We start from the raw sequence: 144,179 nt of genomic DNA on the forward strand, positions 1-144,179 counted from the left end.
GTGGGTATTGTCTGCTTGCCTGCCTTGAGTTATAACTATCCCATAGTCTCAGAGCTGGCCATGGTGGCCAGTGTATTACTGCATCTAAGCGGTACACATACACACACACACACACACTCACACACACACACACACACACACACTGCCTGGAACAGCCCTCCTTCAGCTCCCACAGGTCCCATGGTGTGCACAGAAATGGCGTTTCCAGTCTAGCACTTGGTCCCTTACAGCCTACTGTTGTGGGGTCAAGGGTCATGGAGCCAGAACCCAGACCAGAGCAACCTCCCATAGCTACAATGCCTTTGCTAAGTGGTCACCAGGAACTGTCCTTACCCAAGCAGAACAGAGCTGGCTGCTGCTGGTCCCAGCCCCCACCCCCATCCACCTCATGGGGCTGAACAGAGTCCAGCATCTGGTTGTACATTAAAGGACAACAGGCCAGTTCCTAGGGCAGTGGGGACAGTAGGGAACTACAGCTTGGAAAGCTGCCAGCTCTAGGGGCCACAGTAACAGGCACGGCCTCATCCAGGTTTAATGGGCTGGTGATTACCAACAGGCAGCATTGTCCAGTGGCCCAGACTTAGACACAGGGTGTGCTAGGCCAGTTCTGCTGTCTGGGAGCTGGGTATCGTTGGGTGAAGGCCTCTAACTTCTCAGACCTTCCTTTAACCATCTATGAGGCAGGAGAGCAAGACAATAAATTAAGGGGATATAGGGAACACTGTGACGTATTTCATTCTAAGACCTGAAAAAATAACTGGTTTTAGCTGGGAGAGAGGTGGTGTAATCCTAGTACTTGGGAGGTAGAGGTGGGAGGATCAGGAGTTCAGGGTCATCTTGGAGCAACATAGTGAGACCCTACCTCAACAAAACAAAGAACCATCGCAGACAGCAGTTGGCTTTGAGCTGAGCATGGTAGTGCATACCTGGCGCCCCTGTACTGGAAAGCTGAGGCCGGAAGATGATGAGTTCTAGGACAGCATGAACTCCACAGGGAGATTCTGAAAGAGAAAATGGTTTTAGTGTGCTTGCTTGCTCCTTCTGTTCTCCTGTAGTTATTTCAATCTACGCCTGAGCTTTCCCAGCTCTGACTGCCTGGGACACTGTTAGCTCACCACCAGACCTCTCTGCGGCTGCTCTCTTCAAACCCTTCCTTCCTGTCTTCCTCGTGTGTGTGTGTGTGTGTGTGTGTGTGTGTGTGTGTATACGCACGCACACTTGTGCTTATACTCATGAAGGTTATGTGTTTGTGAAGGCCAGAGGTTGAGGAAAGGTATCATCCTCAACTAGCCCCCTACACCTTTTTTGAGACAGGACTTCCCACTAACACTGAAGATAACCAATTAGGCTAGACTGGCTGGTCTGTAAGCTCCCAGGATGCCCCTGTCTCCAACTCCACAGCTCTGGGATTACTACCATGCTGGGCTTTTCACGTGGATGCCTGGGATCAGACTCAGGTCCTCAAGCTCGTGTGACAAGTGGTGTATGGGACACCTCTCCAGTCCCCACACTCTTCGTCCTTCCATACCACTTCATGCTTGTCCTTGGAGCCTCCCTACCTCTTGCTCCATCCTGGCACACCCAGCCCTGAAGCTGTCAGCCCTCAAGTGACTGCCATGTCACAGCCATTGTGTCCTAGAATGCTGTCTTTGTTAGGGTTTCTGTTGCTGTGAAGAGACACCATGACCATGGAAACTCTTTTTTTTTTTTTAAGTTTTTTTTCGAGACAGGGTTTCTCTGTGGTTTTGGAGCCTGTCCTGGAACTAGCTCTTGTAGACCAGGCTGGTCTCGAACTCACAAAGATCCGCCTGCCTCTGCCTCCCAAGTGCTGGGATTAAAGGCGTGCGCCACCACCGCCCGGCTCTTTTTTTTTTAATTTATTTATTTATTAAAGATTTCTGTCTCTTCCCCGCCACTGCCTCCCATTTCCCTCCCCCTCCCCCAATCAAGTCCCCCTCCCTCGTCAGCCCAAATAGTGATCAGGGTTCCCTGCCCTGTGGGAAGTCCAAGGACCACCTACCTCCATCCAGGTCTAGTAAGGTGAGCATCCAAACTGCCTAGGCTCCCACAAAGCCAGTATGTGCAGTAGGATCAAAAACCCATTGCCATTGTTCTTGAGTTACAGGCCTATCTCACTCATGGAAACTCTTATAAAGGAAAACACTCAATGGGGGTGGCTTACAGTTCAGAGGTTTAGTCCATTACTGTCATGGTTGGAAGCATGGCAGCATTCAGGCAGGCATGGTGCTGAGAGTTCTACATCTTGACTCACAGGCAGCAGGAAGTGGTCTAAGACACTGGGTGGTATCTTGAGCATATATGAGACCTCACAGCCTGCTTCAACAGTGACACACTTCCTCCACTAAGACCATGCCTACTCCAACAAAGCCACTCCCACCACTCCGTTTGGGGGCCATTTTCTTTCAAACCACCACATGGTTTTGCCATAACAGAGAGCTGGACAGGAGGAACACAGACCCAAATCCACTCATTACCACTAATGCAACAATTGCTCAAAGCTCTCAGTCTCCCCACTGAACCATGTTCTTGCCACTGTTACTCTCCTAATAACTGGCCGTGTCAGGAGAAAAACTATTTTCCCTTTTAGCTCTTAGTTTGGGTGGATCCCATAACATAAAAGAGATCAACAAGTAAAGAATGAAGAAGTGGCACCCTGGTTAGTTATCCAAGATCCACAGGAGCTACCCAGAGAACTGAGTAAAACTCATTGCCTCTAAAACCAAGAAGGAGCAGCATACGGCATATGGGAACTTCTGGGGTTGGAGATGGCTCAGAGTGGGGAGTCACCCAGGAAAAGTATAGAAGTAGACTTGCTAGCAGAATTAAATGGGAACTTCCTCTGATAAGACTTAATCACCCTTTCCTGTCCACTGATGTTCTCACCCATGTGGCTTTGTTTCTAGACTCAAATGTTTTTTATAAAAGACTTCCTCTGTGGGCTAGCCCTATGCCTGAAGTTTGCTTGATAGTCCTTATTCCATGGGTTGTATCTAGGTGATGTAATCTGCTATACTCTACTGTGGGCACTACCCTGGAGGCACACATATCCATGGTCAATCATTTTCATAGATGCTGAGGTTCACTGGAGTGCAGGCTTGGGGTTCTTACAGGCTTGCAGCAAACCAGAGATAGTTCTTGTCTGTTGTACCTGTGCCTAGAGCCATCTACCTCTTGTTCTTCCCTTAGGACCCTGTTATGGTTTTAAGTAAATGCTGAAGGTCCTGAGTGGCAGCAGTGGGTAGCAGGCCATGAGAATATGCTGCAGGCCCCCAAAAGGCGACAGACAGCGGGTCCTGAGACCATGGCAGGCCATGAAGGCAGCCCGGTCCTAGGCAGGAAGCTATGTGGCAGGTGACAGACAGACTGAGACGAATAGGCACACCATACAGAGTGAAGTTGAATACTTAGTGGGTTATGGAAGGGAAGAGGAGGAGGGGAAAGAGGCAGAGAAAGAAAGAGAGAGACAGAGAGACACAGAGAGAGACAGAGAGGGGGAAAGGGGAGAAGTTGGGAGAAGGGAGAGATAGAAGCTGCCTCGTCGAGAGGGGGAAAGAACTCAGGCTGGAAGCTGAAGATCAGCTTGCCTCAGCAGACAGGGGAGGAAGTGGGTGTGACTTGTCTCTTAAAGGGACGGAGCAGACCATTACAGACCCCACTGCTTCCAGAAGTCTCTCTGACTCAGCCCGCCTACTCCCTTCACCTACAGGGGCACAGCAAGTGCACTAAAACTTAGGGATCAGAATTGAAGGCAAAGTAAAGTAAGGCTCACTTGAAGTTCTCCAGACATAACTGAGTATGCTGGTGCATACCTGTGATCCCAGCCCTTCAAAGGCTGAGGCAGGAGGATTGTGCTTTTGTAGGCAAGACTAGGCTAGGCTATAAGACCTTACATCAAAACACCAAAAAGGAAAAAGGAAAGAAAGAAAGAAAGAAAGAAAGGAAGAAAGAAAGAAAGAAAGGAAGGAAGGATAAAAGCTGGATGTGATGGCTCACTCTTGCAATCCCAGCATTCAGGAAGCTACGGCAGGAGGATTGCTCTGAGCCTGAGGACAGTCTGGCCTGCTGAGAAATACCTTAGCCTTCCTTCCTTCTCTTACATCCTCACTGAAGACAATTGCTCACAGACAATGCCATAGGCCACTATGATCTGATCTGATCTGATCTGATTGTGGTGACTATGAGGACTGACTGTTGTGTCTGTGATGACTGTGATGACTGTGATGACTGTGATCCTGTGATGACTGTGATGACTGTGATGACTGTGATGACTGTGATGACTGTGGTGACTGTGATGACTGTGATGACTGATGACTGTGATGACTGTGGTGACTGTGATGACTGTGATGACTGATGACTGTGATGACTGTGATGACTGTGATCCTGTGATGACTGTGATGACTGTGATGACTGTGATCCTGTGATGACTGTGATCCTGTGATGACTGTGATGACTGTGATGACTGTGATGACTGTGATCCTGTGATGACTGTAATGACTGTGATCCTGTGATGACTGTGATGACTGTGATGACTGTGATGACTGTGATGACTGTGGTGACTGTGAAGACTGTGATGACTGTGATGACTGTGATGTCTGTGATGACTGTGATGACTGTGATGACTGTGATCCTGTGATGACTGTAATGACTGTGATCCTGTGATGACTGTGATGACTGTGATGACTGTGATCCTGTGATGACTGTGATGACTGTGATGACTGTGATGTCTGTGATGACTGTGATGACTGTGATGACTGTGATGACTGTGGTGACTGTGAAGACTGTGATGACTGTGATGACTGTGATGACTGTGATCCTGTGATGACTGTGGTGACTGTGATGACTGTGATGACTGTGATGACTGTGATCCTGTGATGACTGTGATCCTGTGATGACTGTGATGACTGTGATGACTGTGATCCTGTGATGACTGTGATCCTGTGATGACTGTGATGACTGTGATGACTGTGATGGCTGTGGTGACTGTGAAGACTGTGATGACTGTGATGACTGTGATGGCTGTGATCCTGTGATGACTGTGATGTCTGTGATGACTGTGGTGACTGTGATGACTCTGATCCTGTTATGCCTGTGGTGACTGTGATGACTGTGATGACTCTGATCCTGTTATGCCTGTGGTGACTGTGATGACTGTAGTGGCTGTGGTTGCTGTGATGGCTGTGACAGCTGTGGTGACTATGATGGTTGTAATGGCTGTGATTATGATCTTGGGATATGCTGGTGATGACTTTGTTGACTCTGAAGGCTCTGGTGATGGCATTGACTGTGATTTGAGTACTGCTATGATGATGGCAGTGGTGACTAAGATGAGGGTAAAGGCTTTGACGACCATGAAGGCTATGAAGATGGTAATGGTTAGGATGACAGTATGCACTGTGGTGATGGTAATGACTATGATGACAATCATTACTCTGGTGACCATTTTGCTCTGATGCTAGTGATGATTAAGGGTTGTGTTTATGTCATGAGTGAAAGGAGGTGAATGGATGGCATCCAGCCGTGGAAATGTGACCTCCCTCTAGTGGCACACCCAAGGGCAAACACTCACAAGCTAAGACCCTCAGGTGGATTCCCCCTGATAAGGGACCTGATAGAGAGAAAGGGAGGATGGTAGCTGTGGCTCAAAGTTAGAGCACTTTCCTAGTCCTCACCACACCTTGGGTTTTATTCACAACACATAAAATAAAATAAAAAAGAAATGGAGATTATACAGTGTACCTCAAAGTGAGGAGTCACTAACACCATCCCTAGCTTTAAGACCATCTGCATAACAAGGACTCAAACTTCTGCTTTATTTTTTCCTTGCCATGTCATAGGTAAGTTTCTCTGTGTTTGATGTAAGCATACTTTTCCACTTGTTTTTTTTCTACTTTTTTTTTTAAACGGGCCAGCTAGTGATAGACATCTTAGTACTTAATAAAAACAACCATCTGGTTAGTTACTTTTCTAGGTGCTGTGAAAAAAATACCTGATGAAAGCAATTTAAAGAGGGGTTTGCCTGGACCCACAGTTTGAGGATACAGACTATCAAGTTGGAGAAGGCACGGTAAAAGGAATGTGAAATGTTTGATCACACTGTATCTATAGCTCCTAGGAGCAAAAATAGATGAATGCTGATGTTCAGCCTGCTTTCTTCTTTTTACACAGCCTATGCCTCCAGCTCATAGAATGGTGGCATTCATGTTTAGGATGGGTCTTTCCAACCCAGCTTACTCAATCCAGTACCTTCTTCACAGACATGCCCAGAAGTATGTTGCCCAGGTAACTGGGGATCCTGTCCAGTCAACAGCCAATATTAAGCGTCACCCCATGCCTAGCTATTGTTGACATCCTTTTGAACATGTGGCGTAGATGGATTGTTCTCTCTCAATTCATTCTCCCTTCATCCAGAGTATCGAAAGTATGACTTTCAGAGCTGTAGAGCACCGTATAGAATGAACACTATCTCTCAGCCTCTTCTTGCAGCTCGCCTACTAAGGCAATCCAATTCTACCGAGCAGAAATCAGATGCATGTACATAATATCTGGGATGGCTCCATAAACCAGAGGGGTCAAATGCTCTTCAGTCCTCTCTTCTTTCTGATGCCTGCATGGCTGGGGCCACAATCGTTGGAGAGCAAGCAGCCACCTTGGATCAAGAGGTAGTCTGCACAGTGCAGGACAAATGTTAAAGGTTGTTTTCTAAGGACAAATTATGTTCCTTCAGTATAATAAAAGAGAGGGTTATTTTTACAGCGGGCCGAGGGAGCCGATGCTAATCAAGACAATGTTTCTATCCCTAGGAAACTTACGCAGATGTCACGATGACTGATAATCAGGCAGGGGTGTTCTGGAAAGACACAGAGCATTTAGCCTAGATGACCGGCACGTGATAGATGTTGTTGTCTACTCAATGCATTGGTGCTTCAGGAGGTAGAGGCAGGGCGGTTTTGAGCTCAAAGCCCAGTGAGTTCCAGGATAGCCGGAGCTACAAATTGAGACCTTGTCTTGAAGACAGTTTCTGGAGGAAATGTTCCATACAGATAGGTGAAACGATTGGGCCAGAGATTGAGGAAGGCATGAAAGCGTTGTCTTGTCTTGCCCAGGCTGTTGGCAGGTGTTGGTACTGTTCACCCTTCCTCGGGAGTTCGGTAAGTGAGGGGCTATCGGTCCTGAGAAGGTGCACGTGCAGTTAAGGAGCCTCAAGCTTGAGAATGACAGGCAGGTGTGATCTTTAGAAAGCTAGATGCAGCTGTGCTGTGCAGAACCCACTGGAGTGGATCAAGTCAGAAGCAGGCAGACCAGCTGGGTACCTACCGGGGAAGATTAGAATCAGATAAGGCACACTGACCTTGTTTAGTTGGAAGCGTGTGTGTAAATCGCAATTTTGAGGAAAAGCCAGCTTCATGTTATTTCTGGCTTTTTGAGCTAAAAGAACATACAATTGGGAATGAAATTGAATATTGGTCAAATATGAGAAAGGGAATCAGGAGATACGGAGCTGTCTCTTGGAAAATCTGCTCTTTCCTTCTGCTTATTCTAATTGCTCACCTAGTTACGCCTGCACTCTTGCAACTTGGTTTCTTGAGAGCTCAGAAATCATCAACTCCCAACACTACCACTATAAAGTAGTGTGGCACAGGGTTGGGATAAACAGTCAACTTCACCTGAGACAGAGAACCTCTGAGCAGCAGCAGCTGAGAGGAAGGACAGGGTATCTGGGTGGATCCGATTGCACTAGTCTCACCTAGTCCTTGCTGCGCCTCTGCGCTGTCAAGAGCGCAGCCGCACTAGGGCGTGCAGTTAGGTGTTTCAGGAGAACACTGTGCAGCTAGGACTAAAAGCAGTAGCTACCAGCACAGACCGGCGAGAAAGTCCAGCCTTTTGACCATTTGCATTTAGACTTCAGCAGCGTCGCAGAAGCTGGCCAGTTCGAGGTCACAATTTTATTTTTAAAGGCGGGTGACCGCGTGGGTGCACGGGAGAAGGAACTTGCAAAGTGGTTTGGTTTTTAAATAAAAGAGTGAACTGCAAAACCAGGCATCAGCAGAAAACGCGAGGTCAAGAGAGCAGACACGCCCCCAAGACACACCTCCAACGAAACACCAGCGCTGGACTCCCACGTCTGGAGCGCGCAAACTCGTGGTGGGGTCAGTGGCGTGTAGTTTGTGTGTGAGAGAGCAGATGCTCAGGTCGGGGACACAGATTTCCTTCGTTACCAGAAGGCACGAGAAGTCAAAGAGATGCACTGATCAGGGGTGCGTGCTATAAGGGGGCGCACGGCGCACAGTGCGGGGGCACGCGGATGCTCTCTAGCGCCATCGATGGGATTGGGGGAACACACGGATCCCAGTTATGGATGTTCCCTAGTCCCATCCCCAGACCCAGCCACGGGAACACAAGGGTCGGGGGCACAGATTTTTCTCTAACCCCAGGGTTGGGGTCCTGAGAGGCGTGTGAACCCAAGTTAGGAGGCGTAGTGCATCCGCGTACGGATCACCCCTAGTCTTGGCCGTTGGTGAGCAAAGTCACAAGGGTACTTGGCACGCGAATACCGACCCGGCTTCAGCTCTCGGGCCGCTGTCCCCGGGACGCGCGCACCAGGGGCGCGCGGGACCGGGATGGGCGGGCCGGGTGCGGGCGCGCGCTCCTGGGGGCGCGACGCTGCCAATCGCAGACAAAGGCCGCCCAGCAGATCATGTGGTGCGGCGGGAGGAAGTGCGGCTTGTTTTCCCGGCTGGGCTCTGGAGCGGCGGGTGCGGCGCGATGCACGGGTACCCGGGAGCGGACGGCTGCGAGCCCCGATGAAGCCCGAGCGGCCCCAGCCCGATGGAGGCGCCTCCGTGGGAGCCGGTGCGCAACGATTCGCTGCCACCCACGCTGAGCCCGGCCGTGCCGCCCTATGTGAAGCTTGGCCTGACTGCGGTCTACACTGCCTTCTACGCTCTCCTCTTCGTGTTCATCTACGCGCAGCTCTGGCTGGTGCTGCGCTACCGCCACAAACGACTCAGCTACCAGAGCGTCTTCCTCTTCCTCTGCCTCTTCTGGGCCTCGCTGCGTACTGTGCTCTTCTCCTTTTACTTCCGAGACTTCGTGGCGGCCAACTCGTTCAGCCCTTTCGTCTTCTGGCTGCTCTACTGCTTCCCCGTGTGTCTGCAGTTCTTCACCCTCACGCTTATGAACTTATACTTCACCCAGGTGAGTCCCGAGAGAGTCGCTCATCTGCTGGGGTCGTCTTCCATCCTTCAGGCGGGGACAGGTGGAGAGGGTGGTGGCTTGGCGCGGGTCCTGGGACCATCCTATCGTCAGACCTTACTTGAAGGTGACCCCACTCTATTCTGAAAGTAGGGAGGACTCACCGGGTACTGGGAGTCTTCCGTGCACATCGTATTCGGTGCTGATGCAAGGGGTGCCTGAACTCTAGTTTCCCTTGTCGCCCTTGCTCGTCTTTAGACACCCCTTAGTCTGGTAGGCCAATTGAGTCTTGACCCCACTTTGGGGCCAGACACGGCCTATTGGGAGTAATGGTGGGGCGGGCTTGGTTTTGATGAGATGTTTTGAACCTTTGGGATTAGGAGCCCTGCTGTACTGTGAATTAGTAACTCATTCCACAGGATTGCTTCACCAGGGCCGTCTGGTGGCACGCCCAGCTCCCCAGCTGCAGGAGGTTTTTGGCTTGCTGTCTGAGCTCAGCGGAGAAGCCCCAAGAAATAAGTCATAAAATTGAACCTGGGCTCTTTTTACAGGCTCACCAGCTTCGTTTTATGAGACCTGGAGATAATAAGCTAAAGGATTGCACGAGGGCTCCTGTGGCTGTGTCTTTACTTAGTGAAAACACAGTGATTGCAGGAGGCTTTACAAATACCAAGCCAAGTACTTCTCCAAGGTTTTATTGACACTGCAGCGTTATCCTTGCCTTCTCCAGTTCCCTTTAGCTTTCCAGGCACTAAAATGCCCATTTTCACAAAGGCCCTGTCCAGGGGGCAAGCTCTAACTGTGTCACCTGGTGGGAGTGATTTAAGTATCTTCTTCGTGGCAGAGGCCCGTGCAAGCAGGCATTCTGTGCCTTTGAACAGTTGCTCTGTTTTTAAAATGTTTTGATGAAAAGAAACGTGTGCTTGTTGGGGTGCAGGTCAGGGGTGCAATGAATAAGGGGTCTGACTAGCCGGGGCAGAGTTGTCCTGGTATCGTAGAAACTGCTGACTGAAAATATGGAAGAAATAGTTTTGCCTAACAAACGAGATGTGTTGGTGCACACCTGAAATCCTGGTACTTGTTGAGTGGAGGCAGTTGGGTCAGGGGTTCTAGGCCAGCCTCAGCTACATAGTAAGTTTGGGGCCACCCTGAAGTATCTGAGCCCGTGTAGGGAGTCTGAAGGAAACTAAAGGGGAGAGGAGGAAAGATACCGGACATGTCAGGTGTGGTGGTTCGTACCTGTAATCTTAGAACCTGGGTAACTAAGCCAGGAAGATTGCTATGAGTTCTAGCTTAGCCCGAGCAACAGCATGAGACCCTGCTTCCCCTCCTCCAATCAGATGGAATATTTAACGGAGTATGTATGTTTATATAGTGCTATTTAATTTTATATATATATATACATATATATATATATATATGGTCTCTGCTTGGAGCCTTCTTTTTTTGTTGAAAAAAAAAGATTTATTTATTATGTATACAATGGTCTGCCTGCATGTGTCCCTGTAGACAGAAGTTGGCACCAGATCTTATTACCGGTGGTTGTGAGCCACCATATGATTGCTGGGAATTGAACTCAGGACCTCTGGAAGAGCAGTCAATGCTCTTAACCACTGAGCCATCTCTCCAGCCCCTTGAAGCCTTCTTAGTGGTCCTGTGGGTCAGCATATTTTCTAGTCCAGGAGTAATGGGTGTGGCTCTTCTGGTGTTGCCTTTAAACTCTAGAACTAGTCCAGGCCATCGGCTTCATGACACACAGGTTTTGTAATTGAGTAGAAATGGGTGGTTCCTGCAAGATGCAAATGTGACGTACGGCAGTGTCATTTGGAAAACTGTGTCTCAGATGGAGATCTTATCTCTGGTCCCTTCTGAGTGTGCTGCCCTGTCTCTCCGGCAGTCACATGCCAAGCCTGCTCTTAGAGCCAGATTAGGGCCCGGCCGGTGCATTTTCTGCACCATCTGCTGGTTGTTGAGTAAATGCTGAGCAAGAGGAAAAGTGACCAGGCAGACAGAGCCACTTGTCAGGAGGCTCCAAGTCACCGTCCTTGTTTTCTTTATGTCCCCCAGGTGGGAGGACACAGTAGCAAGGGGGCGTTTGTCTGAGGGCTCAGGGTAGGAGAAGACAGCACCACAGTGAGGACGTTCCTAGCTTCCTGACAAGATTTTCTGGTCCTTCTGGAGAGTTAGGAAGCTGACTCTTGGACTCCAGCCTGCTGTGCCATCTCTTGTTCTCTGACATGGGTTCTCAGTCACTACAAGTGCCTGGAATGTGGCTCTCCAAGGATCCCTGTGCTTGAGCTCATTTCAGACCACGTAAATCCAACTGTGGGGGAGAAGTTGTGTGCTGGCTGGGCCCAGTGTGTGGGTCTATGGTCTCAGCTCTTCAGAGGTGGAAACAGGAGGATTACTGAAAGTTCAAGGCCAGGGTAGACTACAGAATGAGTCTTATCTCAGTCCACCTAAAAATAGTCAAATCCAGTTGAGGCGATAAGGTCTGTACACACACACACACACACACACACACACGCACGCACGCACACACGCACGCACACGCACATGCATCATGACTTGAGTGAGGGCTGGAAGACTCACACAATGCGATGCCTTCATCCCCAGGGATGGGGGTCCTGAGGCAGGGGACCGGATAGGAGAGAGCTAGAAGGCCCAGGGGTTGGAAATGATCAAGAAAGGAGTCTGGGAGGTAGAGGGAGCTGCCTTCTGGTTGTCACATCCTTAGGCCTGGCACGCTCATGTCACTTACAACCCATGAACTGTTCCTCCTCCCAAGACTCAGAAAGAGGCGGCATTACCACGAAGTCAGCGTCCTGTGTGGAGTGCCCCCACCCCTGGAATGCCCCGCGGTATTTTTGTTTTACACAAAGAGCGGTTTGGAGAAGGGCGTGTCTGCTCTCAGCCTGTTGCTGCCCTTTGAGGAGCAATACCTTGCCTGGTAGCTCAACCTGTCTGCCCTGGTCCTGTTCTCGCTCTGCCCCTGTGGGTGACTGCTTTGCGAGGTGGGTCTCTGCTTCATTCCGGCCCACTTTCTGCTTCTTTTGCATGAAGCCGTAGTGGTGGTAGGATCCCCTGCACTGCTTAGTTACACAGACGTTGGGCTGGCGGTCGGATCCCCCATCTGGGCCCTTTTGCCTTGCCAGACAGAAATGTACCCCCATCCTGCGCGCATGCGCAGAAAACTGAGCCAGGCGCTAGACCCTGGCAGGGTGAGCTCTTCCAGAACTCTCTTAGAAGTCCACTTTCCGTTGCTATTTATACCCATTGGGCCCACCCAGTCTCAGATCAATGGGTGCCTGTTGAGGCTACTCAGGGACTCGGAGGAAGGGGCTCTCATGCCACTGGGCTCGTGAGACTCTCCATCTCAGCCACACCTTCTGAGGTAGCCAGGAAGATGGAGGCTGGCTTGGCCTGCTAACCGGAAGAAAGCTATGTGCAGTGTGAGTGTGTGTGCTATCCCTAAATGTCTGAACTCTATTCGGATAGACCTGTTGTTCCCAGTGATGGGTCCTTGCACCAGCTCCAGGGGCCGGCTGAGGTACACACAGCTTGCCGGGGCAGGACCAGACAAGCTCGGAAGCCTTGGACCAGGAGTCTGACGAGCTCCACATCAGATCACGCTCTTAATGGTTAGGGCCTGATAAGACTGTGACCATGAAAGTCCCTGTGTGGGGGCATTGTGTTGTCCCCCTCCCTGGGCTATAGGGCAGATGGTCCAAAGTAAAAGGTCTCTCAGCTTCTGCACAGGGCAGGTCTATCTGTAGAGCAGAGGGTCATGAGGTGGTTGGGGCTCTGCTTGCTTTGTGTCCCAGACACCTTCCTAGGAATTTCCAGTCCAGGACTCCAATTTTGGAGGCTCCTGGGGTTGGTTGGATGAAGTGGGTACAGGCTTCTCTTGGACCCTCTGTGGTCTGAGGAGAGGAATGGAGGAGTGAGCTCTCTGTGGGGAGAGGTGGCGTGGCGAGTGGACATTGACTTGGGAAGTAGGAGCCACCAGAAAATGGAGTCTGTGGACTATGTCACCATGCCACCAGGAGAACGGGGTAGTGGATTTTGGACAGAGTGCGTTCTTACTGTGACTTCTAGCAGTCAGTTCAGTCAGAATTTATCTGTCAAATACCTGTTGTGTGTCAGGCCTCTGGGAGCTGGGAGGGAGAAGCTTCTAGGCCTCTTGGTGATTATGAAATGGTCTAAAGCTTGGGAAACAGACAAGACAGATCTTGCTTACTCCAGGTATCTCATGTCAGAGCTGGGACTATGCCTAGCCTGGGCTATGCACCCCACATGGTCCAGGTGCCTTGGCCCTTGTGCTCACACCCCAGGCTCTCGGTCAGCTAGAGCTGTGTGTATTTCTAGGTGTGCATTTGTGCGTCTGCCTGTGTGACCACAGGTGCAGAGGTTTTGCCCACCCTGTACTCAGTTGCGCCTGTGCTCTGCTTACCTGTCAGGGTCTGTGTGCATCTGTGAGAAGTTGTTTATGCATGCATGCTTGTGTGTCTTTGTGTACAAATACTTGCATATACATGTACCTGTGTCTCCGTGTGCCTGCATGTGAACCCTATGTGTGTCAGCACACAAGTTTGTGTATATGCCTGTGTGGGGGCAGCTGTGTAGATCTGTGAAAACTCGCCCATGTGCGCATGCTTGTCTTTGTCTTGTGTGTACACTTCTGTGCATGTCTGTATGTGAACACCTATGTCCCCATCAGTATGCATGCTTATGTGTGTTTTTGAGTACATGCTTGCTAAAAATGCTCGTGTGTTTCTCTATGTTTGTGTGCTCCTCTGCATGTTTGCATGTGCTAGTGCTGGGATGCCAGTGTGTGTGTGTCAGTGTGCATGTCTGTCTGTGTTTGTCTGTGTGTCTGTGCTCATAGAGAGCCTGCAGTACCTCCTGGGTAGAACCTTCTATTTGAGCAGGACAGGCTCCTCTGCTGCCCCTTCAGCAATTTTTTTGTTTGCTTGTTTTGTTTTGAGACAGGATCTCCCCAGGTTGTCAAGGTTGGCCTTGAACAGGCAATACAGCCCAGGCAGGCCTTGAACTCTTGACCCAGGCTCCTGAGTAGCTGAGATGTCTAGTTTGGGTTACCAGATATGAATTTACCATCTTGTTTTCCTCTCTTTTCCCAAACTTCCTTTGCGTGCTTGGCACTCTGGGAACAGGAAGACAGCTCTGTAGCAGCAGTTCTAGTCCTCTGACCCTGGCTCTGTATCAGCGGTTCTAGTCCTAAGACATCGGCTCTGTTCAGTGGTTCTAGTCCTCTGACCTCGGCTCTGTAGCAGTGGTTCCAGTCCTCTGACCCCGGCTCTGTTCAGTGGTTCTAGTCCTCTGACCCCAGCTCTGTAGCAGTGGTTCCAGTCCTCTGACCCCGGCTCTGTTCAGTGGTTCTAGTCCTCTGACCTCGGCTCTGTAGCAGTGGTTCCAGTCCTCTGACCCCGGCTCTGTTCAGTGGTTCTAGTCCTCTGACCCCGGCTCTGTTCAGTGGTTCTAGTCCTCTGACCTCGGCTCTGTTCAGTGGTTCTAGTCCTCTGACCCCGGCTCTGTGTAGCAGTGATTCCAGTCCTCTGACCTCAGCTCTGTGTAGCAGTGGTTCCAGTCCTCTGACCTCAGCTCTGTGTAGCAGTGATTCCAGTCCTCTGACCTCAGCTCTGTGTAGCAGTGATTCCAGTCCTCTGACCTCAGCTCTGTGTAGCAGTGGTTCCAGTCCTCTGACCTCGGCTCTGTGAAGCAGTGATTCCAGTCCTCTGACCTCGGCTCTGTGTAGCAGTGATTCCAGTCCTCTGACCCTGGCTCTGTAGCAGTGGTTCCAGTCCTCTGACCTCAGCCCCAGCAGAGGCTTGGCTGAGGAGACTGCACAGCAGTAGTTAGGAGCTCCCAGTGCTGGTCCCTTCCATCTCAGTCCCTGCCTTTGCATGGTCACACAAAGAGACATCAGGGCAGAGCCCTGTCTTAAGTTGGTGTCATTGTGTGGATGAGCTCAGTGACCCATACCAGGGTGCATCTGCCCGCCCTCACTATCCTCAGGCTCACCTCGGAGGCCCCATCCCTGTCCCTAGCCTGTTAGATGTTCCTCCTGCTAGCTGCTCAGCACTGAGCCCAGCATGGGCAGGGAGTGTGCGAAGGGCTGAGCAGGCACGCAGTGCCCGTGCAACACTCTGCAGAACCTCCTCTCCAGGGTGTCTGGGGTTTGGGGAATATCCGATCTGTGTCCACTTCCTTCAGCCCTTCCTGGTCACCTTGGATTTCCTTGTGAGGAGGAAGCCACTTCCAGATAGGAAGCCCTACCAATCTTGAACTCCAGGTAGCCAGGGCTCCTAAGACAGAAAAACAGCTGCACCAGCGACTGACTTAAGCAGAACCTATGGGGGCTTCAGGGGTTCAGAGATTCTAGTTCATTCTTCAGCTGAGGTCTTTACCTGGGAGGGATGAGTGAAGCCTAGTAGTGTCTTCGCCAAGATATCCAGTCCTCAGACTTCATGTGGAAGATGGGGAGAAAGGAAGGGGTGTCAGGTACTGGCCAGGACCTCAGGCCTGTGAGCCACATGTGGCCTCTGTCACATAGCCCTCTTCCCCTTCCTTCTATTTTCAAATCATCCTTTATAAAGGTAAAAACCATCCTTAGCACACAGATTTTAAAAATAGCCTTCGGGATGGACTTGGTCTGTGGACTGTAGTTTGCTAGCCCCGGGGTTAGGACAAACCTGTTTGTTTTCCTGGCTCTCACACCTAAAGTCTGTGGGGTTTGTTGGAGCAAGTCCTGCAGGCAAGTCGCAAGCCTTGGCTTTGCTCAGGAGAGTATCACTCATTCAGCGCCCAAGTTTTTACTACCTCTTTCCCAGGAGGGCCACACTTCCAACATACAGACAGATCTTTGGGGGCAAATCATATCCAACCCATGGCTTCCATTAAACAGTCACCCCTTCCTCTTCACGGCAGCCTCAGGCTGTCCTTTCTGTCTGGACATTACACATCATTACACAGCAAAGGAGTCATACAGCGTGTGACCCTCTTTGTCCAGCTTCTCACACTTAGTCTGTTACGTATTTGTTGTTCATTTCCCAGTGCTGGGAATTGAACCGAGGGCCTCCCAGATGCCATATAAGCACTCCCTTTAAGCTATATCCTTAGTTCTCTTTACTTTTTATTTTGAGGCACTAAGTTGCCTGAGCTGTCTTGAACTCATTCTGTAGATCCAGGCAGGCTAACTTGTGTGTCATCTTCCCAAGTAGCGAGGATGACAGGCCTGTACCACTAGGCAAAACTGCCTTTCTACTTGGAACCAGCCATCCTTGGTGCCCTCCCTTGTTCCTGACACGATATGGACTTATCCCTTTCCTCCTGGTTGCTGTCCTTTAAAGTCCTACTCAGAAGCTGGGCCTGCTGGCCCAGGCCTATCAGTCCTGCCACACAAGAGACTGAGGCAGGAGGCTCAATATTTTAAAGCCTACCTGGGCTGCAGAATGAGTTCAAGGCCAGCCCGGGCAGCTTGGAAAGTCGTTGTCTTCAAATAAAATAGAAAAGGAGGTTGGGGATATAGCTCAGTGGAATAGCACTTGCTTTGGTATGCTTAAAGCCCCAAGTTCCATCCCTAGTGCGAGAGGTGGGGGAGAAAAAAAGCCTCAGCCAGGCTGCTTCCTCTTCAGGAGTTCCCATAGCTATTCCTTCTTTGTAGAACACGAGGAACTCCATCCAACACCACATGACCCGCAAGGTCACGGGTTTCTGGGAAAGTCTATAAACCTCCGCATTTGCCTTATTTCCAAAGCAGAAAGCTACTCCGTGGGGGAAACCTGGGCATTTTTGGTGCTAATTTGTTTCGTAGCTTTTGCATAATTTACTTTCCAGGACGGAATCCTGTGGTAAGATACAGTGTGTCGCTGCTGTGTGCTGACCAGATGACCCTCCTTTTTGGAGCCCTTGGGCTTGACTAACTAGTTCCGCCAGTCACTTGGTTAATCTCCTTTGGATCATGTGGCAGTTGAGGAGTCCCGGCTACTGGACTAAAGGTTCAGTGATCGTGGCTCACTGTGAGAATATGATCATAGCACTACAGCCCGGTCACTCCTGGGACTGAGAAGAGAGCTCATGAGGGAGGCTGTCTTCGGATGTTAGTCTGTATGCCGAAGCAGGTGGACGGTGCTTCCCCGGTCAGCTTGGAACGGGCAGTAACAGGAGGACAGGGCGGTGTGTAGCTCAGACTGAAGCGGTCCTTGAGTCAGGGAGGTCACCTCTGCCTCTTCACTGGACAGGTGGAAGCAGAGCCCATGAGGCATGTCTCCTTAGAATGAGGCTGCACTGATGGTCGTGGGCACCTGAGGACAGAGGGTACAGATATCTCTGGGACAGCACCCAGATGAACGTCTTTCCACCTCAGTTGTATGGCAGATGCTGAGCCCGTCTGAGCCTGGGACTGGGCTGACTCTGGATCCAGCTTGCAGCAGGACAAGAACAGGGAGAAGCATTTGGCGTGCCCTTGGGTTCAACTTGGAGAACTTTCCATAGGAGGGTAGCCTTGACCTCACTGTGTAGCCCAAACTCATCACCTTCCCACCTCAGACTCCCTAAGACTGGAATTACAGACATGTACCACCACGTCTAGCTTCTAGCTGCCCTTCTTAAGTGACAGGATGAGTTTGTCCTGGGGGACCATGCGTACAGTGTCGCCTCTATAAGCCCAGCTCTGTTGCCATGGACACAGGCTAGGTGTGGGGCTGCAGACCCTCTCTGGTCCCAAAGCTGTATCTCTCACCCGGAAGGAAAACTAACAAAGAATGCAGAAGCACACTCTCACTTTACTGTCTTGCACTGCTGACCTCAACTGCAGATCCCCTAGGGCGACTCCGAATTCTCCTGGGAATCCTGTAGGAAGGGCCACACTCTGCATCTGATTTCAGGGACCCTGACCATCTGTGGTCCTGCTCGGTGAAGTAGGACACTCAGGGCCCGTGGACACACACCATGAGGCAATGGGATGATGCTGGTGCTGGCAGGCAAGGGAAGAAGGAAGAAGACCAGGGCCTCGGGGGGTTATGTAATTTCCCCAGTGTATCAGGAAGTGGGCAGTGCAGCGTGGCCGTGAGTAGGTGCTCACATGCCGCTGAGTCCCTCACCTGGTTGAGTAAGAGAGCTCCTTTTATGGTCGAGAAAGCATCCAGGCTAGTCTTTGGGCATTTAGAATCGAGGTTTGAAGACAAGCCAGGTGATCCTGAATCCTAGTAGCCATGTGGGCGCCACAGGACTCCATAGCGTCTATCAATAGACAGGTGTTTGGCATTTCACTCACTGAGGCCTCAGGAATGCACCGGGCAGGTGCTGTTACCCATCCTATTTTATGGGTGCCAGAGGAGTAGTGAGGTCAGGCACCTATCCCAGATGCACAGCTGATAATTGGTGAAGCTATTGCGGTTCAAGCCTGGGTTCAGCTCAAGCCTCCCCACTCTTCCCTTTGTTCCTCTGCTTGAGATGGATGTGTACAGGTGGCCTGCGAAGGCACGGTGGTGACTGTGGCGCTAGGTGAAGATGCAGGAACTAGAGAGCCGTTCCACTGAGTGTTGTCGTGGGTGGACACACCAGCTGTAGAAGACTGCGGGAGGGACAGAGACATTCATAAGAAATACAGCCGGCTGGTGGTGGCTCAGACCTTTAATTCCAGCACTCAGAGAGGCTGAGGCAGGCGGATCTCTGTGAGTTCCAGGCCAGCTTGGTCTACAGAGTGAGTTCTAGGACAGCCAGAGATACACAGAGAAACCCTGTCTCAAAAAAACAAAACAAAAAGAAGAAGAAAAAAGAAACACACACTGGTGTGTGACAGCCCCATCGTTTCTTCTGCATACGTACATATACACAGTAAAAGTATAAACCAGCCTGAGTCGAAAACAGTAGCCTCAGGGAAGGAATCACCCTGGCAGGGAACAGAACCAAGCAGGGCTTAACTGGCAATGGTGGCAATTTTATTTATTAAAAACAAAGTGTGGAGCTGAAGAGGTGGCTCAGTCAGTCAAGTGCTTGCTGTACAAACATGAGGGCTTTATTTCTGATACTCAGCATCCACATTAAAAACAAGCAAACAAATAAGCCAGGCATACATAGTAACATATGCCCGTAATCCCAGCACTGGGGAGACAGAGACAGGAGGATCCCTGGAATTGCCTGCATAACCAGCCTAGCTTAACTGGACATTGCCAAATTTAGTGAGAGATACTGTCTCAAAAAGTAAGTTGGACACTGGTTTAGGAAGACTTGTGATGCTGACCTCTGGGGCGTACACACTCACGTTCTCTCTCTCTTCCTCTCTCCTACTTGGGACAGACATACAAAGTGTTACTATTGGAAGTGAATGCTGGGCATATGAATTACTCTCTGTGCGTGTGTGCATACGGAATGTTTTGAAATAAGATGTTTAAGTGGCTGGGGATATGGTGTAGCATATGTACGAACTCTTGTATAACATATGTATGAACCAAGAAAAAACGATGTATGGGCCTTAGAGATGATGGTGCGGGCCTGCCATTCCAGCTACCTTGGAGGCTCAGCAGCGGGGGGTCTGGAGTTCACAGCCTGTCTGGTCTTCAGAGTAAGTTCAAGGCCTCCCTCAGCACCTTACTGAGACGCTATCACAAAATAAAAAGGGAGAGGGATGTAAGGGATATGTAATTCAGCAGGAAAGATGCAAGCCTGTCTTCTTAACATTGCCAGACCAGCCCACATACATACATTTACAAACCTACGTGTGCACAGCTAACTTCTCAGCTACTTCTAAGGGCTCCCCAGTGCCTTCAGCCCACAAGGCAGGACCATGGCTTGCAGAGGGTAAGGGGATAGTGCTATGGCCCCAAGTCTATCTTTTCACGGTATTGGGTACAAACTCTTAAGAAGATTATATTTTGGAAGGATTTTGAAGGTTTCTGTAGAAGAATTCTTTTTTTTTTTTTTTTTTTTTTTTTTTTTTTTTTTGTGGGAGTGGGTGATTTGCAGGTAGGATCTCAATATACAGCCCCAGGCTAGGCTCAAACTCGAAATGATCTTTCTGCCTCAGCCTGCCAAATGCTGACGTTACAGGTACGTACCCACACCCTGAAAACAAAGGAGGAATTCCAAATCAAGTATAAGTTAGGAAATGTCATGGAGCTCTTGGAACATAGTGGGAACGGCTGTGTCTCTGGGGTCAGCAGGTTTGCAAAGGACACTGCCACACATGGGAAGGTAGGTGATGTGGGCTGTTTCTACCAGGACCAACTATTAGTGAACGAGAATGCCAATGCCAGCGTGAAGTAGTGGTTGAAAACACGGGTTATGGGGAGTTCAGAGGGTGTGAGCCGATCTGTGACATCAACAGCCTGAGATTTATTAGGGGAGAGAGGCAGAGGTCAGCCACTTCTCAAAAGAACTGCGTCACACGCAGGGGCCTGTCATCTGGAAGGGTGTGGCGAAGGGCCTGGGGTTCCTGGGGGGTCTTGAGGTTAATTATAGTTGAGGGTAGTGAAGAAGCCGGTTCAGGGAACCATGCAGGACCGCCACATTCCTGTCATCTGTCAGCTGCAGCCTTTTAAGGCTGAAACTCAGATGTGCAGCCTTCACCATAGAGAACAAGTCACTGAGTGCCACCTAAGACCTGTGTGACACCCTGCCTGGACCCGCTAGGACAGACAGACACTGAGAGGACTTATTACTGTCTTTTCCGCGCCTTCCCCTTCCTCTTATTGGAGATTGAACCCGAGTTCTTTTGAATGTGAGGCAAGCTTGCTATCACTGAACTATGAACCCCGCCCCTTTTTGCTTTTCATTTTCAGACAAGTCCTCACTCAGTTGACCAGGCTGACCCTGGACTCAACTCTGTACCCCAGGCAGACCTTGAACTTAGATCCTATCTCAGCCTCCTATGTGGCCTGCATCATAGTGCCCAGCTCCAGGTAGAACTTAAAGAAGTAGAGGAACTGGGTATGGTGGTTGTGGGGCTGTCAGCTCTGTGCCTGAGAGACAGAAGAAGGGGCTTGAGCCTTTCAGGACAGCCTGTGCTAACTGACACCCCCTCCCCACAATAACAAAAGGCTGATGAAGTGAAGTTAAAACTAAAAGGAATTTACAGGCCCCTTTGTCTTGGAAAAGGCCCAAGAGACAGGCCTGTAAGACCTGAGGTGACAGGCCTATGGTGTCTCTGATGAGATTGGTATCCTCCTCCTTCAGGCCATTCCTGCTGTGTCTGTGGGGGAATCCCCTGAAAGCCCTGTCTCAGTGTTGGGAGGGGAAGGAGGAAATGCCCAGTTCCTGACCCAGCTTCTCAGGGTGTCTGGGAGCCTATCTTGGTCAGTGTTCTGCTGTGAAGAAACACATGACCAATGTAGGTGGAAGTTTCTGTCCTGGCTGCCTGCTCCTAAAGAACCACTCAGAGTCTTAATATTAATTATCAATGCTCAGCCAATAGCTTAGACTTGTTACTATCTAACTCTTTTTTTTTTTTTTTTTTTTTGATTTTTCGAGACAGGGTTTCTCCGTAGCTTTTGGTTCCTGTCCTGGAACTAGCTCTTGTAGACCAGGCTGGCCTCGAACTCACAGAGATCCGCCTGCCTCTGCCTCCCGAGTGCTGGGATTAAAGGCGTGCGCCACCACCGCCCAGCTTACTATCTAACTCTTAAATTTAAATTAACCCACATTTCTTATCTGCCCTCTGCCACATGGCTCATGTCTTGTTACCTCATTTTCTATACATCCTGATTCCTTTCCATCTCTGGCATCTCCTCTGACTCCGCCCTTTTCCTTCCCAGCATTCTTAGTTTGGCTTTCCCACTTAACTTTTTCCTGTTCAGCTATTGGCCATTCAGCTTCTTTGTTAAACCAGTCTCAGTGACAAATCTTCACAGTGGACAAAAGGATTATTCCACAGCAGACCAAGGCGACTCTTATAAAAGAAAGTATTTAATTGGGTGCTGGCTTTCAGTTCAGAGGTTTGTCCATTATCGTCATGGTAGGAAGCATGGCAACACACAGGCAGACATAGTGCTGAGGAAAGTAGCTAGGAATTCTACATCCTGATCCTCAGGTAGCAGGAAGAGAGAGAGTTCAAAGCCCAATCACACACTTCCATTAACAAGGCCACACCTCCTAATCCTTCTAATCCTTTCAAAACAGTTCCACTTCCTGGTGACTAAGTATCCAAATATATGAATCTACGAGGCTACTCTTTTTAAATAATTTTTATTATATTTTTTACTATGTAAAACAATTTTTAACTTGAAATATATTTCGATCATATTCTTCCACTTCCCCAAGTCCTTCCAGATTCTTTCCCCATCTCTACCCACCCAATTTGAAGTCCTTTCTCAAAAAACAAAACCCCCCAAAACCAAGAAAACAAAATAAGCCACCACCCAAAAAGAAGCAAAATGAAACGCCAAACTGCAACCAATTAAAAGCATACAAAAAACAGTGGCATCCATTATATGCTGGTCAACTACTTCTGAGCATGAGACCTGTCCTGCAGTGTTGATATGCCCAGTGTCAATCCAATAGAGAAAACTGATTTTCCCTGTCCCAGCAGGTGTAAGTGACAATTCAGTTGTTAACCTTTACCATAGAGACTAGATCTTCCTTCCTTCCTTCCTTCCTTCCTTCCTTCCTCCTTCCTTCCTTCCTTCCTTCAAAAAAATACAACAAAGTAAAATATAATAAGATAAAGCAAGAACTATCAAAAACAAAAACTATGACATCAAAGCTGGACAACACAGACCAAGAGAAGGCATAACAACCAGAGACCCACTTGTCTGCACACTCAGGAATCCCATAAAAACACTTCACTGGAAGCAGTAATATATACCAGACCCATGCTAACTCAGCTCTCTGAGTTCAGATGAACTCCTGTTGATTCCGAGGGCCTTGTTTTCTTGGTGTCCTCCATCCCCTCTGGCTCCTACTCTCTGCCTCTTCCACATGGTTTCCTGAGCTCTGAGGGGAGGGATTTGATGGAGACATTTCATTTAGGCTGAGTGTGCCAAGGTCTCTCACTTTCTTCGTAATGTCTGGCTTTGAGTTTCTGTATTTGTTCCCATCTGCTGCAGGAGGAAGCTTCTCTGATGATGGCTGAACAAGGCATTGATCTCTGAGTATAGCAGAATCATTAGGAATCGTTTTATCACTACATTCTTTTTTTTTTTTTTTTAGACTAGATTTTTGGTTTTACCTTAGTCCCTGGGCTGTCTAGTTTCAGGTAGTGTCAGGGTATGGGTTCCATCTCATGGAGTAGGCCTTTAAGGTCAAATGAGTGATTGTATGATTAGTGGTAGCTTTGTGCCAGCATTACCCTATTTGCAGACAGTGCACCATTGATGATAAAGCGTTTGTGGCTGGCTTGGTGTTTACATTTCTCTTTGGATGTGTGCGGAGGACTTCACTATGACAGAGACCCTGGAACGGAGGGAATGAATGCTCTGTGCTGGTCCCAGCTGGACATCTATGTGTTCAGTGAGTTGTGTGGGTGTTGTCTTCAGCAACGGGGCCTTGCTGTTAGTTGTGGAGAGCAATCAATCACAAACTATAATCTTGGTGACAGCCTGAGTTGTTTGGGGATCCCAATGGGGCTCCTTTGGCCAACAGCTCCATTAGATGTAACCCAGTCCTGGTACTGGAAGCTTTTTGGTGACAGGAGATGGCCAGCTGGACTCTGTTTCCTTGTGGGGGCCGCCCTTACTCAGACCACCCCAGGCTATGGCCTGGCTACTCCATCCTTTCGCTGGGTCTCCTGCCTCTGTCCTGCTCAGATCTTCAGTCTTAAAATTTTAACCAGGGCCAACTCACACCCTCAAATAACCTCTGCCTGACATGTCACCTGAATCCATTTTTAAAGAGTGCTTATGTCCAGATTTGACTCAGGGCTCCCACTTCCCTCTGCCTGGGGTTCTGGGTACGCACTTCCTTCTCCAGCCTTCCCCAGCTGCCAGACCCGGTGGCCACAGTCACAGTGCCTCACCTCTCCGCACACATGACAACCCTCCTAGTCCCACAGTTCCCCAGACTGACCTTGACTGTTGAATAGGCCGGTCTGACTCCTCTCTGTTCCTCTTAGCTCTTTGCAAAACAAAACAACAGCTTAACTAGGGGATAATTCACAGCCCGCAATTCCCCTACTTAAAAGGGCACTGCATTCAGAGTGGTACAGCTATCACTACAATCACCTGTCACCCCAAAAGGAAGTCCCTTTCTCCCCACCTAACTGCCCAGACAGCCATCCATCTACAGCATGGCTCTGATTTGCCCATCTTTGCTTCTGCCGAGAGCAGTTCTCCTTGGAACCCTTCTATGGTTTTAACCTCCCAGGCCAGGGCCAGGCTGGTGTCTCACAGCCCCTGATCCAGCCTTCCTGCTGTGCCAGGACTCCAGGAGGCTCCCAGGCTCACACTTCCACCTCTGCTCCTCTGTGTCCTCCCAGTTCCCATCTACCCCACACCTCCCTGTAATTCTACCTTCTGCCTATCTACATCCTGTCAAATCCCACGAACCCACAAATCCAAGCGCCCCCCTTCTCTATCCTCATATCTTTTAGCTCCTCACGCCTTCCATGTCTGCTCACACTCCCCACATCTCAACTTCACCCTCCCCATACTCCCCCCCTTCTCTCTCCTCACCTCCCTTCCTTTCTTCATCTCTCCTCACATTTTACCTTTTCTCATCTCCTTCACTTTTGTACACTGGCATCTTGATGCTGCCCCACACCTCCCTACAACCTCATCCCTCTCTCACCTCCTCAGACCGTCCTGTACCCTACCTCTCCACCCCTCCCTCACCTCCTCAGACTTTCCTCTACCCCACCTCTCCACCCCTCCCTCACCTCCTCAGACTTTCCTCTACCCCACCTCTCCACCCCTCCCTCACCTCCTCAGACTGTCCTGTACCCCACCTCTCCACCCTTCCCTCCCCTCCTCAGACCCCTCTGTACCCCATCTCTTCACACCTCCCTACCCCTGCCTTTGATCATCCCCTCTTTTATCTGACACCTCCCTTGGTCTTTCACCTCCCCGCACCTCTCAGATCTCCTCACACTCCCTGTCAGCCCACCCTGTCAGCCCGCCTGCTTCCCTTCAGACTTCCCCACCTCACACTTCCCTGCTTGTCCTCAGACCCTTGCACCTCCTGTCTCCTCACTTCCCCTCAGACCTTCCTGGGTCTCACATCCCTCCACACCTCATTACCCATCCTCATGCCTGATTCAATGTCTTTCTTCCTCTCACCCTTTCCTACACCCTCCATCTTCTCTTCCCTCTTCTTTCTTCGCTGGTGTTTGTTTAGTGTATGCCTGTTTGTCTTCAGGTCAGGAACCAGCTTCCTTTCCACAGTTCTTCAGAGGTCAGCCAAGTGCCTGCTGCCTACTCTGGCAGTCCTTTGAGGGGCCCATTAGAATTGTTTCCTTAATCTCTTGTTGAGTTCACCCCTTAAGCAGTCAGGTGGTGGGGTCTCCTTCCTGCACCTTTTGTGGCTCTGACTTTGTATCCATCAGGATATATGTGCTGTCAACAGCTCTGTAAACTGCAGGAGTGATTCATCTTTGCCTCTCCACCAAGGAGCTTCTTGTATTCCCAGCTGAGCTCCTGGAGTCAGTGCAGGCTCACAGAGATGGGTAGTGGGATAAGAGGCTCCAAGGACCAAGACTTCATGTGAGGCTGGTTTCCATCAATCTTTAATGAAGGCCTGCAGACAGAATGGGTGCACAGGACAGCCTGGAATTATTACCGCTTTACAACTTAGCGCAGAGTGTATGTCTTAATTAATGAGGACAAAATTATGTTCAAAATCTTTATATTTGCATTGATATATCAGTATGCTATCTATCAAATATCCGTTCTCATGTCACTAATATCTCAGTTTCAGTCATCAGTCATTTCTGTAAACTTTAGGGAACTTAAGTTTTAGGACTAGGGAAGAGTTCTGAGCACAGTCTGAGGAGCCTGGCTGCATTCAGAGGAGATGCCGTAGCCACACTTGCAAAGTGGGTGGGGCTTTTGTTTTGATTTTGATTTGTTGGCTTGGGAGGATCACGGTGGTGTCCTTCTATCATCTGGGATGACTTCTTCCCTTCAGGCAGGGAGGAGACCTTAGTGGTGAGTTAGGGTTGGTAGCTTAGCGTCATCTTTGATAGCAGCAGGTGAGAGGAGTGACTTTCCTATTTAGTGTATTCCTTGGATTCATGTCCAGGGGCTAAAACTTGGATACATTTTAAATGTGCTCTTCCTAATTAATACTATTTTTTATTTTTATTTTTTTGGTTTTTCGAGACAGGATTTTGCTGTAGTTTTAGATCCTGTCCTGGAACTAGCTCTTGTAGACCAGGCTGGCCTCCAACTCAGAGATCCACCTGCCTCTGCCTCCCGAGTGCTGGGATTAAAGGCGTGCACCACCACTGCCTGGCTGCTCTTCCTAATTGTTGTTGCCATTCTCGTTGGTGTTGTTACTGATTCTCAGGCTGCCATGAACACGCCATCTCTACCACAGGGCAGTGTTCCTCAGCATCTGTTCTCTGAGCAGCCATTAGGAAGACTGAGTGAAGAAATCAGTTTGGAAAACTGACGTACAGCATGTTTCTCTTAGAGACTGACATTATAACAGTTTTTTTTTTAAAGTATCTGAGAACTCCTGTAGGGAACAGGTATTTTCTGGGGCCCCAAGACAGGTCAGTGGGTAAAGATACCTGCTGCCAAGACTGATGGTCTGGGTTTGATCCCTGGGACCCCCGTGACAGACTCAAAGATGCTCTTTGACCTCCACCTGCGTGCACGGCACATCTGTGCCCATATTCATGCATACACAAATGATTTAAGAAGATAAGTATGTTTTCTAATGTTTCTGCATGTATTTGCTCACATGACCATATTCTCAGTTTCCAATACTGTTTATTATTGATTACCCGTTTTGTTGGAACAGTGTAAAGGTTTTGCCTCAGAGCTAATCCTCACACATGGGTTGCCGTGCTGAAGCAGGTGAATGTTTCCAAGATGTGTGTGCTGGAAATGGGAACCCTGCCCTTTGTGTGGGGCTGGGAAAGGATTTTCATGGGTCTTGGCTAGGGTCGTTGGGTCTCCTCCGAGTTCATTCATTGTGTCCTTCACTGAAAGTGGGCAGGCAGAGCTGCAGGGCCAGGGACTTCTAGAAGCAAAAAAAGCATTTCCTTATTTGTAAGGTACATAGTTGGTGGGGCTGTTTTGACCAAGGGATTGTGGGGACTATTTTGTGTCTCTTGAGTGAGGACACCATTCTGCACATTCCAGAGAAAGCAGACACAGCATCGGCCAAGGCGGGGAGTGAGCTGGGATCCCACAGGAGCCCTGGGCCTCCATTCATAGTCTTTCCCATGTCTTCGTGTGACCGAGGCCACACCTGCGGCACTGCTGAGGGCAGAGATGATGGTGGCCCAGTCTGAGACTGAGTCCGCAGCTTGTAAGTCTGTGCTCCCGCCAGCTGCAGTTAGAGACTCTTTTAGTAGGTCTGCATATCTGGACACATTTTCTTTGGTGGGACTGTAAGCCATCGAAGGCAGGGCTGGTCTTGGCCTTCTCTTTGCTGACAGCATCATGCATGGGATAGGACCACTCACATGTGTCCAGGCTGGCAGTGTAGCTCCCAGGGGCACCATGGGTAGGGATGGTTAGTCTCACGGTAAAGCCACTGAGCGTTAGGGACTTGTAGATAGTGAGTTAAAGAAAGCTACAGACGTTGAACGAGCCTGACTGTAGCACAACATTAAACAAAGTGATGTATTTTTAAGATAAGATAAAGCACCTTTTTTGTATGTGACAAGAGTCTTGCCTTGGCTGGCTCTAAATTTTTGAATTTCCTGAGTTTGGGGATGGTGGTCAAATACCACCGTGCCTGCTTTAAAAACACCCCTTAAAAGTCTTTTCTGTCTTTTCTTCATTGGCTACTTTAACGAAGTCCCCCCCCCCTTTTTTTTGTTTTGACTTATTTTGTTTTGGTTTGGTTTTCTGCAGTCCTGGGAACTGAGCCCAAGACCTTGTTCATGTTAGGCAAGCCCTTGACTGAGCTCAGGTATTCATTAGTATGCATCCTCGGTCCTTACTTTACATTTCAAGACAAGGTTTCACTGAGCTGCTGAAGCTGACCTTAAACTCACTTTGTAGCCTGGGCAGTCCTGGAACCTGGTGCCCTCTTCACCTCAGCCTTTTGAGAACTGCTTCTCAGTGTCAGGGAAAGTGCCTGGTACCTGGCTGTAAAGGAAAGGGACTTTAAGTGATGGTGACATCTTGTTGCTAAACACTTTAATGCCCCAATCTTCCATGTTTTTCTGTCATTGCAGGTGATTTTCAAAGCCAAGTCAAAATATTCTCCAGAATTACTCAAGTATCGGTAAGTACCTCAGAACGTTGCTTCTCAGACAAAAGGTCAAAGTGTACAGAGTGGGTACACTTACCCTCTGTAAACACCAGACAGCCCTGCAGTGGTCCTGTTTGCCTAATGGAGTGCTCTCCTTGTTCATGAGAGCTGGCACATTGCTGGGTTTGCTGGAGTCCTGTGGAACAGTGTACACACACACACACACACACACACATACACACATACACACACACACCAGGCTGGAGTCCTGTGGAACAGTGTGTACACACACACACACACGCACACACACACACACATACACACCAGGTTTGTATTGCACTCTCTGTCCTTCTTCCTCAGCCTTCTTCCTGCTGGCTTTGCAGATTGTACTATCATGCTTGCTTCAAACACTATTTAATACAACATAGCTTTCGGTCAACTGCTCACCCAGCATGCATGAAGTCTTGAGTTCAACTCCCAGTACTGTAAAAAACCAGATGTGGTGCACACCTATGATCTCTGGACTCTGGAGGAGGAAGCAGAAAGATTAGAAGTCCAAAGTCATCTCAGCTAGATACCAAGTTTCAGACTGTTCTGATTTATTCTAGAAGCCCGGGAGAAGGCTGTGGTCTGAGGGACTCCTCTAGTGACACGCTCAGTTTAAGGGAAAAGGTGATCACATATGTTCTTCCTGATGGTCCGTGTCCTTCCCTGCATTGTCAGAGAAACTGGTCATTCTCCAAAGCTTAGAATGGTCAGATTTAGGTCAGGTGTAATGGTACACACTTGTAATCTCAGCCCTTGGGCTACTGAGGCATGATCCTGTGCTCGTGGCCTCCTGTGCTGTGAATTTTGAGCTAATCTGGGCTCACGAGACCCATTTCATCAAAGACGAGCAATAATGATCAAATTTGGCTATGGGGACATAGTTTTTAAAAAAGGCCTCAGAGAGGGCTGGGGCACATTGCAATCTTTGGGCTTGCCCCAAAGCACTCCCCCACCATGGGCACAAAACACTGGAAAAGTATTGAATCCTTATGTCACCACAAAATGTACACAGATTTCACTTCCATACAGTTGGCCTTCCACATCTGTGGAGTCAACATCAGTGGATCAGAAATACTCAGAAATAGGCTGATGTCATGGCTCTGTGGTTCTGAGAGTGTACTGCTCATCCAGGGGACCCAAGTTCTATCCCCAGAACCCACATGTAGAGAATGTAAAGAGAACCAGCTACCATAAATTGTCCCCTGATTTCCACCTGTGTGCTGTGGCACATGTACCCACATACATACATTATATACCCCCCCATGCACACTAAAAATATCACTCCCCTGTAAAAAAAACCTTCCAGAAAGAAATTGCATCGGTACTGAACATATACACATATTTTCTTGTCAGTCATTTGCTGTCTGTTGGTTATCTTGCATGACACAGACTTGATTTAGGTTATACAGGAAAATGTGCAAAGGTTCTGTGTAAACAGGTCTTTTTATATAAGGGTTGTCCAGGCATCCTTGGATTTTGGTGTCTTTGGTGTCCTGGAATGAATCTCTTGTAGATACTGAGAGATGACTGTGTATGTAATGAGGATTCTACAATATTTATTCAACGCTCAATCTGTTTAAATGCTTTTGAGTGTGTGTGTGTATTTGTGTATATAGGGATGCCCGAGGACACTGGAAGTGTTGGCTCCCTCTGGAGCTGGAGTTATATGGTGCTGTAAGCTGCTTGCTGTGGGTGCTGGGGATTGAACCCAGGTCCTCTGGATGAGCATACACTCTCATAACCACAGAGCCATCTTTTTGGCCATAAGAAGAGTTATTTTTTTAAAAAATATTTTATTTATTTATATTATGTGTATAGCATTCCTTCCATGTGTACCTGCAAGCCAGAAGGGGGCGCCAGGTCTCATTATAGATGGCTGTAAGCCACCATGTGGTTGCTGGGAATTGAACTCGGAACCTCTGGAAGAGCAGTCAGTGCTCTTAACCTCTGAGCCATCTCTCCAGCCCCAAGAGTTATTATTATTATTTTTTTTTATCCCCAATCTGTATCTGGGGAAACAAGTTCAGAAAACTGTGTGTGGATTGGGAGTCTGTGCCCAACACTGCCTGCCTGCAGTTTGTCTGCTCTGATTCTGTCACTGCTGCTGGGTCGTTCTCTGTGTGTTTCCTTCACACCGTTGAGCAGGAGCTTTATCCACTAGATGCTGGGGCATTGGGGCCAGGAGGTAGAGTATCCTTAATCTCAAAATTACAAATACCCTCGACACCAGAGCACCTGAATGTGCTGATGAAACATAATTGTTTTGTTTTGTTGTTTACACTTGGGGTCTGTTCCTGAGATACCTCACTCTAATTTATATTCCCAGCTTTTAAAACAACTTAATTTTTATAATTAATTAATCATACTTGGGATTAAACCAGGGCTTTGCCTAGTCACAAGCATTTTGCATGAGGGATACTCGGTTTGTAACAAGTAGAACGCTGTTTTATGGTAACAGCCCAGCTTGTCTGTGCTCTGCACCGTCATCTCCCGTTATGGTGCTAATCAGGCTGACCCTGCTTAGCTTTTGTGGTCTCTGGATTAGTGATGCTCAACGTGGGAAGAAATAAAACGATGCTGCCTTCGCTTGCAGCTCCTCCACCTCCCAGGACCTGCAGTGATGTGAGCCGTTGAGGTTCTGCGTCTTCCAGACAGGGCAGTCTGACCTCTTCTGTTTTGTGGGGTAGGGGTGGGAGTCTGGGATGGAGTTTCAGTCCCCCTTGTGCCTATGTCCAACCCCAATCACATACTCCTTCTGGTATGTCAGGATCTCATTTCTCTGGGCCACATGTTCCTCCTTCCAGGGTACACACACACTCTGAGCTCCTTGTCGTTAGAGCTGGCTTCCCCTTTTCATCAGATGAGCCAGGAGTGCATGTGGCTCTGGGTACAAGGCTGTGCAGGGAGGCATCCACGGTCCCCTGGAAAGATACTCTTTGTTCATGCCAAATTCTCTCCAGCAAGAGGATATTGTAATTTGGGAACCAGAGGGAACCAGGTTCAGGTATCTCATGCAGGGTTTTGGGCCTGAGCCCTTCCTTCTGAGGCGAGGTTTCATGTATTTAAGGCTCACCTCCAGTTCATTAGAATGTCACTGAAGATGGCTGTGAACCGCTGATCCTTTTCTGGTTCCACAATGTGCCGTGATGACAGGCGTACACCAGCACTCCCGGCTAACTCAGCACTGGGAATCTAACCCAGGGCCTCATATGTGCCAGGCGAGCACACTAGCGGCTGAGCCATGTTCTTCCATCTCAGAACATACAGAACAGCGGCAGAAAACCCTGCCTGCGGTGGTGTGAGCACAGTCAGGCCTCAGGCTCTGAACCTTGAGTAGGTGGGGGCAGGCATGACTTGGTTCTTAAATCTCTCTGGTTGTCAGTCATGAGAAACCTGTGGAATTTAAGTGTGAGGGACCCAGGAAAGCTAAGAAAATGGAGGGTGCATGAGGGTCAGAGGCAACCAGAGGTCTCTGTAGCAGCTACTGGGCTGAGCTACAGGCTGTTCTGGAAGCCAAAGAGCAAAAGGCTTTGTGGGATCACAGCTTCTAACTGGTGTTGAGACTAGAAGCATAGGTCACTTGCACCAGTCTAGTGTGTGTGTGTGTATGCATGTGTGCAGGGGGCGGGGTACAGGCATGCATATGTGTCCACTAATGCACTCAGAGGCCAGAGGAGGACATTGATGTTGTGCGTCCAGCTCTATCGCAGTCCTTATTCTCTTGAGGTCGTCTCCCACTGAATCTGGAACTAGGCCAGACAGTTCCCATCTGTCACCCTAGCCACCTCCAGTCACTGGGCTGCAGGTGTGTATGGCCATGCCCTTTTTGTGAATGTTCTGGGGATGTGAACTAGGGCTGAGCGAAGCCCTCAACGCCAGTCCGTTTTTGAGCCACACGATTTCCCTCTTTTTTGCATTTCTACCACGTGGGTCTGAGGGAAGAGCTATAATGGGAGTGTGAGAGGAGCCTGAGGCGAGACCCCGAGCGCCAGTGAGGCAGAGCAGTCTGCGTCACCTGTGGTGGTCTCTTACACGTGTGTAGCTCTGAGAAACTGTAAGCGGGAACTGGCGGGGAAATGAACCATCTGCGGCTTGGCTCTGCAGTTTGATAAGAATAATCCATTTAGCATTTATTAGTTGCCGTGGCAGGTTTGTGTTGTGGTTTCCTTGCATTGTTAGAGCCCAAATCCAGGTCTCTATGCTAGGCAACGGTTTTGCCACTTAGCTAAGTTCCCAGCCTCAGCTGCGGCAGGGTTTTTTTGTTTCGTTTGGTTATTTTAAACCTGTATTCATTTTATGCATGAGTGTTTTGTCTGAGTGTATCTGTGTACACCTCGTGTGGGCCTGGTTCCAGTACAGACCAGAAGTTGACCCTTGGGCTGGAGTTACAGACAGTTGTAAGCTGTCATGTGGGTGCTGGGAATTGAACCCAGGTCCTCTGGAAGGAAGAATTGCTGAGCTGTGTCTGCAGCCCAGGTGGCAGGTTTTTACTGATGGGAGCTCTCTGCAGCTGGTGATTGTGGGGAGGCATACAACACATATGCAAATGATGTGTTAACTACATCCAGCTGTCCCTTAGCATTTGCGAGGGATCGGTTCTGCGACCCAGAATGTAGCACTCAAGTAACATCCTGGTGTCTCGTTATCCCCAGGTTACCCCTCTACCTGGCCTCGCTCTTCATCAGCCTTGTGTTCCTGCTGGTGAATCTGACCTGCGCTGTGCTGGTGAAGACGGGAACCTGGGAAAGGAAAGTTATCGTCTCTGTGAGAGTGGCCATCAATGATACACTCTTTGTGCTGTGTGCCGTCTCTCTCTCCATCTGCCTCTACAAAATCTCCAAGATGTCCCTAGCCAACATCTACCTGGAGTCAAAGGTAAGGTGGGAATGTGGCAAGTTCCTTATTCTGAAAACGGCTTCCTGGCTTGCACCTAGGGCACAACAGATCTTGCTCGCCCTGTGGCTCACCGAACTTTGTGTGAACTTTTATTTCCGGGTGGCTTAGCATACGTTAAGTGTGTAAAGTTGTTGGGAAAGCTCAGTCTGGTTTAGAGCTATATCTGTTGAACCGTTAACTCATTTTTGTGGTGCTGGAGATCAAATCCAGGGCCTGTGCATGTTAGGCAGCATCTCCCACTGAGTTACAGCCCTGCACATATGAAAAATTCTTATTTGGAGACAAGGTTTTTGATGTTTCCCAGGCTGGCTTTGAACTCAGCAAAGGCTAGCCTCAAACTTGTGGTCCTGCCCCTTAGGCCTCTGAGTAGTTAGGACTAGCAGAATGTACCATTAGGCATGGCTGAACCCACATCTTAATGTCTAGTAGTATAGCTATACCAACAACACTAATAGCATGCATGTGTCTAGTGTTGACTGTCCTTGGTCCCTTGATAAACACCCTTTTGGGGATGGGGTAATGGGCTCAAACTCAGGGCATAGTGTATATCAGGCAAAATCTATACCACTCAGCTCTGTCCCCAGCCTTTAAAAAACAAAGAAAAAAAACAAAACAAAAATCATAAGACAGGGTCTCGCTGAGTTGCCTCAGCAGGCCTTGAACTCACTGTCACCCAGGCTGGACTTAACTGGTGATAACCCTGCCTCAGCCACCATCACTATAGCTGGGATTATGGGCTTACACCTCCAGGCCTGACTTGACAAGCATTTTTAGTGGGAGTGTTAAATCCCACTTAATGGATAAGGAAACAGAGACACGCCCAGAGAGGTCAGGAAGCTTGTCCCAGGTCAGCAAATGAGGGCCAGGGTTCATGGCCTCCATGGTGACTCAGATTTCCTTGCCGGTGGAATGTTCCCAGCGCTTGCTCTGGGACAGCCAGGGGGACTGGCCCCTCACCTCCATCCTCACCCTGATCACTCCTCTGGTCTGGCCCTGTCAGTTGTGAGGAGCCTGGGATTTCTCCAGCGTCTGTGTTTTAGCTACCCTGTGACAGACCTGCTGTCGCCTTCCTCTGGAACTCTCAGGGTCTCCGTGTGCCTTTGGCCTGAAAACTACAAGGGTTGTCTTTAGGGAGGGGTCAGTAGATGAAGATCCCTACCTCTAGCCCTCACAGGGCACCCCGTGATTCAGCTGGACTCATGAAAATCCTCCATTAGCTGGGCCATTTTACATTTATTTTTTGCCATCAAGTTCATTATCTTACTTCTAATACATGAGTTGTGCATAAAATTTTGAAAAAAAAAGCTCAGTTTTTAAAAGGGAGGCTTAAACAGTGGATGTCAGATATTAGCTGACCCCTGTGACAGATGATTCTTCAGTGCAGGACGCAGTCAGTTCTGCTTTCCTGTGGTCCTTTATCAGGTTCTGCCTCAGTTAAAGCTTCATAAAGAGGAATAAGTCACAGACAACCCATGACCCCATCCCAGAGGCCGAGCAGGACTCCTGTGCTCCTAGCCTTGAAGGTTCTAGACCTTGAACAAGGCCATGTGTATCCTGACCGGGGCTTGCGGGCTGTGCCAGGCAGTCAGCCAGGATCTTGTCACTGAACCGTGGGACTTAAGGGATCCCATGAGCTTTGTGACTTTCTGGCTCTTAAGATCAAGGCCTTGGGGGCTAGGTGATGCCAGTGAAGGACCTGGCTCCGACTCCCCCAGAAACCACATTAAATGTGGAGTGCAGCATCATGCGCTCGTAATCACAGTGCTCAGCAGAGGGGGCAGGAGGACCAGCAAGCTCCAGGTACAGTGGGTCCCTTTCTCTAGCACAGGGGAGAGTGTGACCCAGGAAGACACTACGAGACACACACGGAAAGAGGCCTGCAGTTGACCCTCTTAGTGGCATCGTCCCAGTCCCATGTTTTAGATGAAGGGTGCAGAGGCAGCAGGGTCAGGAGTGGGATGCCCTGGCAGCTCTGGCTGCCTTGCAAGGCTCTCAATTATCAAGGCCCACTGGGTGACACCAGGGATGGGGTCAGTGGCCCACTCCTGTTGGCTTTGTCTTCCAGGGCTCATCGGTGTGTCAGGTGACTGCTGTCGGTGTCACCGTCATCTTGCTCTACACCTCTCGGGCCTGCTACAATCTGTTCATCTTGTCGTTTTCGCAGATCAAGAATGTCCACTCCTTTGATTATGACTGGTATAATGTATCAGACCAGGTCAGTGGGGGCGTGACAAGGTGCTGCCTCAGTGGGGACCAGGTCAGTGGAGACCAGATTGGTGGGCAAGGTATTGCTTCAGTGGGGACCCGATTAGTAGGATACAGTGAGTGCTGTCTGCTGGAAAGCCAGACTCCCCGTTTCTGCTATTGTCCAGTCCTGCCCTGTGGGAGTTGATGGCCCACTGATGTGCAGACACAGATGAACCTCTGTGGTAGAGAAATGAACCCCTCTAGTAGGACTCCGTTGGATTGCTTTGCAATACTTCTTAGGGTTATCTGGAAAAGCAGCAGATACCCAAAAGTGTGTAAGTCCAGGTATAAGATGTCAGCAGTGCTCACAGCTGGAGCTGATTTAAGACGGTGAGATAAAAAATGACCTCAGTGAGCTAAACCCACAATGGCTATACACATTCTATCCCTGTAAAAGATGAAACCACGGCTGTAACCTGTCCCACAGGTGCAGCAGGGAGAAAGCTGGGCAAGGATGCTCAGGTCCACATGCCGTTTAAGGAAAACCAGACATGAGAATCCTAGACCTTAAACAGTGGTTGATTCCAGAGGTGTTCATCATACACGTAAGGGTTTTCAAGAGCAGACAGTAGCACTGGTGCACACCATTCAAACCATCACTACTGCCCACTTGACCTTTTCCTCTTCCCAAACTGAAGCTTCATCAAGCAACAGATTTGGTTTTAAGTTACTTCTGTTTTTCTTTCAGCCAAGAGCCTAAAACCTCTACGTTTGGGTGCGATGGTTTTGGTGGTTTCAAGCACCTGCACCTCCTTGGGGAATGGGCCACAGCACTGGGCTGAGCTGCGGTTGTCAAGGAGATGTAGGAGACATGAGTGCCGTCTCCCTAGGGAGGAGTGAGGCAGCCTTTAGCATGATGTGCTGGAGAAGGCTTGAGGACCAGGCTGTGGCTCAGTGTTCTCTTCCCAGTAATGGGCCGGGAAGCTGCCATATCCAGTTCATCTCTACTCTGGGACCTTCCCTCCATGAAGCCCTCATGGCCCTCCCCTTGGGCACTTCCTTGCTCAGGGGACTTTTCCTGGACAAACTGCCTGTGATCAGCTCTTGTGGGAACAGGGCGTGGCTATTGTGAAGATGAATCTGGGCAGACAAGCTACTTTCCTTTAGGGGAGGAGTCTGGGCTGGGTGTGGGCTCTGGGTTCATCCCCTGAGCTGCAAGAGTAAATGAGTGGCCAGTCATAAATAGCCATCTAAATGGCCTCCATGTCCTCTAGCCGGGGCCTGACCCATCACTGAGACCAGGTTTCAAAGTGTGGGCTTTAGGAGGGGCCTATCACTGTGCCTAGGGGTGATCTCTGCTCTGTGTCTTCCACCACTGGTTGCCTGAGGTCTCCTGACTTCATTTTCCCCACTCTGGAACAGGCAGACCTGAAGAGCCAGCTGGGTGATGCCGGCTATGTAGTGTTCGGCGTGGTGCTTTTCGTGTGGGAGCTCCTACCCACCACCTTGGTGGTCTACTTCTTCCGAGTCAGAAGCCCCACGAAGGACCTTGTAAGTACTCAGTCTCTGTTTGCTGGCACCCCAGCACCCCTAATCCTCTTGAAACCAGCAAGTAGAATTTCCCTCCTAGTTTTTCAGTGAAAAGTGACCATTGTGAGGTAGGCTCTTCTTTAATTTTCATTTCTTTTATAAAATAAAGAAAATGCGTTTGGGGGTTTAGCTTTAAGAGAATTAAGGTACATCTCATGGCTCAGGAACTAGTGAGAATCTTGGACCTTAAGCAGAGTGCGATCACAGAGGTGGTTATCATACACTCAAGGGTTTTCAAGAGCAGACTAAGGATTCCCACTGCCACACAGTGTTCACTGCCCCCCCCCCCCCCCAATGCTGCTCTTTTAGTAGAAGACGGAGGGAGGTATGGCAGTTGGTAGAGTACTTGCCTGACATGCATGAAGCCTTGGGTTTCATCCGCAATACCACAAAATCCAGGCATGTAATCCTAGCACTGGGGAGACAGAAGCATGAGGATCAGAGTTTCAGTCATATTTGGCTACGTAGTTAGTTCAAGGCCAGCCTGAGCTACATGCTACTTTGTCTGAAAGACTGGAGACTCACTTTCTCCCAGAGTGATAGCAGCTCATCAGGGAGTGGGAGAGCAAGGCAGTGGCTTCAGTGGCCTTGCTAGAGCCACCCACTTGTGTTTGGCCACATCTGCTGAGCCAACCCTCTAGAAGAGAAAACCAAGTCAAATTCAGAATCCCCTGGAAGCCTTGCCGCACCATACAAGCTGGGGTACAGCTTTGTCTTCCTGGGTCATACACTCGGGGGAGGGGCGGCAGTGTGAGTGATTGCGTCACAGAATGATGCATGTAGACATGACACAGCTCCTGGTCCATACCTTTGGGTGGTCCCTGCTGAGCCAGGCACAGGAAACAGAGTAAGGTAAGGGGGGGATGGAGTCCAGTCTGGCTCTGCCTTCCCTGCCAGGATGGACTCCAGCAATGCCCATGTGCTTATACAGGTCTCCACATGGACTATCTGCTTTAGTTTGGGGAACTTCTTGTCGTTTTGAGATAAAAAGTCTGCTGTAGAATACAGGCAACAACAACAACAACAAAAAATCCTGCTGTAGAATTTGAGCTTGAGACAGAACCTCTTGCCCCAGCCTCCCAAGTGCTGGGACTGTGAGTGTGAATGGCCATGCCTGGCTATTTGGATGTATCTGTGGAGGATATGTAATTCATATGAACAGTAATCCACCATTGGAACTAAGAACGCCATTGTGAGGTTTATACAGGCTTATGTTTTTGCCCCTCTTCTCTCCCTGTTACCCTCACTCCTCCTGATCTCCTTTGTCTCACCAACTAGTCTGTCCTCTTCCTGCTTTCTGGTCCTTTTTTTACAAACTGCCTATAGATCCTTAAAGAAAGCAGCCCCTCCCTCCTCCATGATGTATTTTGGGGACTGGGGATGGTAGCTCAATTGGTAGAATGTTTGCCTAGCATGCAGAGAACCACCTTAGGTTCAATCCCAAGCACCTGAGAGGTAAAGGGAGGAAAATCAGCAATTGAAGGTCATCTTTGGCTACTGAGGTTGAGGCAAGCCTGGGATTCATGAGACCCTGTTTAGACAAGAAGAAAAAGAGAAAACAGGCACATTAAACACTCTAGCCAATGGCAGCACTCCTTCCTCATGCTAGCAGGCAGTTGTGGATGCTAAATGCTAACATCTTCTTCCAGACCAGCCCTGGGATGGTCCCTAGCCATGGATTCAGCCCCAGGTCTTACTTCTTTGACAACCCCCGAAGATACGACAGTGATGATGATCTTGCCTGGAACATTGCTCCTCAGGGACTTCAGGGAAGGTAAGAGCCTGCTTCTGGTGGAGAGAGACTACCCCTGACAGAACTGCCCTGCATGGGACGTAGCCAGGGGTGAGAGAAAACCAATGGTCTTTAGAAGATCCCCTCCCCAGCATTCTTCCTACTCAGTATTCCATGGAATGCTTGATAGCTGTGCTAATTGTAAAGAAATCAACCTTTACTTATGACTCCTCCGAGCCTCCCCAGAAAGCGCCAGGGTATTTGCTGCTCGAATCACTCAGTGTGGAATGTGAACTGGGACATCCAGGCAGACATCTCTGATCCTCTTCTAGAGCCAGAGAATACATGAACAATAATCACTAGAGTGAATATATTTTAAGAACCAAAATTTTGAAATTTGCCATTCTTAAACAGTAATTTAGTAAGATATTCACAAATATCGCTTCATTTAGTGTTTGCTACAACCCTATGAGGTCAGTATAGTTGAGTTCTCATGATTCAAGACCTGTCTGAGGGAGTCCCTTTGCTGGGTAAGCAGTGTGGCTGGCCCTGGAGCACACTCAGTGTCAGAGCACATGGGAACTGCCTCCCTTTCTTAAAAACTCACTAGCAGACTGGGCTCAGTCTGTTCTGGGGTGGGCGCTTACACGTATTAGCATTCACAGTGGTGTGTGTGCTCAGGGCAGTAAACAAGCTGTACCTGGCTGCCTTCAACTAGTTCCAGTCTGGATAACAGCTAGGAAAGGGGAGGATGGGAAGCACCCGCCCGCCAGGGCCAGGAGCAGCCCTCATGGCTTCGGTTCCTCCTTACCTTGTGCGCTATCTGCCCAGTGCTCAGAACGCGGTGCTTGCTTTGCTCTCTGTATAACAGAGAAAGTCCTTGGGAATGAGAAGAGAGCTCTGAGAGGACCTTGGTTTGGGATACAAAGCTGAAACAGAACACATTCCTGTCTCCTTGGGTAGGGAGGAGAGATCCATGATCATATAAAAATTAAAAGCAAGGTAGCAGTTAAGGAAAAGCACAGAGCAGCCATGTGTAGAGTACAGTCCCTGGAAGCAAGCCAGTGTGCAAAGATTACCCTCCCAGAGTTCGGGCTCCACTTCTGCCTAAAATTATTGTTCTCTTACCTAGCTACCCTGCTGGAGCATCCCTAACCTTTTCTTGCCAGAAGTTAACAAGAAACAAGAGCAGAGTAGAGAGTACTCACCCTGTACACAGAGAAAGAAAAGACTGTATTCCATGATAGAATACTGTTTTCATTTTCCTCTGAGTTCTAATGAGATCTTAGATATTGCTTTTGAGAAGTGTCCACTCAACCCTGACAACAGCCCAACAAGAAGTTACTAATGTCACTCCTGTCCCACAGATGAAGAACTTGAGATTTAGAAGTTGTCTGTCCAGAATGTACGGGTAGTTCACTATAATGCCACCATAGGGTTCAGGCACAATTTTTTTTTTTTGCTAAAACTATGTTCTCTACAGTGGCTAGTTTTAGGTTCTAGTAGTTTTGAGTTCTGAGCACTGCAGAGTCCAGTAGACTTGAACACAGGCCACCAGAGCTGTGTGTAGCTGTTGGTTGGAAAATGGGCTTCAAGACACTGGTGAAGAACTCGGGTCTGTTGCTAATGTCAAGCCCCTGAACTGGTTTTGTTTGTTTGTTTAAAGTTTTGCTCCAGACTACTATGATTGGGGACAACAAGGTAACAGCTCCCTGGCCCAAGCAGGAACTCTGCAGCAAGACTCCACTTTGGATCCAGACAAAGCCAGCCAAGGGTAGTACCAGCTGACAGTCCTGTGCAAGAGTCCTCTGTTGGAAACCTTCAGCCAGACTGGATGACAGCTGAGTTTTTAGGGCACTTTTCCTTATGAAACAGACTCCAGTTTTTTTTTTTTTTTGCAATAGCTTTCTCAAGGCTAGGTAGGACTAAGCAATAATTCAGAGTGATAAACTCTTAACTTTAGTACTAGCAGAGAGCCTGGCTATTTCAGTGGGTATAATTTAAACTTTTAAAAGAGATTCTGGTCTTTTATAAAGATGTATTTTGTATAACTTAAATACTAATGCTAAAGTATACTAGGTTTTTTCCTTGATTGTTATTGCAATGTTGTAGTTTGCACAGATTTTCATGCATAATTCACTTTAGAACGTATAGAATACGTGGTCTAACAGTTTAAAGATCCTTCCGTCTGAAGGTCATTGAAGGTCCCAGTGATTGTGACGCCTGTAACTGCCACTCCAGTGTTGAAAGTCTAGGGAAGCAGGGGACGGTGGTCTGTAGTAACAGGCTCCACAGCAGCAGTCTCTCCTGAACCCTGCCCATAGCCTGGTGCTTCTTCACCGACAGCACTACTGTACGCACTCCAGGAACAAACAGAAGCTGTCAAGATGCACTCGCCAACACTAGTCGGCCGCCTCGGCCGTGTAGGTAGCCACTTTGTAGTTTTCTTCAGCCCAGTTTAACTGAAAACTCACTACCTCAGGAGGAAGGTGAGAGTGCCTTCCCTGACTCAGCCAGTGCTCGCTATAGCCAACAGTAAGCCACGGGCTCCCCACAGAGTGTTAACAATAAACATTTCTGGCCCTCAAGGACTGTGGACTCCTGACAGCTTTTCTGTAAGCATGCCTGTTATTGGATGAGCCTGACATGGTGCTCACTGTCTGTGATTTTTAAACAGTTCTTCGACGTCTGTTGAAAGCTATGGGTGTGAAAAAGTGGGTTCTGCCTATGTGGTAGCAGGACCCCTGTCTCAGCCAGATAGTGTTCCCAGACAATGTTCCCATGTGCTATCTCAGGGCTCCCCTGGGTGCACCCTAGAACCAAAATGGCAATCCCGGAGGCTTAGATGCTCTGGCTTCTCATAAACTGCATCATCTGGTCACCAGGGCCGGAGGACAAGTCTCGCTCACAGGCTCTAGCCCACTTCACACATCTCTCCTGCTGTCCTAGAGTTCAGGGATTTAACAGGGACAAACCCACTCTCTTCTATTTAGATGGTTTCAAATGGGTCGTGATTGGATAGAACACCACGTTGAAGACCTACACAGCCCCTCACCACATCTTTGCTTTCGAGCATGAGCAAACATCTGGGTTACAAGCCATCCTCAATGGTTATTTGCCAGGGTGAACTCCACATGGAGGCCTGACTCAGTAGTTTACAATAACAGTGTATAAGACAGCTTACCTGTCACTGTACCTGCAAGTGTTCACTGTTGCAGCCAGTGCCTGTGTCCTTGTCTAGCAGCAGCCGAGGGCAGGGTTTTCTGAAGAGCACAGCAGCATCAAGATAGTTCTGGGTGCACTCATTTTATAGCACATGCACACTTTACAGTTTGTCAGGGAAAAGACAGGCACCCAGCACTAACCAAGCTATGATCCACTTTTACGATAACGCTGTCAGCATTCATGCCAGCTGTTTATTTTTTATTGAAAAGGACAAAATGATATGTCTATGGAAACTCACCATTGTTTAAAAAGACTATTAACTCTTAAAGGCTGTCCCCACAGGCTGGAGTATAAACACGGTGGCCGTGGATCCCATGTAGGGAAAGAGGAACAAAACTGCTCCAAATGTGTTAGATTAAACCTGGGGAAAGAAAAGTTCATGTTTACACCACCATGAAATTAAAATCCTGGTAATATTACAGCTTGAAGTACACAGGGTCAAGCCGGGTATTATGCTTGCAATCCCAACACTAGGTCAAGTTTGAGTGCAGCCTGAGCTATAGCAGTACTCTGAGATGAACAGATACATGAGACAGAGGGAATCCCACCAAAAATGTGGTACCAGCATTGAGGTCTGCCGTAACAAGAACAGGACACACACGACTTGGACTGCTGGGAAAGTCATTTGCCCACAGAGCTAAGGATCTGGCCAAGCTATGTTTGTAGCTACCATTGACTGGCAAATATTCCATTAGACTTGGTTAACAGCCAAGTGTTAGGAGTTGTGAGCTACAAGTTAGTACGCATACATCCAGGTCACATTGTTTTCCTTGTGGCTGCAGCAAGGATGGAATCCAGGGCCTTACTCATATATGGCCAATGCTCTACCACTGAGCTGTATCCTCTGCTCTTGACAACTCTGTCTTGACCGTGTCAGACACATAGTAGCTGTTCTGGTCCCATGTTTATCTGCATAGATTGGGAGGCACTAAGGTTTGCCCAAATTCCCAACTGCTTTTTGTGAACAATAGTATTGAACCAACACTTCACCCCTATGAAGAACAAAAGCAGCGTTAATTACTGTGGGCACTTGAGAAGCACTATGAGAACCTCACTCGGATCTGCGTAGTGTATTATGTATTACTAGAACGTTGTGTACCCATATGCATGTGTACTTGCACAGTGGCCATCAAATCTTGGTCTTACACCCGCTAAGCAAGTGCTTTGCCACTGAGCTACATACATTCCATCCCTGTTTGTTCTACAAGGTTACAAATAACTTACCAGATTTACAAGTGAAGACAACTATTTTAGAAAAGAATCCCCTCACTTTTACCGGTCAGAGATGCGCCAGTGTCCATTTCCATTGTTTCCAGTGTGAGCTATCCACAACTGATGGGACCAGATGGGGAGCTACTGAACGGAACAGGCTCGAGTCAGCTCTCAGCAAAGACTAAACCAATACGGCAAAGTGAGAAAACTTTTAAAATGGGACTGTGAAGACAAGCTGTGTAATTCAGTGTCCACTGGGTGTCTCTGCTGTACTGGGCTGGACTGACTGCAGTTGTCATGAGTTTGAACCCGAGACAGCACAAAGAGGATCACACATACATTAACTTCCTCTTATCTCCTGGTAGGGACGTGAAGGCCCCTCTCCCAAAGAACAAAATGCCTGGTACTTGCCATAGCCATCCCTATGTCCCAAACTGTTGGACTCCCAATACCTTTATCTTGTCCTTGCCCTGGGTAGGTACTGTGTTCAGTATGAACTCATGCAGTCCAGGCTTGTGCTCCTTGGATCCAAATGTAGGGTCTTGGCAGCTCCTACGGATATCCACAGTTGCCTTCTCCCAAACCTTCATCTGCCCCTGCTCCGTTTTCTGATGTAGATACCTCACCTGTGGCTTCTTTTCCCTAAGTCTCATCTGGTTAACACCTCAAATTCTGACTTTCTATACTCTCAACAGACCATTTTTCCCTGCACTTTAGCCCAGTTAGAACTGGAGTTTAGAGGCCCACTTTATTCGGCTTATGAGCCTCAAAATTCTTCCCTTTCTACCAACCCTTGTTCATGTAACTGTTACCCGTATGTTTCTGACACCCACTAGTATTTCCCAGTCATGATGTTTCTTCAAGACCCTAACTAAGCATAAAAGGGTGCTTGCATTCAGATAAACAGTGCTTTCCCAGGGCTGCTGTGTCTGTGGAGATAAGCCTCCTTCCTGAAGTTCCCTATAAATAAAATCACCAGCCTCCCCCCCCCCCCAGGCTTCAAGTCTACAGGGCAGAGGCCTGTCAAAGGCTTTGCCCAGCTGTAGGTACATCCCAGGCAGGTTGGCCTATGTGGTTTGATGAGGCCCTGACTGGTAGCTGTCAAATCGCTTTCCCCAGTCAGTGTTCTGACAGCATCAGGTTACCTGAACTGCTGGGAACCTTTCAGGTGGCACGTGGCCTCAGTGGCATTTTCTTCAGGTGTGGTCTTACTATAAATGGAATGGAATCTGGTTGGGCTGTGGAAGCTGAGCTGTGTGGTGGCAGGAGTGTTTGTTTTGCTCATTGCTACATTCCCAAACCCCTCGAGAGTCAAATCCCATTCTTTTCAGAGCTGCCCTTAAGTAACTCTTGTACTTTTACCAAGCTTAGCACTCACTGAAGGGCTCCCCCACTTAGGAGTCTTTAACAGATACCCAATTTTTTTTTTAACAAATAAATGGAGGGGGGAATTTTTTTGTTGTTGTTTTGTCTTACTATATGAAGGTAAGTCCAAAATCATTCTTGGAGACTTTGTCTTACTTACCAGGTGAACTCTGACTTCATGGGTGCTGTTTCAGACCTCTATGAATCGCTCCATTTAGTAAGAGTGCTCAAATTCTCCGGGTAGTTAAAATCTAAAAGGGTCTTTCCAGTGTTGAGGCTGAGTTAGAAGAATAAAGCAAAACCATAAACATGTCAGAAAAAAAAATACCAGTGGATTGCTGTCTTGGTCAGAAGTGGGGAAGCTACCAAAGAACCAGTAAATCCGACTAGAAAACAGCATGGAAAAACCATTAGAGCAAACAAACCCAAATAAACTAGAAGACTAAGCCGCTCATCACACTTGAAGGACCAATACTAACAGGTGAGGTTCTTATAATCACGTGGTCAAAACGGACAAAGATGAGTAAGCAGAGCCAGGAGATGCCTTCACATATTAAAAGTTATTCATTTTATATAGTTTGGCAGACCCCAGTGTCTCTGACAGGGACGTTGTGGGTGAGCAGCACTGTCAGACTGTAGGTGGCGTGTGAACAGAACCAGCCTCTGGAGGGCAGACTCCGTCAGTGCCTTTCACAACGCAAAGTGTGTGTCGTCTTTCACTTTTCAATACTTACCGTAGCGATGCACGTACAAACGTGACATGACATGTGGACAATGCCCAAGAATGGTACTGTTCAACTAAATAATGACACGGCCATGGTAAGGATGCCCAGCAACCACTAAAGTGAAAAGGTGTCTGTGCCTTGTGGCCATTGCAACATCAGGTGATGAAAAGCAAATGGTGTGTATGTGATGTCACTTCCGGATAGAGAGAAATAAGGCTTTCTATTTATATATGTTGGCTATTTTTTTTTTTAAAGTATGGATGGAAATACACAAAGCCCAGGGAAGAAGGCATCTGTGTGTACTGTAGCATTGTATTTTTGGTATAAAATGTATTTTTTAACCATATGAATGTACCACCTATTCCTATTCAGAAAGTTAAATAAAACAAGCATTGTTTTTTATAAAGCCTATGGCTCAGTACAAATCAAAGAATGCCAAGGTTCCTATACTTTGATTGAATGGTAATAGGCCTTTACAGAAATGACACAAATGGCCCTCGTTATCATCAGTAGAGGCTCTAGGGCTGATGGTTCTGGTGGCACTTTCAGGCTCCACAGCCATGAGTTGTGACTTTGGCTGAGTCTCAACTCATCTGTTTTTATGCTTTAGGAAATAATTGTACTTACCACCTAGTGTGCTGGTGACGAGCTGACGCATGTGGCACCCTCAGCACAGGCTGCCAATGCCTGACATTGTGAGTGTGAGAAGTTCCCCCTCAGATGATGTAGATGTATATTTTCTTTCTGATTCTTAAGTTATAATTGATTGCTCTTGAAATGGAGGAGGAGGAGAAAAAAAAACAAAGCAACAAAGATTGCAGAAACATGTACTTTAATTCATGGTCTAGATTCTGGTGGGTACAACAGTGAATTATATGGAATTCTCCGAAAACTCAAAGTTGCACCTGTAGATGTTACTTCAAATAAAGGACATGTGGATTTCTGTGCTTGGCTTGTACCACGGAATTTCCATGACACCGTGTACCTGGTCTGAGCCTTCTGGTGACTAGCCTTGGCTTCTGCAACTGCGGGGAGGCCTACTGTGAACTGTGTCCAGATGTTCAGCTGAAGGCAGTGCCGAGAAGACCAGCACAGCTGTCCTTCCTTATACACAGTGGCACCTAGGCAGAGTCGAGAAATATGGCATAGCGTTTCACACACACAACACAGAGGCCCAACATTTGACTTGTCAACTTTCAAAACTGACATCTTGTTCTGGCTGATCCGCCACATAATCCAAAACAGGAGGCGTACTGAACACTGGCCATTTTAGTATGTACAGTCTGTCTCACACGAATGCCATTACAGGAAAACAAGCGTAGGCCACCAAGGAAAATACTTGCTCTTCTTCATGTTGATTATGTCACCAGGTATACTCATTCCCATCGGTCTTGCTTGTCAGGTGCTCGAGTTTTACAGTGGGTGATGAGACACAGACAGCATGTTGTGGCTCAGCTGTCAAGCGCTCTCAGTGTAGGCAGTATCCCCCAGCACTGGTGCAGAACTGCAGCCTCCTAGGGACCAGCCTCATGCCCAGCTCAGCGGCTGACAGTCTCCACAGTCCTCAGATACATGGAAATACAGGCCACGCACACAATCGTGATGTAAAAGTTATCCAACGAACATCAACTTAAGAATACTTCCTTTACTGAGGAAATTCAGTGAACCTTGAGTACATTCTAACTTAACCACAGCTTTTCAATTTCCTAGAACACACTCCAATACTACTGTGTGTCCTAAGCTTGAAATAAATCACAGTTAAGAAAAATTCAGCAAGTGGAAATGAAGATTTTTTTTTCTCAAGCCAATAGTGTAAAACAATAGCATCTAGCTGCAGTAATGGTAAGGAACATTACCAAAATGACCTCTGCATTTAAAATAAAAACAAAGTGCAAAATTTTCACATTTCCTTACATTCTAAATGGACACTACAGAATACTTCTTACTGATGCACTAGCGAGGTCACTGGCATTCAGTTTGTGGGCTTTCTGTCTTACAGTGGCCCACTCCCATTACACGACAACACTTGCAGCTCTTTAAAATAAAAAGCAAAGAAAAAACTGAAAGCCAGCTTAAAAAAATAATCTACAAAATTCATCACTATCAATAAAACATTAAGTTTATAAAGGTTAGAAATTAGGAGGGAAATAAGTAGTGAGGCCTCAGTCCCCCATCACCCCTCCACAGTGGATGACGAAGCACTGAGAGAGGAGGGAGCCAACTCAATCTGGCACACACCATGAAGTCACAAGGAAGACAGGTCAGACTTTGGCAGATAAGATATGGGTTTAAGAGCACTTACTGTTTACTTCAGAAAGACGGAATCTAAGGAAAAGCAAGACTTTGGACTTGCATTACTTCCACACAGATAAAAACCTTTCAAGTAATTTCATTATCCACTGCCACCTTTAGAAGAACCAAAATTTAAAATATTTAAAGACTTTAAATCCCAGGTTTAAAAAATGACAGTCTAGGGCCTTCCAGTCCTCTACTGTCTTAAGTCTCACCACGGATGGCTCATCTGGGATGAACTGAAGATGGAGAAGGGGGAAGTGACACTCCTGCCAAAGCATCTCACCAGACAGAATCACACCAAGAGGTAGAGGATTGCATAGATTGTGTCAAAATCAAATATTGAAAATGTTTACTTTAAAACAGCAAAATTTGTGTATAATGCAATTAGCATTATAAACCCACAGGATCCCATTCAAATTTTATGAATAAACAATCCATTAAATAAATAGGGCTTTTCATAAAGTAACTGAGAATGTTTATAATTAGGAGAGGAATGAAGAAGTCCAAAGAAGAGGAACTGTAGGCTTTAGGGAACGGACACTCCACTCTGAGCCGGCCTGGTGTACACAGGACATCTGGCCAAGTAAGCACGGGAGGGCACTTACCCACTTCCACCAAGGCAGGTCCCTTCAGGCCAAAACCAAAGCAGCAACAGCAATTAAACATCTTAAAGTGGTCGAGTCCTGGGAAATCATCCAGAACCTCTCTCACTAATCACTGAAAGGCCTATTCATTATAGTGATAGCCCCGCATCACAGAAGAGGACACACAGTGTCAGGCAAGGTGGAAACACTAACTACAGCACTGACGACTTTCTGTCCCTGAGACCAGCCCTAGCAGCACTGGTTCCCTAGTTCTTCTACCACAGACTCAATAGTCTTCTCAGGATAAACACAGTCATTTAAAGTTTGACAACAAGGAACGCAGGGTAATACAATACAAACAAAACCAATGTGAAACAAACATGGGATTAGTATAACTTACAATTTTAAAGTATATACTTCATTTATAAATATCTCTAATCGATATTCTATTAAGGATCATAAATATTCAAGTGAACATTTGAATTTTCTCTTTAAGAGTTCAGAATTCTTGAAGTCTTAGACACTTTGTCTGCTCAAGGTCCAAAGCTAAAAGGCTTCACACAGTCCGTTATGTCTACAGAGACATAGAAAAGTCTTCATTACCTCCTGTGCTGTAATAACGCTTTAAAGTTCTGTAATTCTCTTATGCTTGTAGAAAGCCTACAGGAGGAAAACAAGTGCATGTTAGTAAGGACAGCGATGAGATGTGCACACATTAGAATAGCTAATACCGGATCCTTGAGCTACTTAACCTGGAAGCAAAAACCTAAAAGAACCAAACACTAAATATTGAAAATTCTATTTTATTTTTCATTGCATATATTTGGGTTTTATTGCTGGAAAACATGCAAAACTAAAACTGAGATAATGCTGAACATCTACAAAGTTCCCAACTACAGAAAATGCCAAAATTCGTATGTTCAAATCTATATATCACAGAGACACTGAGTGTGCTCCCTTCCACTGTCTGAAGAACTAAGTCCAGTATACAAAGTGACGCAGGCAGGAGGATCTAGGTGTTTAGAAGGAGGTAGGCACCATAGTGCTATAAGGTAAGTTAACCCTTACTTGAGCAGACAATTGGGGGAAAGCCTAGATATAAAATCTTTCTAGGCCTATCTTGTATGGAATATTTTAGAAAAAGGAAGTTACTTTATATTCTTTTATCAAGTCTTTCAATCTCTGGCCTCTGGTTTTTTGTTTTGTTAACTTTAATTGGAACTGGATTTATTTTCATATATGTATACAATGTGCTTTAAATATATTCTACCCTATTTCTGCTTTCTCCATTCCCATCTCATTAATGTTTTGTTACCCTAGATAGTTTTCTTTACTTTAATGTCATTTATACAAACATGGTGTGTGTGGGGGGGGGGGGGCAGAAACTGCTCATTAATTTTCCAAGTGCCCAGACTCAAATAATAATGTAGAAACTATATTAATTACAAAATTGCAACACTCTTTGGTCAATAGCTTATGCATATTTCTAGCTAACTCTTACATCTTAAATTAACCCATTTCTATTAGTCTGTATATCACCATGAGGCTGTGGCCTACAGGTAAGGTTCTGGCCAGCAGCTGGTGTCTTTCTCCTTCAGCAGCTACGTGGCATCTCCCTGACTCCACCTACTTTCTCTCTATATCTCTGTTCGGATTTTCACCTGGCTTTACTCTACTAAGCCATTGGCTGAAACAGCTTCTTTAATAACCAATGGTAATAAAACATATTCATAGCATACAGAGGGGACTCCCACATCATCTGTTGTGTGTGTGTGTGTATAAAATCTATCCACAAATGACAGAAAACATTGTCGTTCTAAGCCTGATGTGATTCACTGTCTTGAGTTCCATCCATTTCCCTACAAAGGGTAAAACATCATTTTTCTTTATACTATAAAACGAATTCTGTATATATACTATGTTTTCACTATAGTATTAGACAACGATGGCAACTGGCTCCAGGGGTGGTAAAATGATTCAGTTCTAACTCTGATGTATACTGTTTGTAGCTCTCTTGGAGCCAAGGCAACTCTGACCTAGTATGCGGTCAGGAGTAGAGAAACGTGTCCACCTCACTGACAAGTGACTCATGGGATGCCTGTTCTGACAAGAGATAAAAAGTGCAGAGAGAGCACAGAGAAACAAAGGATGGAGCAAACCTATGAGAATTCCGTTTTAAATAGTTATGCTGTAATTCCATTAAAAGTGACAAATCACAGGGCTCTGGTTCTTTGGGCTTGCTTAGAAGGGCAAAGGAAGCCAATTCATCTTCACATCAAGACTACAGATGAGAGCTAGGTGTGGTGGTGCATGCCTTCAATCCCAGCACTCGGGAGGCTGAGGCAAATGGATCTCTGAGTTAGGAGGGAGCCTGGTCTACAGAGTGAGATACAGGACAGCCAGGGCCACACAGAGAAACCCTGTCTTGAAAACAAAACAATAACAAACACTGTAGATGAACGACAGAAACAGTGCCATGCATGGCTCACAAGGTCCCTCCCAACTCCCATTACTTATCTACATTTATGGTACTGTGTAAGTGATTGCTGGCTCAATGAATAAATAGGCAGCTCAAACCCAGAAATAAAATTCTGGAATGCAAAGAAATGAAAAACCTACAAGTTCATTTTTCCTAATGTAAAAAATTCAGGGTTAATCAAACAAAACTCCAGTATGCTTTTAATCCCAACACTCAGGGAAGCAGAGACAGGCAAATCTCTGTGAGTTCGAGGCCAGCCTGGTCTACAAAGTGAGTTCCAGGACAGCCAGAGATACACAGAGAAACCCTGTCTCAAAAAAACAAAAAAAAAAGCCAGCTAGCAGGTCGCAGGTCGGTTCTGAAGAGGAGCCAAGGTTTGCTGAGATGCACTGCTGGCAAATGGCAGGTCAGGATCCCAGGACTCCAAAACCTGATTCCTAGCCAGCATTCCCTAGAGGAGAAGGGGCTCTAGACAAGAGCTGAAGCTAGGAGGGACATTTCTGAGAGCCAGTGAAACTTTGATGGAATGTTTAGTTTGATTTTTCCTTAATTTAATTTTTATATTAAAATGTTTAAGTTATTTAAGACATTTTTCATTTCAATTAATTTACATTTTACCTAGTTTCTTCTGTTATTTTTCTTCAAACCTCAAAAATGTGTAGGCTGAATGTATCCTGAGATGTAAAACATCACCAGCTGCTACCTTGTGAGCTGTATCTCAATTAGCACAGACATCTTCACATAGAGAAGATGGACACAGCAGCTCACACCCTAGCAGCCAGGGCTGAGGCAGCCAGAGTTCCAGGTCAGCTTGCAAAAGAGCAAAACCCTGCCTAGATAAAAACACGTGGAGGAAACAGGTGAAGGCTTGGCATTAAGGTGGGACATATCTAAGTTATCTTTAAGTGATCGGTCTCCTTTGAATTTAAAATCATACTCATAAAACATACACATTAATCCCTGTCATCTGGTTCCAGTTTAAAAATAAATTTCTCCATGATGTGACTTACTTTGCCCTACTGTTACAACACTGCATACAATTTCCTGATTCTTTTCCTTCTGCTTTATAACCCTCAACACTGCATAAATCTCCCTATAAATTCAAATTATTTTTATACCCATTTCTGATATAAGAAGCAGTGTATGTGTGTGTATATACTTTCTTGATAAAGAAATGGGGCAGGTATGTGGGAGAGGACTCCCACACACTGTAGGCAATACAGGGCAGGGAAAGGGCTTCATATCCATCACATTCTCCTCCTGTCTACTACTATACTACAGCAGGCAGTAGCTGGTGTAGGAGGTCCTTCTTTCTATGTGTTGCTTTCATTGGTTGAATAAAGAAAACTGCCTTGGCCTTTTGATAGGGCAGCCCTTAGATGGGCGTGGTAGACAGAACAGAATGCAGGGACGAAGAAGGCAGAGACAGAGAGCCGCCATGGAGCAGCCGACAGGTCAGACATGCTGAATCTTTCCCGGTAAGCCACGGCCTTGTGGTGAACACAGATTATTAGATATGGGTTAAAGCAAGATGTGAGTTAGCCAATAAGAGGCTAGAAATAATGGGCCAGACAGTGTTTAAACGAATACAGTTTCTGTGTAATTATTTCGGGTATAAGCTAGCCGGTAGGACACAGCCTGCAGCTCCTCCATACTACAAGTAGCCAACTAAAATAAAGAATATTAGGAGACTCTTTCCCCCATCAAACTGAGAAGTTAAACTGAAAGGCACTGGTACTGGAAACTATCAGTTCTTCCTGGGACTGACAGAGAACTGACTGTAAGCCTGAAGGTCACACTAAACAACCAATTTAAGTTGTTTTTTTTTTTTGGTTTTGTTTTGTGACACACTTTTTACTACTTAAGCTAGGTTGGCCTTGAACTCATGATCTGCCTTCCTCAGCTCCTCAAGCTGGGGTTGAGGGTGTGCCATCACACCCAGCATTCTAATCTTCTGTTAGCAAGCCAAACCAAAGCATACCTTTGGGGAAAAAAGACAAATCTGTGCAGTATAGTGAAGCCTTGAGGGAGTCAGGTCTCAGCTGTAGGTGCAATTCTTACCTTCCAAAAGCATTTAAAAGAGCAACTATTTCCTGCCGAGTGAGCTGGAAGCCTTTAGATGGACTGTTCTCCGGAAGTTTCTGGATTTCTTTTTCAGAGAATAGTATCTTCAAGGCAGTTCCTAAACCCTGAGTCTAAAGAGAATATTCATAAACTTACAATTAACGTCACACAATAGCTACTATGAAGAACTGCTCAGTAAGGACACTGAACACCCTATGAGGGAGCTGGAGACATGGCCCAGCAGCTAGGATGCTTGCTGCTTTATCCACTGGCTCATAAGCACCTGTAATTCCAGCTCCAGGGAATCTGACACCTTCTACTGGCCTCTCTGGGCATGTGAGAGCACATGTGTGTGCGTGCGCACATACACACAGCCCTAAATATAAACAAGGGAAATAATTTCTTTTTAAAATCCTATGAGCCGAGCGTTATGACACAGTGCTGGATTATGCACGGAGCAGTGTCTATTCCCTTACAGGTCACATGCACACAAACACAACAATGCTCAGGAAAACTTGAGCAACCTGATGCTTGTTGAGCATGTTTCTGTTCCAGATGACTGAAGTGCCTGTTTTGTTTTGTTTTTTTGTTTTGTTTTGTTTTGTTTTTAATTTTCGAGACAGGGTTTCTCCATAGCTTTTGGTTCCTGTCCTGGAACTAGCTCTTCCAAACCAGGCTGGCCTCAAACTCACAGAGATCCGCCTGTATCTGCCTCCCAAGTGTTGGGATTAAAGGCGTGCGCCACCACTGCCCGGCTGAAGTGCCTGTTTTTATCATCAGAACCACAGTGCTGACTCGGAATCTTGAAAGCACTACTATTTTTTTTTTTTTTGTAGTGTTAGGGGATCAAACCTGCTCTACCTCAGCTCTGTACCCCAGACTTTTTAAACACAGTTGCTGCATTTAGAACCTTAGCAATTCAAAGTTCCAAGAGTACTGCAACAATAAGATAGTTCTCAGCACTAGAGGAAAAGAAAATCTTGATTTCAGCACAGTTTCCTTTAAAATAATCCTATCTCACCAGCTGGTGCAGAAAGATCACAAATTTAATGATGCCTTGAGTACAAAGCAAGATGGGTATTTAAAAAAAAAAGAAAAATACCCACACAAACAAAAATTTTGTCTTTTGCCTTTCTGTACTTATCATCATCTTTGGAAGAAAATAAGGTAATAATCCTCTGTACACTGAAGATTAAGGCCTGACCCACAGAACTTTAGCATTGTGCTACACAGCCTTTCACCACGGAAACAAGCCATGTCCAAAATTTAATGTTTGGGGTTTATATAGCCAACTTTAAATATGAGTCTAAGATGGTACTAAGACACAGAATACAAAAATGTGCTTGCTCATGAACCAGTTTAGTAGTGTTGTCTTCCAGTAACAATACAAAAAAGCCATGCTTGGATCTCCTTGTTTCCAAACACTAATTCATTGAACAACAAATAAATCTTGATAAAATTAAGCAGCTGGGCAGTGATGATGAATTCCTTTAAGCCCAGCACTTGGGAGGCAGAACCAGGTGGATCTTTGTGAGTTCAAGGCCAGCCTGTTCTACAGAGCTAGCTCCAGGACAGCCAGGGCTATAACAGAGTAACACTGTCTCTAAAAACAAAAAACAAAAATAAAACTAAAGTAAGCAGAAAAATGTAAGGCTATGAACAGTCTGAAAAGGAAAGACAACACACACCTGTAATTTCCCCCACAATCTGCATTTATCACATCCCACACAGTCCATGATACGGGAGATGTTCTTGAAATGTAACCGGAATTCCTCCTGGTGTGCAGAAAATACCAGAATTAGACTTTTAAAATTAAGCTACATTTGGTTGAATTACATATAGAATAAAGTTTTGAAGTTTACAAGCGATTAAATTGTTTTTCAACAGTAAAAGCTCTGACTCTGTATACACAGCATAGTATGTCACACAACAGACATTAATAGAAGCCAATATCCCTGGTGCACATTTAACACGTTTTACTGAGAAGACACCTAAGCAAGGGCTGGAAAGTTAACAGTGTGAGAGAGGCCTTTACTTGTAGGAACTGAGTTGTGGCTTACATTGAATGGCTTCTAAAATCTACTTTGTCGGGGTATTTCCTCACAGCAACAGAAAAAGGAACGAGTATAAAACGTAACTCTGACTGTTGGCCATAGAACAGATCCAGTTGTAAACCACTCAGTGCTATGCTGTGACATAGGTCCTCAATCAACAGTGATCACTATAGGAAAATCTAATCAGACTAGCATCAAAGTGTTGGACAACTAGGAAAGTTTGGATGAATAATATGAAAATACAACAAATGGCTCCCATAATACCCCCGGTTACCTTTAATGACTTGGCCCCCTTCTTGTCACCTGCAAACATGGATTTCTCATCAAAGTGCATGGGAAAAGACCTGATGAAATGACAAGACTATTAGTAAGTTACTAATGAAAAGTCCAAGGGCTTGTCCTAGTGCTCTAAAATTTTATAACCTTACACATATTTAAAATCTGCTATTTATGATGTAGGAGGGTGACAGTTCACGCATACACAGTAAGACTACAGCAAGCTATTCTCTCTCTCTTTTGGGTTTGTTTTTTCGAGACAGGGTTTCTCTGTGTATCTTTGGAGCCTTGTCTCGGAACTTGCTCTGTGGGCCAAGCTGGCCTCAAACTCACAAAGATCTGCCTGTCTTTGCCTCCCAAGTGCTAGGATTAAAGGCGTGTGCTACCAACACCACCCAGCTAAGACTGCAGTATCTTAAGGAAATTAGTAAAATTATTTACAAGTGAAAAGCAATCTACAAATATGCCAACATTCGTATTCTTGTATACATTAATGTGTAGTTTACTTTAGTCCTTCACCATCTACCTTTTCCTTTGTGCCTTTTGTAACACAGAGAGCATTGTTTTACAGACTACAGATGATTTGAATAGTTATGTTCCAGAAGGAAGCGAATAGCACCTTGTATGCTCACTGTAATTCTTATGCACTTACTATGATGCTACAAGTTTAAGCAGTAACTGAAAGAATACCAAATCAGTAGAGCATTTTGACGCTACATAAAATCTTTGGTTCTTTATTAAAATATACATAGCCTATTTGCAAGTGTAAACCCTTCTGCAGCCAAGCTTCAGGGAGGCTTTTTACTCAGCATCACTAAAACTACTGTGGTAATATTGCTCCTGCGTTCCTCAGCTCTGCATCTCTCTTTGCTGATGTCTGGAGGACTCCAAAACTGACATTTAAGTCTTACTTTGTGTCCTGAAAGATGCTAAGAAGAAGAGTCTTGGTGTCGGCATCTTCTTCCAAGTTGCCAGTGTAAAGATCAACAATTGAGCGCTCAAAATAAGGGGCCACCTTTGACAAAGCACGAAGCTCAATCAAGTATAAAAAGTAGAGATTCTTCAACCTTCTTGGACCCTCCCCCTTTGTTTCCATAGGATCAAAGCGGCGTTTGAATTCTTTGATGTTAGGTCCCCAACTAGGTTTACCCCAGGTTTCTGAAAATAAAAGAAAAATATATTGTCTTTTAGTATAAAAAGCATTTTTTTGTTTCATTCTGCAGAATGTATTTTACTTTCCAACACTTTTTACAGTATCTTAGAAGTAAAACAGTCTTCATTTACGAAATCTGATTACCTTCCAGAAGATAATTTGCACACAGATGTAAATTGATGCTGGCATGTAGTCCTGATATAAGCTTATAGAATACTCTCTTCTCAAGACACAAACCTATTCAGAAAAACAGGAAGAAAAAAAAACAAACCATGCCCATTAGATACAGAATATTTAATCAAAACAAGCAGTACCTGGGCTTTAGATTAATATTTAAGAGCACTGTTATGGCTGGAATATCAGTATCCTGCAGGCTTAGGTTTGGGATCTTAGGTTTGTTTTGGTGGGGCCTAGCTGGAAGAAATACAGCGGTGGGAGCAGGGCCTGAGGGGCAATGTTATTCCTGTCTGCTTCCTGTCGCTCTCTGCCTCCAGCCTGCAGTACAACTGCTCTCTGCCACACATTCCATCAGGATGTTCTTTTCACACGCTCAGGGCCAAGTAGCCATCGAGTGAACCCTCTGAAACTCTGAGCAACATTAATCCTTCTGCATGTGAAAAGTTTCTGTCAGCCATGTTGTGCTGTGAGACAATGGTCTTAGACCTTCAGGCCCAACCTGGTGACTGTGCCCACGAAGAGCAGGCAAAAGCTTCTACCTCTTGCTCTGAAGTAACACCTACAAAGGCAATTCTACCAACTTCTATTCTAATGATACATAGCAAGTTCGACCAGCAAATTTAGGAAGATCACTTCTATATTTAAGAGCACTCAAATTAATTTTCAATGATGGGTTCAGGGGACACTGAACATATGTAAATATGTTAGATTTTCACAGCTGCCCTGAATTAGAATATCTCCTGGCTGTTTTCAAGAACTTCTCCACCAACAGCGTAGGTGGCAGCACAGTTACTGTCACAGCTCCAGCTGAGGAAACAACCTCAGAAGAGACTGAGCCAGTTGCCTGTACCTAGATGAGCTCTTAGGAACCACACACTCACATCCAGTGTTTCCAAGCAGCACAGTGGGGTGGAATGGTTGGTGCACAGGGCCTAAGGTCAAACACTGTCAGATTTCATTTTCCGCCTCCATTGTCAACATTCAAGTGTCTCTCTCTCTGAGTCTCAATCAGGAGTGTTCAACTTACAACTCATGTGTTAACTCATCCTAGATATCTATAAATGCAGTCCAACATGCTTGTAGACCCCAGTATCATGTCACAGTGTCAAATGTTGGATGCCCCTGATCTTACTTTCCACATTGTTCATCTTTAAGGTAAACTTAAGCTTTGCATCATTTTCCAACACAACTCATAATAGTAGTCACACATTTCACTTTAAAATGACCAATATATATACATATAAGTGACTAAGAACAAACGGAAATTATGTTCATAAGAAACACAGGCAGCTAACAACTCACAGAATCAACTACTTAGAGTTTAACACTTTGTTGGAAGCTATGGCTATAAAACAATGACTTCCCTCTACCACTCAGCTTGCTAATTCATCCTCCACCAATATAAAATAGTATAGTGCAATTTCAAAAGCATCATAATCCCAGTTACTAACCAAGGCTGTTAAACTCCTAGAGTTTTGATTCATAGTATTTTATATTGGTAATATGGAAAAGACGAAGGACGAAAAATGTGCTATAAACTATATTGCTTTAAATTTTCGTTAGGCAAATGTGGACTGTATGAACATGGGTACATATGTACCATCTTCTACATTTAATTCTCATTGCCTTGTTTTATACATCACAAGTGCTTCCTTCCTAAGAGAAATCCGCCTGCTTTAAAAGCACACTTGTTTGCTACTTACATAGGTTAACACCAAGGAAAACCCAATAACCTGTTTAGCCTGCATATTCATCTGGAACTGATTTTTGACTGCCAACATCCTCAAGGTTTTCACATAATTTTATCACAAAATATAATAAACTAAACATTAGTTTCTTTCAAATATTGTTGAGTATCAGTTGTCTAAACAATGAACCACAAATAAAAAGTTTACCTTCTAGCCAGGTATAGAATGATTCTCCTTAAAAAAAAAAAAAGAATTTGGTTAAAATATTTTAAACATTTGTGTATAAAAAACAAACTTAGGTCACTTAAGGAATACCTCTAGGGATGCCTATTTCTTTAAATAGTAAAGTGGGCATACATTTCTAGGAAAAACCCATATATAATTTAAATAACTCTGGAGAGTGTCCTTACAGATATCTTAATTATTAAAATAAATAATTTTAGTGTAAGTACTAAAATATATCTTATTTACTGAAAGTTTAAATTCAAATGCATGGGAGCAAACACTTAATGAACTTAAATCCGTCCGAGGTAACAAGCATAGTATTATACCAGCAAACAATAAATACAAAAATTAAATTATAATTACTCAATTTTTCCTAAGCTAATAAAGCGAGGTGTGTTTCCTCAATAATCTAAGAATAAACTTCAAAGGATAACTTTCAATGTAATTCTTGCTTAGAGTGACTGTGACCCAACTGTATGGGACCTAAGACATCTCCTGGGACCCAGAGGAAGGTGGTAAGGAGCACAGAACTAGGGTTCCACAGCAGCCGTGAGCTGTCTAAACCAGAGGTCTGCTATACAGCATGCTGACTAGAGTTAGCAACAATGTGTTGTGTTCTTACAAACTGCGGAGAGTTTTTGCCACAAAAAAGTGTGTGTGTGTGTATATATATATATATATATATATATATGTACAGAGAGAGCACTAATCTTGTTTATCTATTCCCTATGACACATGCTTCCAAACACTGCTGATAAATGTACAAAATTTTGTAATTAAAAGACCAAAGATAGCTTCTGGCTCAATAATGCTCTTCTGAGTTAGGAAGGGAAAGAATGGCAAGTGCTGCTGTACTTCCTGAGAAAATGACAGAAAACCTCGCCCAGAGGTCCTGCCCAGTCTCAGGGACAAGCCCTAGAGCTCCTCTGCCTCCTGAGTGCTCCCCATTCTACCACAAAACAGCCGACAGCCTTTGCAGTACCTCCTCCTCCTCCCCTTGCTAAGGGCTGTTACCATCCCACTTCCTTACCTCCACTGCTAGCTCCCATTTGGACACGACGAGGCCTCTTAACCCATCCCTTTAACGACTTCAGTCTTTCCACTGCAGACCAGTCACAGGGCACTTACTGCCCAGCTCTCAGGTTCATGCCATTCCTCCGACAAGCCTGCACTAGCCAGGCTTGATCTACACCTGCTCCTGTACCTCAGCATTCACCTCACAGGCCACTTCTTCCAGGAAGCTTTTCTCATCATGTCCCATCACACACAAAGTACTTTGTTGCACCCTTACTGAGTTATAGCTGCTGGGGAGGGGCTGTGTCTGAGTTTCTGTATGCTACTGAGTAGTGTTTACTTACTGAGACACACCTGCTGGGGTCTGTCTGAGTTTCCGTATGTTGCTGTGTCGGTGTGTACTTACTGAGTCACACCTGCTGGGGTCTGTGTCTGAGTTTCCGTATGTTACTGTGTCGGTGTGTACTTACTGAGTCACACCTGCTGGGGTCGGTGTGTACTTACTGAGTCACACCTGCTGGGGTCTGTGTGTACTTACTGAGACACACCTGCTGGGGTCGGTGTGTACTTACTGAGACACACCTGCTGCGGTCGGTGTGTACTTAGTCACACCTGCTGGGGTCTGTGTACTTACTGAGTCACACCTGCTGGGGTCTGTGTGTACTTACTGAGTCACACCTGCTGGGGTCTGTGTGTACTTACTGAGTCACACCTGCTGGGGTCAGTGTGTACTTACTTAGTCACACCTGCTGGGGTCTGTGTACTTACTGAGTCACACCTGCTGGGGTCTGTGTGTACTTACTGAGTCACACCTGCTGGGGTCGGTGTGTACTTACTGAGTCACACCTGCTGGGGTCGGTGTGTACTTACTTAGTCACACCTGCTGGGGTCTGTGTGTACTTACTGAGACACACCTGCTGGGGTCTGTGTCTGAGTTTCCGTATGTTACTGTGTTGGTGTGTACTTACTGAGTCACACCTGCTGGGGTCGGTGTGTACTTACTGAGTCACACCTGCTGGGGTCGGTGTGTACTTACTGAGACACACCTGCTGGGGTCGGTGTGTACTTACTTAGTCACACCTGCTGGGGTCTGTGTGTACTTACTGAGACACACCTGCTGGGGTCGGTGTGTACTTACTGAGACACACCTGCTGGGGTCGGTGTGTACTTACTGAGTCACACCTGCTGGGGTCGGTGTGTACTTACTGAGTCACACCTGCTGGGGTCTGTGTGTACTTACTGAGTCACACCTGCTGGGGTCTGTGTGTACTTACTGAGTCACACCTGCTGGGGTCAGTGTGTACTTACTTAGTCACACCTGCTGGGGTCTGTGTACTTACTGAGTCACACCTGCTGGGGTCTGTGTGTACTTACTGAGACACACCTGCTGGGGTCTGTGTGTACTTACTGAGACACACCTGCTGGGGTCGGTGTGTACTTACTGAGTCACACCTGCTGGGGTCTGTGTGTACTTACTGAGTCACACCTGCTGGGGTCTGTGTGTACTTACTGAGTCACACCTGCTGGGGTCAGTGTGTACTTACTTAGTCACACCTGCTGGGGTCTGTGTCTGAGTTTCCGTATGTTACTGTGTCGGTGTGTACTTACTGAGTCACACCTGCTGGGGTTGGTGTGTACTTACTGAGTCACACCTGCTGGGGTTGGTGTGTACTTACTGAGTCACACCTGCTGGGGTTGGTGTGTACTGAGTCACACCTGCTGGGGTCTGTGTCTGACTTTCCGTATGTTGCTGAGTCGGTTGTGTACTGCATTTGCTTTCTCCTCTGTGCATCCTTTGCTCACAGAGGGAAGGTGTGCATTTTATATATCCTCCCAGTCTGCACAATGCTACTGAACACAGGTAAGGAGACAGCAACTGAAATAATTTTCTGGCTGTATTGCAGCCAAATGCTAGTAATTAGTGTTTATGAGATTAAGCACTACATTGAAGACTGAGAATGTAACTTTCAAAGTCAATAAGTAAATAAAGAAGTCACAAATTTCTGGTAAAAGTAACTTTGCTACATTCCCTCAGAATCTTCACGTAGATTAAACAAATTATCCATAGTGTACATGCGTGGGAGGCGGGGTCCTGAGTGCCGCAGCTGTGTGGAAGTCCCTGGACAGGTAAAGGGATCTGCTCTCTTTCACCATCATGTGGGTCCTGGGGATGGACTCAGGACATCAGGCTTGGCAGAAAATATCTTTACCACCAACCTTCAAAATTTTGTTAACAGAAAATGGGGAAGTGGACCTACTTTCTATACTAAACATTTAAGTAAAATGGTCTCTAGGCTTTTTTTTTTTAACATAAAGACAACTTCATTATTTTAAAAAAAAATCTCATTTTTGGTCACCATTCATTTCTGGAAAAAAAATAGGCTAAGCCACTTGCATTTGGTGAAAAGAAGAAAAACACCAAAAGTTAATAATAAAAAGGTTCCTCCCATGGTTGAAGTAAACATGAGTTTCAACTCACCATCATCTTCCCCTAGAGGAGAAAAGAGAAAGGACATTACAAAGTGCCTTACCCTGCCCAGATTCAGTCCCACTAATGTTAACACACAGCTTATCCTCCCTGCTAAACTTTTCACCAGACCATGAACTCTGATCACTATTGCAGGCATCCTGCAAATATGAGCCTTGTCTGCAGGCCAAAGAGGGCAAGATTCCCACATTCTATAAAACAAACAGGAGGAGGGAGGAGGGAGACAGGAAGAAACTGACAAGGGAGAAGGAGCTGGGCCTGGTGACACAGCACAATCCCAGACACTTGGGAGGCTGAGGCAGGGTGGCAGCACTGAGGTCAAGGCCTGGGCTCTAAGGTGAGTTCTAGGCTGGGGTGGTGGCTCAGTGAAACTCTGGGGAGCTGGGGATGCAGCTGTGATAAAATGTGAGTGTGCGCGAAGCCCTGGTTTCCATCTCCAGCACATTAAAAGATCAGGAAGCAACTGAAATGGGCAGAGGCAGCTAGGCTCAGTGCTTATCAAATACACAGACATCCTTTCAGTTTCCATGCTTGGGACTCTTTTGCTCAGACAGGGTCAACAACTCTCCTGCAGTGGGAAAGGCCCAAGAGCTGAGCTGGCTCCATGCTGCTCACCTTTGTGCCTTTGCCTGACTGATTCTGGTAGAACAGTTTATTTTTCAGAAAAAGATTCTGTTGCTCAAAGACTTTTGGAAAATTAGTTATAGAAGCCTAGAGCTTCCTGGCGGTGGTGGCACACACCTTTAATCCCAGCACCTGGGAGGCAGAGGCAGGTGGATCTCTGAGTTTGAGGCCAGCCTGGTCTACAAGAGCTAGTTCCAGGTCCCAAAGTTACAGAGAAACCTTGTCTCGAAAAACCATTTTTAAAAAAAAGGAAGAAAGAAAAGAAAAAGAAAAAAGAAGCCTAGAGCTGGCACTGCTTCAGGAACACAGTGGAAGAAATGCTGAGCAAGCAGAGCCCTCTACTGCCAAGTCACCTGTCAGCGGGAGCTGTGCTTCCTTTAGAGGCCCAAACAGGCTACTTCCATACCCCTGCTTCCGCTTGCCTTTAATGGTCTCCTATTTTTTTCTAGTCTAGTTTATGGTAAATGGTAAGTTGTTTCTTTGGATTTGACATCTTTTGTTAAACAATTGTATTTTCTACTTTGAAACAAAGTCACCACAGAAAAGGTCTGAAGGAGGGATGGCCTTTTGTCCTTTACACAGCTTCCCCAGTGTCAATTTTTTTTTTTTTTGTTTTTTTCAAGACAAGGTTTCTCTGTGGTTTTGGAGCCTGTCCTGGAACTAGCTCTTGTAGACCAGGCTGGTCTTGAACTCACAGAGATCCACCCGCCTCTGCCTCCCTAGTGCTGGGATTAAAGGCGTGCGCCACCACCGCCCAGCCCCAGTGTCAATTTTTAAAACATTTTGTGTAATTAAGACATAAAAGTTGAAAACATAGAAGTTATGACATAAACAGCAAGAGACAAAAAATAAGTCATGGCCACTCTGTTCATAGTCCCAACTTTTACTAGTCTGTTTCAGAATGAGCTTGGAGAACAGCATTTGCCTTGACAGAGTCAGCATCTAAGAGCAGTGCTTATGTCAACCACTCCACATCCATTCAGGTCTCGGGCCCAAGGTATAAATCTACTTAGGCATTTCAACTTTTAACTCAGTCCTGGCCTAGACTCTGGAATAGTAGGTCAGCTACCGGGTCAATCCCAGGGATTAGCTGCGCCTAGATAAGAGGATGACGATGTCCACACTGACCACAGCATGCTACACCATCTGAACAGCACATTAGCTATACATACATGTACCTTAAATAGCTATGTTTTTACAGTAGGTTTGTCTGGTACTACAATCTTACAGTAGCATGTGCTGTGGACTAACTTCTGCTCAAACATGGAGGTTGGGGAGGGGTCACCACAACATGAGGAACTAAAGGTTAAGAGCCACTGAACTGGAGTGTTTAAAAATGGGGGACAGGGGCCGGGCAGTGGTGGCGCATGCCTTTAATCCCAGCACTTGGGAGGCAGAGGCAGGCAGATCTCTGTGAGTTTGAGGCCAGCCTGGTCTATAATTGCTAATTCCAGGACAGGTTCCAAATCTACACAGAGAAACCTGGTCTTAAAAAATCAAAAATAAAATAAAAATAAAATGGGGAGAGGGGACAAGGCCCTCATTCTCTCTCTTCTTAATTTACTGCTGTGGGGCAGGACCTGAGCCTCCAAAGTTGAAATTTCTCAGGAAATCTGAACAACACATCCTACAACCAGGCTCCTAGCTTAAGACCAGAAGACATCTAGTCTATTAACTCATGCTTGTCTTAATCACTAAAATTAAAATATAAAATTGCTGGTTTACTTTTTTTCAATTTGAAAAAGCATGAAATCTATGGAAAACCCACCTCGGCTGGGTGCCAGAGGATTTAAAGGACGATACACAGATCGAGGCCTGGAAAAGAGCACAAAGCGCAGCTGTAAAATGGTTTGGTTTGTTACACATCCCGTTTCCCAACACAAACAGACATCTGCTTCTCCCTCTCCGCCCTCCATTACTTGAAGCAGTTTTCTTCGTAGATGCTGTTCCACACCCTCCACGCCGAGGAGCCCTTGTAGCCAGTGTACCGCTCTGGGTTCAGCAGCAGGTCCACGTACTGCGCAGCAGGGGAGCGCTCATCTGCCAGAAACAGCAGCAAGTCCGCTCAGTGTCACTACTCACCTACATGTCACTTCCAGCTCACACTGCTGCGTGGTTAACTCCCGTGACCGCACTTGACCCTGAATTTGTACAACTTGGACAAGTTACTCAAGAGAGGAAAGAACAACTTCTTCCTTTCTTTGGCATCTCAAAGTTCACTCAAGTAACACAATATTTTCTACCTTAGTTATAACCACCCAGGAATAAAAAAGAAATAACAGCATCAGATTTATGTGATTTCTTTTCTTTCTATAATTACCTATCTCAACAAAGACTAGGAAACATTATTTTGTTACATCTTCTATCACAAAGATTTTTCCATTATTCTCTACAGAATGAATGATCTGGTCATTAAACTTCCTCTTCCTTTCCTACCTGACACTGTATTTTTCTGTCACTGAACAAGATCCATTAGCTATTCAATGACTATGATTCCCATAATCACAGGGGAAGCTGGCAACCTAACACAGCCCATTTGAGGACTACCTGCTATCACGATGGAGGAAGGATAGAAAGGTAACAACAAATTGTTACTATTAAATGAACTGAATAAAACAGGTAATGAAAACATGATTTTACACAATGCAAGATTTTATCTCTAACCCTAATCCCAAAGATATTGCACTACACAGATTAGGCACAAGAAACAAGTTACAATTAGATATTAAAAACTCACAAGCAATTTAATTTGAATTGATGTCATTAATTTAAAAAATCCTAATAAAAAATAAAACCTCAAGTCATGAGGTCTTAAAAAGCATTTCTTTTTAGGTCTAAGAATGCAGGAAGTAGCTAATTGGTACAGGAACTGGTAAAGTTGTGGTTTTTAATACCTGCAAAACAAACACAAAAATATGTTTTTCCCCCTTTTTTGTAATTAAATAAGAATTGTGAAAATTTATTATTTAAGTTCTACTTTTTTCCAAGAGTACAACAAAAGACAATTTTACTGGGTATATTTCAAGGGAGCAGGGCCAGGGCAAGAACAGAATGGCCTGCCTCACTTATTTCTAACTTCTGTATCTTTTATTTCTAAATCTTTATATATGGGTATTTTGCCTGCATGTATGTTTGTGCACCACACATGTGCAGTTCCCACAAAAGCCAAAAGGGGGTGTCAGATACCCTGTAGCAGAAGCTACAGATAGTTGTGAGCTGCCACATGGGTGCTGGGAATTGGAACCTCAGGAAGAGCAGCCAGTGCTCTCAACTGCTGAGTCACGTCTCCAGCCCCAGTTATGTATTTTTATTTTCTTTTAGCAGTTTCTAAACTCATCTGTAAAACAGATTAGTTATATAAAAAACTTCTTAAATACCACTGAAGGTCATTAATGTATTCTCTGATATAAACATGTGTGCACACATACATACTCTGAGTGTATACATGTGAAACTAAACATGTTCAGGGTATGCTATGAATGTGTGGGCGACACTAACACCAATCTCCTCACCCCAGAAAACCCACTCTACTATAAGGGGAGAAGATTCTGACAGCAAACCATGACGATTTACAGTATATTTTAGTGGGTCAGCAATGTAGCTCAGTGAATGCATACTTGTCTAGCATGTGTAAAGTCCACAGATGTGTGTATGCACACGTGTGCGCTCACACAAACACACACACACACAAATCATCTAATAAAGTGTTTTAAGGAAACTTAAAAAAGGTGTATAATCAAATTACATCAGCTTAAAAAAACTCCTTAAATAAAACTTTTGTTCTTGGTTTTCCTTCATTTTAAAAATCTTTTAATACTTTTTAAAATCATGGAATGGGTAGTATTTGTTAACTTATGCTAATAAGGGGGTTGGTAAGCTACCCAACGGCTATCTTTTCTGTTTGACCATGCTAACCATGTAGACATCGGAGGGTAACCTCGTCTGCCTGTTCTGCCTCTACCTTGGGATAAGGTTCTTACTGTTCACCATGCCCTACCTCATGTGAGTGCTGGAGATTCAAACTCAGATCCTAGCACTAAGCTCTATATAGCTAAATACTGGAGCCATCTCTCTAACTCTGAGTAGAATTTTATGAAATGCCTCCTTTTAGTGTAATATACAGTCACAGAATACGAAAATCTCTAAAATAATCATACTTAATCTTTTAATGTAAAAAATGATTATAGTGGGTTTTGTTTAGTTGGCTCATCTTTTTAAGATGAGGTCTAACATGGCCAGGATAGACTTGACTTCTATGAAGCCAAGAACGACTGTGAATTTCTGATCCTCCCTTCTCTGCATCTCAAGCACACGGATCACAGGCATGAGCTGTGGCCTAAGAAATGCCTCTGGTGCTAAGCACTCAGCATACCTGAGTGTCAACCTGAGCAAACAAAAGAACAGCGACAACGACTTGAGGTGCTTCCACTCACAGGTGGTGGCTCTGGCAACCCATCAGTTCCACCCATCACAGTAAGGACGCCGCTCTGCTTCTGTATGTGTTACATCTAGATTATCATGGCAACACTTTCGCCTCAGTCCTCATCTTGATTCTGCTACAGCACGAGTCCTCCTCGTGGGAGGATCTGGGTCACGGGTGGGCTCTGAAGTTTCAGGAGACTCCAGCCATTCCTGGTATTCCCTCTCCCTGCCTTATGCTTGAGGATCAAGATGGAAGCTCTCAGCTATTCCTGCCACCATGCCTTCACTCTACCACCATGGGCCCTAGCCCTCTGAAACTGTTAAGTCCAATTAAGTGCTTTTTAAAAATGTTATCTTGTATAAGCTGCCTTCGTAGACTTTTGTTTTGTTTTGTTTTTTTAAACCACAGCAATAGAAAACTAAGACAGTCTAGGAATTCTCTTCAATCATTACAAAGCAGTATGACCACCTTAGATCCCTAAAGGACTTAGAAAGTTTCTGCTGTCCATTTCCATGCAGGTCGAGCCTCATGTTCTTTCCTACTTCCCACAAGTTAACTCTGCACTAAAAACGAAAGAGAGGCCAAATGAATGACTTGAACGCACAGCACAGTGCAAATATTCTCAGGCAATTTGTGTTTCTATAATTTTCTTTTGCTAAGAGACGCAGTAGTTACTTGCCTGACCGATTCTGCCCATGTGCCCTTCTAAGGGAAGCTTGGAAAGAGAGGGCTATGAGGAAGTCAGGTCAGAGTCCTCCCTGGTACTGCAGGGATTGCTATGGTCTATTGAGACCTCCACCAAATTTTTATGGCCTGTTCACAGAACCAAGTGATCTGATGAGAAGGCCCATGGGATATGGCATGCTGGAATGTTCATACAGGTTTGGGACTCAGATCTAGAACTGTATCATGTCTCAGCCACTTGCTATTATATGATCTTGGGCAATTTATTTGCTTTTTGAGGCTAAAGTTTCTCAGCCATGGAACAGTATACAATCTACTAAGGAAGCTATAAACATCACAAAGAAATAACCTATCTATAGCACTTAGCACTGGGCCTCAAACATAACTCTCCCAATTAATGCCAGTATCAATGGTAAGGTCTCCACAGAGAGAGATCCAGTGTTAAACACTAATTTAGGTCATATTTTCAACAGTTTAACTGTCTCAGAAAAGGCTTCAGGTTAAAGTGAAGATGAAACTTATTACCATCAAGTTCACAAAAGTGATCCTGTGAGTCATCATATCTCGCCCAGTCAATGAATGCTTCTTTGCTTTCATTACTATGGGAAGGAGGAATAAAAAAATTATATTTGGAGCTGAAACGTTAACATTGTATTCTAATGAACAAAAATAGAGACCATTTCTTCAGAAGATGCCACAAAGTCTAGCAATAGCAAATGAAAAAATGATGAAAAAAGTCATGTGAAAAACAGAGTTCTCAATTTTGATGAGTTGTTTATACTTCCTAACTACTTTGAAATGATTATTAGCCCTTGTTAGCACTCAAGGTCACCACCACAACTGACATACAAACTGCAGTAATGTTATTTTTTTCTAAAATAGAAGATCAGCTATTTTCTGAATTCTTTAAATTCAAGTTATTCTATTTTTATAGAACCCCCAAATATTAAAATCATGACTTGGGCTGTGGTGATGCACACCTTTAATCACAGCACTTGGGAGGCAGAGGCAGACAGAGCTCTAAGCTCGAGGCCAGCCTGGTCTACAAAGTGAGTTACAGTGCAGCCAGAGCTACACAGGGAAACCAAGCCTTGGGGAAAAAAAAGTCACTGATATTAACAAACTAAGCACAACTAAACTTGCCTTAATGTGCTATTGATGGCGCCCAGCTTGTTGGCCTGCTCACAGTCTTCCAGTTCTTTGGTATTGTTTGCCGCCTGTGAATACTACAAGAGAATTCATACAAAGTTAAGTGAGAGTGATTAGCTCTTCTTTAGCAGACTCTATTAATGGTGACGTGTTCTATCGTGAAAATCCTTACTGCGGATTTTTACAAGGCCTGAATCTGTACCTATTAAGTGAGCAAAGGCAGAAAAAGCCACAACAGTTAGCATGTGTGTGCTGGTGATGATGTCACCTGGGAAAGAGACTGGATAAATATGTATCTAGACTTTTACAGACACGTAAGTCCTTAGAACAGAGTCTTCAACTTAGGCCATATCCCAAGGAAACATTTTTTTATATTATAATCATCTTAGTGTTTGTATCATTTAAAAATGCTGAGATTCACAGACTTTACTGTCCAGCATCCCACTTCTCTTTACAGGACTAGGGAAACTATCATGTGCTCACAATGAAGTCGGGGGCAAAAATGCCAGTGCTTCACTGCAACAGGAAAGAACCAGGATGACTGAAATGTCCACGTGCAGGGAGGCTACTGTTAGTCACACAAATGACTAGCACACTGCTGTGAGGGTGAACACACAAGATCCAGTGTGTCAACAGAGAGAGGTTTAGGAGCAAAAACAATGAGCCAAAATGTAAGCTGAAAAGTATTTCCAACTTGAAGAAATTCATTACTAAAAATTTTAACTTCCCACAAAATAATCTGTATATTATTATACTGCAGGCACATGCTCTGAAAGTGTGTTACTTATAGACAGATACGTATGTAGTAAGAATAAAACCACATACGTAACTTCAGGAAATGGATGGCTCTGGGGAGGAGGAAGTAAATAGGATTAGAATGGTGTTAGGAACAGGGGCGGGCTAGACTACCTTGATATGCTTTGTTTAGTATAGCTTTGCAGCCAAAGTAAAGGTGAGCGAGTGAACAACAACAATGCATGGAAGAGATGGGTAGAACAAGGCAGAGAGAGAGAGAGAGAGTGGAAGATCTTCATCGTGCGTGTGTGTGCAGTAGTGGAAAATAAGAGTTAACTGCAGCTAAGAACACAGCTTACTCACTGTAGCACCAATTCTAATTGGTCTTAATAATAAAAACCCAGAGTCAGATATTAGGGGGTGAAAGCTGAATATCAGAGAAGCAGAGCAGCCAGCCACTAGTTTTTACCTCTACAAAATCATCAGACAGAATGGGATATCTTGTTTCTCCCAGTCCTCAGACTGAATGCTGTCTCTACGAAACCGCCTGTCTCCTCCTGCCTTATATTCATTCCTTTCTCCACCCAGCCATATCACTTCCCATCTCCACCTCCCTTCCCTAGTACTGGGATTAAAGGTGTAAATCACCACCACTTGGCTCTATGTTTCTTTTAGACTGATTCAATCTCATGTAGTCCAGGGTAGCTTTGAACTCACAGAGATCCATCTGACTCTGTCTCCTGAGAGCTGGGATTGAACATGTATGCCACCACTGCCTGGCCTCTATGGCTAACTAGTTTGGCTAGCTCTGCACTCTGATATTCAGGCAAACTTTATTTATTAAAGCACAAATAAAATATCACAATTCATTTTTAAAAAGCACAAAGAATACCTTAACATCATTTCCAAGTACTTGGCTCAAAATATCTTGGCAATAATTTTCTTTATACAATGTAATCTGAATCTAACTGAAACAGAAGACCAAAAATAGCTACTAGTGTTTTTGCTGCAGTTACAGTTAGAGTTTTTCTATCTAGAGATTCTGCAAACAGATGTAATTTCAAAAGAAGCTAGGCATGCATGGCCCCAGCACTTGATTCAAAAGTTAATGATTTGAATTCTGAGGTCTAGTGGCTCCATTCTTAGCTAAATTCATGGCTCTCTACTGCCCCCCCCCCCCATCCAGAAATTTTCAAGGTAGAAAAGTAACTTACCTTATTTGAACGCCCAGCTTTAATTCCAACTGGAATTTTACTCTTAAAAGAAAAATAGTAACATTACTTAGAAGACAATCAGAAGGGATGGCTGCTATGGAGGGAAAGAAGGGGAACAAAAAGAAACTGATCTACTTTGTTTCCTATGTTTGACTTCTTTTTCTTTCTTTTTTTTTTTTTTTGATTTTTCGAGACAGGGTTTCTCCATAGCTTTTTGGTTCCTGTCCTGGAACTAGCTCTTGTAGACCAGGTTGGCCTCGAACTCACAGAGATCTGCCTGCCTCTGCCTCCCAAGTGCTGGGATTAAAGGCGTGCGCCACCACCGCCCGGCTATGTTTGACTTCTCTATTTAAAAAATTATACTTTATGTGTTTAAGTGTTTTGCAGCGTAGATGCATGAACACCATGTGCATGCCTACTGTCCGTGGCAGCCAGAGAGGACAGACACTGATCCCCTGGAACTGTAGTCATGGATAGCTCTGAGCTACCATGTGAGAGCTGGTAACTAAAGCCAGGACCTGTGTAAGAGCAGCAAATGCTCTTAACCCCCGAAACATCTCTCCAGCGCAAGCATGTGGTCAGCTAATGATATGTGACGAATGCCATCAAAATGAGGCTCAGAATGGTATCAATATCCTGATTTAGTTCATTCTGCTAACGTTATATACAAAAAAGTATTGCTTCTAAGGAATACAGTAGTATTTAGAGCATCCAGACAAAAAGGACCAGTATGCAGCATGCTCAGACGGTTCGGGGAGTACAGCAAACAAGGGACCATGTGCATCCAGGGGATCTTTCCTGCACGTCTAAGATCACTTTCCATGAACATCTTATCTTGTTGGAAAAGAAGATAATTTTGCAAGAATCTTCCATTTAAGATGACAGTGGTCCAGACGCTCTTTCAAAAAACGATTTTCAATGCCCACAAACTAGCCTGATTTGGTAAGAAAAGAACTGAAAATTTAAATTATAGCTTAAAACTAATTGTTATTGAGGGAGAATCATTTTAAGTTAATTATGTTATATGTCAAAACTGAAGTATCAGAACTTGGGGTGTATCTCAGTGGTACCTGCCTAGTATGTGTGAGAATGTAGGTTCCTGTTGTGTGTGTGTGTGTGTGTCTCAGACAAACCCCACCCACATATCCCTAAAACGTAACATTATCTTGGTAGGAAAGACAATGTTTATGTTTTATTTATATGGTAGTAAACATATTTTTAAAGGTTAAAAGAAAAAGCAATGAAACTTTACTCTAGGCTGGACTTTCTCACTTCATGCACTGAAATCCCCATTTTAAATGTGACATTTAAGGTCATGAACTTCTCTTTTTGCCTCTCAAGATCAATGAAGCCCACTGCAGGTCTAATGCTAGAAATCCTTAGGTCTCCCTCCCATTTTAGAATCAAGACTTACGTCCACACCCCATCACCAACACCACTGGACACAAGAATCCCTCAACTCATCTTTCAAGGAGTCTAGTCATACAAGCTGAAAGCCTATGAAGTCTGCCGGTAAGTCCAAACACAAGGATACAGGATTGTGATATTTTTAAAGCCCACGAGGAAGTCCCCCTCCATTATTATACTCTTAATTACTGTACCTCTGGACAGGGCTCCACATGACAATCTTTTATTGAGCAGTGGCCATCTTCTGCCCAGAAAGGACATGGTCGCTTCAGATTAACCTTGAGGAAAGACAAATCAACATTAGCAATTGGGTATGATAATTACAGAATGTTTGCCAGTGTCACTATGGTGACATGGTAGCGATGAGGAGAGGAGCTTCTTGACCCTGTGGCGCATACACAGCTCACATATTAAATGACTGCAGCTTTGCAGGTACCTGGGTGGCATGTTAACTTCTAAAACAAAACGACTATGGGTTCTCTGACACTGGAGCAGAGGAGCAGCTCGAATTCACTGCTCATCTGAAGTACAGTTGTCACTGGGCAGCATTTTAGAATGACCTTAACATTCTCCAAATACCTGCGGTCACCTTAGCATCGGGGTTCCCACACCCCCTTAGTCAGTGTGTACTGAGCACTGGCTATTGGTCAGACACCAGGTTAGGCTCAAGGCAAAAGAGAGCTTTCTCTTCCTAGGACTTATAATATCCTGAAGAAAAGAGAAATCAAATAATCGCACATTGTAGTACATGTTTCAAAGGAAAACCCAGAGTTCTGTAGTCGTGCTGCTGATGGATGGAGCCTCTGAAGCAGTCGTACGTTAGGAGAATGAAAGGTGGTGGGCATGTGTATTTGGCTACAGCAGTGCAGAGCTTTGTGGTGCTAAGAATGAAGAACCACCAGTTCCACCATTTTTAGTGGGTAAAGAATGGACCAAAAGGACGGAGGTCAAAAGGTAAATACCGATTTCCAAATTCTTCATACAACAGGAAGCTGGTAATCCAACAGGACTTGCAGATGTTATTGCCCAAGCTAAAAATCAACATTGTCTGTTTCCTCTCTTGTTACTACTTTTTACCACCTTCACTTGCCTCTTGCCTAAGCTACCGCAATAGTTTTCCACCTTCTGCACACAGCAACAGTTACATCAAAACCAAGGCAGTCCCTACCAGTGTCTGCTCAGAACTTCATCTCCCTTGGAGCAAATCCAAGCCTGTAGCAGCTCTACAGGCCCTACTCTGTAACCTCTGGCATCTGCTTCTCCTTCCCTTATCTATTACACTACATTTCTGCTTGACATGCTGGGTTCCTGGAGTCCCAGGGCCTCTATACTGCCCATTCTCTATCTGCTTTGCTCCTACAGAGGGCTTTTTCTCCATCTTACTCAGGTCTCTCAACAGCAGCAGGCCTTGACTAGACCCTCTAAAGTAGTACTTAGAATGCAACCACCCCCAATATATTGCTGTATGGTTTCTGTTTGTTTATGTGTTTGTGTTTGTGCCATGTGTACATGCTCATGTTTTTAAAGCTGACCTACCTACCTCTCCAATCCTACTCCTCATTAGACCTGCTTCTGTGGTCTAATTCTTCAAATAAACTAAGCTTACTCCTGTGTCAGAACTCTTACATCTACTCATCAATTTCCTTGGGATGTTTTCTGCAGATCTCACCACTACTCACACTTTCACATTAGGAAGGTCTTTCTCAAATATCACATTAGCATAAACGCCATCCTTTCCTGACCATTTCATCAACGCAAGGTTACTTATCTCTATATCCCTTACCCTCCCCTGCTTCTCCACAGCACTCACCTTACGTCTGACATTACTGTCTATTTACTTATTGTTTGTCTCTCCAAGCAGAACAAAGCTTTGCCCTATTCACTGCTGTACCCACAGTGCTAAGACTAGAGGCTGTCTGTCACAAAGCCGTCAATATGACAATTGCCTAGCTGAAAAGGTGAGCGGCTCCATCTACCTCCTTGTTGACTGAATCCCAAGTCTGCATATGTGTTGAAATCAACCGTTATTTTTGCTTACTTAACTTTCCTTTTCTCTTCTTCTGTAACAGTCTTCTAATTCCCTTGACAAACAATCATTCCTCGTGTCTCTGAATGGCACTGTTACCCAAAGTATACTTTCTTCTTTTGGTAAAGGTATCACACATGACAACCTGGACTAATCATTTTCTCCTCCAGAAATTTGACTCTTGTATAAAGAACAAAAAATACGGGAAAACAGCTAATGTGGCCTGGAAGTCTGGAGCAGGGCCGATGGTACAGTTCAGCGGAACAGTGCCTGCCTGAATGTCTAGTGGCCAGAACCCTAGAACCACCACAGTTTTGGTGGTGTCCTAAAGATAATGCCACTAGAGTCTGCTCCACTTTCAGCTTCCCTGAAGTGCACTACTTCAGTTTGTCTTTCAATCTGTAAACTACTTAATTATTTTCTCTCTCAAACTTCTATTTTTTTTTTTTTTTTGATTTTTCGAGACAGGGTTTCTCCGTAGCTTTTGGTTCCTGTCCTGGAACTAGCTCTTGTAGACCGGGCGGTGGTGGTGCATGCCTTTAATCCCAGCACTCGGGAGGCAGAGGCAGGCGGATCTCTGTGAGTTCAAACTTCTATTTTTTAGTCAACACGAGTGCCCTACTTAGGATACTCGGGCCTATTATTTCTTCATTTTAAAAATGTGGATAACAAAATTTTCATATGAAGAGTAAACGAGATAGCCATTCATCCAAATACTCAATTCCTCAATGGGCCAGGCTTTGGATGGATACAAAACTAGAAGATGCGAACCCAAAGGGAGGTGTGAGTGAGGCTGTGACACCCACAATTTCTACTTATTAGACTGAACCGTATGAAACCGGTATGTTTAACCATTTCATATGATTTTTCTAATATTATGAAGGAAGCAGCTACACATACTGTCAGGGATTTCATGTTCAGAAAGCACCTGTCTTATTTGTATGAAAAAATGCCTAAAGATCAGCCACAGTGTAGGCATAGATTCACCAACTGTACAAGCTCTGTTAGGAGTGCAAAGGAGAAACATTCACTCCTTTCTGGATATTCTTGGTATTTGTGGGCAAAGGAATGGGTTTCCAAATCTGTAATTTTCTAATTTATCTTTTGGACACAACCTACAACTGCCAAAAGACTACATTTTTTAACCTCAAAAATATTTAAAGAGCTAAGATTCAGAATCAAGATAAAAAAGGAAACCATGTTTAAATTTTAGAACAAATTAAAATGAGAATTATATACCAACTAAATTCTGAGAACAAGAAGACCACAGTAAAGTCAGGCATAGCTTTAAAATGCAGTTGTAGCTGGGCGGTGGTAGTGCATGCCTTTAATCCTAGCATTTGGGAGACAAGGCAGGTGGATCTCTGTGACTGTGAGGCCAGCCTGCTCTACAGAGCAAGTGCCAGAAATATATATTTGTCAAGTATATTCTGTGAGCGCACATAGAGGAACAGGGGAGTGCATATGGTGGTCAAAGGACGTGCTGTACTTGAACCAAAAGGCCATCAAGAAGCCCACTGCTTTGTACAATGAATATACACTAAGAATTGTTTTTAATTCCATAGCCTACACCCTTGGTATTTTCTCCTTAAAAATGTATAACTACAACTGTTTCTTTGAGTTCTGATTGCTGACATAGTTAGAAGACTGCTATTGCTTTTCTGGTATTTCCAGAAGGGCTAGAGACTCATACTAGGTTAAAAACAGATTCTACAGAAATACGATGAGGGTGTATCTCCTTGTAACATCTATGGTTTGCAGCCTCCATGAAGCATGCCAGTGACAGTCTGTTACTCTGCACTGCTTACGACACTCCCCTTACACAAACACGATGCCCCACTGAAGCCTTGTTGGGGAATATTATTTTCAGGCGTGTGACTTTTGTTTACACTGCATCTGTTTAACTCTGTGAAGCTGTGTTACTGTGCCTGTCCTAATAAAGAGCTGACCGGCCATAGTGAGGTAGTAGCAAGGACAGGCAGGGCTGGCAGGCCGAGAGTATAAACAGAGGAGTGAAGAGCAAGAGAGAACAAGGAGAGGAGAACATCAGGGGCCAGCTACCCAGCAAACAGAGAGAGAAGTAAACAGAGTATACAGAATTAAGAAATATAAAAGCCCAGAGGCAAAAAGTTAATTTAAGTTAAGAAAAGCTGGCAAGAAACAAACCAAACTAAGGTTGGGCATTCATAACTAAGAATAAGCCTCTGTGTGATATTTATTTAGGAGCTGGATGGTGCCCCCCCCCCCAAAAAAAAAGCCAAAAGAGTGAAAAATTCATTCAACGAAGCCTGGATAGTTCGGTCCAGATCACAGAACCTATGCTCACAGAGGCTGACGAAGTCCATGTGGGCATTTGAAGCATCTGTAAAGGAGGAGTCTTCCATCTCAAAATCAAAACTGAAAGAAAAGTGAAGGGGGTGCAGATTCTTGGTATGTAATAAAATCATTTTTCCACTATGATGCTTTTATAAAATTTTATTTTTAAAAGATTTATTTTGAAAAACATAATAAAACAGTCACATTTGCAGACAACTACATAGAAATCTTTGGATTAACAGAATTAAAATTTTCCATCTTACCTTGTAATAACGAAAATAGTCTCGCTCTTGTAACTTTTTTAACTTGGGGAAGATTTTGTAGGTGTTGAAGTTATCAATGCTGTCAATGTCACACAAGCAATCATCCAGAACTCCAGTCACCTAGAATGTACAAATGTATCAACTACAAGATAGACAAATTACTAATGTTTATACCTTAATAAATCTATTATTCTAAAAAATTTATTCATTCAAGTTGACCAGTTTTACTGATTAAGGTTCATAACATTAGGGCCAATGGAAGGGTCTAGAGGGTAAAAATGTTTGCTGCCAAGTCTGACGACCTAAATTCAATCTCCCTCCATACGGTGGAAGGTGGGAACGGACTCCTGAAACTCTCCTGACTTCTGTATGTATCCCATGCCTCATGTATACTCTGCCCCAACAATACATGAAATAACTAGCTGTAAAAAATACTTTTAAGATTCATAACATTAGAGCAGTTACTTTTTAACTATGACAGTTGAATATAAAAAACAAAACCACAAAAACCAAGAAAATTACAAATCATCTACTTTGAAATACCCAACCTTTCAGGGCTCAAAACAGGAGATACTTCTCTGCCTAACCATCAATAAAAATGCAAGTAGCCACTGGATTCCAGACTAACCTAGAAGTCACAGCCTGTAATGCCACTGCTGAGACCACCTGCATCTTTCTTTTTGGCTGCCGTTTATGTGCTAGGCATGGTGGTAAGAGCTTTAGTGTGTCATCTCATTGACTCTTAAAAACTATCCTGCAAATAAGGTATTATGACCCTCATTGTAAGGAATTACAGTTTAACAAGCTTACAATTGTTTACATACCCATGGAACTTAACTACCAATCTATTAGGCTTTAAAGTCTGTTCTTCCTCACCACTCAGAGTACCCATGAAGCCAAAAAGAGAAACAGGTATATAAGAGGTAAATTCTGAGTCCTAAAATTCCATAAGCCATTCTTCAATTTTATTAAAAATGATTCTCTATATGTAATCCCAGAAGAAACTTCCTAAGTAAAACACAGCATTCCCCAAAGTTATTTTATGGTTTCATGTACAGAATGTTCTGAAAAGTGTTAGGAATGGTGGAAAGTGTGCTAGTCTCCAGGGTTCAGGGACTGGGTAGGGTATAAGAGCTGGGATGGGAACAAGACAGTGTGGTGATACAAAGGAACAGACAGACGGCTCAGCAGGCAAAAACCCTCCCCAAAGCCTGATACCGGAGTTCAATCCCTGGATCCTACAGTGGAAAAAAAGAACCAGTTCCCAAAAATTGTCATCTGATGTCCGTATGTGTCCATACCTACATGTGGATTGTGCATGCATGCACATAAACACAAACACAAATGAGGACGGTAGAACAGGATAGATGCTTGAAGTGAGTGTCTACACCCACACACTGCATACATGCACACATGTGTGCACACACACAAAGATGTTAGGAACAGGATAGATACTTGAAGTTTACATCTACACCCATACATTTCATACATTCACGTACACGCACAAGTGTGCGCACATAAACACACATGAAATGATAATGATGAGGGGAGACAGGAACAGCATAGATGACCGAAGTGATTACCCTGATCCATATTTTCACTGTGGTGGTGAATGCATGGAACTGCAATGTAATAAAAATGTGAATACACACAAATAATGTACACAGAGTCCGGAAAATGCAAATCATTCTATCAATGGCAATGTCCTGTTTCTAACTCTGTAGTCTATCTTTACAAGATGTTACCTTTGTGATAACTTGGTAAAGGGAACATAGCACTTCTCTGTATTATTTCCTACAACTGCACAACAGCTTGCATCTCAGTTCAAGGTTTTAAGTAAAAACCAGAATGGGACTCTGTCTATTAAAAGTTCTATTCATAGCCAGGCAGTGGGGGCACAAGCCTTTAATCCCAGCACTCGAGAGGCAGTGGCAGGTGGATCTCTGTGAGTTCGGGGCTAGCCTGGTCTCCAGAGCGAGTTCCAGGACAGGTGCCAAAGCTAAACAGAGAAACCCTGTCTCGAAAATCAAAAACAAAAAGTTCCATTCATGAAGGCTTTGGATGGAAGGAGACACACAAGCAGTGAATGGAAGTAGAAGACCTAGCCAATTCTTTTTCTTTCCCAAAGTAGAACTGTCTCTTTCAACTCCCTCCCACATGGAGGCAGCAATGCTACCTTTACATGAAGAACAAGGCTGTCCAGCATTTGGGCTCTGGAAATTCGGCACTTAACACCCTAGAATCCTCTAACTCCAAATTTCACTGAACTTCTAGGTTCTCAAGTGACAGGTGTGTAGGGTGTGTGTGTGTGTGTGTGTGTGTGTGTATCTGCTTTTTAAAACACTTTTTCTAAGCCAGGTATTGGTGACTGTCTTAGTAAGGGTTTTGTTGCTGTGAAGAGACAACCATGACCATAGCAACTCTTATAAAGAAAAACATTTAATTGAGGCTGGCTTACATTTTCAGAGGTTTAGTCCATTATCATCAAGGCAGGCCGACATGGTGCAGCAGCAGGAGGAGAGATTATCACACTGGTTGTGGCTTGAGCATATATGAGACCTCAAAGCCTGCCTCCACAGTGACACACTTCCTCCAACAAGGTCACATCTATTCCAATAAGGTCACATCTACTAATAGTGCCACTCGCTATGGGCCAAGCATTCAGAGATATGAGTCTATGGGGGCCATACCTATTTAAACTACCACTGTCCCATATAACTCTATCCCAGCACCTGGGAGAAAAAGGAAGGTGGATCTCTGTGTTTAAGACCAGCCTGGTCTACAAAGTGAGTTCCAGGACAGCCAGGGTTACACAAAGAAAGACTGCCCCCCAAAAGAAAACAAACAAAAAACCCTTTAAGTAGTAACTGTTCTTTCTTAGTTATTTTTGTTTGTTTGTTTTTTGAAACTGAAAACTTTTGGTTTGTAAACCATCATATTTTCTTTAAATGTTTTCAGGGGCTGGAAAGATAGCTCAGTCAGCAAAATGCCTGCCACACAAGCATAAACGTCTAAATTCAGATCCCCAATATATCATAATAAGCTAGGGAGACAGCACTAGGGAGGCAAAGACTGTGGAGCCCTGGGGCTTGCTGGTCAGCCAGTCTCACTGAATTGATGAGCTCCAGCTTCATCAAGACTATCTCAAAATATAAGGTAGAGAGAGATTGATGGCACCTGATGTCAACTTCTAGCCTCCACATGCATGTATGCACACACACGCCATTTTCATTATAAGAAGGATAAATTGCTGTTAATACATATCTGTAACTTTTAAAGACTACTCAGATAAAACCTATGTCACCAAAATTTTGAAATGTAGATGTGAATATTGCCTGTATCCTTGAAGTTCCTTCTCAATTACATCTACCTAAGAGGTTAAAATCAAGCTTACTGTTGTGATCTATTTTTTTTTGTAATGCATCCATAAATAATTCCCATGTTCATAACATTAGTATCATTTCCTCTCAATTCTTCTGCAAGGTGCTGCTTTTGCTAACATTTTTACTTTGGCATTATCTATGAGAGTGAGTTTTACTTGTAGCTAGCTCGTTCACCTTTCCTGTTGTAAATGCTGTATAGTATGAAGACCAACAGCTTATCTATTCTATTTTGCTCCATGCAGAAGGAAGAACAGCCAGGGGTATGTAAGTCCTGATTCCTAAGATTCAAGTTCACAAATATAATCTTTTTGTTGTTGATTTTATTATTTTATTTTGTTTTTTGAAGCATGGTTTCTCCGTGTAGCCCTGGTTGCCCTGGAACTTGCTCTGTAGACCAGGTTGGCCTCGAACTCAAGAGATTCACCTGCTTCTGCCTTCTGAGTGTTGGGATTGAAGGTGTGTGCTACCGCTACCCAGTTCACAAACTTAATCTTAAGAGAATATTGATTTATAAAACAAGAGTCTTTAAAGATGTGATCAGGGACAGGTAAGATAGCTCAGTGGGTTAAAGATGCTTGCCAGGCAAACATGGTTACTTGAGTTTGATTCCTGGAATCCATGTAAAGTTGGAAACAAAGAACCAACTTCTCTGATCTCTACATGCATGTTGTGGCAAGCAGGTATACACATGTGTGCACACAGACACAGAAAATTAAAAAAGGAAAATTTAAAGATATGATTAAGATCTTAAGGCATGAAGATTATACTAGATTACTAAAGGGAAACAATAGTTAGCAGAATCAGGAGGAGGCAGGAGAAATGAGAAGAGGATACAATACTGACATTGAAGATACAGGAAGAAGTCACAAGCCAGAGATAAAGATGCCTTTAGAAGCTTGACAGAAGTACAAACAGTTCCCAGCTACACCCTCCAGGACTCTCACCTTGTTGATGTCATAATTTTATCACTGTAAAATTCATTTTCAAATTTTTGGCTCCCAAAACTATAAGATTAAAAAATTATATTGTTTTTAGTGAATAAATTGTAGAGATTTGTTAAAGCAGCAAACAGGAAACAAATGTATTCCATATTGATTATAAATTTGACTAAAGAGCAAAGGTACACAAATATCTTTGTACATATATCTTCGGATACATGTGCAAGAGTTTCTCAAGGTGTTAATCTTGGGTGTAAAAGTATATGTTCAGATTTACAGGGGAACAGCAGGCTGACTTCCAAAGTTTTTATATCAAGTTAGTATCTCACCACCGATGATCAGGAGCTAATGTTGAGACATGCCCTCCTGAATACTTAATATTAATCTATGATTTAAATTTTACCAATCAAGAAACCACACAGAGGTATGAGGGAGTAGTGGATTTTTGTCCTAATGTACTACATTCATTGCTTTCTGATTCTGAAGTTTGAGATGCTTGACATCCAGATGTAAATGCTGGCAAATAAAAAAAAATTGGATATGGTGATCTAGAACTGAGATTTCTTGTCTTCAAACATAAACCTGAAACTAAGGTACAGATGGGTTTTCAAAACTAAGCATCAAGGTAAGATAAACAAGATACAAACCCTGAAACTCTAGGGCAGAGTGTTCTAATGATGGACCAGTTCACTACAGATGAAGTCACCAGGAGCATTAGCAAGAAATAAGTACTTAAAAGAGTTAGAGTTGAGCTGTGAAAAAAAAAATATTCTGCTGATAGGTAAAACCTGAGGTTTCACAACTAATGTATTGACAATAAAGACACGGCAAGCTTGACAAGAGAGAGCAGTTTCAGGGTAGCAGCAGAGGAGTTTGACTATAAGGAATAAGCTAAATAAAACAGGAAGAATAAAGTTAGGCTAAACAGAACGGGAGAAAATGAAACAACTCGAGAATTTTTCTAGCTATAGAATTTAAAAAAGGAGGAAGGGGTAGCTCAATCAGTAATGTGCTTGATGAGGACCAGAGTTCAATCCCCAGAACACGAGATCATAGGATGACAGTAAGCAGCACCCATTAGGGGAAGGAAAAATTAAAGACCTAGGGAAAAAGAAGACATGAAGGGACCCATTCCCTTGAGTGGGAAAGAAGAAATGGCCCCTAATAGAAGAGCACACGTGACTCATCCGCGCTTGTAACCAACAATCACACAGCTGGCAGACACCAGTTAAAAGTCGATTACTCTATAGCAAGTTCTCCTTTGTTAGTAATGAAGCTGACGGGGCAGAAGAGCAGATGATGAAGGATTAAGCTGAAAAATCTGTAATTTAAATTTCTTCAGCTGGGTGTAATCAGCTATTTAATTCATCCTTTGAGTTTCAAATTTTACTTTTTTTTTTTTTTTTTTTTTTTTTTTTGGTTTTTCGAGACAGGGTTTCTCTGTGGCTTTGGCTCCTGTCCTGGAACTAGCTCTGTAGACCAGGCTGGTCTCGAACTCACAGAGATCCGCCTGCCTCTGTCCGAGGCAGCTCAGGCTAAGAAGGAACCAGCTACCTAACTGATACTAACCTTGAGCCTGCTTCCTACCTCTTGAGAGAGATTACAGGTACACACCACTACATTTGGCTTAAATTTTACTTTGAAAACTTCAATTTCATTATTTTTGATATTCTGGTCATTCTTTTAGATCTGTTTTTTCATACTTCTATGTGATATTTTTATTTAAATACATTAAAACTGATAGTAAGGCCGGGCCGTGGTGGCGCACGCCTTTAATCCCAGCACTCGGGAGGCAGAGGCAGGCGGATCTCTGTGAGTTTGAGAGCTCAGAAAAACCCTGTCTCGAAAAACCAAAAAAAAAAAAAAAAAAAAAAAACTGATAGTAAGTTACTTACAAAAAAATATCAGAACCTAAAGTCATTTACTGTCTCTGGTGTTTCTACTATAGATATTCCTCAACTTCCTATGAGAAATCTTCCCTAATAAGCCCACTAAAACAAAAAATATCAAATGGAAACTCAGTTAAGACACACAACCTGCCATACATCATCGCACAGAAACACAGGGCACAATTTGGGGTATACAAGTCGTCTGCCCTTGTGTTTGCCTAGCTGATCAAGACTGTGGCTCTCTGTCCCTACCCAGCACTGAAAGTATGTAGCTAGTCAGAGAAGAAGAAAAAAATCAAAATATGAAATAGTTTCTACCAAGCAGATATGGCTTTCTAACATATGTAAAGTTAAGAAAACATATTGTAAATTCAAGCATCATAACACAGGGACTATCTGTATCAGATTCACGGTGCCCTCTTGCCTTGTGGTTTCGGTGATTACTTTTTTTGGCACACTGTTAGCTGTTTATTCTACTGAACACTATCTCTGAAAAAAATCTTAAAAAAGTCCTTGAGTTGAAAATACACTTCTCTAGGAGGAAGAGATATTTGCTTTTTCTGAGAACTTGGGGGACTTGAACCTGGGCTTGCCGTGAATTCAACTTCTAACCAAAGCTTATCCTAGCACACGCAAGTGGTACAACCTTTGCCTGAAAAGGCCTGTGAAGGCTGCTCACAGATTCTCAACTGAGTTTTCATCCCTTTCCTTTAATAAGTTTTTATTTTCCCCTTTACTCAAAATGGGACTCATTTCTCATTCACGCTTACACTAAGAATGTAGCTCTTAGGGTCCAGGATTTGTGTATGTGTGTGTGGGGGGGGGGGAGCTTAGGGAAGACACTAATGTTATTTCTTACCAATTCCACCCCCCTGCGAAGCTGTGAGACTAGAAGCTTGACCTCTGGGGGTTAAAAGACACCCTGAGGTAATGGGAGTTAGACACTATGAGTCCCACGTTTCTGACTTCCATTTGGTGGGGAGCTCTGTGTTTCTTGATTTCATGCCACCGCAGATGGGCATTTTAAAGGATTTCAAACATATCTGACTGAAATATCCTTTTACAGGAAAACCGTATGTAACATGCCATGAATCATATTTGCATTTCATTCATAAGAAAATGGGGCATGAAATATACAAATGAACATCCTTTCACATGGTCAAGAATATTTTCCTGCTTTCAATATAGAAGGCAAAGTACTCATTTCCTTAAATGACTTTGATTTCTTGAGAACAGAGGTGTTTTTCAAGAGTTCTAATTTCTTCCTATTATCTTTATGGGTTTTTCTTTTTTTTTTTTCCTTACCAAGTTTAGGATGCATGAGAAGTTTTTTTAAAAAAAAAAAAAAGAAAGTCTTAGTTCCACTTTCTGATTTTCTGGTCACTGCGTCTCTATACTCTGAAGCAAGTATGCCAATTACTACTGTGTAGAGCAGAAGTGGCTCCATCAGGGCCCCAGCTTATGTCACTTAACAAGTCAATTAAGCTCTCTGAAATTCACTTACCATCACAGCCTTAACCAAATAAAATGTAATATATAATTAAGCATGTTACATTTAAATGTTATTAAAAACTATATACTAAATGTTATTAAAAACTATATACCAAACCACTGAAAACAAAATATACATACACTTTTGTAGACTTTTTAGCACAGTGATACATTGAAATGCACTAATATTTAACTGTTGAGCTATATATATTCATCTCGATATAAGGAAATAGAATTACAGGTGCATTATAAACCACTAATAAGTATGATTATTGGTAGCTGGAGAAACCTTAAGTGAAGCTTCTAGACTGGTGATAAAATACATAAATACAAATTAAAATATGACATATTAAGCAAGAAAATGAGAAATCAGACTTTATAAAAACATCTAAATGTAAGGTCCACTCAAACCGGATAAACTAGTAACTAGAAAATAATTTTGCTATTGATGGCCTGGGAAATTTATTTTTGCTAAGTCTAGTAAATACATCCAGAATTCTATCATAGTGTTTTCCAAACCAGGCTAAGATGTAGTGGAAAAACCAACTTCATTACAGACACTCGCAAGGCTTGTTTAAAATGCTTATTCCTTGCTCAGTTCCAGATGGACTCAGAATATATCGAAGGGGGTCAGAGAATCTCCACATTTAACAAAGAGTTTCTTTTCCTTTCCCTTCCTTCCTTTATTCTGGTTGGTTCGGTGTTTAGTTTTTTGAGAGTGGGTCTTTCTATGCAGTCCTGGTTAGCCTGGAACTTGAATGAAGACCAAGCTAGTGACCAACCTGTGGCACTCCTGGTTTTTTTTTTCCTCCTGAGTGCTAGGACTACAGGTGTGCACCACTGTTCCCAGCTGTTGCTTCTTTTTAAAATCAACTTATCCATTTAAAGAACACTCATATGGACACAAACAGAATATTCAAGCATTTTAGGAATTAGTGCTCAGCATTTTAACACCAAGAACAAAGTTAGAAAAACATGTTTACATGGTTACCCTCATAGTTACCATTATTATTATTATTTTAGCAATGAGCGTTAATTGCTTCAAACTACATGCCCCTCATTACTAGGCCATCTGAGACACTTGTTTTGATTCAGTTTTGGCTCTCTGAGCTAACACTTTGCAGCAGGTGCAGACTAGATGCAGCAGCATCTGGCAACCTATTCAAATCTTACTTTAAAAAGCAACAAACCCACCTCTCTTCAAGGCAAGAGACTGAGATCAGCTAACCCTGGACTTTCTAGGGCCAGCTGGCCTAGGTCTGAAAAAGCATGGGATAAATCCGGACTAGCTGAACATAGCGGACAATGAGGAATACTGAGAACTCAAGAACAATCGCACTGGGTTTTTGATCCTACTGCACGTACTGGCTTTGGGGGAGCCTAGGCAGTTTGGATGCTCACCTTACGAGACCTGGATAGAGGTGGGCGGTCCTTGGGCTCCCCACAGGTCAGGGAACCCTGATTGCTCTTTGAGCAGATGAGGGAGGGGGACTTGATCGGGGGAGGGGGAGGGAAATGGGAAGCGGTTGCGGGGAGGAGGCAGAAATCCTTAATAAATAATAAAAAAAAAAGAGACTGAGATCAGCTAACCCTGGACTTTCTAGCATATAGAGAACTCTACACTTCATCGAGGCAACCCTAAAGTCCAACGGACTCTCCAGGGAACAAGCCTTTCTACGAGGGGCCCACAGTCAGGGCCCAGACCCTCCAGTGTCCTTAAGTGGGCTCACCTGGCAACGCCACTTTGCATACATAGGACAGGTGGGCAATAATAAGGCGGGTAAAGGCTGGCACTCTCTAGTACACAAGTTCAAGGAAGTGAAGATCAGTCCCCCTCTCCCCCCTCTAGTCCTCTCAGGAAAAGGCTGGAGAGCCTCCCTGTCATCTCCAGAGGAAAAGGTGCCCCCCACCACCCCGCCTCTTGCTCAAGACACCGAGGTTTTCCTCCCCGTCACCATCACAACGATAAAGCCGCTAGCGCTTACTGGCCGTCACCATCTTCCTCTTCCGTCTGCCTCCGCCACGCGTGTCGCGTCCCCGCGCCAGCCGCGCTTTATAGACGTTTCCCGCACTAGCCGGTGCGGTTCTCTCATTCCCAGACTGGCCACTCGTACCTCCCCCTCGGCTCCTCGGCGACGCCGGCGCGGCCCGTCCCCGGCCTCCCGCCTCTCCGGCTTACCTGGGTCTTGACGAGACTTGGGAGGAAGCTCAGGGTGACCAGCAATTGCACCGCGGCCGCCGCCCCCTGCCCGACGACGGCCCGGCGGAACCCCGGACTCATGGTGACCTCGGCCGCTCGGAGCTGGGGAACGGCGGGCCGCCGCAATGACGACGGCTGGAGGCAGTGCCCGGGAACCGGGAGCCTCCAAGACCCGAGGTCTGCGCGCCGGCCTCAGGATGGAAACACTCTACGGTCCCCAGCAGCAGCGACTGATGTACCAGCGCTGCGCGCCCCCGCTTCATCCCAGGAGGCCCCGCCCCCGGCGTCCTCAGTTGTGATCACGCCCTCTGTGCAAAGCCTTCTGGGAGTCGTAGTCCCGGCATCCCCACCCCCACCCACCCACTAACGCGCACCGGGAAGGCCTTGAAAATGGAGAACTACGGGCTGGGAGGTGCTCTGCCTCCCTGAGGCGGGGCTCTGCGTCGGCCAATGAGGCGGGACCACGAGGGCTCCAAAACACCCAAGAGCGGGCGGGAGAGCCAGTACTGTTTTAGGGGTTGGCGGTGGCAACTAAGCCTCTGTTTCATTGCTCTGGAAAACGAGGCTGGGGGGCCCTCAGGGCTTCCGGTATTGAGCCGGTTGTTCCTTGTCAACGCTTGTCCTTTTGGAGCCAAGACATTCTCAATAGGCAAGATCTTAACCTGCTGTCCCAAGAGCTTTCTTTGCCTCCTTTCTCACCTCTGCAGTCACCTAAAACCACCTGGCATCTTGTCAAAGTGGCTTCAGAACCTCCTTCATGTCACACGCCCCAGAAGTGAATGCCATTGCCTGGTGTCTCCCCTACTTCTCTACTAGCACCGGAAAATCTATAACGCACTTTAAAGCATGAAGAGAACACCAAACCCACACAGCGGAAAGGAAGAATCAGGATAAAGGCACAGAAAAACTAGAAGCGACGTGGGCTATTCTAAAATTACCACCTTCTAGTTAACAAGCATTGCAGCTCAGATGGAAAGGTACCCTGGCAGTCGGGAGCCAAGGAATACCACAAAGTCAGTCTCGTAGTCTTAATTACACCTCAAATATTGTCCTAGGACTATGTAAGGTTATGTACATAGGCTTCCTGTAGTGCCTAGCAAATAGGAAGTATTCGATAAATGGTAACCGCTAGCTTTGTCAATATCCCTGGGTTATAGGAAACACTTTAGGTAGCATGTATCAATTTGTCATTGTTGATGTAACAAATGACCAGAAATTTAGTGGGTGAAAACAAACAAATGTATTATCTTACATTCTGGAAGCTAAAAGTTCAAAATGAATCCACAGTACTGCATTTGTTTGGAGTATTCTAGAGAGAACCATATTTCCTTGCTTTTTGCACTAGAACTTTTTCTAGAACCACTTGCATCCTAGAGTCAGGACTTCACATAACACAGTGGCATAGCCTGCTTCCGTTGCCATGTGCTTTCTGACCTTATCTCTCTGGTTCCCCTGCAGATAAAGACCTATTGTGTGGGGCCCACCCAGACAATCCAGGCAATTTTTGTATCTCAAAATCTTTAATCATCGCATCTTCAAAGATTCTTTTGCCACCTCACATTTACAGGCTCCAGAGATTAGGGCAGGGACACTAATTAGTGGCTGCCCACGAATCAACCCAACCGTGCTTTATATCTTTCAGAGAGTATTCGTATACTGGATTCCTCTGGACCTACTGCGTAATCTGTAGGGTCAGCTAGACATGGAAGTTCAAGGACTCTTTGAAAAATGTGAGAACTTTCTAGACAATGGCAGCAGAGCAACAAACCAAGTGCAAGGCCCTGCAACTCCACAGTCTCCTCATGAAGCTAGCTAGTGCTCTTGGTCCTTTCCTCCTCCATTCTTTTGTCTCCACTCTGGATCAGGCCTTCTTTACTTACACAACCAACTTCCACTTGCTTCTCAAAGCTTCTTTTAGCTGGGTGGGTTGATGTAGATATGAATAATTTACATTGGTATGGATTTTAAGGTCAATTTTGTTATATGTATATGTATTTCTGATATTGATTAAGGTATTGTGGTTGTGTAGTTCATTTAAAATGTAATGTATAATTAGGAAATATAGGTTGCTAATGGATAATCATCGATGATAGTAAAGCTTGTAGTCATGTTAGTTAGATTTTCTAGATATATAGAGATATATTTCAGTTAGATAGGCATTCTTCATATCTTTCAAAGACTGCAGAATATGGCATTTTCAATGTTTTAATAACTTAGGGCTTTTCATGACAATGAGACATGTCTGCTCCTGGCAGCACCAATCTACTTCAAGAGGAAGATGGGCATCAAAGAGGCTCGTTATGGAGTTTGATAGCCATTTGGGCAAGAAACTAACTGCTCTTGCCTGGACTGATGCATAAACTGGACACAAAGAACCCGCAGAGAGAGGACTGCTGAACTTGCCTAAAGGTAAGATGGTCTTTCGGGGTTCTTGACTCATGAAAGAGTCTGCAAGACATTATGCAGGACACAGCAGAAAGTGACTGAACTGTATTTGGAATTTCCTGCTTGATGAAAATGTCTCTGGATACTATGGGCCTGAAGGCTGAAGATGGATGCCCCAACGGTACAAAAAAACTTTGGGTGACTGTCCAGGCAGCGAGATGTCTCTGTCATTTCTAGAGTTTTCTTATTTCTTGTTTACTTAGGTAATATTATATCCTTCTGGAGTCTTTGATGGAGTTGAAGACTGGTTACGTATAGTTTTCCTTAGTTATGATAAAAGATAAAGTAGATATAAATATTGTAACTATAATTCTTACTTGATAACTGTTTTGTTATATGTAATCTTACTATGTTAAAGTTAAAGCCTTTCTTTTTTGTTTAAACAGAAAAAGGGGAAATGATGGGGGGAGAGTCTTCTGTTTTGTGTTAATTTCATTGGTTAAATAAAGAGACTGCCTTGGCCCTTTAATAGGACATAAAATTAGGTAGGCAGAGTAAACAGAACAGAATGCTGGGAGAAAGAAGCTGAGTCAAGGAGTCACCATGATTCTCCCACTCCAGACAGACACAGGTTAAGATCTTTCCTGGTAAGCCAGCTCATGGAGCTACACAGATTATTAGAAATGGGTTAGATTGATATGTAAGAGCTAGCCAATAAGAAACTGGAACTAATGGGCCAGGCAGTGTTTAAAAGAATACAGTTTCCGTGTAATTATTTCAGGTAAAGCTAGCCATGCGGGCAGCTGGGTGGCAGGAAGTGGCCAGCTGCCCCTACTATTACAACAGTGGGTGGTGGTGCACACTTTTAATCCCAGCACTCAGGAGGCAGAGGCAAGCAGAGCTCTGTGAGTTTGAGGTCAGCCTGGTCTATAAGAGCTAGTTCCAGAACAACTCCAGAGCTACAGAGAAACCTTGTCTCAAAAAACAAAACAAAACAAAACAAACAAAAAAAAAGATAAAAAGCTGTCTTTTTCCATGCTTCTCATTTTTTGTGCTTTGGATATGCAGGGGGACTTTCCATGACCCCCTTTGTGCTTCATTTGGCCCTGGTAACATCATGGAACATGGCCATAAATTTTTTTTTAGTTAGAAACTGTACTATTTTATTATTTATTTTGGTAATTTGACACGGTGTTTCTATGTGTAGCCCTGACTGTTCTAGAACTTGCTCTGTAAACCAAAGTGGCCTCAAACTCAGAGATCCGCCTGCCTCTGCCTCTGGAATACTGGGATGAAAGGCGTGCACCACCACCGCCCAGTGTAAATTGCTCTATTTTAAAACCTCAGGTTTTTAATATCTGCTATCAAGGGCAGAAGCTACGACTATCATTCAGAGCACTTCAGGGTCTCTGTCACTGAAGAAACACTTGAGTAATCAATAAACGTTTGCAAAAATTATAATGGAGTCACATGGCACACAGTATTTGTCTTCCAGCTCAGAAACTTGACATTTTCCCCTCTTGGTGAGTAAAATCAGAAATGGGCGTTTTCCATGAGAAAGGAAGGTACCGCTGACCAGAGCTGTGATCTGTTTTCGTGTTTGTTGTAATAAGCAGTGTGAAGAGATTGTGAAGCACGAGCTGCTGCCACAGTTTTAGCCTTGCTGTTTACTTCTGCTTTCTTTTTTTTTTTTTTTTTCAGAATAGGAAAATTTATTACTGTGCTTCCATTGCCAGAATTTAAGATCTTGGTTTTTCCTTCTTGCCCTTGTCCAGGGCCAAAAGGGACATATTAGCTACTTTAACAGCCTTAAAGTAGACTCCAGGATTGGCCTTCAGGCTGTGCCCAAGAGGGCTTTCTTATATTGTTCATCAGGTCCGTCAGTGGCTGTGGAGCTTCCTGGCAGTCCGGAGACCACAGCACTTGCCCATTTTGCTGACACCACGGGCCCGAGAGAAAGTTACTTCTGCTTTTCTTAAAACCAACTACACTGCAACCAGCATTCGGGCAAGCGTTGCCTCTATGACGCCAACCTTGCTTCCTACCTATCATTCTCAGTTTCAAACTTCCCATCCTAATGATGGGGTTGGAAGTTGAAATAGGAAGGCCAAACCACATCCCTTTAATGGCAAGCTATAGGAAAAATTCAGATCCAACTAAATTTAAAAAGAAAAATAATAGTAAGTAGAAAAAAAATGACAACTCACGGGATTGAACAAGGCCTCACCACTTACAGCCCTGGAAGGGCAAGTCCATCAGGGTATAATTCGGAGACCAAGAGGGGTAGGGACTACTGGCTGGCCTTTTCCAGAACATGGCCATTGTACTGACTCACTGCTTCCAGTTACTTTTTGTCATTTTTCTCTCCCATTCAGATCCCTCAAGTTTAGCTAAGATAGGCCACACTGGCTGGTTTTGGGTGTCAACTTATCACAAGCTAGAGTCATCCGAGGAAGGAGCCTCAGTTGAGGATGTGCCTCCATGAGATCCAGCTGTCAGGCATTTTCTCAATTAGTGATCAGTCCATGGTGGGTGGTGCCATCCCTAGACTGCTTGCTGATCCTGGGTTCTGTAAGAAAGAGGCTGAGCAAGTCAGGGGAACCAAGCTAGTAAGCAGCTCTTCCCTGTGGCCTCTGCATCAGCTCCTGCCTTTGGGATCCTGTCCTGTTTGAGTTCCTGTCCTGACGTTCCCAATCTGAAAGTGTAAGCCAAATAAGCCCTTTTCTCCCCAACTTTCTTTTTGGTCATGGTGTTTCATTGCAGTAAATGAAACCCTAACTAAGACAGAAAGGAAGAGAAAAAAAAAATAAAGAGAAACAGAGAGCACAAAAATATTGACAAGCCCTCAGGATTACAAAGAATGGGAAGAGGCTAGGAACACAGATGCACAGCAAGACCCACTCTTCCATTGTTAACAGAGGGAAAGAGGCTGGACCCGCAGAAGCGATAGCTGCTTTCCTCAGGAAGCCATTCTATAACTGTGTGTGTCGTACAAATTCACCTCTTCCCCCCTGTGGTGGTAGAGATTGAACCTCGGGCCTCACAACTAGTCGAGTGCTCTACTGCTGAGCCGTATCCCCACTCTTCTTCATATTTTAATTTTTAAATAATTTTTATTTGTATTTACATGTACGTGTATGTGCCTACTTTTTGTGCACATTGTGCATGCCTGCAGAGGACAGAATAAAGTATCAGATCCCCCCGGAACTGGAATTACAGGAGATTATATAAAGATGCTTGGAACAGAGCTGGGGTCTTCCGTCGGAGCAGCAAGTGCTGATAACCACTGAGCCATCTCGCTGATTCCCTTACTTTTTTATTGCTAAGTTGCCTAAAGAGGCCATGGAATTTCAATTCTCCTGCCTCAAGCCTCCTGAGTAGCTAGAATCGCAGCCTGTGCCATCAGGTCTGGCTTTCAATTCACTTTTATTTACCTTGGCTTGTATTCACACACCCATTAAATCTTCTCAGATGTCCTGGTCTTCGGGTACACTGAAAAGTATACATCAGGATACTGGCCAGCCAAACGTAGCAATATTATGTTCTTGCAGATAATGTAATTCATTATTTACAAACCACCTGGCTTAGACAAGCCTAATTATCTGGAACTAAGCTGAAGGAAAATTATCTTTTTAAGTGGAAAAAATACATGAGCCTTCCAGATCAATTCTGGGAATGGTGAGGGCCAGCTTTGTCAATTAGTACAACTCCTTCAGGGCAAACAGTGATGATTTCTCATTGATGTGGTTGGGATAGATTACAGTTAATTCTGTGGGAGAATCAATCTTAGTACAGATGATGTATTACTTTTCTCATTGCAATAACCAAATACCCAACAAGAAGCAATGAGGGAAACAGGTTAGTCCATCATGGGGCTAGGGAAATCCACAGAAGCAGGGGGACAGGCTCTAATCTGTAGTAGTGGGAGCATGAGGCTGTGTGGTCATTTCTCAGTGGACTAGGAGACAAAGGAAACATCAGGCTATAAGATCCATTTTTCCCCTTGCATACCATGCGTGCGTGCGTGCACACACACACACACACACACACACACACACACCCCAGAAACTGATTTCCTCAAGCCAGGTCCCCTTCTAAAGGCCTCACAACCTCCCAAAACAATGCTACCATCTGACCAGGGATTCAAATAAAGGAACCTCTGGGGACATTTTATATCCAAATATGACAGGTGGTAAGCCATGATTTTATTTCCTGTAACTCTCAAGGGAGCGTAGACTAACTGAGCATGAATGACCCGAGTCTGTTTCACCATTTGGAACGGATCATGTGAATGGCACTTACCATCTCCCCAGCCCTTTGTTTTTGTTTGTTTCCTCTTGCTAGTTTCCCAGACAGGCCTTGCCATTTTGAGCCTCCTTCCTCTACCTTCTGAGGAGCTGGGATCACAGGCCTCTGCCACAAGGCCTGGTCTTCACATTTCCTCTTCATGGGAGACTAGGAGATGGCTTATTGGCTATGCAAGCACAAAGATTTGACTACTATCCACGACCTTCACCCAAATCTTATAATTTTATGGTCTGAGTTGGAGTCCGCTTTTCTCATGTATAGATTATAAAATTTTAGGCAAACCTATCTCGCACTATATTCTTTTTAAATCCCAATCCCTATGATGTCTATGATTGCTGATGAGTCGTGTTGTTCACCGTCTCATTTATTTTAGGACTTGCCAGGATGTAGGGCCCCTGAATGTTTCTTGTGGAGAACTGGGTAGTATGTGTATTTTGGAAAAGAATATCCCTGAAATTAGAAAGACAGTTTTTCATTAAGACATGAACAGCAGTATATTTGGAGAACAGAGAAGACTGGGAATAACAGACTGCCACACTGCTGGAATCTCATTGCCAGAAATGACTACTTTATAAAAGTTTTTTTTTTTTAAGTATGCGTATAGGTGTTTCGTCTGCATGTATGTCTGTGTACCACATGGGTGTGCAGGACTCAAGGAGACCAGAAGAGGGCATAAGATCCCCCCACCCCCCTCCGACCAGCGTTCAGACAGTCATGAGCAACCATGAGGGTGCTGGTAATTGGACCCAGATCCTCTGAAAGAGTTGCCAAAGCTCTCAGCATCTAAGTTTTAACAGTTTCCCTAAAGGAAAATAGGGTGCAGCCGCAGTGGTGTGTGTGTGGGGGGGGGGGGGTGGCTGACAAGAGACAATAAAAAAGAATGAGTCCTATCAAAATGTTTTAGACCCACATATGCAACTAAGACCTTGATAAAATTAGCTTTTGCTGTTGTTGTAGCCTCGAGGACTTTTTGAAATGTCTGTTGCTGCTGCTGCTGCTGCTGGTTTGTGTGTTTTAAGCAAAGCCTTACCTGCTACCTCAGGTGGATGACCATGATGTCACTGACAAAGTGACACTAAGTCTGCACATTTCCCAGTTGTCTTCAAGTGCGTGGTGTTTCTTTGATGGCTCTATGGCACGGAGAACGCCTGACTTCTAATGAAGAAAATCTGACTAATGGCTCTAAATAAAAGTCAAGGCAATTGAGTGGAAATTTGGTAACACCAGTCATTTTTTTTTCTCAATAGCAAGCTGAATTGTGATTAATGAACCTGCAAGGTGGCAATCTGATGTGTTTAAACAACTGTGTTGATAGTCCCAGCATGTCAACAAATGACCAGAGGGACAGATTTTTTTTTTTCTCTTTTCTTTCTTAATGGGATCGCCATCTGTGACTTATAAGGGACTTTTTTTGCTTGATGATCACATCTCTGAATTATAACTGAGGGGATTTCTTCTCCTTTTCTTTTGTAATGAATTGGAATTAAAGGTAATGAAAACCAAAGAGCTTGGCTGGCGGATGGCTCTGTATTAGCTATTCTTCCTTTAAAGTGTTCCTTGTGCTCCTTAGTATTTACCCAGCTGCAACATTCAAGTGTGTTTACTAAGTAGTATTAAAACTGATAGACTTGAGTCTGTTAAGAAGCTTTGCTATTCCCAGAGGGATTAACAGGTTTTATGCAATTTGGATAAAACCTTCTTTTGTAGAACAGATTCAGTTATGTTACTATGCTAAAAGGAAATATTTAATCTCTTATTTTCTTTGTAATACTGGGGGTTGACACTGGGATTTCAGCCATGATAGGCAACTGACCTGACACTGAGCTATACCCTGAGGCCTCTTTTGACTTTCTGTTTTGAGATGGTTTTTATTCAGTCGCTTAAGCTGGCCTTGAACCCATGCTGTAGCCCAGACTAGGCTTAAATCTGTGATCTTCCTTCTTCAGCCTTTCAAGTAGCTAGGATTACAGGCCTGTGCCACTAGGTTTATCTGTTATCTATGATTTGATGGGAGTGGGACAGTTAAGTAAATAAAAACGCTAGAATCATTTTCGTGCCAGCTTCCCCCTCTCACCTTGTGATAGTCAATGTTGTTAGGTCAGCAGCTGTAGAACCACCTAGGAGAGAAATCTCTGGGGATGCCCATAAGAGAGCTTCTCGATTGGGTTAACTAAGGTAGGAAAGCCAACCCTAACTACGGACAGCGTTCCTCCATGCGCTGGGCTTCTCAATAAAAGGAGAATGCAAGAATACCATCCTGTGTAGGCCCAGCTATGACAAGCTCAATAGAGGCCTGAGTCTCAGTAGTTTACCCTAAGGGAATACCTGGTTCCGAGAAAGACCACAAACTGAGACTACCCAGGTACCACCCAGGAACAGACTATCCAAAGGAAATTCCTAACGTTCCAACCATTGTAGATAGGATCACCTGCCAGCACACACTCTCCACTTTTTACCATGGCAACCCTAGACAAATGTCAGCCAATCAGGATTGAACCTGTCACCCCACACCCTGCTAATGTAACTTTTCTGGTTTTTGTCTTTAAATAGTGCCCTCTAGAAGGACAGGGAACCTCCTCTTGCCATTGTTGCGCTGATGAGGTCCCTGCCAGCTTGTAATGTGCACACAATAAACTTTGCTTTTGAATTTCGGTGAGTCGATCTCCCTGGTGGTCTCTTGGGGTTTCCATGGATTGGGCATAACACCTGCTTTGTGCTTTCTGCCTGTGGTTACAATATGACCAATTGCATTACACTCCTTCTGCCATGATTTTCCTACAATGATGAAATGTACTCAAACAATAAGCCAAAATAAGCCCTGCATTCCTTCCATCTTCTCTTCCTTCCTTCTTTCAGTAGCTTTTGTCATGTATTTTGCCAAAAGCAACAAGAAAAGTAGTAAATACAGTCATGTAAGATCAGAGCCTTCACACTGTCACAAAACTGTACAATCCCCTGTACACTGGCATCACCTGACTTCTTCCCACTTTCATCTACCCCCAACACACAAGCGACATTTTAAAAGGAAGAAGAGCTAATACGGAGTCACACACTAGCCAGAGCTAATCTCAGTGTAGGTACACACTGGGAAATATTTCTTTAACATGAAAATCAGCATCAGAGGAAATAGAAATAGGACAAGGCCATTGTGGTGGTTTGAATAAGAACTTTCCCACCATAGGCTCAATGTATTTGCATGTTTAGTCACCAGGGAGTGGAATTGTTTGAAGAGATTAGAAGGATTAGGAGGTGTGGTCTTTTTATAGTAGTATGACCTTTTATGGAGAATGTGTGTCATTGGGGTGGGCTTTGAGGTTCCAAAAGTCTATGCCAGGCCCAGTCTCTCGCTATCAGCTACTTGAGGACCAGGATGTAGATCCCTAAGCTACTCCTCCAGCTCTATATCTTCCTATATGTCACTATGCTCCCCACCATTGTTGTAGAATATTATTTTAAATAGGCAAAGATGTGTTACATTTGTTTATGCTATGGAATATTACTTTACCTGTATAAAGGTTATTACATTTGTTTATGCTGCATTTGTTTAATAATGTAGGGATGTGTGTTTAATTATTTAAAGGTGTGTTGCATCTGTTTCACCTTTCCTGCCTAAGGTACCTGATTGGTCTAATAAAAAGCTGAATGGCCAACAGCTAGGCAGGAGAGGGATAGGCAGGGCTGCCAGGCAGAGAGAATAAATAGAAGAAAATAATGAGAAGAAGAATGAGAGAATAAGAAGGGAGGAGAGAACGAGGGAGACACCTGGGGCCAGCCAGCTGCCAGTCAGCAGGCACAAGAAGCAGTTACAGTAAGATATACAGAAAGAAATTAAAAGGCCCCCAAGGCAGAAGGTAGGTAAATAGAAACAGTTAAATTTAAGTTAGAAGAGCTAGCCAGAAAAGAGCGAATATAAGGCTGAGCATTGAAAACTAATAATATGGGAGCTGGCTGGTGGTCCCCCCGCCTTAAAAAGCCTGATACACCATGATGATAATGGACTAAATTCTGAAGCTAAAGCTATAAGCAAACCCCAAAATGCTTCCCTTTAAAAGAGTTGCCTTGTAATGGTGTCTCTTAACAGCAATAGAACAGAGACTAGGACACTGTTCTAAGGGGACTGCAGAGAGGGACAGGGAGACCAAAGCTATAGATAGTGGTGCGGCTGTATGTGGATTCTGCCTGAATTCTGCCTGAATTCTGCCCTTTAATCAGTTCCCACCCTCAGCCACTGCGAACCTTGAGACATTTATTTCTCTGAATTCAGTAGTCTTTCCCTGAGTGAAATGGGGTAGATGCAGTGACTTTATCCCTGCCTTGTGCTGTTGCTGCTTCTCCAAAGGTCACGTTCAGACCTTTTCCCATTCATTACTGTGTGGTGGAATTCAGAAAATGATAGTTTCATACTGTGTAAGGATATTGAGTTCTCAGAGATCCACATCCCACCAGGGTCTTCTCCACTTGAGCAGGGTGGTCATCCAGTACTTAGGACATTTCATCAAAAATGAAAAACCAGGTGTGGCGGTACACGCTTGTGATCCCAATGCTGGAGAGGTGGAGACCAAGAATCCCTGGGGCTCAAAAGCTGACCAGCCTAGTCTGGTCAGCAAGCTCCAGACCAATGGGAAGCCTTGTCTCATAAAACAAGATGGCTTCTGGAGAACAACATTCAAGGCTGACTTCTGACCTCTGTGTGCATCTGCATCCACATAGTCAAAATAAAATAAATAAAACACATACACAAAATTAATCCTGTGATGATGATGATGATGATGATGATGATGATGATGATGATGATTGGAAAATAAAAGACAAGCTTAGTACATACTCTTCAGGGCATGAAATGTCCTTCTCTTGCTCTTCTGGTTGGAACCCCTGGGCTTCTCCTTGAGTGTGACTTCCCACAGTCCTGCACAGGGCTGTGATGAATCATCATAGGAAGGTAAGGTGCATCCTGGGGAATCCTCTAGATCCTCAAAAATGAGCTAAGCCAATTGTGCTGTCCCCCTCCCATGATTCCAAAAATTTATATTTTCTTTTGATACAGGGTTTCTTTGTGTGACAGCCATAGCTGTCCTGGAACTTGCCTTGTAGACTAGGCTGGCCTCGAACTCACAGAGGTCTGCCTACCTCTGCCTCCTGAGTGCTGGGATTAAAGACATGAAAAATTACTTTCTATTCTATTGTCCCATAAAATTATCTGGCTGCTTCTCAGAAAATTATATTTTCTTTCTTGCATCTTGGTGTGTGTGTATTTATGGGTGCATATTTACATGAAGACCTAGTCATTTACACAAGTCAACATTTGTGTGTCATTCCGCAGTCAATCTCCTAATTTTTTGAGGCAGGTTCCTTGCTGAACCTGGATCTCACCAATTTGGGTAGCCTGGCTGAGCAGTGGGTTCCAGAGATCCGCCTGTCTCCACCTCCCCAACCCTGGGGATTCAGGCATGCATACTGCACCCGTCTTTTTACATGGTGGTGGGGGATCTGAATGCAGGTTGTCATCCTGGCATGGTAAGTACTCTGAGTGCCTACTATAGAGCTAATGCCATGTGTCCCCCTGATGGAGTGGGATTTGTATGTCATGTCTTTGAAAAAAGCCTGGTGAATGGGATTAGAGGCCTTGCAAAACAGGCTCCAAAGGACTATGGAGATGGCTCAGTAGTTAAGAGCACTGGCTGCTCTTCCAGAGGACCCAGGTTCAGTTCCCAGATCCTCATGGTAGCTTGAAACCATCAGTAACTCTAGTTTCAGGGGATTTGTCTTCCTTTTGTGATCTCTGTGGACACCAGACATGCGTGTGGTGCACAAATATACATATAGTCAAAACATCCATGCAATTAAATCTCTCTCTCTCTATATATATATATATGTGTATCTATCTATCTATCTATCTATCTATCTATCTATCTATACACACGTATGTATGTATGTATGTATGTATGTATGTATGTATGTATCAAAGAGGACTCTAGGAAGAATCTCAGCTGGAGAAATGGCTCAGTGGTTAAGAGCACTGGCTGCTCTCCCAAAGGACCTGGGTTCAATTCCCAACACCCACATGGCAGCTCACAACTGTCTGTAACTCCAGTTCCAGGGGATCTGATACCCTCACACCAACTGCATATAAAATAAAAATTTTAAAAAAAGGAGTCTTTGGTTTTTGTTTTTTTTTGGGGGGGGGGTTGAAATAGGGTTTTTCTATAGCTTTGAAACCTATCCTGGAGTCCATCTGTAGACCAGGCTGGCCTTGAACTCACAGAGATCCACCTGTCTCTGCCTCCTGAGTGCTGGGATTAAAGACCTGCACTGCCACCGCCCAGCCAGTCTTCATTCTTTCTACCATGTAAGGACACAACAAATAGGCAAGAGCTTATGAGCTAAACTTGCCAGTCCTTTGACTTAGACTTACATAAGACCTTTTCAACTAGAATATAATTTTATTTCAACTAGAATATAAGACCTGCCTCATTTTCCTCTGCACAAGGCAGAGGCCTGGACGTAAGGAAGTAACTCAGTAACTATTTGTTGACCTAGTGAGTGACGGCCTGGACCATGGACTTTCCAACTCAAGGTCCATAAATGCCCTGCAGCTCAGTGCTACAAAAATAACCTTGTGAACAATGAGGATAACAGAAGCAGCCTGGCTTAGGAGGACAGGGATCCTGGTTAAAACAGCTGAAATAATACACAGAAGACAAGGAATGCAGCGAGGAGGTTCCTGGTGCCAAGGCAGCAAGAGTGCTGAAGTTGGTGACAGCTGTGTCTCAGCTGAGCCAGATTCAAAGAGTAAAGTGTGATCCTAAACAGAAGCAAATTAACTCAAAGCCATGCAGCTTATTTTCCAGTAGGTAATTAATGCCTCCCTACTCCATGTGCCCAGTTCCCCGGGCTCTCTAAGAACAGGAAGGATCCAGTCAACATAGAGTGAAGAAAATAAGAAGCCCTGGGAAATATCCCAGCGTGGGGAAAGTGTAGTTGACTCTAGCTGAACCCCCGAACTTGCTAATGACCCCAGGAATCCCAAAGTTAGGGGCTGGAGAGATGGCTCAGCAGTTAGAAGTTAATGCTCTTTCAGAGGACGCAAGTTCAGTTCCCAGACCCAGACGATTGGGAATCCCCTTCTGGCCTCTGCGGGCGCCTGCACTTACACGCACATATATGCACAATTAGAAATATATTATTTAAAAACAAAAACTGAGCACCTGGGATGTTGTCCAGTTGGTAGAGTCCTTGCCTAGAATACATGAAACCCTGGGTTCAGTTCCTGGTACTGTGTGAACATAGCATGGAAGTTCACCACATGCATACATAATCAAAAATAAAATATATCTTTAAAAAGAAATATTGGAGTTATTTACTATAATCATGTTTGTAATCATTCTTATGATCATATATTGATCGTACAAAGCAAGGAGTTTCTTTATGATTACTTTATACGTATACATATATAATGTACTTTTAATCATATTCACCCTCAGCTGGAGAGATGTCTCAGCAGTTAGGAGTTCTGGCTGCCACAAATCACATTCCAAAGAACCTAGATGACAATGAGGACCCTAAGGGAGCTATACATAGATCTAATCTACATGGGAAATAGAAAAAGACAGGATCTCTTGAGTAAATTGGGAGCATGCGGACCTTGGGAGAGGGTTGAAGGGGGGGGGAGAGGCAGGGAGGGGAGCAGAGAAAAATGTGGAGCTCAATAAAAATCAATTTAAAAAAAAGTACTGGCTGCTTTTTCAGAGGGCCAAAGTTTGATGCCTCACACCCGCATGGCAGCTCACAACCATCTCCAGTTTCAGGAAACAATACGCTGGTTATTACTTGATCTACCTGCATATCAGAAAGAGCAGAAATGGAAATACTGATTCCCAAGGATCTTAGTCTCCAATCCCAATGTATTTCTACAAACTTATTCCCATATCACAGTAGCTTCCTTACTCATGTGGACTAGGATTTACCCTCAAGCTCTTAGCATTGCCTCCATTCTACCTCAACAGGGTAAGCTAATTCTGTATTTACTTTCCACTAAGACATAAAGTTGGAATAGGTGAACGGCCTAGAAAGAATGTTGTTCTATTTGCTAAACAGAAACATTTCTTCCTTATATATAACTCCAGGCTGAAAAAAAATAAAGAGGGTGAATATGATTAACTTTTTAAATTTAACTTTATGTGCATGGATGTTTTGTCTGTGTGCATGTCTGTGCACCACATGCCTGCTTGGTGCCTGGCAAGGCCAGAAGTGGGTGTCAGATCCCCTGGAACTGGAGCTGGAATTACAGGCAACTGTGATTCACTCTGTAGGTGCTGGGAATCGAACCCAGATCCAATGGAAGAGCAGTGTTTTTAACCACTGAGCTACCTCTCCAGCCATCAAAATATAGTATTTTTATCATACTAGCTAACAACATATGGCTTTTTGTTATTATTAACTTACTGAATCCTCACAACAACATCATAACTGGTAGGCATTTTGCTCTTTCTGCATCGTGGATGGCTTATGCACCTTTTCTAAATTCAGGCAGCTTTGAAGGAAATAGAGGAATCAGAATTTGCAAGAAGCCTTTCCCCCAGCGCACTGGCTCTGCACCACCGTACAATCTTAGTGGATCTGACCCTTGCTCCTGACACCCTGACTTGGCTGTCATACTTCACACTCCCACCGTTTGCAACTGAGAAGCCGTGTTTGAATCAATATAGGAGAGGGAAGTAGAGAACATTCCAGGCTTAGAAGCTGTAGGATAAAAAGGCCAGCCAAAGAAACCAACCAATCCCTGAGCATGAAATCCAGCACCTTGACCCTGAACCCAGAGTCTGTGAATGAAACACTTTATCCCTAAACCCAGAACCAAAGAAACACGCCCTGACTCTGAAACCAGTGTCAAAGAAACATGGTTTGTCCTGAGAATCAGAGCCAGTGAAAGAAACATGCCTTGGCCCTAAGGTTAGAGCCCAAAGGCTAAAAAGGACCAGTGAAAGAAACACAGTTTGGCTCTGAAATCAGAGCCATCTCTGCCCCTGACCAACTAAACTAACCAATCCCTGAGCAGAAAAATTTCTCCCTGGGGAAACTCCATCCCTAAGAAGTCCTATATAAGCCCCTCTGCCTGTTCAGTTGCCGGCTGTCCTTCACCACTCTGGCTGGGGCAGCTGTTCTCCTGGACTCCTCCTTCTCAAATAAATCTCTTTCTCAAAAGAGACTTGAGTGAAGATCCTCCTTCACTGGAGCGGAATAGAAAAGTGTTGCTGGGATGTCTCTTAGGGGACTGAGCAGAAAAACCTTGTTGATATGTTCCCTTAGGGAATCTGAGCAAGGCTCAGCAGAATGAGCAGGAAAAAAAATAACAACTTTCGCAGGAGTCGGAGAAGCTTGCTGCATTTATGCAGGGGCTTCCCGTTAGCAGAGTGTAGCAGAAGCAACACCTTGGGCTGCAGAAGAAGTGGGTAGTGTTCCCTTAGGGGGACAGAGCAGGGCTCAGCTGTAGTGGCTCTCTAGGAGAGAAGCAGGATTGCTGTATCCTGCCTGGACATCATCTACCACAGCATCCCAACTTCAAGTAGCCTTGCTTCCTGACAAGTCAGAAGATCTAGATTCTCTGAAAAAAAAAAACATGCAATACTTTTCTCCTTGCCCTTTCCCATCAGGACAACCCCAACATACACAGTCCCACATCCACTTTCATGTCAAACATATACGATGGCTCATTTTGTTAAACATAATGATCTTCAGGTCTACCGTCCTGTCCTCCTAAAAATGACATCATTTCATTTTTTTTGGGGGGGGGGGTTTCGAGACAGGGTTTCTCTGTAGCTTTGGTGCCTGTCCTGGAACTAGCTCCTGTAGACCAGGCTGGCCTCGAACTCCCAGAGATCCGCCTGCCTCTGCCTCCCGAGTGCTGGGATTAAAGGCACGCGCCACCACTGCCTGGCCATAATTTCATTCTTTATGACTGATGAAAACTCCCTTGTTGGAGCCAGAGAAAGGTTCCCTATGTAGCCAAGGAAGACTTGAACTTCTAAACTTCCTGCCTCCACCTCCTGAGTGTCAGACTCACAGGTGTGCACCCCCACACCCATGTTATGGGGTGCTGAGGTTCGACTCTAGGCCTGAGCTTGCTAGACAAGCACTCTACCAACTGCGCTATACCCCCAGCCCCAGCCAATTCCTTTCTAACTTACTTTCAAACCCCACTGTGCAAAGAAGAGTTCTACTTTTCTAAAGAGGAAGAAGAAAGTTAAAACCCTTGTTGTGTAATATTACAGCTGCCCAGAGGCAATGTCGCAGATGTCTTGCAGTTTCCCTAGCCTTCGCTTCCCATAATAACCTAATTTCTGTTGCCACAAGACAGTTTGTTATCAACTGGGACTCTTTCAAAGCCTTTGGATCATTCTCTCCAGTGATCCCACTAGGTTTTACAGCCCCAGATTCGTTATCACATTGCTTCTTTCTCCATCAAAAGAAAACCCAATGTGGAGAGACTGCTCCGTCAGTAGCGTGCTTGCAGAACTAGGAAGAGGTCCTGAGTTTGATCCCCAGAATCCAGGCATGATGGGATGTGCCTGGAATCCCAGCCCCGAGGAGGTGAAAACAGATTGATCCCCCCCAATAGATAATCCCCAGGGAGAGACCCTATCTCTAAAAAGAAGATAGGCAGCGTCTAAAGAATGACCTCTGGTCTTCATATACATAGGTTATTTGTGCGTACAGACACACACACACACACACACACACACACACACATCTGCAAACAGAAAATAAAAGAATTCATAGACAATGATGCTGACAGGGGCAGGACAGAGAATACAAATTCACTTGCAGAAAGGGTACCTCCTGGGGAAGGATAAGAAATGCTTGGTCATTTCTCAGAAGAAAGGAGCCCAGGGTTCCTGCCATACTACCAGAGAGCTGGCAGCCTCAGACAAGGGGCTCACTCCAGGATTCATGGTGCATTGTGGCAAGCCAAGCAAGTCAGGCCCCACTCTCAGGAGCAACAGCTTGGGTGATAAGGGTGATAAACCTTCCTGCTTAGCAACATATAAAGAATGTTCCCAACTTTAGGGACATAAAGAAGACACCAATGAGAGTGACCATGTGTGTCTCCCACATCTTGGCATTTCTTCATCCATGACAGTGCCTCTCTGTCATGGTTATTCTGGGTCAGAGACTTCTGCTGCTAACATGAAGAGGGTCCCCTGCTTCCTGGGCTCTCTGCCTGCTTGGGTCTGAAGCCCTGTCCCAGTTGTGAGATTCTGAATCCAGATCCTGTGGGTGGAACACCACAGCGTGCGAAGGCCACAGGTACTTCACCGGTATTTATAAAGAAGGCAGCGAACTCTCAGTTGTTTGTTTTCTCCTACCCCTAGTTTTGATTTTACAAGTCCTCAGGATGCCAACATAGCTGCCATTGCTCCTGCACAGTTTAAGTGCTGACCGACTTTCTCCAGGAAGTCCAAGAGTTCATCCAGCTTTCTCAATGCATTTTTTAAGTTTTTAACTTGTTTGATATCTGATCAAGTTTAGGTTTCTGTTAGGGGTGGATTTTTTGTTTCTGTTTTTTATTTTTATATGTTTGGGATGAATGTGAGCAGGCACCAGCACGCATGTGAAGGTCAGAGGACAACTTTGCAGGTGTCAGGTCTTTCCTTCCACTGTGAGCGTCCAGGGGATTGAACTCAGATCCTCAGGGCACAAGCCAGATCAATTTCTCTTTTCAAGTCCAAGGGCAGAGCTGGCGAGATGGCTCAGGTGATGACTGCACTTGCCACCAAGTGTGACAACTTGAGTTTGATCCCTGGGACCTGGACACTGGAAGGAGAGAACGGACCCCTGAACATGCTCCTCTGATCTCATGACATATGCGCAGGCATCTACACATGCACACACTGAAAAACTGTGATAAAGTCCAGGGGATAATGTAACTCACAGTGCACATTCACTACTTAGGTTTGTGTTTTATGCCTGTTTAATTGTCAGTGGCCACCCAGAAGAGAGACTCCTTCATCAGGAACCCCCTACTGATCAGCGCTCTCTGTCTCTGTCTCTCGCTCTCTGTCTCTCCCTCTCACACACAATGACAAATGAGCATTTGCTGCTAGAATCAAATACTGCTTACACTTTCTATTAGATTCCCAAAATGGCCATCCTAGAATTGGCATTCTTCACAGCAAGAGAAAATTATAAGCCCTAGGTACTTTTGCTTGGGTCTTATTAAATTTGAAGCCATCAAAAAGATCTCAACAGAATATGACAGTGTTTTGTTGAGAAGATGACATCAGTGTGCATGCTGTTGACAATACAACATGGTCACCCATCAGCAGAGGAAAGGGAGGAGCTAGAAAATATTTACTGATGGATCACTATGGCAGCACCAGGAGGAAAGGGCATCCTCCACACAGGGTAAAGTTCTGAGCATATACTTAGCACCATCAAGATGAATTTCTTCTGGGTAAATTTTTAGAGTCATTGTCTTGTACTAAACTGTTTGTGGTTTTCATTTATATTTTGTATTTCTTCTCTCTCTCTCTCTCTCTCTCTCTCTCTCTCTGTGTGTGTGTGTGTGTGTGTGTGTGTGTATTTGTGCATATATGGAGGAGTTCTTGTAGGAACCACAGAACAACCTTCATTGTCACACCTGGGATGCCGTCCACCTCTTTTTGAGAGAGAGTCTCTCTCACGAGGCTCACCAAATGAGCTGGGCTGCCTGGATTACAAGGATGCTATCACACATGGCTTTTTCCACTTGGTTCTTGGAGTCTCACTCAGAACCCCTGTGTGTGCAAGTACTTTTCTGACTGAGCCGTCTCCCAAGTCTCCTCATCTGTTCTTTTTACTTTTTTGCCTACAACACCTGCTCTTCCTAGGTGGTCTTCCATTGCAGTACTAATCAGGCCCTCAACTTCCTTTTTTGTTTTTTAAGTCTACAGCACCAGATATTCCCAGGCAGTCTTCCATTTAAGTACCAACCAGGCCTTCATCCATTCTTACGCACAAACTGTGTTGTTCCTTTCTACAGAAACTTTGAATGTAAGGTTACATACTACACTTACTAGGTATTTATTAAGAAACACAATTTCAGTTTTCCTTTGCTGGAGATATTTAACATACCTAAATTTTAATGTTTACATAATCCTACTGCATTACCACGACAGTGATGTCACCTTCTATGACTTCACACTTTGTTTTATAAATTCACCAGGATATGTTCTCGTGAATTCATGTGTGCAGGAAAAAGTTCTTCATGTGCTTTCTCATGGGGAAAAATACATTATAGCTGGGCATGGTAGGACACAGCTTTAGTTCTAGCACCCAGGAGGCAGAGGCAGGTAGACGACTCTCTCTGAGTTTGGAGCTAGTCTGATTTCCATAGCAAGTTCCAGGTCATTTAGGGCTATATAGTGAGACACTGTCTCAAAATAAATTATGTGACTTTAAAGGACTATAGTTTTAAAATCAGGGTTTTATGTATTTCACACTGGCCTCAAACTCACAGAGTTTGTTTTAGAGCTGAGTCTGACCCTGAACTCCCTGCTTGTCCTCCTCCCACCTCCCAGGCGTTGAGATTACAGGTGTGTACTGCCACACACAACTACAGAACTATTTCTAAATAAAAAGTGAGTCCTGTGTCTCCTGTGTTCTGGACATTTCTTTTGGATGGCTTAGATATGTCATTTTGGACAAGGTAGCATGACAGAAGTGACCTTTCACTGACAAAAGACATCAGAGCTTTCCCCCAGAAGATCATCAGATCAACATCGCAGAGAATATAGCAGTGTAGGTAACCCCATGAGGTTGGGACTTCATTCCCTTTAGGTGTCTGTTCAGAAAAGAGATTGTTGATATAGAAACAACCCAAGCGTCTGTTGATGGGTGGCTGGGTGGATGGATGGACGGATGGATGAATAAGCCATGATGCATTATGTAGGCAGTAGAGTCCATTAGGTTTTACCTGGCAAAAATAACCCAAGGGAAGAAAGGTTTGTTTTGTCTCATGGCTTCAGAGGGTCTTACTTCCTCAGACAAGAAAAGGAATGATGGAGTTCATGGAGTTGGGAGTTTGTAGCTTATTCGGATCACCAGAAATAGGAAGCAAAGAGTATAACATTAGAACCAGGGGCAGGTATAGCTTTCAAAGGCTCGCCTCTGCTGACCTGCCTCTTCCAGCCAAGCTTGACCTCCTAAAGTCTACGATCTTCAAAATAATGTCATGAGTTGGAACCAAATTTTCAAAACATGAGTTATGGAGGAGTGTAATAGTTACCTTCCTATTGTGAAAAAAACTCCACGACCCAACACCATCTTACAGAAGGAAAGGTTCAATTGGGCTTATGGTTCTAGAGGGTTAGGGTCAACAAAGAAGGACACAATTTGGCATCAGGCAGATGACATGGCAGCTGGAGCTGGAAGCCGCAAGTTCCCATCTTGAATCTTAAGCAGGAAGCACAGGGAGGAATCTTGAAATGATGCCGTCTTTTGGAAACCTTAAAGCCCACCCCTAGTGACATACTCTCTCCAGCAAGGCCTCACCTCCTAAACCTACCATACAGCACCACCAGCTAGGGACCAAGTACTCAAAAAACTGGACCTAAGAGGAACCTTGTCATTCAGATCACCACGGGAAGATTTCAGATCCAGATCTGAATATTCCACAGCATTGGAATAGTACTCAGCTCTAAAGAAGAATGTGAACAAGGACTTGCCATGTGCTATATCATGGATGTGCAATAGGCCAAATATTCTAGTTTCATTTCTGCTGCTGTGTTACAACACTGTAACCAAAAGCAGATCAAAGGAAAAGGTTTACTCCATCACAAGACTTACAATTTATCACAATTCGTTATTGAAGGGAAATCAAGGCAGCAGGAACTTGGAGCAACTAATTATAACACATCTAGGAACAGAGAGAAATGAGTGGACCCATAGTGCTTTTCCTGTTTGCTGGCATCTGGCTTTCTCCTTCTTTGTATGGTTCAGGATCACCTGCTTAAGGAATGGTACTACCCACAGTCTCCTTATACCAACAATCAAGACCCTGTTCACAGGCTGGCTTGATCTAATCATCCTTCAACTAAGACTCCCTTCTTAGGCGATTTTAGGTCGTGGCTGATGTTTAAAACTAACCATCACTCCACACACTGAAAAGTATTTCATGATCTCTCATGGGGAATCAGAAGTAAGGAAAGAAAAGGAGGACAGTAAGAAAGGAAAAAGAAAGAAGGGAGGGATGGATGGAGACATGAAGGAAGAAAGTGTGGATGGGAACTCCTAGAAAAGCCGTATCTGTGGAATCTGACTGAATGGAACTGCAGTACTGAGGGAAGACTTGAATGTTACGGGTTCAGGGGCTAATTATCTTATCTTGGGCTAGTTCTGGCTCCCTCTGAATCTGAGATAGCATCCTGTGACTAATAGATTTAAAAAAAAAACTTATAATCTATTAGCTTAGCACACCACTAGTTCCACCAACCCCAAAGCTTAAAATGTCATCAGAAAACATGTTCCCTTCTTGCCATAGCCTCCTCTCTGATGTCCCCACCAATGTATCTTAAGCTTGTCTTGATTTATGACATTCTTTGTTCTGTAAAACTATAAATTTTATGAAACTGCTTGCATGTTTGAATGAAATTTGGGGATAACCTAAATCTGTGTTTCAGGGCCATGATCACTAAAAATGTGTCCAGGATAAACTCTCTTGTTCCGTTTACAATGAGAGCTGTGATTTTTACATCAACAGAAAGAAGAGAAGAAGGAAAGGAAGACGAGAAGGAGGAGAAAGAGAACTCAAAGATACAGAGAGAATAAACAGTTCTAAGAAGCAGAAAAGGGGAGAAACAGGCACAAGGCAGAGGATATGTAAGATAAATAAGTCTAGATACCTAATGGACCTTGGGAAGACAGACAATACAAATCTGCTGCATTTGGGATTGATTCTAAGTGAATAGATGTTAGCTGTTGTTGTCATGGAAACAAAATGAGTAACTGTGTGATATGTGGATAATTAATGTATGTGGATATGCTAGTTTCCTTCCAATATTTTCACTACAAGTGTAAGTGGAGACTCTGCTTTGGTTTCCTGGCTGCCCGGACCCGAATAATCACACAGAAACTATATTAATTACAACACTGTTTGAACAATGGCTCCAGGCATATTCCTAGCTAACTCTTATATCTTAAATTAGCCCATTTCTACTAATCTGTGTATTACTACAAGACTGTGGTTTACCTGGTAAGGTTCTGATGTCTTTCTGTTTTGGAAGCTACATGGCATCTCTGGCTCTGCCTTCTTCTGTCCTGCATTCAGTTTAGTTTTCCCACCTACCTATATTCTGCCCTGACATAGACCAAAGAAGTTTCTTTATCAACCAATGGTAATAAAACATATTCAGAATATAGAGAGGGGAATCCCACATCAATACAGATCCCATAATATCATTTTGATATCTTGAAGACACATACTGAATTCAGTTTTCTTTAAAAAAAATAAGAAAATCAAAATCTTTTTTCAAACCCAGAACTTTACTTTGTACATACTAACACTCTTCTAGCTGGGTTACATCCCAAGTCCAAGAGATCGGGCAATCTTGTCAGCTCCAGGTTTTCTCCTCTGGGTGGGGAGGTCATTTGTAGCAGAGGTTTCAGAGTTGCTGTTAGATTATTCTATACTCAAGGGCAAGTGTGAACTAAATTTCATTGAGTAATCTCATTTGGGTGGTGCTAACAAATGCAGGGTCATTCAACAGCCGAGGCTAGGTTTATTTGTCATCCTAATAAATGAAGGAAGGGCTGAAAGACAGTTCTGTTTCCACATGAAAGTGTTACCTTGAAAACATAATAATTCAATTTGCATTTTAAATATCAAGATGCACTAGATTGATGAGCCAACTGCATATTAATGCTTATGTATTCTGTGTTATAAAGGACCGCCTGGTGATTTGTCTCTTGGATTTATATCTGTGAGTTCTTGTTTGCAATTATTAAGTTCCTGACCTTTTCCTAGGACTTCTTTCTTTCATTCCTTTCTTTCTTTCTTTCTTTCTTTCTTTCTTTCCTTCCTTCCTTCCTTCTTTCCTTCCTTCTTTTTCTTTCCTTCTTTTTTCTTTTTTTCTTCTTTCTCTCTTTTTCTCTTTCCTTTTTTCTTTCTTCCTCTTCCTTCCTTCTTTCCTTCCTTCCTCTTTCTTTCTTTTTTATTTATCTTTCTTGTATTTTTTGATACAGGATCACACCAAAGCCCTGGATGGCTTTGAGTTCATTATATAGACCAGGTAGACCTAGAACTCCTAGAGATCTGCCCGCCTCTGCCTCTGAGTGTGGAAATTAGAGGCATGTGATACCACTCTCTTGCCTATTTTCTTTCATTTGAAAAGTCATAGAAATACAAAGTCAACAAAGTGAAAGAGACCTTTCCTTCATCCCTCTGAAATATTTCTTAACTATAAAATTTTCTTCTTTTTACTGTATAACATAGAAAAACATGAGGTACTTCAGGATCATTGACATTTCTTTCCCAAGCTTGTTTCAAACTCCTTCTATTGCCAATGATGACCCTGAACTCTGGATCTTCCTGATTCTTCCTCCTGAGAACTGAGGTGACAGGCATGCCCCAAATCCAGTTTACGTGATATTGTGAGCAGAACCCTGGTTTTCATGCATGCTAGGCAAGTGCTCTATCCAGTGATTGAACTATACACTTCACCTTAGGATCATTAGAACTTCCAACAAGTAATGTTTTGTGGTGGAAGATCATTCTGAAATAACCAGTATGTCTTACACTGGAGTTTAATGTAATAGGTCTCTCTCTCTCTCTCTCTCTCTCTCTCTCTCTCTCTCCACACACACACACACACACACACACACACACACACACACACACACACAAGATAGTCTCAATAGCATGATCTTCCTGCCTCTGCATCCTGAATGTTAGATTACAGGTGTGCCACATGTCCAGTTATACTTAGATTCCACAGAAACTCAAGTAAGAAAAGAACTTTTGTACCCCTTCCTCTTCCTGAACTAATCAACTTGGGCTCAGTTCTGAGTCCATGGGAAAAACAAAACCCTTCTTTACAGGAGAACCATCAGCCAGGTGCCAGCTGGAACACTCCCAATGGCATTAAGTAACTCCCCTAAAACAACAAACAAGGACATGACAGAGATGACAGTGAGCTTTATCAGGTTTCCTTAAATGGACAATACCAGTTTTGTTCCACTAAATCCACAGCACCTAGCTCCTTGTGGACACACAACAGCAAAGGTTAGCCAATTAATGCCCTAATTTCTTTAGAAGCCCAAAGTAGTAGCATTAACTACTGTTAAAGCAGAGGGTCTTGTGTCAGTCTGTGAAAGACAGAAACAGACAAACTTTCCAACCTCCGAGACTGTTGTCTTAGTTACTTTTCTATTGCTGTGATAAGACACCATGACCAAGGCGACTTATAGATATATTGGGGGCTCACAGCATCAGACAGAGGGAGTCCGTGATCATCATGGTGTGCAGCATGGCCTCAGGCAGGCACGGTTGCTGGAGCAGTCACTGAGAGCTCCCGTCTCGAAACACAATCAAGAGGTAGAGAGTAAGGATAATGTGTTTTCTGACCCCCAATAACAGGTTTCTCCACTGATGCAGTAAGTCAGATCAAGCCAAATTAAAGGGTATAACAAGTTTCTTTGAGCAAAGAAACTCCCAGGCAAGATCAAGGCTGGAGAAGCTGCACCCCCCAACCCTTCCAACTAAAGCAGGGAGACTTTATAGGTTGTAGGTAAGGGGTGATGACCTGTTTGCCACAAGCTGGGTTTGTGCCCAAATATGGGGTTGGGGGGGGGGGGATTTGGGCCGCTGGCCGTAACAGGGGAGGAAATTGCAATCGTAGCCAAAACTGTGGAACTGGGCCTTTTGTGCCTTTTCTTTGTTGGAGACTCTCTGAGCAGGTGGCGTTTGGAGAGAGACAAGAATGGGGCTTTCCAGGTCAAGAAGGAGCACGATGGAGGTTCCAAGTGAACAGAGAGAGCTAATTCCCCTCCTAGCGGCACACCTCTTCCAACAAGACCTTGTCTCCTAATCCTTTCCAAACCCTTCCCTAAACTGGGGATCAAACCTTCTTATATGTGAGCCTATGGGATGAGCCATTCTCATCCAAATCTCCACACTCATATAACTCCACAGACGGGTCCAGGATATGAACAAGACTGAATTTCCCAGCCTATGAAGGACAAGGAGGCTGCGCTCAGAGACCCGTGGCCTCAGCCTTTGGCCACTCCCCACTGTTCATATAAACACCCCAAATTCTAACAGTCTGCCTTTGAAGGAGTAGCAGTCTGCCACCACTGAAAGGGTGGGCAGCAGCTGGAACTAGAAAACTGAAAAGCAACTCTTTTATTCATCTCGCTGTGAGCACAGGCACCAGGAAAGCCAGCTGCCTGTGTCCCAGGGGCCACTGTAGCCCTACAGTTCATGAAGGTCACAGGAACTACCATGCCCATATGGCCATGCACAGGCCTCATTTGCCACAAGGACCTGCCACTGCTTGGATGCTTATTGCTTCTTCATCTTCTACAATAGCTGCAGATCTACCTTGCTATTCCATCTATTGCTGATGGAATGGGATCGTTTAGTCCCGGTGACAATATGTCCCTGAGACAACATCTCAGTCCTGACTAGTCCCCATTTCTAGGAACCTGCTTCAGACACAGCGATCAGAATTGATCTCTGTGTCTTGCTCAGGCTGGCCTCAGACTCCAGGAGAGCCCAGGCCTGGTAAAAGGTTCTATGGCTCCTCAGGAGCATGGGCCTCACCATCCTGGTCAATATAATCGATTTGAGCCAGGTAGATGACTAAGTGGTAAAAGTGCTTGCTGTGTAAGCTTGAGAACCTGAGTTTAGAGTCCCAGGACCCACGTGCAGCCAAATAAAGTGGTTTCCTCCTGTAATCCCAGCGTGCATGGGAGGTGAGACAGGAGACGCCCTGGGAGCTCACAGGCCAGCAACGTGGAGTGTGCAGGGCTGAACCGCAAAGAAGAGGCTCCATCTCAAACAAGGTAGACAGCTAAGACTGGCACCCAAGGTTATCCTCTGATTTACCTACGCATGCACATTGGTAGCTCCGGGGCACCTGTGCTCACACGAGAACACGCACAGAGAAAAATTTCAGGCAAGCAAACACGTTATTTGAACAGATTACCAAGCCTATCAAAGATGCTCTCTGAGAGATCAGACCTTAATCCACTGAAAGTTCATGATAGATCTCCATGAGGGTGAGGAGCTGCCTTCAAGTCTGTCAGGCCAATGTTTAATCGCAACTCACAGCTGTTACAAAATTCCCAGGTGCTGCATTCCCATGGTGTTCACAGTTTAGCTCAGTATCTCATAGGGGGAAAATCTTCTTTAATGATCTCTTGACACAAGAGCCACCAGCCATAGGTACAAAGTACACTGATAAGGTAGCTCGATGCTGGAACATTTCTGGACTGCCAGGTGTTTGCAAGTGGTGTGTGCAGCAGTTAGAACGGTGATGAATGCCTGGTAAGGTCAGAAACCATGTAACACGAACAATTGCCCTCCAGGCAGGTACTATTATGAACCCCAGCTCATAATTTATCAAGAAATAGCAAAGAGAAGTAGCAAGATTTGAATCCTGAAGGTCTGACGTCACAATCAGGAAGATCCAATAAGCACCCAGACCTGATTCTAGTTTCACCTTTGTGCTAGCCTGGCCCCCACCTTGGATAAGCTGCTTACATCCAGGGTCATATTCTTCACCTATAAGTTCAGAATAGTCCCACAGTGCTTCTGTGAACTCTCATCTTGTTAATGAACTGCCTACTTGACCATTTGTCCGGAACTAGGGAGGAGGAGCTAGGGAAAGGGCTCAGTCAGGAAGTGCCAACTACACAAGCCCGAGGACTCCAGTTAAGTTCCCAGACCCACTGTAAAGGGCCGAGGTGGGGCAGCACCTGTTTGTAATCCCAGCGCTGGGGAGGTAGAGACAGGTGTATTCCTGGAGCTCCTCAGTCAGCCAGACTAGCCTATGTGGCCAATTCCATGCCAGTAGGAGATCTTCCATTAAAAAAATAAAAGGGCTCTGGAGAGATGGCTCAGAGGTTAAGAGCACTGGCTGCTCTTCCAGAGGTCCTGAGTTCAATTCCCAGCAACTACATGAGTGGCTCACAACCATCTATAGTGGGATCTGTTGCCCTCTTCTGGCATGCAGGTGCACTCATACATTTACACACACACACACACACACACACACACACACACACACACACACACACATAGTGGATGGCACCTGAGAAATGGAACACCCATGCACATATGTGCATGCCCCCCCACAAATAAATAAATAAATAAGTTAATTTTAAAAGGCTTATGATGCTAAAACATAAGAATACCCTTCATCTGGCAAATAATCTACCAGGCTTCCAATCACATGTGGCTTTGGCATCTCAGAGACCACCATCTAAAGAGCAAAGGAAAATTCCTTTAGTCATTGCCTGTTTGACAGACAGTATAAGTACACAGTTCTTTCTGTGTCACTACAATGATTAAGCAATTGTACAATTAGGAAAATTGCAGTGAAAACTTACATTTTCTCGATACAATCAAGGATATTGTTGCCACTTGAATGCTGTGGGTTGAAGGTTTAGGAATCGTCTCACTTTGTGTTCATGTCAAGGCCATGGGATTAAATGGAACAGGCAATTTAGCTGTAGTTTTGGAAGGAAATGCAGTTGTGATTAAAGGGCCGGCAGGTGTCTGGTAACTCACTACTTCTGTTTACATGGCATAAAGAACACAGATATTGTGAGGTGGGTCCTAGACCTCTAAGGAGGCTGATGATTTATGTACTGAATTACATCTTGACTTAGACATAACTTGCAATTTGTGGTTAGTGATAAGATTGCTAGTATTTATTTTCTCCTTTCTTTGGCAAGTTCTCAAAATAAAAGGAACTAGAATGAGCCTATTGTTTCCCTTCTGTCTATTTACAGAGCTATAAAACTCAAGTTTGTTTTTTTTTTCACTAGATGGAGAGGAAAGATAAATTCGGGATAAAGTTTGAAATGATTAACTGTTCTCAAAAGGAGGTGCAAAATGAGAGCTGTCAGTGTGAGGAACGTTCGTTTGTATAACCAACATTGTGTAGGCTAGCGATTAACGAGTGCCGTTCTTAAGGCGAAACAAGTCAACTGAGCAACTAGTAAAGCCAGTTCCGTTCCTCCTCCTCTTGGTTGCAGACTGTTCTCCACACAAAGCACAGCGCTGAATGTCAGTTATAATAGCAGGCATCAAACTCTGTATAATTAAAGAGCAGGCATCAGCAAGAATATCCCATCAAGAAGTGACAGTTAGCGAAAAAGCATTCCCCAAAGATCTTAGAAATTGAAACAGCTGCAGAAACAAACCCACAGCTGGAACCGTCCCAGAAGGCGCCCCAAGGGATGACATGATAAACCCACTGAGGTGTGTAAAGAAAGCATCAAGGAGGACCAGTACCCAGACATCCCATGGACGCAGCCGCCCTCCTCATCCTCTTGGCCACACTCAAAAAGGATTGAGTGGTTGGGCTTTTCCCACTGTGGGCTGGTCTAGGGCCCGGGTTTTCTTTTCCCATATGCTCCAAAGCCACCAGCCCCCAGGTTTGCGCCTGCGCTGCCCCCACCTGGATGCAAGTTGCTTAATGCCCTCCAGGTCAGAGTTCCCGGGTGGTTTGTGACTCCGGGTCAAAAGGAGGCACCTACCACGTGGGGCAGCAAGGAAACCAAGTGTGCCTACCACGAGGGGGAGCAAGGAAACCAAGTGTGCGAGTGTAATTCGGAGACCTCATTTGCATAGATGCCGCGCCCATTCTGCTCACTACACACTTCAAGGTGAGCGGACCACTCCACTGCCCCGCCTATGGCTCCCCCACGACCAATGGCTGTAAACCACGTGGCCTCCAAAACAAGGAGAGAGTGTGACAGAAGTGCCTGCTCCCGTGCCTTCGGTGGCCATCTCGCCCCCTTCTGGTCTTCCACTCATCTTGTGTTGGGACTCTCTAAATGTTGCGTCCTGACTCACCAAACCTAGGCTCAGGCTTTTCAAAACCAGGACTCTCCTTGTGCAGACAAACAGGCTCTTAGGATCTTAAGTTGAAGCTGATTTCAGAAATTGGGTACCCTGGTGGCTGTGCAGGTGCAAACCGCAGACCCAGACCTGCCCGAGAGCTGGACTCCTGGGAAGCTGCTGCGATGCTGGGATAGAAGGACGCCAGCCTTTGATGAAAAGAAGCCCCGGAGGAAACTGATTCACGTCTAACTTGTATTAATATTACTCCAATCCCTAGTGCTGCTGCCGATAGCTTTCTTCTGCTTTGGGCTGGTGTCCAAACAATAGGACTCCAGCAGCTTCTCCCATACCGTCTCACAGTTAAGTAAAGGGCTGGCAGGCTGCAAAGGGTTTGTACTAACGGAGTTAGAAGTAACTTTCCTACTAACTAGCTCAGTGCACAGCAGCTCCGACAGCTACTCAGTGCCTCCAACTCTGTGCCTATGAAGCCAGCTCCTGGCCACACACTGTCACAGAACCCATGTGTCTGAAAAACACTAGCAGATGGTACTGTTTATAAGAGACTGTCTTTACTCCGAGGTATGTAACACCTTTGTCAAAAGTTAGGAGACTGTACCTGTGTGAGCTTATTTCTGAGTCCTCTGTTCTATATGTGGGTCTACATGATTGCTTTTGTGCTGGTAGTTGGTTTGGTTACTATGGCTCTGTGATATTTGAAATGGATTGTTATGACACCTCCAGTGTTGCTCTTTCTGCTAAGGACTATTTGGGGGTCTGTTTTGTTTCCATGTGAGTCTTAAGATCATTTTTCCAGTTCTGAGAACATCACTGGGATTTTGATGGGGGTTGAGTTGAATCTGTATATTAATTTCAGCCTTATTGCCATTTTCACAATATTCATGGAGAAGAATGAAACTAGATCTTTTTCTCCCTCGGTTCCTGCACAAAAATCAATTCAAAATGTGTCGGGGACCAGCCTCAACAAAAATACCACTTGTCGGGGTAGGGGCGTGGAGATCAGAAATATAAATAAGAGTATGAAGATGGAAAAAGAATAAATCAGAAACCATAGAATGGTTGTTTGGTTGGAAGCATCACCCCGGCCCCCTGGCACCCCTTTATCCAAAGAGTCTGAGATGTTTGGTTGGAAGTGTCACCCCAGCCGCTGACATCCTTATATCCAAAGAGTCTGGAATGTTTGGGTCCAGGTGTCACCCCAGCCCCCTGGCACCCCGATATCCAAAGAGTCTGGGATGTTTGGTTGGAGGCTTCACCCAGCCCCTGGTATCCATTCTAAAATGTTTGAGTGGAACTTTCCATTCCAGGCCCCCTCCCCTGGGAGTTGCCGAAGCCCAGACAACACCTTTGAAAAAGCCCGCCAAATGGTGACCCCTCCTCAGAGAGGATCAAGACCACTCCCACAGGCTATTTAAACTGCCCCCCAGAGACCAAACATGTGGTCTTCCGGTTCTCCCTTTCCCCTCTGTGTGGTTTCCCCGTCTTCCTTTGGGGGGGGGGTGCTGAAGGGCCTAAAATACCCCCACCCCAAGAAGTAGGAGTAAGATAAAAAAAACTGCATTAACATGATACAAGGAAATTAGCAGGCCAGTCAAAGGTCTCAGGCTGCATTCACAGTTAAACATTCTATCGCTAGAACAAAACAAGTCACATTCATACCCTAGACCATCACACCACTCCTGGGGTGAAATCCAATGTTACCTCCTTAAAGAAACTGGAACCTTAGTTGGATCTTTAGACTTTTGTTTGAGGTAGAAATATATCTCTTCTCTATTCCTGAAATACAAGGTCTGGCTGTTAGCCACACCTGCTGACAATAACCTTGAGGAGAGCAGAATTCTCTGATCTGAATCTAGTTGGGACCTTGGTTTGAGGCAGAAACGCAATAACCTTGAAGGAACAGAGGTAAATTCCAACTCTCTGATGTTTGGTCAAGGTGGAAATAGGCTCACATTTTTGGACCTCCACCAGAATGGTTCAAAGACATTAAAGTAAGACCTAAAACTGCTACAAGGGAATATTGACAAAACACTTCCAGATACAGGCACAGGTAAAGACTTCCTGAAAGGCCTTCAACCGCACAGGAAACAACCCCAAGAGTTGACAAACAGGATTATGTGAAGCTGAAGAGCCTCTGTACAGCCAAGGAAGCTACCAACAAAGTAAACAGCTGACAGAGTGGAGAAAACAACAACTGAACTTCAAGCGAGGGATCAATGCATAGGATGTATAGAAAGAACAACACAAATTAAATACCAATAAATCTCTCAGTCAATAAATGGGCTTATGAACTGAGCATATAGGTCTCAAAAAAGAGATACAATTAGCTGTTAAATATTTGAAATGGGTTCAACATCCTTAGCCATCAGAGAAATGCAAATTAAGACCACTTTGAGATTCCATCTTGCCACACTCAGAGGGGCTGTCATCAAGAGGGGGAAAAGGTAACACATGCTAGCAAAAATGTCGGGGAAGAGGAAGTTTATTTACTCTTGGTGAGACGGTAATCTTATGCAGCCACTATGGAAGTCAGTGTGAAGGGTCCTCAAAAATCTTGGTGTCTTAGTTGAGGTTACTATTGCTGTGATGAAACACCATCTTTTGTTGTTGGGGAGAAAGGGTTAATTTGATTTACATTTCCACATTGCTGTTCATCATCAAAGGAAATCAGGACAGGTACTCAAACAGGGCAGGAATCTGGAGGCAGGAGCTGATGTGGAGGCCATGGAGGGGTGCTGCTTACTGGTTTGCTCCTCATGGCTTGTTCAGCCTGCTTTCTTTATAGAAGCCAGGACCACCAGTCCAGGGATGGCACCACCCACAATAGGCTGGGCCCTCCCCTATCAATCACTAATTAAGAAAATGCTTTACAGGTTTTTTTAGGGCCTATTCTTATTGAGGCATTTTCTAAATTGAGGTTTCTTCCTCTCAGATGATTTCAACTTTTAAGTTGATATAAAACTATCCAGCACACTTAGGTATATATCAGGGACTCTAAGTCAGCACACCACAGAGATACTTGCACTTCCATGTTTATTGTTAGACTATTTATAATAGCCAGGAAGAGCAATCAGCCTAGATGCCAAGCGGCAAATGAATAGACAAAGAAAATGTGGCACCTATACAAAAAGATTCTTATTTTTCCCTTAGTAGTAAAAGTGAAAATATAACATTAGCAGGAAAAATGGATGGAAATGTGGAAATCACATTAAAGGAAATAAGTCAGCCTCAGAAAAATACATGTTTTCTCTTATGTACGGAATCGAGATTTCAGTGTGTGTGTGTGAGAGAGAGGAAACTAGAAAGGGGATCACCAAGGGGAAGAAGAACCAAGTGACAAAGCCTGGTTTTCATGAGGCTCCTGTGGAAAAAACCCTAGTCACTTGGTTACTTAATGTTAAAGTTGAGTCTGAACTGAAGCAGTCTGAATTCAAAGCCAGGCTACCCCAGCTGTGCAGAAAGAAACATGTGACCTTGGGAACATTCCTGACCTCTTGGCTGACTGCACAGAGATGCACTATGTGTGATAAGAGCCATTCAAGCTCTGAGCTTGTGGGACACTGAACACTCACGAAGGTGAGACCCTTGCTAACTGCATCAGTGACCTCTCTCTTTGCTGGGATGAAAGCAACTTAAGGAAGAGTTTGTTTGATTCACATTTTGAGGATACAGTCTGTTATGGTTGGAAAGACATAGTGGTAGGAGCGTGAGGCGGTGAGCCACATGGCTTCCACAATCAGGAAGCAGAGAGGAGCTAGAGAGTTCGCTCAGCTGTCAGGAACATATTCTGTTCTGGAGGATCTAAGTTTCAGATCCTAGCACATGTCCAAGCACACACATATGTAGTCTTGTAGTAGGTGGTGCTTGTTAGTTCCCAGTAATGGAGAATTGACAGAGACATATTGTTGCCTGAACAGTCACCCAAAGTGCTTCTGTATAATTGGAGCATCCATCTTCAGCCTCCAGGTGATGGAGGAAGGTCATTGGCTAATAAAGGAACTGCCCTGGCCCATTTTATTAGTTAGAGGATAGGTGGGAGGAGTAAACAGAACAAAATGCTGGGAGGAAGAGGAAGTGAGCTCAGAGACTCCACAGCTCTCTTGGGAGCAGACGCCTCAGAGAGAGACGCCATGCCCCACTCCCGGGATGAAGCTCCGACCCAGGATGGACTAGGCTAGAATCTCCCCGGTAAGCGCACCTTGGGGTGCTACACACAGATGATTAGAAATGGGCTAAATTAATATGTGAGAATTAGCCTAGAAGAGAATGGGCCAAGCAGTGATTAAATGAATACAGTTTGTGTGTTGTTATTTCGGGGCATAAGCTAGCCGAGCAGGCGGCCGGGTGCTGGGAACGCAGCCCCACCGCCGCCCCTATTATTACATCCAGGCTCATAGTTTCCATGAAGCAGGAAATTTCAAAGGCAGTTCCACCTATAGTAGCAGTTTGTTAGTCACTTTCTTCTGTGTCCTGCAGAATGTCTGGCAGACTTCTTCATGAAGCAGGAACCGTGAAGGATTGTCTTACCTTTAGGCAAGTTCAGCAGCCATTTCTCTGTGGGTCCTGAATGTCCAGTTCATACAACATAGCATTAGGCAGTCCAGGCAAGAGAAGTTTATTGCTCAATTGACTAGCAAACTCCATAAGGAGTCTCTTTGATACCCACCTTCCTCTTGAAGTAATTGTTGCTACCAGGAGCAGATGTGTCTCACTGTCATGAAAAGTCCTAAGTTCTTAAAACATTTTAAATGTCATGTTCCTCTTTGAAAGATTTAAAGAATATATATCTAACTGAACTATATCTCTATATATCTAGAAAACCTAACTAACATGACTACAAGTTTGACTATTATAGATGACTATCTATTAACCTATATTCCTTAATTATACATTACATTTTTAAATGAGTTACACAAACACAGTAACTTAATTGAGAGTAGAAATATATGTATATATGTATATATATGAGGGTCTCATATCCTAGCATATATGTGTGTGTATCTCAGATCCTAGTATATACACATGTGTAGGTGTGTGCATGTCTATGAGAGAGAGAGAGAGAGAGAGAGAGAGAGAGAGAGAGAGAGAGAGAGAGAAGCAGGAAAAGAATGCTGGCTCTTGGCTCACTTCCTCCTTTTTGTTCAGTCTAGGACCTCAACTCATTGCATGGTGTCTCACCCACACTTAAGATGACTCTTCCTGCCTCAATTCACTTAATCTAGAAGCTTCCTCACAGTCATGCTAAAAATCATCTTTCCATGGACCCGGAAAGTCCTTTCAGGCAGACAAACAAGATAGCCCATTGCTCTGACACAAGGAAATGGATGAAAATCTAGGACGAGGGTTAGTGCTTTGGACGGACACTATCCCTGGGAAGGTCACTCAACTCTGCTTCATCCGAGTTCTTGTTAAAAGACAAAGCATCCTTTTATCTCTCAGCTTTTCGACTGCTTCCTCTAGCAGTGCAGATAAGCAGCTTCGAGTGTTGCTTAGGAAAGGGAGCCTCTCCTTACTCATCCCAGAGCTACAGACATTTTTTCTTCAATACCCTGGGTTGCCAGGCTTAGAGCATCTGAGATACTAAGTTTTGCCTTTGTAATCCTGTTTTATGAGGCTGGGTTTTTTTTTTTTTCCCCCTTTGAAGACTAACTCCAAGTCATTTAGATGCTTAAGAGCCTAGACGTGGCACATTTTATTCTGTTAATGTGTTCTCCTCAAATGCCAAGTAGGGATCACTCTGCCTTTCTAGGATGCAAACGCCGGCTTATGTGCAAACAGCTCACATTAAAGTGCCAGGCAAGCCTAGGAATTTTTTTCTCTTGACTTAAAATAACTTTTTAGCATGCAAAGGAATAACTTCTTTATGACTTCTCCAAAGTTATGATTCACTGTAACTTGTCCTTATTCTCTTCCATGACCTCCTCCCACCCAAAATGGCCCCTTTCCTCCCACTAAAGACTCTCATTCTGCTTTCATTGTGTAGATGTAATGTGTCTCCATGGTGATTCTAAAGTCCATCGAGTTGTTTGTGTATCTATATGAGTGTGTATACATTTATGTAATCTAGATTAAATGAGAGAGAAATATGTGATATTTTGTACTCCTCACTATTCTTTCTATTTAAACTTTCCCATTAGTCCTGTTCTTCCTCCCTCTTCCATTTCCATGTCCGAGAATAAATACTGTATGCTCTTCTTTATTTATATAGGTAGGTAGGTATGAGTGTTTTGCCTGAATGATTATAATGTGCACTGAATTTGTGACTGGTGTCTGTAGAAGCCAGAAAAGGATGCTGGATTATCTGGATCTTGAATCACGGTTGGTCATAAGTTGCATGTGGATGCTAGGAATCAAACCCAGGCCATCTATAAAAGCAGCAAACTGCTCTTCACTGCTGAACAGTCTCTCCAGCCTACCATATACTTTTCAATTTGTTATGGCATTGCAGGCTTTTGTTGCCATTGTGGGAACTGAAGGCAGGACCTTGTGCCTGCTAGGTAAGTGCTCTATCTCTGAGCTGCATCTCAGCCTATGGTTATGGCATGTTTTATGACCCAGAATAAATTGCTATCATAGTGAATGTTCTATGACTTCCTGAGAAGGATGTATATTCTGCTGTTAGATATAGAAGCCAAGACATGTTAATAATATCAAATTGATAGGTGACTTTTTTTTTCTTCCAAGTTTCACAGTATAGTGCTTTCAGGATAGAAAGTTTGCTTTGAAGTTATTTCACTCTTTCAAAAATGCATCTCCTGGGCCAGTGAGATGGCTCAGTGGGTTAAGGCACTTGCTGCCAAGTCTGGTGACCTGAGTTCAATCCCTAGAACCTACTTAAGTGGAAGGAGAGAACTGACTCCAGGGGGCTGCTCTCTGACCACCGCATGTACACAGAGGTATGCCCTTGCCCACACATGAACAGGCACACACACAAAATGAATGCCAAGGAGTGTGTGTATGTGTGTGTGTGTGGGGGGGGTTGCATGCAGAGGCCAGGGTTGGCATCAGGTGTCTTTCTTTGTCATTTTGCACATTATTTTTTGAGACTATCTTTTACTGAACTTTTTCCTGGAACTTACTGATTCGGAGAGATTAACTGCCCATCAAGTCCACAGGATCTGCCTGCCTCTGCCTTCAGGGTTACAGACAGGGCTCCCATGCTCCCCAGCTGTTTTCCTGGATGCTGAGGATTCAAAATCAGGTCCGCATGTTTTCATGAAAGTACTTTACCCACTGAGCAACTCTTCATCTCCCAGATGCTTACTTTTTGAGTGGACATTTTAGCAGTGCTGTGACGGCATTTGCTATCCCACCTGCTCATCTCCTCACTTCATGCATGCTTCACCTGTCCACTGGAGGGCGCTGAAGTAACCAACTTTCAATTCTGTTTTTGCAACACACTTTGATGCGCAAATGTTCCACACATAAAATTAAAGAGTATGGGTTTGGTGGCTATTTTCCTTTTTTAGAATTCGCTGCTTTTACATTTTGTAATGTACCTTTGTGTGCGTATGTGCAGGGGCCACGCGTGTATGTGCATGTATAGGTCAAAGGGCACCCTCAGATACTATTGTTCCTCAGGTACTATTCACCTTGTTTGAGACAAGTTCTCTAATTGGTCTGGGACTCACTAAATAGGCTTAATCTAGCTGACCAATGAAAACAAGGGTCCGCCTAATTCCATTCTACCAGCCCTAAGATTACAAGGGCTTGACAATGCCCAAATTTCTTGCATGGATTCTGGGGATCAAACTCAGGTTCTTGATTTTCAGGGCAAGCACTTTTCAATGGCACCATTTCACCAGCCCTGTAATTCCCCTCTTTGGCTCTGATAACTTGCCTTGCTCTAAAGTATGCCTTGTCAGAACTTAATGTAGTTATTTCGACCCTCTTTTGATTAGTGCTAGCACCGTTTGTATATCTCCCACCCTTATGTCTTTGCATTTAAAGTGGAGTTCTCATAGACAAGACATACTTGAATCTTTGTTTTTAAATTATATTTTTATCTCTTTATTTTGTGTTCATCTGTGCATGTATGTGTATGCATGTGGACCCACACATGAAGACCAGAAAACAATCATTGGAATAGAGCTGTCTCCTTCCAGTGTCTGGATTCTTGGGATCAAAGTCACATTATCAAGCTTGTTGGCAAGCACCTTGACCATCTGAAATTCCTTGTATCTTGCTTCATGATCCTTTCTAATACTCTGTCTTTTTTTAATAAAGATATTTTGAGTTTTGTCTTTGTTGGCTCTTTGCTTTTGTTGTTGTTTTGAGACAGAGTCTCACTGTGTAGCTCTAGTTGTCTTGGGACTTTCTATGTTGTCCAGGCTGCCCTTCAACTCACAGAGATTTCCGCCTCTGCCTCTGGAGTGTTGGGATTAAAGGTGTGAACCACCATGGCCAGATGACCTTTGTTATTTTTATGAGAGTTTTTAGCATAACTACTGATTCTAATTAACATATCTAGACCATTAATGTTTAAAGTGATCGTTGGTACAATTGGATTCCTGTTTACTGTATCTGTTTCTGTTTAACGCTTTTGATCTGTTTCTTTTTTTGTCTTCCACCATTTTTCTACTTGTAGTTTAAACTGAGTAATATGATTCCAACATATCAGCTGCATTGCATTAAAAAATATTTTTGAGTGTTTATCCTAGAGGTTGAAATACACATTCACAACAAATACAAGCACATTTTCCAATAGTATACACGACTACCCAGGTAACATGGCACCAACGAGAACAGAAAAGTCCCCGCTCCTCTCCCTCCTGCTCCTTTGCATTTAGAGGTTAAATCCACCAGGTGTAGAATTCTAGGAGGGGTTTATTGTCTAGCCATGCTCTCAGGTGTCCACTCCATGCTTCTCTTGATTGCACAGTTTCTGAGGAGAAGTTGACACTAATTCTCTTTATTTTAAAATTATGTGTATGCGTTTGTGTGTATCTACACCTGTGTGCAGTGCTCAAGGAAACCAGAAGAGGGTATCAGATCCCCTGGCACTGGAATTACAGGTGGTTATGAGTTGCCTAATGTGGATGCTGGGGACTGAACTTGGGTCTTCTTTAAGAGCAGCAAGCATTCTTAACTGCTAAGCCACCAATCCAGCCCAACTTTACTATTGTTTTACAATATTTTGGAATTTTATTTCCTTGTTATTTGTTCTGAAAATTATTGTGAATTTACATTTCCGTATGACTTTAATTTTCAATCAGTTTTAAGTTCCAAGAAAACATTGTTGGTTTAATTGGTTTTCACCAAATTTATAGTTTAATTAGGGAACTGTGAATATATTGATAACATTAAACTTTTTTATCTATTAACCGGGCATGGCAATTTTGTAAGATTTGTTTTGTTAGAGACAGGGTTTGCTATTTAGTCTTGGCCTATCTGGTAATGGTACTCACTATGTATTGCAGGTTGCCCTCCAAGCTGTAGTGATCCTTCTGCCTCAGCCTCTGAAGAACTGAGATTATAGGTGTTTGGTATTTGCTCTGCTTCTATTTTGTCAGATATTTAAGAAATGTTTTAACAAGGCTTCCTAGTTTTGTAATAATATTCTAATATATTTTTATTGAATGTGTTCCTGGTTACTTTATGGTTTCATTTGGCTATAGAATATCTTACTGTTCAACATAGCTATTTTTTTTTTGTGTGTGTGTTTGTCGTATCATTTATATTTTTTTAACTTTTTTTTTATTGAGAAAAGGAGAAAAAAAAAACAAATTTCCTCCTCCTCCCAGCCTCCCATTTCCCTCCCCCTCCTCCCACCCTTCTCCCCCTCCTCCTACCCTTCTCCCCCTCCCCCCACTCCTCTCCCCCTCCCTCTCCAGCCCAAAGAGCAGTCAGGGTTCCCTGCCCTGTGGTAAGTCCTAGATGGCTTAGAGGTTAAGAACACTGGCTGCTGTTCCAGAGGTCCTAAGTTCAATTCCCAGCAACCACATGGTGGCTCACAGCCATCTGTAATGAGATCTGGTGCCCTCTTCTGGTGTATAGGTATACATGCAGATAGAACACTGTATACATAATCAACATAACTATTTAATAGTTCTAGCAGCTTCTCAGCTGACTCCTTAGATCTAAGTCCACCTTCTCAGCAGTGTATAAATTCCAAACAACCATTTGTTAAAGATGTTGCAGACTCCTATCACCAATCTAAGCCTGCAGTCTACATCCTGGGGTACAAGGTACAGGAAACCACATGTGTTGATAATGGTCACCAATAACACTAGTGTTGTAGGAGGCTGCTAGTTCATTTCCCGGCTGCCTAGACTTCTGAAATAAACACACAGAAACTGTACTAATTAAATCACTGCTTGGCCTAGTAGCTCTAACTTCTTATTGACTAGATTTTACATCTTAATTTAACCCATTTACATTATTTTATGTTTTACCATGATGTTCATGGCCTACTGGCAAGGTTCCAGCATGTCTGTCTCTGGCAGCAGCTCCATGCTTCTCCCTGACTCCACCTCCTTTCTTCCAGCATTCAGTTTAGTTTTCCCCACCTAGCTCTACTCTACCCTATCACAGGCCTAAGACAGTTTCTTTATTAACCAGTGGTATTCACAGCATACAGAGCGGAATCCCACATCACCTCCCCTTTTCTGTTTAAACAAAGAAGGTTTTAACTTTAACATAGAGAAATTACATACAACAAACCAGGTATCAGGAAGAATTACAGTTATAATATTTATGTCTACTTTATTTTTATCATATCTAAGGAAAACTATAACTATTTATTCTTCAACTCCATCGAAGACTCCAGAGGGATATAATATTACCTATGTAAGCAGGAAGTGCATTGTAAGCAACTTCTAAAACTCTAGAATTGATAGAGACATCTCACTGCCTGGACAGTTACCCAAAGTTCTTCTGTATCTTTGGAACATCCATCTTCAGCCTATTAGTCCATAATACCCCAGACTTTTCCACAAAGCAGGAAATTTCAAAGACAGTTCCATCTATGTTAGTAGTTTGTCAGTCACTTTCTTCTGTGTCCTGCAGGATGGCTGTCAGACTCTTTCATGAAGCAGGAACCCTGAAGGATTGTCTCACCTTTAGGCTAGTCAGCAGTCATTTCTCTGTGGGTCCTGCATGTCCAGTTCATATAGCACAGCATCAAGTAGTCCAGGCAAGAGCAGTTTCTTACCCAAATGACTAGCAAACTCCATGAGGAGCCTCTTCAATTCCCATCTTCCTCTTGAAGTAATTGTTGCTGCTTGGAGCAGATGTGTCTCACCTTTATGAAAAGTCCTAAGTTCTTAAAACATTTTAAATGCCATATTCTGTAGTCTTTGAAAGGTTAGAAGAATGCCTATCCACTGAAATACATATCTGTCCATTAGAAAACCTAACTAACATGACTACAAGCTTGACTATTATAAATGATTTTATCTATTAACCTATATTTCTTAATTATACATTTAAATGAGTTACACAAACACAGTACCTTAATACAGTATAAGAAAATTGAGCTTAAATTTGTATCAATAAACCAAGATCCATACCAATGCAAATCTCTATAGCATATCTCCCTTTAAATTTATAAACAATCATTTAGGGAATTTGGGCATAGTTCTCTCCAAACTGCTTCCTGTTTATTTGTTGGGCAAAGTAATTTTTGGGGGTGTTCATGGTGACCTTTGGGGGATTTTGGTCTATCAAACCACATTAGTCTGGAAGGATTCCACAGGTTCTCATCCTCTGTGGAAACAAAAGAAGAACCTCTTTTCCAAAGCAACATATCCTTAGACTCAAATTTTAACTTCAAGATACCTTTACCTTGGTTTAGCTTAGCAGCCTATACAATGAAATGTCTTTCTGTACTTAGCTCCTTCACAGTCAAAAAATTTAAAGAAAATACAATAATATACATAATTCAGATTCTCTATGTATATTCCATCTTTATGTGGCTTGTTTGCTTTTACTCTATTACTTCTTAATATTTATTATCTTTACTCCTTTAATCTATGACTGTCTGTGCTTTGTCTCTTTAAAGACTTTGTTTTATTTTTTAAAACCATTTACTTCCTTTTATAACTGTCTATACATTTTTTCCCTTCTCTCTCCCAAGCCTATGTACAGTTATCCAACACTGTGACCCAGTTAGAGGTCTTTTTCATCTGAGTTTGCTTTCCAGTACCCACATCAGGAGCTCATAACCACCTGTAATTCCAGCTCCAGGGGATCCACCATTCTCCCTGGGCTCTGCATGCATGTGGTTTATATGCATACACACACATTCACACAAACGCACATATGCACACACAAAATAAATGATAAAATAAAACTTTAAAAAAAACAGAAAAAGATCTAAAAAGAGGGGATAACAGAAGGTAATGGAGAGAATGAAGGAGTCAAATATTACATATTTTCTCTTATATGTGGCATACACACAACTTACATGACATGAACACAGAAGGAATACTATGGGGGAAGAATGGGACTTGGGAGTGTGACCAGAAAGGATAATGGGGAGCACAATGACAGACATTTATGAAAATGTCATACTGAAAGCAATGATTTTTGTATGCTAAGAAAAATAAGAAGCCAGGTGGTGGCAACGTATGCCTTTAATCTCAGCATTTAAGGCAGAGGCAAGTGGATCTCTGAGTTGGAAGTCAGTCTTGTCTACAGGATGAGTTCTGGGACAGCCAGGTCTACACAGGGAAACCCTATCTTGTACAAACAAGTAAAAAGAAAACAAAAAGTCACTAAAAAAATAAAATAAAAATGAGAAAATTATTTATGCTCAAATGACAGTGTGCTTCTCCCAGTCAGAAATTAAACCAGGAAAGCAGATAAGTTTAAAGTTTTTAGCCCTTGGTTAACATTTTGGAATATAGATTTTTCCAGATTACATTATGGATATGTGAAAATTGGTATATAGCTATGGCTGCCTTCAGACACATCAGGACACCGGGGGTTTTCAGATGAGTTCCCACCATACACCAGCACCTTTTCTCAGAACCACCGTGTCAGAACTCCTTGAAGAAGCAGCCTCAGAGAGGGCAGGCTGATCGTGGCTCCTGGCTTCACCAGGTATGCTCCCTCAGGCCAGGGAAGGCATAGCGGCTGGGGTGGCTCTATCCACGACTTGGTCACAACCACGCAGGTTAGGAGGCCGAGAACTGCACTGGAAGTGGGTAGGATTGTAAACCTCAGAGACCAGCTGCCTCCATCTTCCAGCCAGACACCATGTCCCAAAGGTTCCACGGCCTCCCCATATAGTGCCACAGATTAGGGACCCAGTGATCAAAACATGGGCCTGTGAGGGACATCCCACATTCAAATCCTAACAGTCCCATCTAGGTAAGATATAAATTTGCTTTAAGAAACTGTGGTGTCCTGAGGTTCTGGAGATAGTATGGCTCAGTGGGTAGGAACATTGTTGACTAAGCATGAAGACAAAAAAGGTCAGGTGTGGTGTGGCCACATAGAGTTGTGGTGTGCTGACCTGTACCCTCAGGACTGTGTTGGGTGGAGACAGTGGGGCCACCGAAGCTTGCTGGTGACCTGCCTGGCACTAGGGTCAGTGTGAGACTCTAAGGCAGAGCCTTCTGGCCTCTGCATGCACCCTGTGTGCACACACACTTACACACAGACACAGATACCACACACACACAGTTTTTAAAAATTACAGTGTGCTGAAAGATTAGGTTCCCCACCTACCTTCACTTCTCTGTTCCCCCTGCACACAGCTGCCAAACTAATCTCTCCAAAACACCAATTTTCTTCTGCCACTCCAGTCCCAGCTCCCTGACTTCCTGTTGTCTAAAAACTAGCCCTGCATGCTTCTGCCTGGTGCTCAAGGCTCTCTAGAGCATAGATCCTCCCAAATGTTCCCCTCTTTTTCATTTTTTTTTCCACCACCAGCTACATGTCCTGGACTAATTATCCAAAAAGCCACTCCCAGTTCCCCAAAGATGTCTTCCATAGCCATGTTCTAAGAGGCAATGACAAAGTCAACTGCCACCTCCTAGGGTCGGTGGTCAGAGGTGATACTGTCCAGCAGTGTCCTATTTTCATTTCCGCTGTTGTGTTAAAAAAAAAATGCCCCAACCAAAACAAAATAAAATTCACAACTTAGGGGAGAAGGGGTTGATTTCAGCAGCTGGCAGAGGAAAATGAATGCCTGCGTGCTTACATGCTGGTGCTCAGCTAGCTTTCTCCTTTCTTGTATAGTCCAGGACTACCTGCCGAGGAAATGGTGCTACCCACAGTGAGCTGGGCCCTCTCACATCAACTAACCCTGCTAAGAAAAGCCCTCATGGGCATGCCACGGGCCAACCTGATCTAGCTAGCTCTTCCCAGGTGACTCAAGGCTGTGGCAAATCGGCATGTAACATCTGGACTATCAATGCCATGGGCTGAATGGGACAGAGACTCTTCAGAAGGAAGCTGGGACACTGTGATGAAAAGCTAGGTGGTGAGGTGACAGAGGACTCTCTGCCTGCCTTGAAGTACTCCAGGTGAGACTGAGCAGGTGAATGCTCCCCCCAAATGAGGAGACACTGCACCCTCTTGTTGGAGTGTTTCCCACTCTAACTGACTCCAGGACGGTAGGCCAAGCCTGTTCTCTTGTATGGTACAGGGAAGCCTCTATTTCCCTCCAGGCATATGCTGTCTTTTACAGCTCAAGATACATTTATTTAGCTCAATTAGGAGGTGGCTGAATTTGTTATTTTTCTGCCGCTGTGATAGAACACCATCACCAAGACTGTTTATAGAAGGAACAGCTTGCTGGGCCCATAGTTCCCGAGGCTTCGAGTCCATGACAGCAGAGCCAAGGCTTTGTAGCAAGTGCAGGAAGCTGAGGGCTCATGGACGATAGCAGAGAGAGAGCCAATTCCAACAGACAATAGTGATTAAACTCTTAAAGATCACCTCCAGTGACAGTCTTCCTCCAAAACACTCATACCTCCTAAGCCTCCACAAATGGTGCCAATAACTGAGGACCAAGGATTCAAATGGTGGAGAATATGGGGGCGGGGGCATCTCATTCAAACCACTACCTTGGCCAAGGCCTAGTTTCCTTGGCTCGTCAATACACAATGTAGCTTTTGGAGCCTTTGAAGTAAGGGAAAAAAAAATATAAATCTGTGAAGTTTTTTAAACCTTATGCCACAGAAATTTAACTATCCCTTCAAAAGTATAATATAAACAAAACCAATATATCCTATGTAGGGTAAAAGGGCTAAGGAAAGAACACCTATCTCTACCTGGCGACCAGGGCCAAAGGAAAAAAACACCCTGACCTTGACTTGACCCCAAGACCAAGGCCAAGGAAAAATACTGTGACCTTGACTTGACACCAACCCCAGGGCCAAGGAAAAGCACTCAGACCCTGACTTGACCCCAGGCCCAAGACCAGGACTAAGAAATAGAATACCACCAATTCCTGAGCGTGCCTCAAAGTCAGGCCACAAAAATCCCACCAATCCCAGGCCACCCCAGAAAACTCTACCCCCAAGGAATCCTATATAAACCCTGCCTCCTGCCCAGTTCCCTGCTGCTTCTCACTGAGCAGAGGCAGCCACCCTCCTGGGTTTCTCCCTCTGAACAAATCTCTTGTGTGAAGTTTGTTGTGTGGTGTGACTTTGTGGTATCCTGGGCTCCTGACTGCCACAATACTCTTCCTTCAGAGCTGGACACTTCCACTGGGGAAACCTTCCCGGCTACAGCAGAGCTGCAACATATCTGTTGGGGAAGCCTTTCCCTTCGGTGCTGGAACACATCTTGTAATGAATTAGAATTTAAAATGTAGATACTTATTTGACAGTGCTAAGAACTGAATCTCAAATCTTGCATATGGCAGGCAAGTGCTCTGCCACAAAGTACCATCTTGGTTCTTGAATTTTTTGTTTTGTTTTGTTGTTGTTGTTTAAATCTCTTTTCTCTTCTCTTCTCTTCTCTTCTCCTCTATTCTCTTCTATTCTCTTCTCTGTCTCTCTCTGTCTCTGTCTCTCTCTCTCTCTCTCTCTCTCTCTCTCTCTCTCTCTCTCTCTCTCTGTGTGTGTGTGTGTGTGAGTTCATGCACCCATGGAGACCAGATATATTGGGTCCTAGTGGAGCTGGAGCTACAGTCAACTGTGAGCTACCCAACATGGATGCTAGGAACCAACCTTGATTTCTCCGAAAGATCAATACATGTTATTAAACCATAAGCCATCTCTTTAGCCTCAGAGCTTGGCATTTTCCTTGGTGCACAAAATTATGGAATATTTAAGAAAATATTTGCTGGTCTGGTGGCATAGGACTGTCATCCCAGAACCCCAGCACCTCTGAGGGCTGAAGCAGTAGAATGGCAAGTTCAGGACAGTTGCCTGGGCTGCAGTATTAGTTCAGGGCCAGCCTGGGAAACTCAGCAGGGTCCTATCTCAAAATAAAAACTCGGGGCTGGAGAAATGGCTCAACAGTTAAGAGCACTGCCTGTTCTTCCAAGGGTCCTGAGTTCAATTCCCAGCAGCCACATGGTGGCTCATAACCATCTGTAATGAGGTCTGGTGCCCTCTTCTGGCCTGTAGGCACACACACAGACAGAATATTGTATACATAATAAATAAATATTTAAAAAAATAAAATAAAAACTCAGATGAGGACTGGGGTACAAGTTCAGTGTAGGCCCTAGGCTCAGTCCCTCTCAAAATCATTAATGAATGCAATCATTTACCCCTCTGTTCCCTACCATATAGAAACAAAATATACTGAAACATTTATTGGAAAGAAAACAATAAAAGCTTAAGTCTGTTGTGAGCTTGTGTCTCCTAAAAATGGCAAAGAAGCTACACCCTTGATACCTCAGCAACATGGCTGCCTAACCAAGACCTGAACAATGACAACACCAACAGATCTGCTAATGTAGAAAGGGAAAAATTTCACAGGGTCCCACCCCTAGATAAAGAATTGACAGCAACTAAGAAATGCTGAGATTGGGAGAAATATTCTTCCCCAGGAATGAGTGCACTAATTGGTTATCCATGAAATCACATACATTCAAGCAACACTGAAAGGACTCATCCAGTCATATACAAATATGTACATACATACATACACACACACACAGATGCATATATATATATATATATATGACAATAATAATTGGAAAATTGGAAGAAAGCAAAGGAGGAATGGGAAGGGGAGAGATTGTAGGGAGGAGAAGGAAAAATAATATATTTATATTTAATTTTTTTAAAATGAGGAAAACAAAAGCTGCTCGGAGTAGTCTAAATTGTAAGGAAAACATGAACTGCATGACGGTCACCTACTTGTGTGACAGTCACTGGTTACTCCTCTATCTTCCTTATTCTGCTGTTCTTCCCTTCTCTCACTCTCCCTTCACCTCTCTCTACCTCCGTCTTTCCTTTCTTTTTCACGCAATGCTGGCATCAAACCAACAGCCTTCAATATGCTAAGCAAATATCCTCGCACTGAATCACATCCACTGTCCCCAGATATTTTCTTGTGTTTGTTATTTTGGTAAATGTTCACAGTTGTACAAACCACCTCAGAGTAGGTCTCTTGCTTGTGGTTTCATGCCCAAGAGCCAAAGCCCGCTGGTTTGACTCTGAGATGACCAAGTCGGAACAGGACAGATGGAGGTCAACTGAAAAGCTCCAAATCAACAGCATTGGGCATAATAGCCCATGCCTGTGTTCTCAGAGGAGGAGGTGGGAGGACTGGGAACTTAAGGTCATCCTCAGCTACGTAGAGAATTCAAGGCCACCTGGGCTACATGAGACCCTTTCTCAATATATAAGAAACAAACAACTCTCCCCCAAAAACATAACTGGGCAGTGGGAGTGCACACCTTTAATCCCAGCACTTGGGAAGCAGACGCAGGCAGTTATCTGTGAGTCTGAGGGCAGTTTGGTCTACAGAACTAGTTCCAGGACAGCCAAGATTACACAAAGAAACCCTGTCTCAGAAAACCCAAGAGCTGGAGTGATGATGGTTCAGTGGCTAAGAGCGCTCGCTATGAAAACAAAAGGGCTTGAATTCAAACCTCCAGCCCTCCTGTAGAAGCTGGGTGTGGCAACAAGTACCCGTGGAAGCAGGCAGATCCTGGAGCTTACTGGCCAGCCATCCTAACCAGAATGATGAGCTTCAGAGAGACACAATACTATTTTAGGAAAGGAAGGAAGGAGGGAGGGAAAGAGAGAGCAAGAGAGGAAGAAACCTGACATCATTCTCTGGCCTCTCATGTCTGAGCACTTAAGACACATGCAATGCTAACCCCCAAATAAATAAACCATACACACATGAAACCAAAAACAAACAAAAAGCATTAAAGTAAGGGAAATATGTTACTTAACAAAGGACTTCAAGACTGATTTGATTTGGGGCATTATAAGAAAACGTCAACAATGCCCAATTTTACAAGGGTAGGGACCAACAAGACGGTTCAGTGATGGAGATGTCTCCTGCTGAGTCTGATGCCCTGAGTTCTATCACCAGGACCTACAAGGAGGAAAGAGAACTGACTGACTCCTGGAAACTGTCCTCTGGCCGCCACATGTGCACACACACATGCAAGCTCTCACACACACAACAAATCAGCAACTGTAACAAACTATTATTTCAGGAGCAGCAGAGGTGGCTTAGCAGTGACGAGCACTTGTTACTCTTACAAAGGACTTGCGTTTGGTTCACAGTCATCCAGGATGGGTGGTTCACAATCGCCTACAACTCCAGTTCTGAAGAATCAGACACGTCTTTTGGCATTTGGGGGCACCTGCATTCACACACACTTACCCACACATAGACAGACATAAGTCTGAAGGACTGGGATTAGTGTGCAATGGATAAATAAATAATAAATTTAATTATAAAAAAAATAAGTCTTGAAAGATACTTTTGAAAAGGTCCTGTGATTCCTGCCCTACCACCACCACTACCAAGCATCACACTCTCCAGGAGCAATAAGAGTAGACCCTGAGAAGTCTAATATGACAACAAATGGATTGCATGGGAACTTCGGAGGATGAGAAAGATTGTTAATTGCTATGTTGTATACTAAGACAATAATAGACCCTTTTGTGTTATACTTCATTGGTCATGAAACGTGTTGGGAAGAAGAGAGGATGATGGCAGCAGTTGCAGTTCATAGGAAAGGAAGCTGAAGAGTCACACCAAAATATCAGATCCATTTTTCTTTAAAAAAACAAAAACAAAAAAACCCTCTGGACTGGAGAGATGGCTCAGTTAAGAGCACTGACTGCTCTCCCAGAAGACCAAGTTTGAGTCTCAGCAGCCCGGTAGTTCACAACTATGACTGGAGTACCAGGGGATCAGATGCCCTCATTTGGCCTCTGAACACACTACATACGTGTTGTACACAGACATATTTCAGCCAAAATACCCCTCACATAACAGTTTAAAATAATTTAAATTCACCTTAGTCTGATGTGGAAGCTCACTGGAATCCCAGGATTCTTGAGGCTGAAGAGTTTGGGAAGATTATCATGGGTTTGAGGTTAGTGTAATCTACAGAGTGAGACCTTTTCAAAAAAGAAAGAGCAGGAGGAAGAAAAAGGAAAAGAAGAGAGAGGGAGAGAGAAGGAGGAGGAGGAGGAGGAGGAGGAGGAAGCGGAGAAGGAGAAGGAGAAGGAGAAGGAGAAGAAGAAGAAGAAGAAGAAGAAGAAGAAGAAGAAACAATGAGCTAGGCTCAGCAGGTAAAGGAAGATGCTCGCTGCCCTGCCTGATGACCTGAGTTTGATCCCCATGACCCATATGGCAGAAGGAGAGAACTGACTTGGACATGTTACCCTCTGACTTCTACATTTGCTCCCATGCACACACTCACCCATGTGCACACACAGAGAAAGGGAGAAGACAACACACATTTCTAGAATCGTCTTCCATTCAATGAAGGGTGGGTGACTTCAGAAAACTTATTTACAGTTTTATCTGGAAAAAAACTAACCACTTGGTCTTGTGTTAACAAGACAGCCCAACTTGATATGTGGTTCCTGACAATCAAACCTCAGAAACAAATTCCATCTCCGTGTGAAGTACAGAAGGAGCCACAAACCAAACCTCAGAATAGATTCCCTGAGAAAACACCCTTTCTAAAATAACTTCCTTTCTACGTGAGCTCTGACGAGGACTGTGATCCTCCCTTCCACACAGTCCTACGTTGTAGCCTTATCTCTGAACTCTCTGAAGGCTGGGTTTCCCCTCCTCCCCCACACACTTTTTTTCCTTTTTAAGATAGTATCATGCTATGAAGTTAAGGCTGGTTTCAAACTCTTGTGTGCTGGGATTACAAGTACATCATCAGGCAGGTCTTAAAATAAACTTTTAATTTAAACGTTTTATTTTTGCCGTACTAGGTTTTAAACCCAGGGCCTACACAAGCCGGCACGCACTCTACTACTGAACCACATCCCTGTCTGCTGTCTCCTTCAAACTCCTTTTTATGGTTCTATGATTACGCCCAAGGGCACCTATCGATTATGTGATACTTTTTAGAGATTCCTATTAAGCTTAAGTTGTCTGTAGCCTTTGTATAAGGCAGATATAGTTAGTGAAAATATAGCCACTTGAGCTGGAGAGGTGGCTTAGCATTAAAAGAGCATATTGCCTTGCGGAGGACCCAAGTTCAGTTCCTGAAAGGGCACAACCACCTACAACTCCAGGGGACCCAACGCCCTCTTCTTGATTCTGTAGGCACTGCACTCACGTGTACACAACCACCCAGACGGTTTAAAAATAATGAGAATAACTTTTTAAAAATTAATAAAATAAAATATAGCCATTTTAAACGATCACGTTCTGTGCTCACGTAGCATCAAATCTCACTTAAAGTAAGATTTAATTCGTTCAAAGGTCAGTGGGTTCTGCATTTCTGACAGAACCCTACACCGTGCTTTTTTTTTTTTTTTCACCAGAGGAGAAAGCAAGAGACTTTGCGACTGACTTTTCTTCCCTCTCCTTTGTGTACCGCTCACCTAGGGGGTCAGGCAGTAACTAATGCCAAAGAAACATCAAAATAGAAAGTGCTAGCGTGTGCGGTCATGCAGCCGTTCAGGCTGCCTGAAGATTAGGAAACTGTTCAAACATTAGATCGCCGGCAGGCGTCTCAGTCCGGGCCTGTGCAAGGAGCACGCTGGGAGCGCTTTGGTGTCCTAGCTGAGGGCGAGATTAGGAACCAGGAAAGCCACCCGCGCGCGTACGGCAGCGGGTGCCAGGCTGGCTGAAAGACCCTTCAGCTGCGATCGCGTGTGCCCCCGTGGTGGGACGTGTGCACTAGGCTCTAGGTACGGACAGGACACGTGCTCTAGGCCCCCCCCCCCCCCCCCCCCGGGCCCTCTCGTGCCCAACCGCAACCACGGAATCCTCTCCAGAGTTCTGGAGAGACGTTAGCGCGGGGCAGGGGCTTGGCTAATTGCAGGAAGTGAGCACGAGGAAGAAGTGGCAGAGATCAAGAAGAGGAGGGAAGGGAGGAGGAGCAGCAGCCCGACTGCAGAGCTGTAGAGTCGCGCATTGCCACAGCGGAGGTTGGATCTCGGCGGTCCTCCTGTTCTCTGGGGTCCCAGAGGCTGCTCAGCCCCGCTCAGACACTCGTCTGTCCTCTCTCGGTCTTCATGGCTTCTCCGGATGACCCTCTGCGCTCAGGTAAAGTGGCACCGTGCAGCGCCCGCACTTGGAGCGTGACCACCAGCTGGGTTCTTGAGATTGAACCTCAGTCACCCCTGGGAGTGTTTCAGGACACCAGCGCCTGTGCCAGATGTGTGCCAGGCTGGATGGGGACAGTGGTGGCACACTGTCCTACCTTTCCCAATCCCACCTCTGTGCTTCCTCCCCTCTGTGAGCGGCAGCTGACCTGCTCGCCTCCTACACACTGCAAGGTGTGCGTGGTCCCTCTCCCCACGCGGAGGCCCAGCCGAGCGCTTTTGTTCTGGGCCACGCGGGTGCCAGGTTGAAACAAGTCAGTCAACCTTTGGCAGAAAAGAACATAGGTTTCTGCATCCCCTCCCGGGCTCTCCCTTGCTCCCCACTCACTTCAAGGGGAAGCCTTCTTGCTTTTCCTTCTTCCTCCCTGGCTCCACTTTGAGGGAAGGGTTTGCTTCTGTTTTTAAGTCTTACCTCTCCGAGCTGAGTTCTATAAACTATTATGCTCTCCATAGAGCCAGGAAGGCGAGCCCACCTTCACAGTCCCCACCTGTGGAGGCCCCTAGTCCCATTAGTACATAAAAACGTTGTGCTTTTATACAGTGAGGCCAGCATCTAGATTTTTCTGTCGCTTCTCCCTGCATACATGTAAGTAAAATTCTCTTCAAACTTCATCTTCCAGGAATTCTCTCTGTCCTCCTGCAACCTAGCTAAAAACCTCATGGGTGTTTGTGGGACTTGCAGGATGAATGGATGGTGTGTCCCTCGGAGTGCACTGGGTCTCTCTGGTTTTGTTGAGGTTGGAAGCTCTGACGAGGGCCACCCAGAACCAGGTCGGTCTGGACTGCTGGGATAGATGTGACAGCTTGTGTTTCCTATTTCATTTCTCGAGCTGGAGCAGGGATGGAGTTCAGTTGTTGAGCTCCGATTAGCCGCTTGACCTGACTGAGAGGATACCATGTATCTGGCAGTGGTCAGAAGATTAAGACCAATGACTGCGTTGACATCTTGAAGGACTGATTTGGGGAGGAGGCTGTTTACTGGTGGCATGGTCAACCGGCTATCAGTTGAAATGAACTGGCCATCCCTCCCATTGTTCGCAAGAACAGAATGGGAAATGAAGGGAACAATCCTCTCATCCTGGTCCTATTCCTAACACTACCCCTTCCTGTGCTGAGAGCCTTGTTGCTAAGATGCCAAGGGGGTGTTTGGGGCTAATTTTAGTCGTAATGGTTCCAGACTTCTTAAATGGTATTGGCAGGGGGTTTAAAAGATGGAGAGGGAATTCACTGAATGAGGATACAGGTAACGTTTGCCTGAGCTGCACTCCAGCATCACTGGCACCAGAGACAGTGTGAGTGTGTGTGTGTGTGTGTATGTGTGTGTGTGTGTGTGTGTGTGTGTGTGTGTGTGTGTGTGTGTGTAGGGAAGCTGGAAGCCGGTTCAGCAGTGATACAAGTGTAAAAAGCCTCAGGTAAAATGCCTACCAAGCAAGCATGAGGACTTGCATTCTGATCCCCAGCACTCGTATCAAAAGTCAGGCATGGTGTGGTCCACCTGTAACCCCAGGGCTGGAAGGACTGTTTGAGACAGACAGAGGATAGATTCCAGGAGGTCGCTGACCAACCAGCCAAGGCAGATGGATGTGTTCCATTTTCAGAGAGACCCTGTCTCAAAGAAAATGTGGAGAAAGGTTAGGGAAATGGTTGTTTGGGTAAAGAGTGGCTGCCCAAGTGTTGAGAACCTGGATTCTAATCTGAGTTTAAATTCTTAGCGCACACATAAAAACCTAGGCATGGCACCCATGCCTGTAAGCCTAGGGCTGTGGAGAAGGGGTGGAGACAGGAAGATCCATGGGGCCTGTGGGTCATCAGCTTAGCCCCAGGTTCAGGGAGAGGCCCTGTCTCAAGTGGGTAGAGGGTGAGAGAGCAGGGTGCCTGCCATCCTCCTCTGGGCTACGTGCATACATACACAGGTGCATATGCCTGCACACACACGTGTGTATACAATGTGCACACACACACACAGAGGATAGAGAGTAATTAATGAAGACACCCTAAGTTGACTTCTGGTCTGTACACACAAAGGAGCACACATGCACATACCCACATGAACATGTGTGTATACCCCCACACATGTATGTATGTGGTGGTAGATAAATGATCTTAGGTTAGTATTGCAGCTATGGTCTTAATTAGCTTGATACATATAGAATAGATGCCCAAAACTGCAGTAAAGGGACCATCGGATCTCTGTATGTGTGGAATGGTATGAACGGAGCGTGTCCTGTAGGCAGTCTGTCTCTTACTTCACGAGGTAGAACCCAAACCTCTATGTGAGCTCTTAGGGAAGAGATGAACTGGGGCTCCCCACAAAGGAGGAGGAGGCTTCCTTCAGGGATCCGGTTGGCAGGGAATGGTGAAGATCATATTCGGGCCTGGGAGATATTAAGAATATCCTTTCCCATCCTGGGAATCTGTCAATCAAAGAGGCTCCTCTATGTAATACATGTCTTGACACATGAGCGCTTCCATCCAGACACCCCACCTGGCCCTTCCATTTCTGAAGTGCAAACACAGGTGGTGTCGATGTGTACAACCGGTTGACTGGAAATTTCAGCTCTCCAACTCAGACCACGCTCTTCCTCCTGGCTTTCTGCCCCCACCTCCCGACTGGAGTTTCCATACTGAAGCAGGCTTCCTGTTGCCGGTCCTCCAAAAGGTGGTCAGAGCAAATTCTTGATCAGTCATATCCGTCACCCTCCTGCTTGGGCTCACTTCTCGACAAATTCTCAGACCCTGGGAGGTTTCTTCTGAGCCATCCATCCTGCGACACCCTTACGGGTCCCTTCAGCACCTTTGGTCACTTGCTTGACATGATGTCCACACGGTCACACTGCCTCCTTTCTATCTTTTGAAAACTTCCCTATTCTGTGCCTCCTGCTCTGGCCCCCCAGGGAAGAGTGCCGGGTAAGTTCCCGGCACTCTTCCTTCCCGGTCCCTCCTATTTCTCCAGACTTCAAAGACCCAGCCTAGTCCCTGATCACTCACTCACTTCTCCTGGAACCTTCTTTCCGCTGTTTCTAGATTCCACCTGGCCAGCGTCACTCTCTCCATTGGAAAGTGAGCTCCAGCTAGAACCCGAGTCTGTCTTGCCTGTAGCTCTTCCCTAGCAACCACGACAGTACTCAGTACACACAAAGCCCTGCGCGAGTAGAGAAGTGAATGGATGGATGGATGACACAGAATTTTAATGAAATTGCTTCAAACTGTGAGAAAAAAATTCTTCCTGTATTCGTTCCTGAGGAGTTTATTCATCAAGTGAAGTATGTCAACCAAGTTCACCTTGCAAAGCGTGTGGGGGAGAGACCTGTCCCCTCACACACATAATGAAGACATAGCTCAGTGGCAGAGTGTACTTGCCTTGGTATACATGAGGCCCAAGGTCCAATTCTTAGTCTGCCTCTCTCTCTGTCCCCTTTCCTGCACACATGCGCGTGCGCACACACGCATGCACACACACACATCATTATGTCGTGTTAACTAAGTATTTTTAGACTTATTGATTTTTGTCTATATGTATAAATGTTTTGTCTGCATGTATGTATGTGCCTGTGACCTGTGGAGGTCAGAAGAGAGTATCAGACGCCCTGGAACTGGAGTTATGGATAACTGTGAGCCACCATGTGGATGCTAGGAACTGAACCTGGGTCTTCTGCAAAAGCAACGAGTGCTCTTAACCACTGAGCCATCTCCCCAGGCCATGAAGTTAACTTGTGTATGTGTATGGGCGTTTTGCCTTCATTTATCGGCACCACTTGTGTGCTTGGTGCACCCAGAAGCCAGAAGAGGGTGTTGGGTCCTCTGAAACTGGAGTTACAGATGGTTGTGAGCCTCCATGTGAGTGCTGAGAATTGAACCCAGGTCCCTTGGAAGGACAACTGGCACTCTTAACCACTGAACCATCTCTCCAGTTCCCATGAAGCTAATTTAAAAAAAAACTTGCATATTAAGAAACTTCACAAGATGCTTGAGGTCACAGGGAAGACAATGGCAGTGATGGTGAGGGGATATCCGGCCGTCACTCTCGGCCTCCCTCACTGCCCTTCCACTGTCTGTCAAATGCGACTAAAATCTGGCTGTTCCTGTTTGTTTGGATACCAAGACCTAACAAAGAATGGCCAAGTGAGGAGGTGGATACCCGGTTACCTAAGCACCTTGGTGGCTGAGTACAGTCATGTGACTTTTCCCTCTGTTTCAGGGTCCCATTTTCTCTGCATAACCTGGATGTTTTGTGGAAGCCCTTGTCCAGGTCCTAGCCATCAGCCTAGGACTCTAGGAATGTGCTTTTGAAAGTATCTCTCCTGTAATCAGCCTCCCTTTCCCTCCTGTAAGCCAAATCCTGGGCAAACTACTTCCAGCAGAGCTGGTCCAGCCTGCTATGTCGGCGTGACTACCAAAGCAGAGGGGTGGGCATCCGTAATTTCCCATCTCCTTCTCTGCGGCATTTCCCAATTTCATTTTATTTTCCTTTTGTTGTAGTACTGGGGGTACTAGAAATGGAACTTGGGGTCTTGCTTCTGTTGGCCAAGTGCTTTATCACTGAGCTATACCCCAGTCCTCTGTTTATGTTTTGTTTTGAGGCAGGGTCTCCCTAAGTTACACACCGACCTTGAATTCACTTTGTAGCTCAGCGGGGCCTTCATTTTCCACCTTCCCACCTCAGCCTTGGATAGCAAGCCTGTGCTACGAGGCCTGCTTTTCTTACTTATAATGTTTCCTAACGTCACTGTCCTCTCCCACTTCTGCGTGCCCCCTCACATCCTCTCAGCTCTTCCCTGATCGTTTTGATTCTTGTCACCGGGTCCGCAGGGAAGACCTTCTCCAAGGACCCCATAGGAACACACCTGTTTGACACAGGCCCCTTCCCCAGCTAGTTCAGTCACATGACAGGAGGGAAAGAAGCCGTCAATGCCAACGGCAGCCTTTCTGCGGCTTTGAGAGTGTCTGTGATCCTCAAGTTTTGCAAGGAGGAATTAAAACAGCTGTGTGAGAGAAAGTTGGGGGGTTGTTAAAAAAGAAAGAAAGAAAAGAAGAAAAACAACTTACCTCTGAAATCCTGAGTTCAAAGAGTCGCCTTCAGTTCGGCACTGAACACACAAAGGGCCCCGCTCTTGCCTGGGGAGCTGGGAGCTGAACACGATTTCTTCTTTATTTCCTCTGAACAGACATCTTTGGGGATATTTAAACTTTCTGGGCCAAACTGCTGCTTCGAACCAGAATGTGCTAGGTAAAGGGAGATTGTCACTTTGTCCTTGCTGGAGCCATGCAGCTGGTTCATCATGCAGAGCCTCCAGGATGCTGAATGCTCCCCTTCAAGCTGACTCTGGAGAGAGAAGGGTGGATCTCTGAGTTGAGGCTGAGTAGATGAGGGTTTGGATTTAGAGTTGATGTTACAAGGATTAAGGGTTAGGGGAGGGTGAGTATTCTGTGAGTAGGAAGGACAGAAATGGGGGAGTGGATTGTGGATGAATAGTATTCGAACCCCCAACACTTCAGAAAACATTATGTTGAAGTCTTAATAGCCAGTTTTTCAGAATGTGACATTTTCTGAAAACAGATTTTTTTTTTAAGGTAATCTTGTTAAACTGAGGTCCTAAGAGCGGATCGCTAACCAATTTGAAGATGTCTTCATAGAAAGGGAAAATGGGGCCAGTGACGCGGCTCAGGGGGTGAAGGAGCTCACTGCACAAGCCTGACACCTGAGTATGACTCCCTAAGCCCACATAAAAAGGGAGAACCACTCCTCAAAGCTGTCCTCGGACCTTCACATCCGCGCGCGCGCGCGCGCGCGCGCGCACACACACACACACACACACACTAAATAAATGAAAAGTTTAAAATGAAAAGCGTGATTAAAAATAAACAAATAGGACAAGTCTGGACAAGGATGGCGTCCCCAGCTGAGTCTGCCTGGTGAACTAGGCCTGAGCCACTTCTAGAAGCCTCTGGGGCTAGAAACCCAGCAGACTCAAGCCTGCCTCTCGTA

At 44.8% G+C, this 144,179-nt stretch overlaps 2 protein-coding genes across 2 annotated transcripts; one reads left to right on the plus strand and one right to left on the minus strand.

Moving 5' to 3' along the window:
- Positions 1-8,735: 8,735 nt before the first annotated feature.
- Gpr137b (G protein-coupled receptor 137B) lies at positions 8,736-41,577 on the plus strand. Its single transcript, XM_041630658.1, has 7 exons — positions 8,736-9,216; positions 28,520-28,569; positions 33,237-33,459; positions 35,546-35,695; positions 37,090-37,218; positions 38,907-39,031; positions 40,656-41,577. Exons 1-7 carry the CDS (start codon positions 8,848-8,850, stop codon positions 40,765-40,767), a joined length of 1,158 nt encoding a protein of 385 aa, XP_041486592.1. The 5' UTR covers positions 8,736-8,847; the 3' UTR covers positions 40,768-41,577.
- Positions 41,578-46,331: 4,754 nt separating this feature from the next.
- On the minus strand, positions 46,332-87,017 carry Ero1b (endoplasmic reticulum oxidoreductase 1 beta). Its single transcript, XM_041630657.1, has 16 exons — positions 86,735-87,017; positions 76,855-76,974; positions 72,444-72,527; positions 70,843-70,884; positions 68,888-68,970; positions 68,270-68,343; positions 64,557-64,677; positions 64,406-64,452; positions 62,005-62,016; positions 58,494-58,520; positions 56,566-56,658; positions 56,180-56,426; positions 55,267-55,336; positions 54,627-54,713; positions 52,936-53,069; positions 46,332-49,055 (listed from the first exon to the last, which is right to left on the minus strand). Exons 1-16 carry the CDS (start codon positions 86,834-86,836, stop codon positions 48,995-48,997), a joined length of 1,404 nt encoding a protein of 467 aa, XP_041486591.1. The 5' UTR covers positions 86,837-87,017; the 3' UTR covers positions 46,332-48,994.
- Between the last annotated feature and the right edge of the window lie 57,162 nt (positions 87,018-144,179).

This window comes from Microtus oregoni, unplaced genomic scaffold, assembly GCF_018167655.1.
Source record: "Microtus oregoni isolate MIOR12 unplaced genomic scaffold, Mior012 000035F_ref0000213, whole genome shotgun sequence".
Classification (NCBI taxonomy): domain Eukaryota; kingdom Metazoa; phylum Chordata; class Mammalia; order Rodentia; family Cricetidae; genus Microtus; species Microtus oregoni.

Coding starts and splice junctions, on each gene's coding strand:
- Gpr137b (XM_041630658.1), top strand. CDS start 8,848: ATGGAGGCGCCTCCGTGGGAGCCGGTGCGCAACGATTCGCTGCCACCC. Junction 37,219..38,906: donor GAAGCCCCACGAAGGACCTT/GTAAGTACTCAG, acceptor ATCTTCTTCCAG/ACCAGCCCTGGGATGGTCCC. Junction 39,032..40,655: donor CCTCAGGGACTTCAGGGAAG/GTAAGAGCCTGC, acceptor GTTTGTTTAAAG/TTTTGCTCCAGACTACTATG.
- Ero1b (XM_041630657.1), bottom strand. CDS start 86,836: ATGAGTCCGGGGTTCCGCCGGGCCGTCGTCGGGCAGGGGGCGGCGGCC. Junction 56,427..56,565: donor TGCAAATTATCTTCTGGAAG/GTAATCAGATTT, acceptor TTTTATTTTCAG/AAACCTGGGGTAAACCTAGT. Junction 54,714..55,266: donor AGGGGGCCAAGTCATTAAAG/GTAACCGGGGGT, acceptor TCTGCACACCAG/GAGGAATTCCGGTTACATTT.